Source organism: Taudactylus pleione, unplaced genomic scaffold (assembly GCF_031769625.1).
Source record: "Taudactylus pleione unplaced genomic scaffold, aTauple2 ptg002751l, whole genome shotgun sequence".
NCBI classification, from domain to species: domain Eukaryota; kingdom Metazoa; phylum Chordata; class Amphibia; order Anura; family Myobatrachidae; genus Taudactylus; species Taudactylus pleione.
In genome coordinates this window covers 1,477,820-1,621,998 of record NW_028287126.1, presented here as the reverse complement: position 1 = coordinate 1,621,998, position 144,179 = coordinate 1,477,820, and the positions used below count along the sequence as shown (strand labels likewise).

General features: G+C 46.8%; 3 protein-coding genes across 5 annotated transcripts in view; 1 reads left to right on the top strand and 2 right to left on the bottom strand.

The window, feature by feature from the left end:
• Positions 1-4,265, bottom strand: part of MICOS10 (mitochondrial contact site and cristae organizing system subunit 10) — a 63,036-nt gene extending 58,771 nt beyond the window's left edge. The window contains exon 1 of the mRNA XM_088466275.1: positions 4,083-4,265. Within this exon, the coding sequence (XP_088322401.1) occupies positions 4,083-4,146 (64 nt within the window). The 5' untranslated portion in view covers positions 4,147-4,265. The remainder of the gene's footprint in view (positions 1-4,082) is intronic.
• Positions 4,266-59,508: 55,243 nt separating this feature from the next.
• Positions 59,509-107,302, top strand: CAPZB (capping actin protein of muscle Z-line subunit beta). 2 transcript variants are annotated; one of them, XM_088466292.1, is made up of 10 exons: positions 59,509-59,663; positions 88,655-88,744; positions 93,764-93,885; positions 94,829-94,942; positions 103,334-103,475; positions 103,684-103,800; positions 103,960-104,025; positions 104,311-104,387; positions 104,561-104,665; positions 106,642-106,727. In XM_088466292.1, the coding sequence occupies exons 1-9, from the start codon at positions 59,661-59,663 to the stop codon at positions 104,658-104,660; spliced, it is 831 nt and encodes a 276-aa protein (XP_088322418.1). In that variant the 5' UTR covers positions 59,509-59,660; the 3' UTR covers positions 104,661-104,665; positions 106,642-106,727. The 2 variants fall into 2 exon arrangements, with proteins under 2 accessions (XP_088322418.1, XP_088322419.1); XM_088466293.1 differs by lacking the exon at positions 104,561-104,665 and having other exon boundaries at positions 59,510-59,663; positions 106,642-107,302.
• A 2,974-nt stretch (positions 107,303-110,276) lies between these two features.
• Positions 110,277-124,145, bottom strand: SLC66A1 (solute carrier family 66 member 1). 2 transcript variants are annotated; one of them, XM_088466290.1, is made up of 8 exons: positions 123,863-124,145; positions 122,276-122,488; positions 119,172-119,301; positions 118,826-118,913; positions 117,755-117,906; positions 113,456-113,548; positions 113,158-113,343; positions 110,277-111,314 (listed from the first exon to the last, which is right to left on the bottom strand). In XM_088466290.1, the coding sequence occupies exons 2-8, from the start codon at positions 122,458-122,460 to the stop codon at positions 111,207-111,209; spliced, it is 942 nt and encodes a 313-aa protein (XP_088322416.1). In that variant the 5' UTR covers positions 122,461-122,488; positions 123,863-124,145; the 3' UTR covers positions 110,277-111,206. The 2 variants fall into 2 exon arrangements, with proteins under 2 accessions (XP_088322416.1, XP_088322417.1); XM_088466291.1 differs by lacking the exon at positions 110,277-111,314 and having other exon boundaries at positions 113,175-113,338.
• Positions 124,146-144,179: the final 20,034 nt, after the last annotated feature.

Sequence of the window (144,179 nt, the reverse complement as noted above, 5' to 3'; positions counted from 1 at the left end):
GGGGGCATTCCTTTCTAAGCATGGATTAGACACAAACTCATCTAGTTGTGCCCTGAAGCCCAGAAACAGGATTTAATGTTACAGGATGGGCTTAATACAATGAAATGGATTGTTGGGGTACTTACAGAGTACAGGACGTTCCCCTTATATTGCGGGACTGTACATATTTTTTATCCCTGCAAAAATACTTGAATTCTTTAGCCCGTCTTAGGTCCTGGGGATGGGGCATCATTGCGACATTGATATGGGAGGCATTCTGCACTTCAGTAAAAAAAAGTGTATTTGAAGGCGAATTTAATCAATATAATAAAAAAAAAAAGCTTTAAAACACAGGACAGTGCCAAATGTAATAAAAAACTGCCCTGTTCCCCCAGGCGTAGGCACAAATCAGGCATATGGTGAAGGACTTTAGTATATAAAATTAATAAAGAGACAGGGACTAGTGTGATCATAAACTGGATATTAATAGAATGGTCATATAGTAACCACTGGGTATTTTCCAGCGAATCCACCAACCTGTAAAAACGGAACACAGACTAATGACCACGCGGCGTTCCCACAGGCCCCGGTCAGGCTTCGCATTTGAAACGATCTTTCGGGCATGAAGAAACATTGCCAGCCCACAGGTCACGACTTTGCAAATTAACCTTTGTGGCTGATGTTACAGTATAACTTCGGGGTGGGCAATAAGTGGTCCCCCAGCTTTTGTAGAACTACACATCCCAGCATGCCCTGACAGTTTTGCTATATAGCCATGCTAAAATTGCAAGGCATGCTGGGATTTGTAGTTCAACAACAGCTGTAGGAATGCTAATAGCCCACCTCTTTTTCAAATATATTATTCAGCTCAGTAATACTTCATCGTTGATATATATTAAAATATGTAAAAAAAAATATATGGCCTCAAACCTCCAAACAGCATCACCAGTGCTTCTGAGATGCAGGGTCGGCTGATTCCCCCAACACACACACACACACACACACACTTCCCAAGAACAATCTGTGCTGTACCTCTCAACGGAATCGGTATGATTTACCGCCAGACGCAAGTCCGGTGGTTGGAATCCCAACAGCGGCTGCCCGACATGGGTGAAAATCCCGATCGTCCCTAAGGTAAGTATTCACTAACCTAATTCCCTCCCCTAACCCTAACCCTCCTTAGGGGTACCTAACCCTAACCTTCCCCCCCAGTGCCTAACCCTAATCCCCCCTCTAAGTGCCTAAACCTAACTCCCCCCTTCCCCGCCACCTAAACCTAAGTCCCCCGGGGGGGTGCCTAACCCTAACCCTCCCTCCCCCTAGCCTGACCCTAACCTCCCGGGGGGGGAGCCTAACCCCAAGTCCCCCCCAGGAGCCCTAAACCTAACCCTCCCTCCCCCCGCGGCTGTCCACGCTCGGCATCACTTCAATCGGGATGCTGGGCGCCGGTCTCATGTGTCGGTAAAATGATAGGAGTCTAGATTTAGACACCTGTCATTTAACTCTCGCTGGGATAAAGCAGTCGGGGAGCCGGCTGTCGGGATTAGGTCCGCCGGCTTCTCGACTGTATACCCTCTCAACTGCCAGCCAGAAGGCGCAGTGCCCTGAAAGCAGGACAGTGCGCAGGTATGTACACATAGAGCTTCTCAGAAACTGGGGACTATACAATCTTTTGCACGATACATCAGCCACATTTTTCATCAATTGCGCATCACCATCTGAGGCCTCTCATCTCCCCCCAAATCCTGGCACACATAGTTTTGCTTCGCATTACTGTACCAGACCTTCCGATCGTCGCAATTACATGCTGCCAGGAAACATAAGGAGGTATTGGAACTCCAGTTCTCAATGCACTATCATCTAAAACAGCTATAGAGTTAAGGTGCCTACACACATGGAGATTTATACACGATCTGGCCGATTCCGACACATTGGAACGACAGATCGTGTAAAAAATGGTCAAATCGTGAGCCCCCACTCACGATCACGATGCGCGTCCCCGCTGGTCGCACATCGCATCTTCAGATCTGCCAATCTGGGAGACAATGCACTGGATGCATGATAGATCTCAAGTCAGATTGGATATTTTTTACTCCAAATATAGTGTTCCCGCTAGGCTGTTTTAGTGGGGCGCGGCGCCCTGCCCTCCTTCTGGAGGGCAAAAAGCGCCCTGCCCTAACAGCCTGCGGGAGCCGTTCTCACCCGCGGGACGCAGTGTCCCGCGGGTGGACAAACATGCGGTGACCCGGTCACCGCCGGAGAATAGACGCCGGGCGCATGCGCCCGGCATCTATTCTCCCTTTCTACAGCGCTTGGGGGCTGCCCGGCATGTCCGTAAGCGCCAGGCACGCCCCCAAGTATGACGAAAAGGGGACGCGTCTTATAGACACGCCCCCTTTTCATAACCACGCCCCCTTTTCGGGCGCGCGCACAAGATTGTCCTCTCTAGCTCCGGCGCCCTGCCTGCCGCCGGAGCTAGAGGGAACACTACAAATCGTGTGTAGGACTGCCGGGGAACTGCCGGGGGAGAGTTCAGGGGAAATCGTACATCATGACCACATCGCAAATGTATAGGCACAAAATTATTACCTGTATTTGTAGAACGGTCTACAAGGGAGAAGGGACACCTAAAACTTACAGCATCATAATTTACAGGACTACTAATAAAAAAAACGTGGCAATATTCAGACATAAAACACAAAGTACAGTGATTTAACTTCAGTGTTACCCTGACATCCCACTTCCCCATAACCACATTTTACAAGTGCACTAATAAGATCTAACAGGTTAAAAAAGTTAAAATGCAGTTATTTGAGTGAGAATGCAGTTATTTGAGCTGCAGTGACATCATGATCCTGCTCCTGGGTACTCTTCAAACCCACACAGAACATTTCTGTAAAGCAGGGTAGATGGCCATCTGTAATTTATAACAGTAGGCAGGCATCATTGGTGGCTCCTGATCGCGCAAGCGCAGTCCAGGCCGGCTGTCCGATACCGCATCTCCGCAGCCAATGCGAACATAAAATTATGGTAAAACTAATTACGGTCAGTGTCAGACCACTGATGGTCATCCCTACGCAATTCTGCCAAGCTGCAAGTTACTCTGTAATCCACACCGAAGTGTAATGCTGGGTACACACTGGAGCGGAGGGACGCAGTGGCTGATTTGGTAAGCTATATATCAGCCACTCGGTATGTCTGGCCAGACATCACAACTGTGATGGCTCAGTGTCATTGGGTCCTGCAGCCAGTGTACGGCCGGTCAGCGGGTCACCCCCCACACACAGCCAGAGGTGCAAATATATCTGGATGATATATCGGTATCGACTGTGCTGCAGGGCCAACCTGACGTGTATGTGAATGGCATCGCTCACAGACACATCAGGTGCACACACCCACCGATGTACTGATGATATATTGCTCGTTGTCCAAAGGAACGCTATATCAAGGGGTCTTCAACCTTGGCCCTCCAGCTGCTGTAGAACTACACATCCCAGCATGCACTGCCCCCAATTTTATATAACAGCAAGCTAAAACTATGGCAGTGCATGCTGGGATGTGTAGTTCCACAGCAGCTGGAGGGCCAAGGTTGAAGACCCCTGTAAGACAAGTGTGTACCTAGACGAAGACGGTTGCGCCAATGCCCTATTGTGGGGTCACATGCACAACTGGCTTCACGGGGAAGCGCTCTACGCCATGGGACCCAGGGAGGACGGTGTTAAAGAGCGACTTCCATAGGAAAAGCTCATTGTGCAGAGTTGCACTGAACAGCACATTATATAATATAGACATTTCAGTGGGCGGGTGTGGGGCAGGGGAGGGGCTATGGGTCAATTACAATGAGGCAAGACAGAGGTCAGCCAGCCAGGTGCAATGCTACATACATACATGTGACATGTTACATGTGTACCAGTGAGAGGTCATGTTGCACGACATGCATGTGTACCAGTTGCACTACATACACTACATGTTGGTCATGTTGCACTACATACATGTGACATGTTACATGTGTACCAGTGAGAGGTCATGCTGTGCAATGGGCACAGGGTCACATGACAGACACGTGACACCCAGTACTCAGGGGAAGCTCTGCTGGACGTTACCGAATTTGACGGTGGCATCTGCCAGGCACCGGTCCCACTTCCTGCCGGGCTCGGACTCCGACATCTTCACCTAGAGCAGCAGCAGGAGCAGAGGCCGGGGGAAGCTGCAGCGCCAAGTCTCGCGAGATCATAAGGTGCGCCGCGCTGGGTGGAGCCCAAGACTCGCGAGAGGGCGAGAGAGCCCAGGCTTCTCGCTCTGGTCGCCAAGGTTACCTCCGAGCAACGGCGCAACCACGTGGTTTTGACCTTGAAACTTGCATTGAACTTTATTTACAAGCGACAAATGGTCATTGGGCTGCAGAGACAGCACTCACCAATCCAATGTATATGTGTCCTGTCCAGATCACAGTCCTTAGTGACACCCCAATGTCAGCAATGTATATGTGTCCTGTCCAGATCACAGTCCTTAGTGACTCACCAATGTCACCAATGTATATGTGTCCTGTCCAGTTCACAGTCCTCAGTGACTCACCAATGTCACCAATGTATATGTGTCCTGTCCAGATCACAGTCCTTAGTGACTCACCAATGTCACCAATGTATATGTGTCCTGTCCAGATCACAGTCCTTAGGGACTCACCAATGTCACCAATATATATGTGTCCTGTCCAGATCACAGTCCTTAGTGACTCACCAATGTCACCAATGTATATGTGTCCTGTCCAGATCACAGTCCTTAGTGACACCCCAATGTCAGCAATGTATATGTGTCCTGTCCACATCACAGTCCTTAGTGACTCACCAATGTCACCAATGTATATGTGTCCTGTCCAGTTCACAGTCCTCAGTGACTCACCAATGTCACCAATGTATATGTGTCCTGTCCAGATCACAGTCCTTAGTGACTCACCAATGTCACCAATGTATATGTGTCCTGTCCAGATCACAGTCCTTAGTGACACCCCAATGTCAGCAATGTATATGTGTCCTGTCCAGATCACAGTCCTTAGTGACTCACCAATGTCACCAATGTATATGTGTCCTGTCCAGATCACAGTCCTTAGTGACTCACCAATCCAATGTATATGTGTCCTGTCCAGTTCACACTCCTTAGTGACTCACCAATGTCACCAATGTATATGTGTCCTGTCCAGATCACACTCCTTAGTGACTCACCAATATCACCAATGTATATGTGTCCTGTCCAGATCACACTCCTTAGTGACTCACCAATGTCACCAATGTATATGTGTCCTGTCCAGATCACAGTCCTTAGTGACTCACCAATCCAATGTATATGTGTCCTGTCCAGATCACAGTCCTTAGTGACTCACCAATGTCACCAATATCACCAATGTATATGTGTCCTGTCCAGATCACAGTCCTCAGTGACTCACCAATGTCACCAATGTATATGTGTCCTGTCCAGTTCACACTCCTTAGTGACTCACCAATGTCACCAATGTATATGTGTCCTCTCCAGATCACAGTCCTTAGTGACACCCCAATGTCAGCAATGTATATGTGTCCTGTCCAGATCACAGTCCTTAGTGACTCACCAATGTCACCAATGTATATGTGTCCTCTCCAGATCACAGTCCTTAGTGACACCCCAATGTCAGCAATGTATATGTGTCCTGTCCAGATCACAGTCCTTAGTGACTCACCAATGTCACCAATGTATATGTGTCCTGTCCAGATCACAGTCCTTAGGGACTCACCAATGTCACCAATATATATGTGTCCTGGCCAGATCACAGTCCTTAGTGACTCACCAATCCAATGTATATGTGTCCTGTCCAGTTCACACTCCTTAGTGACTCACCAATGTCACCAATGTATATGTGTCCTGTCCAGATCACACTCCTTAGTGACTCACCAATATCACCAATGTATATGTGTCCTGTCCAGATCACACTCCTTAGTGACTCACCAATGTCACCAATGTATATGTGTCCTGTCCAGATCACAGTCCTTAGTGACTCACCAATCCAATGTATATGTGTCCTGTCCAGATCACAGTCCTTAGTGACTCACCAATGTCACCAATATCACCAATGTATATGTGTCCTGTCCAGATCACAGTCCTCAGTGACTCACCAATGTCACCAATGTATATGTGTCCTGTCCAGTTCACACTCCTTAGTGACTCACCAATGTCACCAATGTATATGTGTCCTCTCCAGATCACAGTCCTTAGTGACACCCCAATGTCAGCAATGTATATGTGTCCTGTCCAGATCACAGTCCTTAGTGACTCACCAATGTCACCAATGTATATGTGTCCTGTCCAGATCACAGTCCTTAGGGACTCACCAATGTCACCAATATATATGTGTCCTGGCCAGATCACAGTCCTTAGTGACTCACCAATCCAATGTATATGTGTCCTGTCCAGTTCACACTCCTTAGTGACTCACCAATGTCACCAATGTATATGTGTCCTGTCCAGATCACACTCCTTAGTGACTCACCAATATCACCAATGTATATGTGTCCTGTCCAGATCACACTCCTTAGTGACTCACCAATGTCACCAATGTATATGTGTCCTGTCCAGATCACAGTCCTTAGTGACTCACCAATCCAATGTATATGTGTCCTGTCCAGATCACAGTCCTTAGTGACTCACCAATGTCACCAATATCACCAATGTATATGTGTCCTGTCCAGATCACAGTCCTCAGTGACTCACCAATGTCACCAATGTATATGTGTCCTGTCCAGTTCACACTCCTTAGTGACTCACCAATGTCACCAATGTATATGTGTCCTCTCCAGATCACAGTCCTTAGTGACACCCCAATGTCAGCAATGTATATGTGTCCTGTCCAGATCACAGTCCTTAGTGACTCACCAATGTCACCAATGTATATGTGTCCTGTCCAGATCACAGTCCTTAGGGACTCACCAATGTCACCAATATATATGTGTCCTGGCCAGATCACAGTCCTTAGTGACTCACCAATCCAATGTATATGTGTCCTGTCCAGTTCACACTCCTTAGTGACTCACCAATGTCACCAATGTATATGTGTCCTGTCCAGATCACACTCCTTAGTGACTCACCAATATCACCAATGTATATGTGTCCTGTCCAGATCACAGTCCTTAGTGACTCACCAATATCACCAATCCAATGTATTTGTGTCCTGTACAGATCACACTCCTTAGTGACTCACCAATATCACCAATGTATATGTGTCCTGTCCAGATCACACTCCTTAGTGACTCACCAATATCACCAATGTATATGTGTCCTGTCCAGATCACACTCCTTAGTGACTCACCAATATCACCAATGTATATGTGTCCTGTCCAGATCACAGTCCTTAGTGACTCACCAATATCACCAATCCAATGTATTTGTGTCCTGTACAGATCACACTCCTTAGTGACTCACCAATATCACCAATGTATATGTGTCCTGTACAGATCACACTCCTTAGTGACTCACCAATATCACCAATGTATATGTGTCCTGTCCAGATCACACTCCTTAGTGACTCACCAATATCACCAATGTATATGTGTCCTGTCCAGATCACAGTCCTTAGTGACTCACCAATATCACCAATCCAATGTATATGTGTCCTGTCCAGATCACACTCCTTAGTGACTCACCAATATCACCAATGTATATGTGTCCTGTCCAGATCACAGTCCTTAGTGACTCACCAATATCACCAATGTATATGTGTCCTGTCCAGATCACAGTCCTTAGTGACTCACCAATGTCACCAATGTATATGTGTCCTGTCCAGATCACAGTCCTTAGTGACTCACCAATGTCACCAATGTATATGTGTCCTGTCCACATCACACTCCTTAGTGACACCCCAATGTCAGCAATGTATATGTGTCCTGTCCAGATCACAGTCCTTAGTGACTCACCAATCCAATGTATATGTGTCCTGTCCAGATCACAGTCCTTAGTGACTCACCAATGTCACCAATGTATATGTGTCCTGTACAGATCACACTCCTTAGTGACTCACCAATCCAATGTATATGTGTCCTGTCCAGATCACACTCCTTAGGGACTCACCAATATCACCAATGTATATGTGTCCTGTCCAGATCACATTCCTTAGTGACTCACCAATGTCACCAATGTATATGTGTCCTGTCCAGATCACAGTCCTTAGTGACTCACCAATATCACCAATGTATATGTGTCCTGTCCAGATCACAGTCCTTAGTGACTCACCAATGTCACCAATGTATATGTGTCCTGTCCAGATCACAGTCCTTAGTGACTCACCAATGTCACCAATGTATATGTGTCCTGTCCAGATCACAGTCCTTAGGGACTCACCAATGTCACCAATGTATATGTGTCCTGTCCAGATCACAGTCCTTAGTGACTCACCAATCCAATGTATATGTGTCCTGTCCAGTTCACACTCCTTAGTGACTCACCAATGTCACCAATGTATATGTGTCCTGTCCAGATCACACTCCTTAGTGACTCACCAATATCACCAATGTATATGTGTCCTGTCCAGATCACAGTCCTTAGTGACTCACCAATATCACCAATCCAATGTATTTGTGTCCTGTACAGATCACACTCCTTAGTGACTCACCAATATCACCAATGTATATGTGTCCTGTCCAGATCACACTCCTTAGTGACTCACCAATATCACCAATGTATATGTGTCCTGTCCAGATCACAGTCCTTAGTGACTCACCAATATCACCAATCCAATGTATATGTGTCCTGTCCAGATCACACTCCTTAGTGACTCACCAATATCACCAATGTATATGTGTCCTGTCCAGATCACAGTCCTTAGTGACTCACCAATATCACCAATGTATATGTGTCCTGTCCAGATCACAGTCCTTAGTGACTCACCAATGTCACCAATGTATATGTGTCCTGTCCAGATCACAGTCCTTAGTGACTCACCAATGTCACCAATGTATATGTGTCCTGTCCACATCACACTCCTTAGTGACACCCCAATGTCAGCAATGTATATGTGTCCTGTCCAGATCACAGTCCTTAGTGACTCACCAATCCAATGTATATGTGTCCTGTCCAGATCACAGTCCTTAGTGACTCACCAATGTCACCAATGTATATGTGTCCTGTACAGATCACACTCCTTAGTGACTCACCAATCCAATGTATATGTGTCCTGTCCAGATCACACTCCTTAGGGACTCACCAATATCACCAATGTATATGTGTCCTGTCCAGATCACATTCCTTAGTGACTCACCAATGTCACCAATGTATATGTGTCCTGTCCAGATCACAGTCCTTAGTGACTCACCAATATCACCAATGTATATGTGTCCTGTCCAGATCACAGTCCTTAGTGACTCACCAATGTCACCAATGTATATGTGTCCTGTCCAGATCACAGTCCTTAGTGACTCACCAATGTCACCAATGTATATGTGTCCTGTCCAGATCACAGTCCTTAGTGACTCACCAATGTCACCAATGTATATGTGTCCTGTCCAGATCACAGTCCTTAGGGACTCACCAATATCACCAATGTATATGTGTCCTGTCCAGATCACAGTCCTTAGGGACTCACCAATATCACCAATGTATATGTGTCCTGTCCAGATCACACTCCTTAGGGACTCACCAATATCACCAATGTATATGTGTCCTGTCCAGATCACAGTCCTTAGGGACTCACCAATATCACCAATGTATATGTGTCCTGTCCAGATCACAGTCCTTAGTGACTCACCAATATCACCAATGTATATGTGTCCTGTACAGATCACAGTCCTTAGTGACTCACCAATATCACCAATGTATATGTGTCCTGTCCAGATCACAGTCCTTAGTGACTCACCAATGTCACCAATGTATATGTGTCCTGTACAGATCACAGTCCTTAGGGACTCACCAATATCACCAATGTATATGTGTCCTGTACAGATCACAGTCCTTAGGGACTCACCAATATCACCAATGTATATGTGTCCTGTCCAGATCACAGTCCTTAGTGACTCACCAATATCACCAATGTATATGTGTCCTGTCCAGATCACACTCCTTAGGGACTCACCAATATCACCAATGTATATGTGTCCTGTCCAGATCACAGTCCTTAGGGACTCACCAATATCACCAATGTATATGTGTCCTGTCCAGATCACAGTCCTTAGTGACTCACCAATATCACCAATGTATATGTGTCCTGTACAGATCACAGTCCTTAGTGACTCACCAATATCACCAATGTATATGTGTCCTGTCCAGATCACAGTCCTTAGTGACTCACCAATGTCACCAATGTATATGTGTCCTGTACAGATCACAGTCCTTAGGGACTCACCAATATCACCAATGTATATGTGTCCTGTACAGATCACAGTCCTTAGGGACTCACCAATATCACCAATGTATATGTGTCCTGTACAGATCACAGTCCTTAGTGACTCACCAATATCACCAATGTATATGTGTCCTGTACAGATCACAGTCCTTAGGGACTCACCAATATCACCAATGTATATGTGTCCTGTACAGATCACAGTCCTTAGTGACTCACCAATATCACCAATGTATATGTGTCCTGTCCAGATCACAGTCCTTAGTGACTCACCAATATCACCAATGTATATGTGTCCTGTCCAGATCACAGTCCTTAGTGACACCCCAATGTCACCAATGTATTTGTGTCCTGTCCAGATCACACTCCTTAGTGACTCACCAATGTCACCAATGTATTTGTGTCCTGTCCAGATCACACTCCTTAGTGACTCACCAATGTCACCAATGTATATGTGTCCAGTCCAGATCACACTCCTTAGGGACTCACCAATGTCAGCAATGTATATGTGTCCTGTCCAGTTCACACTCCTTAGGGACTCACCAATGTCACCAATGTATATGTGTCCTCTCCAGATCACAGTCGTTAGTGACTCACCAATGTAAGCAATGTATATGTGTCCTGTCCAGATCACACTCCTTAGTGACTCACCAATGTCAGCAATGTATATGTGTCCTGTCCAGATCACACTCCTTAGTGACTCACCAATGTCAGCAGTGTATATGTGTCCTGTCCAGATCACAGTCCTTAGTGACTCACCAATGTAAAAGTGTCCTGTCCAGGTCACACTCCTTAGGGACTCACCAATGTCAGCAATGTATATGTGTCCTGTCCAGTTCACACTCCTTAGTGACTCACCAATGTCAGCAATGTATATGTGTCCTGTCCAGATCACAGTCCTTAGTGACTCACCAATGTCAGCAATGTATATGTGTCCTCTCCAGATCACACTCCTTAGTGACTCCCCAATGTCACCAATGTATATGTGTCCTGTCCAGATCACAGTCCTTAGTGACACCCCAATGTCACCAATGTATATGTGTCCTGTACAGATCACAGTCCTTAGTGACACCCCAATGTCACCAATGTATATGTGTCCTGTACAGATCAGTCCTTAGTGACTCACCAATGTCAGCAATGTATATGTGCCCTATCCAGATCACACTCTTTAGTGACTCAACATTGTCACCAATGTATTTGTGTCCTGTCCAGATCACACTCCTTAGTGACTCACCAATGTCAGCAATGTATATGTGTCCTGTCCAGATCACAGTCCTTTGTGACTCACCAATGTCACCAATGTATATGTGTCCAGTCCAGATCACACTCCTTAGGGACTCACCAATGTCAGCAATGTATATGTGTCCTGTCCAGTTCACACTCCTTAGTGACTCCCCAATGTCACCAATGTATATGTGTCCTCTCCAGATCACAGTCCTTAGTGACTCACCAATGTCAGCAATGTATATGTGTCCTCCAGATCACAGTCCTTAGTGACTCACCAATGTCACCAATGTATATGTGTCCTCTCCAGATCACACTCCTTAGTGACTCACCAATGTCAGCAATGTATATGTGTCCTGTCCAGATCACAGTCGTTAGTGACTCACCAATGTATATGTATCCTGTCCAGTTCACAATCCTTAGTGACTCACCAATGTCAGCAATGTATATGTGTCCTGTCCAGATCACACTCCTTAGTGACTCACCAATGTCAGCAATGTATATGTGTCCTGTCCAGATCACACTCCTTAGTGACTCACCAATGTCAGCAGTGTATATGTGTCCTGTCCAGATCACAGTCCTTAGTGACTCACCAATGTAAAAGTGTCCTGTCCAGGTCACACTCCTTAGTGACTCACCAATGTCACCAATGTATATGTGTCCAGTCCAGATCACACTCCTTAGTGACTCACCAATGTCAGCAATGTATATGTGTCCTGTCCAGATCACAGTCCTTAGTGACTCACCAATGTCAGCAATGTATATGTGTCCTCTCCAGATCACACTCCTTAGTGACTCCCCAATGTCACCAATGTATATGTGTCCTCTCCAGATCACAGTCCTTAGTGACTCACCAATGTCAGCAATGTATATGTGTCCTCCAGATCACAGTCCTTAGTGACTCACCAATGTCACCAATGTATATGTGTCCTCTCCAGATCACACTCCTTAGTGACTGACCAATGTCAGCAATGTATATGTATCCTGTCCAGTTCACAATCCTTAGTGACTCACCAATGTCAGCAATGGATATGTCTCCTGTCCAGATCACACTCCTTAGTGACTCACCAATGTCAGCAATGTATATGTGTCCTGTCCAGATCACACTCCTTAGTGACTCACCAATGTCAGCAGTGTATATGTGTCCTGTCCAGATCACAGTCCTTAGTGACTCACCAATGTAAAAGTGTCCTGTCCAGGTCACACTCCTTAGTGACTCATCAATATCAGCAATGTATATGTGTCCTGTCCAGATCACAGTCCTTAGTGACTCACCAATGTATATGTGTCCTGTCCAGATCACACTCTTTAGTGACTCAACATTGTCACCAATGTATTTGTGTCCTGTCCAGATCACACTCCTTAGTGACTCACCAATGTCAGCAATGTATATGTGTCCTGTCCAGATCACATTCCTTAGTGACTCCCCAATGTCACCAATGTATATGTGTCCTCTACAGATCACAGTCCTTAGTGACTCACCAATGTCAGCAATGTATATGTGCCCTATCCAGATCACACTCTTTAGTGACTCAACATTGTCAACAATGTATTTGTGTCCTGTCCAGATCACACTCCTTAGTGACTCAATATTGTCACCAATTTATATGTGTCCTGTCCAGATCACACTCCTTAGTGACTCACCAATGTCAGCAATGTATATGTGTCCTGTCCAGATCACAGTCCTTTGTGACTCACCAATGTCACCAATGTATATGTGTCCTGTCCAGATCACACTCCTTAGGGACTCACCAATGTCAGCAATGTATATGTGTCCTGTCCAGTTCACACTCCTTAGTGACTCACCAATGTCAACAATGTATATGTGTCCTGTCCAGATCACACTCCTTAGTGACTCACCAATGTCTTCAATGTATATGTGTCCAGTCCAGATCACAGTCCTTAGTGACTCACCAATGTCAGCAATGTATATGTGTCCTGTCCAGATCACAGTCCTTAGTGACTCACCAATGTCACCAATGTATATGTGTCCTGTCCAGATCACAGTCCTTAGTGACTCACCAATGTATATGTGTTCTGTCCAGATCACAGTCCTTAGTGACTCACCAAAGTATATGTGTCCTGTCCAGATCACAGTCCTTAGTGACTCACCAATGTCACCAATGTATATGTGTCCTGTCCAGATCACACTCCTTAGTGACTCACCAATGTTACCAATGTATATGTGTCCTGTCCAGATCACAGTCCTTAGTGACTCACCAATGTCACCAATGTATATGTGTCCTGTCCAGATCACAGTCCTTAGTGACTCACCAATGTATATGTGTCCTGTCCAGATCACAGTCTTGCGTTACACGTTTACTGACACTGAGAATAAGTCGGGGTCTCACGCTCTCAGCAAGTGGAAAGAGAGGGTTGAGCAGATTTGCCGCTTGATTCTGACGCTAACGTCTGATTGCACTTAGAGCGGTGGGGGGGAGGGGAAGACGCTCTCTAACATAGGCTTAATGCAGTAAGGGTGTGTTAATGCAGTAAGGGTGTGTTTGCCCAGTTGCAACACACTTGCCGACCTTCTGGCTGCCTCCTCCGAGATTCCCGGCACAGCGCATCATCGGCCGCCATGCAGATGCCGGCACCACTGGGAGACTATATTACTCCTTGAGGTGGCCAGGATTGCCACCCAAGGTTCAGAAGCCTCCCAGCCGTTCCGGGAGACTAGACAAGTCTGAGTTGCAAATAGATGCAGACTGGCGCGCAGTAACCAGACCCTCCAACGTAGGTTGACTATACACTACCGCAAGCACTGCGATCACTTCAGTGTATTATTCAACCAGGTGACGTGTACTATGACGCTGCCTATTAATTTTGCATGCCCCAGAAACGGCGTTGAAACACTCTGGCACGCCTGCGTCCGCAACTCCACTCCCCCGTTACTACTGGCCTGCCCTTGTTACCACCCACAAACGGCCTCTCCTGTCACTCATTCCACTGGGCTGTCTTTGCTGGGCGAGCGAGCACATTCTGATGGCTCGTACTAGTTTGCGCACGCACACTGCAAACTATGCGCACATTAGCGAACATCGGCTGCAGCGAGAGGCTGCTTGCTAGCGAGCAGGTCTGAATCAGGTCCACAGTTCATCCCGGAGTGGCTGAAATGACAGGATTCGCTTCATTCTAGCCCCGTTCCCTCCCTACGGAGCCATGATTCCTGGTATTATCTCCCCATCCAGCCAACCTAACTAGAAAATGGACAGAATGCAGGAGATCACCCACTCCTCCGATAAAGGGCTAGAAGTGGCCATCAACCATCGATGGTTAGCACCCATTAACGGACTGTTGGCGATGGTGAGTGTTTTTACCATTAATGGGAGGCCACCAATGGTTTAACATAGTTGGCTGTCCCCCAATGGCGACTGCTGGTCCACTATGCCAGTGAATAATGAATACACCTGTGCACCTGCTGGGTGACCTGGAAAACGTGACCTGTTTGGGGTCCTGAGAACCACTGGCATATGCTGGCCATCAATTGCTCACCATTGATGGTTAATTCCTGATTGTGGAAAACCAACAGCCATCAATTGTCAATACTATAAAGGGCCTATTAAATAGAATCAGGGGCGTATCTATAATGGGTGCAGGGTGTGCGGGGAACACGGGCCCCTGGGTCCAGGGGGGCCCCGCACTGCACACCCTGCACCCATAATATTACTTACCTCTCCGGAGTCCCATGTCGGCGCGGTGGTCCGACGCTGTAAATAGATTGGATAATGGCCGCGGCGGCCATTTTCCCATCGTTTGGGCATGCGCAGTACAGGGAAAATGGCCGCTGCGCCATTTTCCCAGTGACCTGTTCATACACTATAGACTCTAGGCACACTCTAATGCCCAGAATCTATAACTCCGGCGCGGAGAGGAGGGGGCCCGTGTCAGAGACTGCAGAAGAGACTGCCCCCTCCTCTCTAGAACAGCCCCAGATAGAAACACAATTTTAATACGTATGATTTATGGCAGCTGGGAGGCTGGTCATCACCATGCTGTCATGATGATGGGCCTATTTTTATGTAGTGGCCTGGACCTGTTGTTCCATTGTTATGCTAGCATGCATTAGCCCCAATGACTGAGACTGTATATGGGACTGTCTGCAGATCTGATGTTTTTGTTTTTTTAAGAGATGGTTATACAGAGTAGTAATGTGTAGTAATGTGTCAGTAACAATTCCAGCCATTTATTTCTACTATGAGTAAAAATAAAATATCTGTAACGGTTGTGTCGCACGCACTCACACTTTAATCACCATATTTAAAACCAGGTGGGATATTTATTTATCAAAGCTTGGAGAGAGATAAAGTAGAGAGACATAAAGTGGAGAGAGATAAAGTGGAGAGAGATAAAGTAGAAAAAGATAAACTGGAGAGAGATAAACTGGAGAGACATAAAGTGGAGAGACATAAAGTGGAGAGAGTTAAAGTGGAGAGAGATAAAGTAGAGAAAGATAAAATAGAGAAAGATAAAGTGGAGAGAGATAAAGTGGAGAGACATAAAGTGGAGAGAGAAAAAGTGGAGAGAGGTAAAGTAGAGAGAGGTAAAGTGGAGAGAGATAAAGAGGAGAGAGATAAAGTGGACAGAGATAAAGTTAAGAGAGAAAGATAGAGTGGAGAAAGATAAAGTGGAGACAGATAAAGTGGAGAGACATAAAATGGAGAGAGATAAAGCGGAGATAAATAAAGTGGAGAGAGATAAAGTGGAGAGAGATAAAGCGGATAGAGATAAAGTGGAGAGACATAAAGTGGAGAGAGATAAAATGTAGAGAAATAAAGCGGAGAGAGATAAAGTGGAGAGAGATAAAGTAGAGAAAGATAAACTGAAGATAGATAAAGTAGAGAAAGATAAAGTGGAGAAAGATAAAGTATAGAGAGATAAAGTGGAGCGAGATTAAGTGGAGAGAGATAAAATAGAGAAAGATAAAATAGAGAAAGATAAAGTGGAGAGAGATAAAGTGGAGAGAGATAAAGTGGAGAAAGATAACGAGGAGAGAGATAAAGTGGAGACAGATAAGGTGGAGAGAGATAAACTGGAGAGACATAAAGTGGAGAGAGTTAAAGTGGAGAGAGATAAAGTAGAGGAAGATAAAATAGAGAAAGATAAAGTGGATAGAGATAAAGTGGAGAGACATAAAGTGGAGAGAGATAAAATAGAGAAAGATAAAATAGAGAAAGATAAAGTGGAGAGAGATAAAGTGGAGAGAGATAAAGTAGAGAAAGATAAAGTGGAGAGAGATAAAGTGGAGAGACATAAAGTGGAGAGAGATAAAGTGGAGAGAGGTAAAGTAGAGAGAGGTAAAGTGGAGAGAGATAAAGTGGAGAGACATAAAGCGGAGAGAGATAAAGCGGAGAGAGATAAAGTGGAGAGAGATAAAGTTAAGAGAGAAAGATAGAGTGGAGAAAGATAAAGTGGAGAGACATAAAATGGAGAGAGATAAAGCGGAGATAGATAAAGTGGAGAGAGATGAAGTGGAGACAGATATAGTGGAGAGACAAATAGTGGAGAGAGATAAAGCAGAGATAGATAAAGTGGAGAAAGATAAAGTGGAGAGAGATAAAGCGGATAGAGATAAAGTGGAGAGACATAAAGTGGAGAGACATAAAGTGGAGAGAGATAAAGCAGAGAGAGATAAAGTGGAGAGACATAAAGTGGAGAGACATAAAGTAGAGAAAGATAAACTGAAGATAGACAAAGTAGAGAAAGATAAAGTGGAGAGAGATAAAGTATAGAGAGATAAAGTGGAGCGACATAAAGTGGAGAGAGATAAAATAGAGAAAGATAAAACAGAGAAAGATAAAGTGGAGAGAGATAAAGTGGAGAAAGATAAAGTGGAGAGAGATAAAGTAGAGAGAGAGAAAGTGGAGCGACAAAGTGGAGAGAGATAAAGTGGAGAGAGATAAAGTGGAGAGACATAAAGTGGAGAGAGATAAAGCGGAGAGAAATAAAGTGGAGAAAGATAAAGTGGAGAGAGATAAAGCGGATAGAGATAAAGTGGAGAGACATAAAGTGGAGAGAGATAAAGCGAAGAGAGATAAAGTGGAGAGAGATAAAGTAGAGAAAGATAAAATATAGAAAGATAAAATAGAGAAAGATAAAGTGGAGAGAGATAAAGTGGAGAGACATAAAGTGGAGAGAGATAAAGTGGAGAGAGATAAAGTGGAGAGAGATAAAGTGGAGAGACATAAAGTGGAGAGACATAAAGTGGAGAGAGATGTAGAGAAAGGTAAACTGGAGATAGATAAAGTGGAGCCAGATAAAGTAGAGAGAGATAAAGTGGAGCCAGATAAAGTGGAGATAGATAAAGTGGAGAGAGATAAAGTGGAGAGAGATAAAGTGGAGAGAGGTAAAGTGGAGAGAGAGAAAGTGGAGAAAGATAAAGTGGAGACATAAAGAGGAGAGACATAAAGTGGAGAGAGATAAAGTGGAGAAAGATAAAGTGGAGAGAGATAAAGTGGAGACAGATAAAGTGGAGACAGATAAAGTGGAGAGACATAAAGAGGAGAGACAAAGTGGAGAGAGATAAAGTGGAGAGAGATAAGGTGGAGAAAGATAAAGTGGAGAAATATAAAGTGGAAAGGGATAAAATGGAGAGACATAAAGTGGAGAGAAAGTAGAGAGAGATAAAGCGGAGAGACGTAAAGCAGAGAGAGATAAAGTGGAGAGAGATAAAGTGGAAAGACATAAAGTGGAGAGAAACAAAGCGGAGATAGATAAAGTGGAGAGAGATAAAGTGGAGAAAGATAAAGTGGAGAGACATAAAGTGGAGTGACATAAAGTGGAGAGAGATAAAGTGGAGAGCAATAAAATGGAGAGAGATAAAGTAGAGAAAGATAAAGTAGAGAACGATAAAGTGGAGAGATATAAAGTGGAGAGAGAGAAAGTGGAAAGACAAAGTGGAGAGAGATAAAGTAGAGAAAGATAAAATAGAAAAAGATAAAGTGGAGAGAGATAAAGTGGAGAAAGATAAAGTGCAGAGAGATAAAGTGGAGAGAGGTAAAGTAGAGAGAGATAAAGTGGAGAGAGATAAAGTGGAGAGACATAAAGCGGAGAGAGATAAAGCGAAGAGAGATAAAGTTAAAAGAGAGAGATAAAGTGGAGACAGCTAAAATGGAAAGACATAAAGTGGAGAGAAACAAAGCGGAGATAGATAAAGTGGAGAGAGATAAAGTGGAGAAAGATAAAGTGGAGAGAGATAAAGTGGAGAGAGATAAAGTGCACAGAAATAAAGTGGAGAGAAGTAAAGTGGAGAGAGATAAAGTGGTGAGACATAAAGTGGAGAGAGATAAAGTAGAGAAAAATAAACTGGAGATAGATAAAGTAGAGAAAGATAAAGTGGAGAGAGATAAAGTAGAGAGAGATCAAGTGGAACGAGATAAAGTGGAGAGAGATAAAGTAGAGAAAGATAAAATATAGAAAGATAAAATAGTGAAAGATAAAGTGGAGAGAGATAAAGTGGAGAAAGATAAAGTGGAGAGACATAAAGTGAAGAGAGATAAAGCGGAGAGAGATAAAGTGGAGAGAGATAAAGTGGAGAGAAAAAGTGGAGAGAGATAAAGTGGAGAGAGATAAAGTGGAGAGAGATAAAGTGGAGAGACATAAAGTGGAGAGAGATGTAGAGAAAGGTAAACTGGAGATAGATAAAGTGGAGCCAGATAAAGTAGAGAGAGATAAAGTGGAGCCAGATAAAGTAGAGAGAGTTAAAGTGGAGCCAGATAAAGTGGAGATAGATAAAGTGGAGAGAGATAAAGTGGAGAGAGATAAAGTGGAGAGAGGTAAAGTGGAGAGAGATAAGGTGGAGAAAGATAAAGTGGAGAAATATAAAGTGGAGAGAGATAAAGTGGAGAGGGATAAAATGGAGAGACATAAAGTGGAGAGAAAGTAGAGAGAGATAAAGCGGAGAGACGTAAAGCAGAGAGAGATAAAGTGGAAAGACATAAAGTGGAGAGAAACAAAGCGGAGATAGATAAAGTGGAGAGAGATAAAGTGGAGAAAGATAAAGTGGAGAGACATAAAGTGGAGTGACATAAAGTGGAGAGTGATAAAGTGGATAGCAATAAAATGGAGAGAGATAAAGTAGAGAAAGATAAAGTAGAGAACGATAAAGTGGAGAGAGATAAAGTGGAGAGAGAGAAAGTGGAAAGACAAAGTGGAGAGAGATAAAGTAGAGAAAGATAAAATAGAGAAAGATAAAGTGGAGAGAGATAAAGTGGAGAAAGATAAAGTGCAGAGAGATAAAGTGGAGAGAGGTAAAGTAGAGAGAGATAAAGTGGAGAGAGATAAAGTGGAGAGACATAAAGCGGAGAGAGATAAAGCGAAGAGAGATAAAGTTAAAAGAGAGAGATAAAGTGGAGACAGCTAAAATGGAAAGACATAAAGTGGAGAGAAACAAAGCGGAGATAGATAAAGTGGAGAGAGATAAAGTGAAGAAAGATAAAGTGGAGAGAGATAAAGTGGAGAGAGATAAAGTGCAGAGGCATAAAGTGGAGAGAGATAAAGTGGAGAGAAGTAAAGTGGAGAGAGATAAAGTGGTGAGACATAAAGTGGAGAGAGATAAAGTAGAGAAAAATAAACTGGAGATAGATAAAGTAGAGAAAGATAAAGTGGAGAGAGATAAAGTAGAGAGAGATCAAGTGGAACGAGATAAAGTGGAGAGAGATAAAGTAGAGAAATATAAAATATAGAAAGATAAAATAGTGAAAGATAAAGTGGAGAGAGATAAAGTGGAGAAAGATAAAGTGGAGAGACAAAGTGAAGAGAGATAAAGCAGAGAGAGATAAAGTGGAGAGAGATAAAGTGGAGAGAAAAAGAGGAGAGAGATAAAGTGGAGAGAGATAAAGTGGAGCCAGATAAAGTAGAGAGAGATAAAGTGGAGCCAGATAAAGTGGAGATAGATAAAGTGGAGAGAGATAAAGTGGAGAGAGATAAAGTGGAGAGAGGTAAAGTGGAGAGAGAGAAAGTGGAGAAAGATAAAGTGGAGAGACATAAAGAGGAGAGACATAAAGTGGAGAGAGATAAGGTGGAGAAAGATAAAGTGGAGAAATATAAAGTGAAGAGAGATAAAGTGGAGAGGGATAAAATGGAGAGACATAAAGTGGAGAGAAAGTAGAGAGAGATAAAGCGGAGAGACGTAAAGCAGAGAGAGATAAAGTGGAGAGAGATAAAGTGGAAAGACATAAAGTGGAGAGAAACAAAGCGGAGATAGATAAAGTGGAGAGAGATAAAGTGGAGAAAGATAAAGTGGAGAGAGATAAAGTGGAGACAGATAAAGTGGAGACAGATGAAGTGCAGAGACATAAAGCGGAGAGAGATAATTCGGAGAGAGATAAAGCGGAGAGAGATAAGGTGGAGAGAGATAAAGTTAAGAGAGAGAGATAGAGTGGAGAAATATAAAGTGGAGACAGACAAAGTGGAGAGACATAAAATGGAGAGAGATAAAGCGGAGATAGATAAAGAGGAGAGACATAAAGTGGAGAGAGATAAAGCAGAGATAGATAAAGTGGAGAAAGATAAAGTGGAGAGAGATAAAGTGGATAGAGATAAAGTGGAGAGAGATAAAGTGGAGAGAGATAAAGAGGAGAGACATAAAGTGGAGAGAGATAAAGCAGAGATAGATAAAGTGGAGAAAGATAAAATAGAGAAAGATAAAGTGGAGAGAGATAAAGTAGAGAGAGATCAAGTGGAGAGAGATAAAGTGGAGAGACATAAAGTGGAGAGAGATAAAGTGGCGAGAGGTAAAGTAGAGAGAGGTAAATTGGAGAGAGATAAAGTGGAGAGATAAAGTGGAGAGACATAAAGCGGAGAGAGATAAAGTGGAGAGAGATAAAGTTAAGAGAGAAAGATAGAGTGGAGAAAGATAAAGTGGAGAGACTTAAAATAGTGAGAGATAAAGCGGAGATAGATAAAGTGGAGAGAGATGAAGTGGAGAGAGATAAAGTGGAGACATATAAAGTGGAGAGACATATAGTGGAGAGAGATAAAGAAGAGATAGATAAAGTGGAGAAAGATAAAGTGGAGAGAGATAAAGTGGATAGAGATAAAGTGGAGAGACAAAGTGGAGAGATAAAGCGAAGAGAGAAAAAGCGGAGAGAGATAAAGTGGAGAGACATAAAGTGGAGAGACATAAATTGGAGAGAGATAAAGTAGAGAAAAATAAACGGGAGATAAAGTAGAGAGAGATCAAGTGGAGCGAGATAAAGTGGAGAGAGATAAAGTAGAGAAAGATAAAATAGAGAAAGATAAAATAGAGAAAGATAAAGTGGAGAGAGATAAAGTGGAGAGAGATAAAGTGGAGAAAGATAAAGTGGAGAAAGATATAGTGAAGAAAGATAAAGTAGAGAGAGATAAAGTGGAGCGACAAAGTGGAGAGAGATAAAGTGGAGAGACCTAAAGTGGAGCGAGGTAAAGTGGAGAGAGATAAAGTGAAGAAAGATAAAGTGGACAGAGATAAAGTGGAGACAGATGAAGTGGAGAGACATAAAGTGGAGAGAGGTAAAGTAGAGAGAGATAAAGTTAAGAGAGAGAGATAGAGTGGTGAAAGATAAAGTGGAGTCAGATAAAGTGGAGATAGATAAAGTGGAAAGACATAAAGCGGAGAGAGATAAGGCAGAGAGACATAAAGCAGAGAGAGATAAAGTAGATGGATACAGTTAAGAGAGAGAGATAGAGTGGAGAAAGATAAAGTGGAGAGACATAAATTGGAGAGAGATAAAGCGGAGATAGATAAAGTGGAGAAAGATAAAGTGGAGAGACATAAATTGGAGAGAGATAAAGCGGAGATAGATAAAGTGGAGTGAGATAAAGTGGAGAGACATAAAGTGGAGAGAGATAAAGCGAAGACAGATAAAGCGGAGAGAGATAAAGTGGAGAGAGATAAAGTGGAGAGACAAACTGGAGAGAGATAAAGTAGAGATAGATAAACTGGATATAGATAAAGTAGAGAAAGATAAAGTGGAGAGAGATAAAGTAGAGAGAGAGATAAAGTGGAGCCAGATAAAGTGGAGAGAGATAAAGTGAAGAGAGATAAAGCGGAGATAGACAAACTGGAGAGAGATAAAGTGGAGAGAAATAAAGTGGAGAGAGATAAAGCGGAGAGAGATAAAGTGGAGAGAGATAAAGTGGAGAGACATAAAGTGGAGAGAGATAAAGTGGAGAGACATAAAGTGTAGAGAGATGTAGAGAAAGGTAAACTGGAGATAGATAAAGTGGAGAGAGATAAAGTAGAGAGAGATAAAGTGGAGCCAGATAAATTGGAGAGAGATAAAGTGAAGAGAGATAAAGTAGAGAAAGATAAAGTGGAGAGAGATAAATTGGAGAAAGATAAAGTGGAGAGAGATAAAGTGGAGAAAGATAAAGAGGAGAGAGATAAAGTAGAGACAGATAAAGTGGAGAGAGATAAAGTGGAGAGAGATAAAGTGGAGAGAGAGAAAGTGGAGAAAGATAAAGTGGAGACATATAAAGAGGAGAGACATAAAGTGGAGAGAGATAAAGTGGAGAAAGATAAAGAGGAGAGAGATAAAGTGGAGACAGATAAAGTGGAGAGACACAAAGCGGAGAGACACAAAGCGGAGAGAGGTAAAGCGGTGATAGATAAAGTGGAGAGAGATAAAGTGGTGAAAGATAAAGTGGAGAGAGATAAAGTTGAGAGAGAAGGTGGAGAAAGATAAAGTGGAGAAATATAAAGTGGAGAGAGAAAGTGGAGAGGGATAAAATGGAGAGACATAAAGTGGAGAGAAAGTAGAGAGAGATAAAGCGGAGAGACGTAAAGCAGAGAGAGATAAAGTGGAGAGAGATAAAGTGGAGAAAGATACAGTGCAGACAGATAAAGTGGAGATACATAAAGTGGAGAGAGATAAAGTGGAGAGCAATAAAATGTAGAGAGATAAAGTAGAGAAAGATAAAGTAGAGAACGATAAAGTGGAGAGAGATAAAGTGGAGAGAGAGAAAGTGGAAAGACATAAAGTGGAGAGAGATAAAGTAGAGAAAGATAAAATAGAGAAAGATAAAGTGGAGAGAGATAAAGTGGAGAAAGATAAAGTGCAGAGAGATAAAGTGGAGAGAGGTAAAGTAGAGAGAGATAAATTGGAGAGAGATAAAGTGGAGAGACATAAAGCGGAGAGAGATAAAGTGGAGAGAGATAAAGTTAAAAGAGAGAGATAAAATGGAGACAGCTAAAATGGAAAGACATAAAGTGGAGAGAAACAAAGCGGAGATAAATAAAGTGGAGAGAGATAAAGTGGAGAAAGATAAAGTGGAGACAGATGAAGTGCAGAGACATAGTGTGTAGATAGATAAAGTGGAGAGACATAAAGCGGAGAGAGATAAATCGGAGAGAGATAAAGGAGAGAGAGATAAGGTGGAGAGAGATAAAGTTGAGAGAGAGAGATAGAGTGGAGAAATATAAAGTGGAGACAGATAAAGTGGAGAGACATAAAATGGAGAGAGATAAAGCGGAGATAGATAAAGTGGAGAGAGATAAAGAGGAGAGAGATAAAGTGGAGAGACATAAAGTGGAGAGAAATAAAGCAGAGATAGATAAAGTGGAGAAAGATAAAGTGGAGAGAGATAAAGCGGATAGAGATAAAGTTGAGAGAGATAAAGTGGAGAGACATAAAGTGGAGAGAGATAAAGTAGAGAAAGATAAAGTGGAGAGAGATAAAGTAGAGAGAGATCAAGTGGAGCGAGATAAAGTGGAGAGAGATAAAGTGAAGAGAGATAAAGTAGAGAAAGATAAAATATAGAAAGATAAAATAGAGAAAGATAAAGTGGAGAGAGATAAAGTGGAGAAAGATAAAGTGGAGACAGATAAAGGGGAGAGACATAAAGTGGAGAGACATAAAGTGGAGAAAGATTAAATAGAGAAAGGTAAAATGGAGAGAGAGAAAGTGGAGAGACATAAAGTGGAGAGAAATAAAGTAGAGAAAGATAAAATAGAGAAAGATAAATTGGAGAGAGATAAAGTGGAGAGAGATAAAGCGGAAAGAGTTAAAGCGGAGAGAGATAAAGTGGAGAGAGATAAAGTAGAGAAAGAAAGTAGAAAGAGATAAAGTGGAGAGAGATAAAGTGGAGAAAGATAAAGTGGAGAGAGATAAAGTGGAGAGAGATAAAGTGGAGAAAGATAAAATGTAGATAGATAAAGTGGAGAGAGATAAAGTGGAGACAGATAAAGTGTAGAGACATGAAGTGTAGAGACAAAGTGGGGAAAGATAAAGTGGAGAGAGACAAAGTGGAGACAGATAAAGCGGAGAGACATAAAGTGGAGGGACATAAAGTGGAGAGAGATAAAGTGGAGAGACATAAAGTGGAGAGAGATAAAGTGGAGAGACATAAAGTGGAGAGACATAAAGCGGAGTGAGATAGAGCGGAGAAAGATAAAGTGGAGAGAGATAAAGTGGAAAGAGATAAAGTGGAGAGAGATAAAGTGGAGAGATATAAAGTGGAGAGACATAAAGTGGAGAGACATAAAGCAGAGAGAGATAAAGTGGAGAAAGATAAAGTGGAGAGAGATAAAGTGGAGACAGATAAAGTGTAGAGACATAAAGTGTAGAGACAAAGTGGGGAAAGATACAGTGGAGAGAGACAAAGTGGAGACAGATAAAGCGGAGAGACATAAAGTGGAGAGACATAAAGTGGAGAGAGATAAAGTGGAGAGACATAAAGTGGAGAGAGATAAAGTGGAGAGACATAAAGTGGAGAGACATAAAGCGGAGAGAGATAGAGCGGAGAAAGATAAAGTGGAGAGAGATAAAATGGAGAAAGATAAAGTGGAAAGAGATAAAGTGGAGAGATATAAAGTGGAGAGACATAAAGTGGAGAGACATAAAACAGAGAGAGATAAAGTGGAGAAAGATAAAGTGGAGAGAGATAAAGTTGAGACAGATAAAGGGGAGAGACATAGGCCGGGATGTATAAAGTTGCATTGACCATTCCGCCAGTCACCGCAACCTTACTAATCGCATATGTATTAACAAATTCTACTCCAATTGCCCTGTAATAACTATAGGTGATACTAAAATAATGTGAAAAGGGTGTGAAAACACTCTTTTTCACATTATTTTAGTAAAAATAATGTTGATAAATAGAGCCCATACACTGGAGAAAGATAAAGTTGAGAGAGATAAAGTAGAAAGAGATTAAGTAGAGAGAGATAAAGTAGAGAAAGATCGAGTGGAGAGAGATAAAGTAGAGAGAGATAAAGTGGAGAGAGATAAAGCAGAGAGAGATAAAGTGGAGATAGATAAAGTGGAGATAGATAAAGTGGAGAGAGAAATAAAGTGTAGAGATATAAAGTGGAGAAAGATTAAGTGAAGAGACATAAAGTGGAGAAAGATAAAGTGGAGAGAGATAAAGTGGAGCGAGATAAAGTTGAGAGACATAGGGCTCTATTAACATTATTTTTACTAAAATAAAGTGAAAAGGGTGTTTTCACACCCTTTTCACATTATTTTAGTATCACCTATAGTTATTACAGGGCAATTGGAGTAGAATTCATAAAATTCTACTCCAACCCCTAAGTATCACTTATTTTTAGCAATCAGATCACATTTCCCATAACTGTAATGGGAAATGTGATCCGACCAGAGTTACTAATACTAAATGTGAAAAAAATATCGGGGAAAGCCCTGTGATAATAACGCCACCTGGAGGTGGCGTTATCCAGGGTCTCCCCTGGTTACCGGACTCCTGGCCTGCTCTAACAGGGAGAGCAGAGCCGGGAGTCGGTCCCAGTAATCAGCTGTGTGGTCTAAACAGATCGCAAGCTGATTACTGTAAAAAAATAGTGAAAAAAAAAATTACTTACCTGACTCCAGGGACCGATGATCGGGCCTTTGGTGATGTCTTCCCTCCGGTCAGCTGGTCGCCCACAGTGCACTGCGGCCCGGTCATCAGGTGATCAGGCCCCAGTGCAGTATGGGAGATCACCTGACCAGAGGAATGGAGAACATCACCGGAGGCCTGGAGAATGCAGGTAAGTGTAAGTAAGGGAGAAGGGGGTCGCGGGGGGTCCGTGATCGCGGGGCGGGGCTTAGTGCTGGGGGCGGGGCTTAGTGCCGGAGGGGGGTTAGCAGCGGCGATCGGTCGGCGCATGCGCGGGCCCTTAATCACGGTATTTTTTGCGAAAATACAGTGATAAGGCTCCGAAGGGGATTCGCAGGGACAGAGCTTTATCGCAAGCAAGTAAATCCCTGTGATATTGCCTGAATTCGCAATGCGAATTTAGTCGGTGATATCACACTACAATCTACATTACCAATGCGGATTGTAGTAAGTAGAGCCCATAAAGTGGAGAGAGGTACAGTGGAGAGAGATAAAGTGGAGAGAGATAATGTAGAGAAAGATAAAGTGGAGAGATATAAAGTGGAGAGAGATAAAGCAGAGACAGATAAAGTGGAGAGAGATAAAGTGGAGAGAGATAAAGTGAAAAGACATAAAGTGGAGAGAGATAAAGTGGAGAAAGATAAAGAGGGGAGAGATAAAGTGGAGAGAGATAAACTGGAGAGAGATAAAGTGGAGAAGGATAAAGTGGATAGAGATAAAGTGGAGACAGAGAAAGTGGAGAGACATAAAGTGGAGAGAGATAAAGTAGAGAAAGATAAAGTAGAGAAAGATAAAGTGGAGAGAGATAAAGTGTAGAAAGATAAAATAGAGAAAGATAAAGTGGAGAGAGATAAAGTGGAGAAGATAAAGTAGAGAGAGATAAAGCGGAGAGAGATAAAGTGGAGACAGATAAAGTCTAGAGACATAGGGCTCTATTTACTACAATCCGCATATTGAATGCGGATTGTAGTGTGATATTACCGAGTGAATTCGCATTGCGAATTCAGGCAATATCACAGGGATTTACTACAAATCCCTTGCAGGGACAGAGCTTGCGATAAAGCGGAGAGAGATAAAGCGGAAAGAGATAAAGCGGAGATAGATAAAGTGGAGAGAGATAAAGTGGAGGGAGAGATAAAGTGGAGAAAGATAAAGTGGAGAGAGATAAAGTGGCGAGAGATAAAGCGGAAAGAGATAAAGCGGAGAGAGATAAAGTGGAGACAGATAAAGTGGAGAGCAGAGTGGAGAGAGATAAAGTAGAGAACGATAAAGTGGAGAGAGATAAAGTAGAGAAAGATAAAGTGGAGAAAGATAAAGTGGAGAGAAATAAAGTGGAGAGAGATAAAGTGGAGAGACATAAAGTGGAGAGAGATAAAGTGGAGAGAGATAAAGTGGAGAGAGATAGTGGAGAGAGATAAAGCGGAGAGAGCTAAAGCGGAGAGAGTTAAAGTAGAGAGAGATAAAGTGGAGGGAGAGATAAAGTAGAGAAAGATAAAGTGGAGAGAGATAAAGTGGCGAGAGATAAAGCGGAAAGAGATAAAGCGGAGAGAGATAAAGTGGAGAGAGATAAAGTGGAGGGAGAGATAAAGTGGAGAAAGATAAAGTGGCGAGAGATAAAGCTGAAAGAGATAAAGCGGAGAGAGACAAAGTGGAGACAGATAAAGTGGAGACAGATAAAGTGGAGAGCAGAGTGGAGAGAGATAAAGTAGAGAGCGATAAAGTGGAGAGAGATAAAGTAGAGAAAGATAAAGTGGAGAAAGATAAAGTGAAGAGAGATAAAGTGGAGAGAAATAAAGTGGAGAGAGATAAAGTGGAGAAAGATAAAGTGGAGAGAGATAAAGTATAAACCAATCAGCTTTTAACTGTCACTCTACAGGCTGTTTTTGAAAAATTACAATTAGAAGCTGATTGGTTGGTATTTTATTTCTCTCCACTTTATCTCTCTCCGAGGTTTGACACATCTCTCCTGCTCTATAATGAAACCATTAACATACCTCCCAGACCCGCGTGCTGCAGTGTCCCACGGGTGGGGGAAGTTGGTTAGGATTTCAGGGTTGGCAATTTTCTGGCTGCCCCTTCCGGGAGGGGGCAACCAGATCGGCAAATCAAGGGGGCGTGGCTGGCATCTGTGGGTGGAGCTGGGCATGGCCACACTATCGCATCATTTTGGTCCTGTCCCCGTTACACAATACAGAGATTGCTGACATTGTGAAGTAGGGGGCGGGTCCAAAATGACGTGATTCGGCAAGAATCGCGTCACTGCCCCCCTGCTGCTGGGGATTCTCTTATTATGTGGCGGGGGGGCGTAGGGGGGGGCGTTTGCCGAGAGGCTTGCCTGCCTTTCTGGGGGTGCAAGAGCGGCACACTTTGTCCGGGATGCTCCCGGCCAAATTGGGAGATTAGGCAAGTATGAAGGACACTCTCACACCGCTGGTCTGCATAGCTTAACAGGAATGCGTGCGTTATCCATATACACTTTGACAGCTCTGGAAGAGGCTGGGGACTGTCCAGCAGCTCCCGGGGCGTTGGGAAAACCCCCAGCATGATGAAAATGGAGGGCGTGGCTCACGGATACAGCATTTCCCACAAGGCCACTCCCATTTGTTTATATGCCATGACACCTATTTTCAGGCGAGCACCCTCAGCGTGCGCAGGTGTCCCTCTTTACCCAGTTCGGGTAACCCCCCGGTAGTGTAGGCATTTCTCCCGCATTCTGCCCTCCTCCTAGTGAAGTGGGCAAAATGGGGCGTATTTCTGCGGCGATCGCGGGTCTCCATGTAGGTGCGGGGCTTAATGATGCGATTCTTCAAGAATAGTGTAATTTAGCCCCGCCTCCTATTTAAATTTGCATCAATTTACCATGAAGGAGCAGTGCTTAATGTTGCGACCCATCAGGACCCCCCCCATCGCAACCCACCTACTTCTCCTCCCCGGGCTTCTCCCAGGGAGGAGAAAAAAGAAGTAGGTAAGCATGACATTACCTGCTCCCATTCACGATTACAGGACTTTTTTCGGGGGCGGCACGCAATCTGTGGAACGCTGGTGGAAACCTTCAAGCGTTCCCTGAAAACACACCTCATCAGGCCACACCTCCTCCATACGCTATTCTACCTAACTAGCTCCCCTGTATACACTCCATACATCACTGTGTTCTCTTTCTACACTCACACACCCCGCTGACCCCCAGGCCAACATTGCTGCGTGACTCATGCAGCCCACCAAGAACCTGTCAATCTGGCTGGACTGGAATATGTAGCATTTATCATAATGTAGCAAATCCCTATTTCCCTATAGAGTGTGAGCCTGTGAGCAGGGCCCTCTTACCACTATGTCTGTCTGTTATTAACTGGTCTCGTCTTAGTACTGTTCTGTTTACAATTGTAAAGCGCCACGGAAATGGTTGACGCTATATAAATTAATAAAATGAGGCTTCCTCAGTGGGTTACCATGTGACACACTCTCCTCAGGTCCCAAATAGTATATCACCCAGTCAGTGGTGTCCCTCGGGGCGGGGTGGGACTCTAGACGTCGAAAAAAGGGCATGGCCTCGTGGAACGGGGGCATGGCCTCGTGGCCCGAACCCCCGTTGTCCCGTTCTTCTTACTGGTGGGGCCGTGGGTTAAGTCGGGTGTGCACTGTGCAGGAGGGGAGGTAAGGACTGCCTTGTGGTTGCAGTGCCGACTCCCTCACAAATGTCAGGAGCCGAGTGCTGCACTTAATACTACAGTGCAGCACCCGGCTCCTGTTACTGAGGGGGGGGAGTCTGCACCTTGGTGTCACCCCTCGGCGGGTGACACCCGGTTGCGGCCCGCACCCCCCTTGTGACGCCACTGCAACCAGTGAGACTGTGTGAGTGATATAGCTACCAGGAAAACTTAGCTCATAGCCCAGTGACGGAGCAGGGCGCTTTTATGCCATGTGCCAGTCCCACCCGAGAATGTGACATCACAATGTTACGCCTAGGGAGCGGAGTCGCCATCACTAGGAGGAAGAGCACTGCCTGGAGCACCTTTAGGATCCTACAGGTGGCTCTACAGGCTGTAAGGTGCATGCACTCCATGGAGCTCTGCGCTGGCTTTACTGGCTGCAGGGTGGTGTCAGTATCAGCAGTCATGGACACCACTGGCCTGCCTCCAACACTCAGCAGGCCACTGATTGCTTAGAATCCTTAACAGAACCCAGCTGGGCTCAGTCACAGGCTAGAGATGGCATAACACCTGTCAGGACGCCGGGTCACGCCACACATTACTGGGAACACGGGATGACATTCCGTTGCTCTGATTGGTACTTGATCTCTTTTATGCCTGACAGCGCCCTCACGACCATGGTGTGGCTTGGTTCGCCGTGATGCGGCTAGTACAGCCAGAGGAACGGATGTGGCCTGGGTGACCGTGGTGCGGCTTGGTTCGCCATGATGTGATTAGTACAGCCAGAGGAACTGATGCAGTCTGGGTGACCGTGGTGCGGCTTGGTTCGCCGTGATGCGGCTAGTACAGCCGGAGGAACGGATGTGGCCTGGGTGACTGTGGTGCGGCTTGGTTCACCATGATGCGGCTAGTACAGCCGGAGGAACGGTTGAGGTCTGGGCAACCGTGGTGCGGCTTGGTTCGCCGTGATGCGGCTAGTACAGCCGGAAGAACTGATGCAGCCTGGATGACTGTGGTGCGACTTGGTTCGCCGAGATGCTGAGATGGGACAACGTAACAGGAACCGGAAGGGCACGTACAGACATGCTATAGCCGGCAACGCCGTAAGGGCGCTGTCAGGCATAAAAAAGATCAAGTATCAATCAGAGCAACGGAAGGTCATCCCGTGTTCCCAGTAACATGTAGCGTGACCCGGCGTCCGGATCACCTAGCAACAGATGGTGCAGTTCCCTCATGGCAGGTAGTAGCGATCACTGAAGCATTGGAGAGTGCCAAGTCGCGCCGGTTACTTGTAACAGTCTCCCCCCCCCCCCTTGACGAGGGGTTATAGGACCCCTAGAACCTGGTTTGTAGGAAAAACCCTCAAAAAACATTTTCTTCAGTCTAGGAGCATGTAAAGACTTCTCCGGAACCCAAGTCCTTTCCTCTGGGCCATATCCTTTCCAATGGACCGAGAATTGTAAATGTCCTCATGAGAACCTGGAATTTAGAATCTTCTCAACCACAAATTCCTGTTGCCCCCGAACCACAACTGGAGAAGGTCTAACTGGACGCCTGGACTTGAATTTGGAGGAAAAGAAAACCGGTTTCAATAAAGAAGGATGAAAAGTGTTGTTAATGAGCAGAGACTTAGGTAGTTTAAGGGCCGTATTCAATTAGCTGCGAAAAGTCAAGATCCGCAAAAAAAGTAATGCGGACTGCGACTTTTCGTCAGTTGGAAAGTTTACTCTGTATTCAATTCTAAAGAGATTTTGCGTACGCGAAAACGCAATGCAATGTAATAGGCAAAAAAGATTCGCCTATTAATAGCAGGCGGAAAAAAGTGCAGAATTGTGGTTTTGGGGTGCAAAGGTGCAGAAATCACCCAGCTGCCCTTGGGACAGTCCCCCAAATGATAACTGCGTCAAATAAATCTTATAAAAAAGGGACACCCAAAAAAAATGACTTTGAAAATGGTGGTGAAAAACGACAAAGTCGGGGTACAAACTTTAAAACCAGCGAAATAAACTTTTGGGGGGTCTGCCAGTATGGGGGAGGTGTTTTTTGTTTGCAGGTGCTTGCTGCAGGTGCGTTTTTTACGTTTTCTAAAACGTCACTTTAGCCTTTTTAAACCATGCTAGCACCCATTTTCAAGTACCCCAAATTTGCCAAGACTACTTATTTTCTCCAAAAACTACTGCTTAATGCTATTCTTCACCACTCGTGCAAAGGCGCTAAATAGAGACAATTGTCAGCACTTAAGTACCCCATATAGCTTCACTAGGGCTATTTGGGGTCATCTATATTGATCCCCAATGTTGGTGCATCTTGTGGGGGGTGTCCGGCTGATTTCCCTATTTTGACAGCACTTTTTGCATGTTAGTGTTTTGCCGGGATGCGTTTTTGCATCTTATGAAATTGAATACAGTGAATAGTTGGGGGCGCACATAAAGTTTCCACATCCAAAAGAGGCGAAGTCGCAGACTATTGTGGGTTGTGACAGGGGCAGGCCACTAAAACGGGGGAGTGGAGGTGCGAACGCAGGCATGCCTGAGCGTCTTAATGCCGTTTCAGAGGTAGGGTATAGTCAACCACAAGCGCTGCATTCACTTTCGATGATACTCGATGTACCGATGGTTGCATACACTTCCTGGAGATGACGTGCGCAAGTGGGCGTCTTAAGACAGACTGGTGGGCATCTGCATACACAAAGCAATCACACGCCAAGACATAGTGGGCATGCTTATGCCTTTCCGTGCGATCGACTGCCTTGCTGGGTGTGTGCGAAAGCATCTAGTGAGCGGGTCTGAATCGAACCCCGAGTTCCCCGGTCGGACACAATATCCAAAGGTAATCCATGGAGCCGAGAAATATGCTGGAGAAATAACATGGAAACTTCCTTGGCAGTGGGAAGATTGAGCAGAGGAATAAAATGTGCCATTTTACTGAAGCAATCCACTACAGTCCAAATAACAGAACACCGAGAAGAAGTAGGAAGATCAACAAAGAAATCCATGGCAATGTGTGTCCACGGTCTCCTGGGTATAGACAGATAGGAGGAGGCCAGAAGTGGCTACCCGCGGAGTCTTATTCCGCGCACAGATGTCACAGGCAAGAACAAACTCACGGACGTCTTTCGACAAAGAAGGCCACCAGACTGAACGGGAAAGTAATTCCATAGTCCTGGAAATACCTATGGCCTTTTGGGAGTGAAAGTCCAAGAGAACTGCTTCCCAGAGTCTTTCTGGGACATACAATAGTCCGGCAGGTTTTCCAGATGGAGCTTCCGACTAACAAACTTGAAGGGAATCAGCCATATTGAGTGCCACAGCCTGATGGAGGGAAGCTGAACAATTGTTTCAACGGGGCTCCCAGTCTGTTGAAAGGGTAAAAAACTCCTGGAAAGGGCATCTGCTTTGATGTTCTTAGACCCTGGATGAAAAGAAATTATGTAATTGAAGCGAGTAAAAAACAAAGCCTAAAAGTGCTTGTCTGGAATTTAGGCCCTGATTCAGAGCCGGACGCTCTGACCAGAGCGCTCGCTCTGAATCAGGGCCCACCTCCATTAAAATGGAGCGTCCTCCTGCACGCTCGTATAGCTGTGGGTCACCACCCACAGCATATACGAGCGTGCAGGATGATGGTCGCGATGGTCTTGACCATCGCGACCATCGAAACTGCGAGCAAAAGCCTGCGGTTGAGTTTTTCAACCGCAAGACCAGGAGTGATTTTGGCTCTAACAGAGCCAAAATCACTCCCACTGACATCACTAGTGATGTCAGTGGGGCCGGCTTCAGACGGTAGGCGTTCCCTTGGGAACGCCTCCGTCTGGCAGGCATGCCCCCGGCACGCCCACCAAAGGGGGCGTGCTGTCAGTCAACATCGACAGCACGCCCCCTTTGATGAGACACTCCGAGCGAAGGAAAGTCCTTCGCTCGTCGCGTCTCGCGCATGCGTACGACGGAGCTCCCTCCGTCGTGCGCATTGCAGACCATCGACCCACTTGCGAGCGGACAGCCGCTCGCGAGTGGGTCTGAATGAGGGCCTTAATCTTTTCGCGGTTTCAATATTTGCCAAGTTCTTATGATCGGTGAGGACCGTGACATGATGTTTGGCTCCTTCTAGCCAGTGCCTCCAATCCTCAAAAGCCCACTTGATAGCTAATAGCTCGCGATTGCCCACATCATAGTTCCTCTCAGCAGAAGAAAACTTTTGGGAGAGAAAAGGACAAGGGTGCAATTTATTGTCTTTAGGATCCTTCTGAGACAAAATAGCTCCTGCTCCAACCTCGTAGGCATCTACTTCAATTACAAATGGCAGATCCGAATTAGGATGATGAAGAACTGGAGGACTAACAAAAGCAGCTTTAAGGTTATCAAAAGCTTGCACAGCTAAGAGCCAGTTAACGGTGTCAGCACCCTTTTTGGTTCATTTCTACTACTGGAGCCACGATAGTAGAAAACATATTGATGAACCTCCGATAATAATTTGCGAATCTGAGAAAGCGTTGGATGGCTTTAAGAGTTGTGGGCTGAACCCAGTCCAGAATAGCTTTGCCCTTACTAGGATCCATGGAAAAGCCTTGAGAGGAGATGGTATATCCCAGAAAGGAAATATCTGTAATCTTGAATTCACATTTCCCGAGTTTGGCATAAAGATGGTTTTCTCGCAGTTTTTGCAATACCTGCCGTACATGATGACGATGTTGATCCACCGATTGGGAATAGATTAGAATATCGTCCAGGTATACAACAGCAAAAATACCTAAAAACTTGCGGAGGACATCATTGATAAGATCTTGTAAGACAGCTAGGGCATTAGAAAGTCCGAATGGCATGACCAGGTACTCATAATGACCAGAATTAATATTAAAAGCTGTCTTCCATTGATCTCCTCTTCCAATCCGGATCAAGTTATAAGTCCCGCGGAGATCAATTTTGGAGAAGATGGTTGCTTTGCATAACTGGCAAAAAGGACTGATATTAAAGGCAGAGGATAGGAATTCTTGACAGTCACGCTATTTAGCCCTCTGTAATCAATGCAGGGTCTAAGTGACCCATCTTTTTTTTCAACAAAAAATAACCCTACCCCGACTGGAGACTTGGATGGGCGGATTGATCCATTGGCTAGTCCATCTTTGATGTATTCTTCCATGGATTTATTTTCCGGGGCCGACAAGGCATACAACCGTCTCTTAGGTATTTTGGCGCCAGGAACCAGATTGATAGCCCAGTCGTAAGGTCGTTGAGGAGGAAGGACATCGGCTTTTTGTTTGGAGAACACATCAGAGAATCCACTGTATTGAGGAGGAATTTTAGAAGATGGTTCCGAAGCCGAGGGTTGTAACAACCGAACTGGAACAGAGAGACACTGAGTATGACATTTGGAACTCCACATGATTATTTCACTTGCGTGCCAGTCAATCACAGGATTGTGATCCCTGAGCCAGGGGAGTCCCAAGATAATTGGGGCCAATGGGCAATGAATGAGAAGAAAAGAGATCTCCTCGGAATGTAATAATCCAATGGAGAGGCAGGTGGATGGTGATCGAAATGCGACAACACCATCAGAAAATGTATGACCTTATAAACCGCAAATGGAAATGGAGTGGTACAAAGGAGCAGTAGGAATTCCCAGGGTCAAAAAAGGAAAGGTCCATGAAATTACCTGATGCACCACTATCAAGGAATGCGGTGGTGACAAACTTCTTACCAGAAACTCGAAGAAGTGCAGGAACCAAGACAGAGGGCCTGATTCAGAGCCGGACGCTATTTGCGGACGGTCTTTCCGAAAAAGGGGCCGGCTATTTAAATTGAGCGCTCGCTCTTTGCGGTTTGTTGACGCCTCTATGTCTGAGCGAGCGAACGAAAAATGCGCTCGCTATTTTGTAAAGACGCCCCTTTGCCGTTCGCATCACACGTCATCTCCGGTATTTATTAGATTAATCGGGAACATCGAAAGGCATCTGAACTGCTCGCAGTGCTTGTGGTAGGTTTTTCTTACCGCTATCACTGCGAGCAGTTCAGGCTAAAAGACAACTAAGTGACGTGGTCGATGACGCTCCTTTACTAATTAAGCACTCCCATTAAACGCCCTTTTGGCCGTTAGGCACGCCTGCGTTCGGATCTCCACTCACCCGTTTTCAAGCACCTTCCCTTGTTACCACCCACAAACGGTACATTCTGTCAATCAAATTAGCAGCCCCTCGCTGTTTTGCGAGCGCACGATTTCTGACCGCAATGACTGGTTTGCGCATGCGCATTACGACCCATACGCATGCGCAGTTGTGCGAACATCGCTCAGAGCGAACGAGCAGACGCTTACGAGCGGCTCTGAATCAGGCCCAGACTTCTTTGGGGAAACAGATGCGAGGCCTAAATGTCATTTCCCCTGAACATTTAGGCCTTCCCTTTTACTGGCTTGATTGGGCAATTATTTACTGAGTGTCCTCTGCCACCGCAGTACATGCAAAGACCTAAAGATCGTCTCCTACGCTTTTCCTCAAGAGGCAGACGAAAGGCTCCAATCTGAATATGTTCTTCAAATTCTGAAGAAGGCCCCCAAGAAGAAACCCGAGGAGGTCTAGTGGGTAGGTCCTTCTCACGTCTACGCTCCCGTAGACGTCGAATGATGCAGATAACTAAATGCATAAGTTGATCCAGTGTTCCGGATATTGGGTGTTGAACCAAAATGTCTTTGATAGTCTCAGAAAGGCCTATACAAAACTGGCTACGAAGAACAGGATCATTCCAGGGCGAGTCCACTATGAAACTCTGTGCAGTAGTCTTCTATTGCTTTCTGCCCTTGTTTAAGAGAGCGCAGATTTGCCTCTGCCATAGCTGCTTATCTGGGTCATCGTAAAGGAGACCTAATGCTTTAAAAAAACGCCTCAACAAACAGCAAGGCATTATCGATGGAAGGTAACCCGAAAGCCCAGGTCTGAGGATCACCTTGGAGTAATGAAATAACAAGCCCCACACATTGTGCTTCAGTCCCAGAAGAAATAGGGCGTAATCTAAAATAAAGTTTGCAACTCTCCCACAAATTGAGAAACTCCTTGCGATCACCTGAAAAACAGTCAGAAAGGTCTATTTCAGGCTCCTTGAGGCTCATTTGAACAGAAGTGGAATGAACATCTTCCACCTGGAGGGAAAGTTCCTGCACTTTTTGAGTACGGACTTGAATCTGTCCCACCAGAACCTGAGCTGGATTTTGTGAAGGCTCCATGTGTGTCACAAATGTTTGGGCCGGCTATAATGGTACGGTTTCCTAGGATTCACTGTGTAAACCTCCAAAACCCAAAAGATGAGGTCTTCTGTCAATAACAGCCACCTGCTGTTCCCTTAGAACAGAATATGTTAACTGGTACTTTGGCGGCCGCCTGGAATTTAATACGGAGTAATAGAGTTTTACACAGGCCTCCCAGGAAGACCAGGGTTTAATGTGACACCAATCAGAGCCGGTGATGTTGATGCAGAGAATATCACTGGAGGAATTGATATGGCTGGTTCTGCCATTGATGTGGATGCAGCCTTGGTGACCGTGGTGCGGTTTGGTTCGCCGTGATGCGACTAGTACACCCGGAGGAATGGATGCAGCCTGGGTGACTGTGGTGCGGTTTGATTCGCTGTGATGCGACTAGTACACCCGGAGGAATGGATGCAGCCTGGGTGACGGTGGTGCGGCTTGGTTCGCCGTGATGCGACTAGTACAGCCGGAGGAACGGATGCAGCCTGGGTGACCGTGGTGCAGATTGGTTCGCCGTGATGCGACTAGTACAGCCGGAGGAACTAATGTGGCCTGGGTGACCGTGGTGCGGCTTGGTTCACCGTGATGCGGCTAGTACAGCCGGAGGAACAGATGCAGCCTGGGTGACCGTGGTGCAGATTGGTTCGCCGTGATGCGGCTAGTACAGCCGGAGGAATGGATGCAGCCTGGGTGACCGTGGTGCGGTTTGGTTCGCCGTGATGCGACTAGTACAGCCGGAGGAACTAATGCGGCCTGGGTGACCGTGGTGCGGCTTGGTTCACCATGATGCGGCTAGTACAGCCGGAGGAACAGATGCAGCCTGGGTGAACGTGGTGCGGCTTGGTTCGCCGTGATGCGGCTAGTACAGCCGAAGGAATGGATGCAGCCTGCGTGACCGTGGTGCGGCTTGGTTCGCCGTGATTCGGCTAGTACACCCGGAGGAACGGATGCAGCCTGGGTGACCGTGGTGCAGATTGGTTCACCGTGATGCGGCTAGTACAGCCGGAGGAATGGATGCAGCCTGAGTGACCGTGGTGCGGTTTGGTTCGCCGTGATGTGACTAGTACAGCCGGAGGAACTAATGCGGCCTGGGTGACCGTGGTGCGGCTTGGTTCACCATGATGCGGCTAGTACAGCCGGAGGAACAGATGCAGCCTGAGTGACCGTGGTGCGGCTTGGTTTACCATGATGCGGCTAGTACAGCCGGAGGAACTAATGCGGCCTGGGTGACCGTGGTGCGGCTTGGTTCACCATGATGCGGCTAGTACAGCCGGAGGAATGGATGCAGCCTGGGTGACCGTGGTGCGGCTTGGTTCGCCGTGATTCGGCTAGTACACCCGGAGGAACGGATGCAGGCTGGCTGCAGATTGGTTCGCCGTGATGCGGCTAGTACAGCCGGAGGAATGGATGCAGCCTGGGTGACCGTGGTGCGGCTTGGTTCGTCGTGATGCGGCTAGTACAGCCGGAGGAATGGATGCAGCCTGGGTGACTGTGGTGTGGCTTGGTTCGTCGTGATGTGGCTAGTACAGCCGGAGGAACGGATGTGGCCTAGGTGACCGTGGTACGGCTTGGTTTGCCATGATGCGGCTAGTACAGCCGGAGGAGCTGATGCGGCCTGGATGACTGTAGTGCGGCTTGATTCGCCGAGATGCTGAGACGGGAGAGCGTAACAGGAACCAGAAGGGCACGTACAGAGACACTATAGCTGGCAACGCCGTGAGGGCGCTGTCAGGCATAAAAAGATCAAACACCAATCAGAGCAACGGAAGGTCATCCCATGTTCCCAGTTACACGTGACGTGACTCGGCAACCGAAGTACTTTGTTGCTTTCAGGGTGGGTACCATCAGGGCCACAGAGAGCTGACCCCATGTGTACCGTGTGGCATGCTACCAAAATTCCACACTTTGTGTCCTCAACTTTACCTCCTGCTTTTGTGCCTGCTGTGTTACACACCTCAGGGAGCGGCTGCCGCCTCTCAGAGAATTTCAGTTATACCTCTTTCATTGTGTTCCCTGTAGAAGTAAAATCCCAAGGCCTCACAGGTGGGTCCTATTCAGGTTGGATCACATGGTTGCGTTCGCACACATCCGCTAGTTGTGAAAATTTGCTTATGAATGCAATCGCACAGCAACTGCAGCACTATTCCAAGACGCCCCTCACTGTATAAAGACACCCACTTCCCATGACATGCATCGGTAACATCGGAACCATTTGCACAGTTGTGGTTGACCTGACAAACTGCTAAACTTCCTTTCGCCATCTAGACCTCTGCCAGAGTATACAATCGTAGGGGCTTAATTATGCATGCCCCTGTAACGGCGTTCGAACGCACAGGCACACCTCCGTTCTGCCGATCACCATCCCTCTCCACCCCCAAAATGGTTACTTCATATCAATAACTATTTGATTGGACTGTGTGCTCACTGCGATCGTTTCCCGATCGTATCGTTTGGTTTGGCAGAGCACAAACATTGACCAGCTGCGCGCGAACACAGCCGTGTGATCCAACCTGTCAGGAATGCAACCGCCAGGTCCTGTTGCAGAGCCCAGTCAGCTGCGTTACGTACCGCCAGTCTCTGGTTCATAGGGCTGACATCTTCGCGGCAACGCTCCAGGCGCTGGGCGCAGGTCTCTTCATCTCAGATCTCCTCCTCTATGCTGATTGGCATTTCTCATGCAGTATGGCGTCATCCTCCAATACCACCAGTCTCCGGTTCATGGGTGCGGCCATCTTGCTTTAGTCACGTGATTCAGGATCTTCCAGTCAGATCAGGTTCTCAGGTCAGCTGGGAGTCAGTCGCCAATCAGCAACAGGCACTGCGTATATAAACTCTTCATGGATGCTCATTCAGTGCCTGTACAACGTCTTTTCAAGTATTTGGCTCCTGTTACTCCTGTGTATTTGGACTTTCTACGCATTTCCTGTATTGCCCTTTGACTAAAAGACGCATCTTGGTGTACTGCACCAGGAGATACGACGCACCTTTGTGTACTCTAGTTCACACATCCATTTGAAGTCAGAATCACCGGAGAGTCTATCTGGATACTCCACAGTATCATTGACCAAGGATCTCCATCTCGTCTAGCTGGGTTTACCCCAGTGTTTATGACCCAGGATTCCTTCACCCATCTAACTGAGGATATTCAGTGTCATCTGACTAGTGTTCTGCTTGTTGCTGTGTTCATACATCGGTACCAGTCGTCCTACTCCAAATACAGTACCACCTTCTAGTCATAGACTCTTAGGAGTCTATGACTAAAGTCATCCTCTCGATCTGGACATTTTGGCATAAGCCATCTCTACGTTCTGGACTTTAGTTCTGCTTCTACTACTCATCATTCCAATCAGTTCTGTGTAACTTATAACGCCTGGTATCCTTTATTATCAAGTTTTGCTATCATTGTCTTCTTATATGAGGAAGAGCCAACTGAAACCTCCTCAGTTTCTGCTGTCAGGGTCCCAGCCAGCAGAGCCTGGTCCATCACAGGAGGCCAATTGCCCTAGAGTTCTGACACAACCTGAATAAGGCCCTATATGTGGGTGCTATGGAGCATACTTATAGAATACAAAGAATGGCACAAACATATGCAGTAGCTATACAGAGCAGCTCCAGCAGGGATCAGCTAACACCCAAAAAGAAATAAGGAGAATAAAGGTCTGATTCTGAATCGCACGCACCGCCGATGTCGGACATAGTGGAGCGATTCTGTTTCTTCTGTGCATGCATCCAAGTTGCGCTGTGCATGCGTCCAGTAGCGTGCACACAGAACCGGACTTTGCGATTGAGGCACATGGGAGAAATGTCTTGAAACTGTGTTGGGCTTTCCTGGGCGGTGACAGGGAGGAGGTTTAGCAGACGCACGGATATATTACTGGGGTGTGTTAGGGCAGTGTCGGGGGCATCTCGCTAAATGTGGTTGCGTACAGAAACGCTCAACTGCTCACATAGGAGGCCACATTCAGCCGGGGATACTGCACCTGCTATAGCGTGACGGTGGGCGTCTCAGTCCTTGCACATATATACGCAGGTCTGTACACCAAGGAAGGGGTTTGTAGTCGCATCAGCATAAAGTCACAGACGGGTGACTGGCAAAGGACGCAGAACATGGGCACCGCTGCGTCCATCTCATCATCAGCCCCTCACAGTACTTGTGTTCTATATCTGGGGCCTCATTCATAGATGGACGCCGTGCCGATGGTTACGGATTTGAGTGTTTGTCGGTAAACCTGCACTCTGTGCGGCAGCACCGCTCGCTCACCTCTAGTTACGCCCCTGATTCCAGGGCCGCCGACAGCCGCACCGGGCCCAGGTGACAGGGGGTGTGTCCTAAGTGCAGGAGGCGTGGCCACGCCCCCTTAGTAGAAAAATAATATTTTTTTCGCTGGAGAGGGGGTCACTGTGTGCCCCTCAGCCCGGTGCACAACCAATGGGGGCACGATCAGTGTGATCACTCCCCCATAGGCATAGGAGCAGTCTCCCAGTGCACCCCAGCACACAGCAGCGTGTGCTGGGCTGCTGTGACGTAAGGGGAGGGGAGGGGGAGTGGTGCCGGACCCGGGCCCCTCAGCAAGCCTGGGCCCGGGTAATTAGTACCCGCTCCCCCCCCTCTCGGCGTCCCTGCACCCCTGGTTCCATTCAGTACAGAATGCTCTGCACCCCAATACTCCAATTCGTGGACAAATGCAATTACCTGAATTGCCCCCGTGAGATGGGCGCTGTTCCCATGTTTACACAGTTTAGTGATTATCGGCCGTCTGCGCACATGTCTGAGTCGCGCTGCGCATGCATTGATGTACATTACCGTGGTCGCTCGCAGCGGCTATTTATTCACAGTTTGGTTGACAGTCAGGGATTATTTGGGGGAGGCCGGCGAAAAACGCAGACGCGTTGCGACTGTTTCAGGGGCGTGACTCATCCTGCGCCTGTGATCCCGTAAGGGAGGAATATGGCTTCGGCGTCTCAGTTCCAGCGGCCGTCCTGCTGGACCGTAGACTCACTCAGGACTGCGATAATGGAATGATCTGCGTCAAATGCTGCTGTACGCAGGTGCTGCAACATATTACGCAGATGTTTGGATTTGCAGGGCTGCAATTGGGCGTCTCAATACATCTCCCGCCGGCTGTGACATTTGAATATTTTCGCACAGCAGCTGCGTACGAATTTGCAGCTGCGATGGGCAGCCTTAGCTTACAGCTCTCAATCAGGCCCTAGGTTAAACAAAACCAAAACAATATTTAATAAAACTAAGGGCCTGATTCAGACCCGGTCACTAGCAAGCGTTCACTCGTTGCTGGCGATGTTCGCTAATGTGCGCATGCGTATGCAACGCAGTGCGCGTGCGCGAACTAGCCTGAGTGATCGGTAAGCGCTCGCTCGCCCAGCAAAGACAGCCCAGTGGAATGAGTGACAGTAGAGGCCGTTTGTGGGTGGTAACAGGGGCAGGGCAGTAGTAACGGGAGAGTGGAGATGCGAACGCAGGCGTGCCTGAGTGTTTCAACGTCGTTTCAGAGGCGTGCATAATTAACAGGCAGTGTCGTAGTACACGTCACCTGGCTGGATTTTACACTGAAGTGCTCGCAGTGCTTGCGGTAGGGTAAAGGCAACCACAAGCACTGCGTATGCTCCTGATGGTACCTGATGCACCGATGGCTGCATACACTTCCTGGAGATGACGTGCGCAAGTGGGCGTCTTAAGACAAGCTGGTGGCCGTCTGCATACACAAAGTGATCGCACGCCAAGACATAGTGGGAGTGCTTATGCCTTGCCGTCCAATCACCTGCCTTGATGGGTGTGTTCCGAATTTGCATACACTGGGAGTGAGCGTATGCATCTAGCGACCGAGTCTGAATCAGGCCCTAAATTTAAACTTTTTAATAAAAAAATTGTATAATTCTTTATTTTAAATGGTCAATCAAAATACAATTTAGTACAGAAAAAAAAAAGGGGTCACAAAAACCCAGTACAGACAAAATTTTGTAAACAATAATAGACAAAGAAAAACGACTCAAAATACTTGGTAGTAAAGAGAGGGGTATACAGAGGGTAGGAGGAGGGGAAGTAGGGGGTAGGGGGGGAAGATGACACAATATCCAAAGAATCAATACATATCAAACATCTGGACGGTAAACATCAGTCGTTGCCCATGGGTCCATGTACAGAGGGCCTGATTCAGAGCCGGTCGCAAGCGCTGTGCACTCGCAACCAGGTCGATGGTGGGCCAGTGCGCATGCACACGACGGAGCCGGCTCCGTCGTGCGCATGCGCAAGACCTGAATAGTGACGAGCAAACTGTCGCTCCAGGTCTCGTACCAAAGGGGGCGTGCTGTCGATGTTGAGTGACAGCACGCCCCCTTTGGTGGGCGGGCCAGGGGGGTGGCTTCCCAAACGGAGGCGTTCCCATGTGAACGCCTCCGTTTGGGGGCGGCCCCACTGACATCACGAGTGATGTCAGTGGGAGAGATTTCGGCTCTGTTAGAGCCGAAATCTCTCTGGGGCTTGTGGCCACGAGACCCTACCACAAAAGTCTCGTCGCAAGCCCGATGGTCGCGATGGTCTTGACCATCGCGACCATCTTCCTGGCCGCTCGCTATAGCTGTGGGTGGTCACCCACAGCTATGCGAGCGGCCAGGAGGCCGTTCAAAAAAAAAAAAGACCGGCCCGGCTCTGAATTAGGGCCAGAGTGTGCGGAAGGAGGAGGGGGACTGCGCTCAGCAATCAGCCTGGGAGCCCAAACTTGAGAAAAAACATGTCCTCGATCATGGAAGTAATAAGTTATCGCCTCCATGGTTGCAACATGCCAAATCTGACTCTTAAGTACAGAGAGGAGTGGTGGGGAGGTCTTTTTTCCAGTTTAGGGCGATAAGGGATTTTGCCGCTGCTAGGATGTGTGCAGCCAATTTCTTAGAAAATTTGCCAATATTCTGGGGGTGGGTAGCACAATAAAAATATCCGGGGATCTTTTGAGATCGGAGCTTCCAGAAGGGAATTTAGTAGGCCATGAACCGAGTACCAGAAAGGGACAATAATTGGACAGGTCCACCAGAAATGGATCATAGTACCCCTGCGGCCACAGCCCCGCCAACAAGCGGGGGAAGAAGATGAGAACATTTTATGAAGTCTCTCAGGAGTATAATACCAACGATAATACATTTTATATGCAGTCTCTTTAATTTTGATTGCAATAGAACTTTTGGCTATCCCCAGTCTCATGTCGTCCCAGGCCTCATCATCTGGAGGAGATCCAAGATCTCGTTCCCAAGCAGTATCGTGAGGTCTAAGAGAGGGATGGGTAGCATCTAAAAGAAGAGCATAAATCTGCGAGATTAGACCTTTAGATAAGGGGTAATGCCTACAAAGTTTTTCAAAAGGAGTAAGGGCTCGGAGGACAGATAGTGAAGGTAATGATTGTAAGAAATGGCGAATTTGAAAAAATTTGAAAGGATTAAGCACCTGGGATGGGATTTTTTGTTGTAATGTTGACAGGGATAACCATTGAGCTTGGTCAGAAAAATCAGTGGGGCATCTAAGCCCTGCATTAATCCAATTATGGAATCTCAAAGTGGAGGAACCAGGAGAGAACAGGGGTTTATACCAGATAGGAGTTAGAGGGGATACTGGAGAAGTAAGATTAATTTTATGTGAATAGAAATCCCAGAGTTTGAAGTTAAATTTAATAATAAAGAGTAATTTGGATGCGGAAGGTCGGTGTGCCCCACAAAGAAGTTAAGTCTGGGAGAGCAATATAGGCCGATTCAATGTCCAACCATGTAGTAGAACCTGGGGGAGAGTATGAAGAAACAATATGAGAGAAATGGGAGGCGAGATAATAAAGTTTAACATTAGGGAGGCCTCTCCCACCTCCCTCAACCTACCTTTCCAAAACTTTAACCGCAATTCTCGGGGGTCTGTGATTCCAAACAAAACGAACCAGGGCCTTTTGAATATTACTTTGAAAAACAGCGGGAACAGTTATGGGGAGAGTCTGGAAAACATAAAGCCATTTTTGTATAATATTCATTTTAACAGCTATGATCCTACCCAGCCACAAGATAATAAGACGATTCCAGGAATTTAACTCGGCCTGCATTTTGGATAGGAGAGGAAGAAAATTTTCATGTAAAAGAGAGTCATAATGGGAAGTTTAGTAAATCCCCAGGTACTTGATCTTTTTGGGTTGCCACTTAAAATTAAAATTAGTTCAGAGGGTTTCAGCATCCAGCGGGGAAACATGGAGCAGCATGGCCTCTGATTTGGAGTAATTAATTTTATACCCAGAGACAGTGCTATAGGACTGAAGAACAGAAAAAAGATTGGGGAGAGAAATTGTTGGTTGTGTCAGGGATAGTAGGATATCATCCGTGAAGAGAGAATTCTTAGGTTCCAAAGTACCTACTTGGACCCCCAAATATCAGGATGGGATCTAATGTGGGAGGCCAGTGGTTCAATTATAAGGGCAAACACCAAGGGGGATAGAGGGCAGCCCTGTCTGGTGCCATTACTAATAGTGACTGGGCCAGAGGGAACACCATTAATCAGGGACTGTAGCAGAGGGGGTAGAGTATAGCGCCAGGAGACCAGTGAGAAAGGCACCAGACATGCCATAGGCTTCAAGAGCGGCTTTCATGAAACCGCAGGAGATCCTATGAAATGTTTTTTCAGCATCGAGAGAGAGTAAAATAGGGGATCAATAGCACGTCTAGTGTTATCTCTCGCCTGGCGACCCGGTATAAATCCCACTTGGTCGTAGTGAATCAGGGAGGAGAGGAATGGATTCAGACGGTTCGCCAGAATTTTAGCAAATATTTTCAAATCTAAATTAAGGAGGGAGATAGGCCTATAGTTAGCACAGTTAAGTGGGTCTTTGCCTTCTTTGGGAATCACCACAATTCTAGCTTCCAGCATTTCAGAAGGGAAAGGGTCGCCCTGAAGAACCTTATTAAAGAGAGTATGAAGATGAGGAACGAGCAAATCTGAGAATTTTTTATAATAAGCCGCCGTAAATCCGTCAGGACCTGGGGATTTGCTGTTTTTTGAGATTTTATACTCTGGGCCTGATTCAGAGCCGGACGCTCTGACCAGAGCGCTCGCTCTGAATCAGGGCCCTCCTACCTAAAAATGGAGCGGCCTCTTGGACGCTAGCATAGCAGTGGGTCACCACCCACAGCATATACGAGCGTGCAAGATGATGGTCGCGATGGTCTTGACCATTGTGACCATCGAAACTGCGAGCAAAAGCCTGCGGTTGAGTTTTTCAACCGCAAGGCCAGGAGTGATTTTGGCTCTATCAGAGCCAAAATCACTCCCACTGACATCACTAGTGATGTCAGTGGGGCCGGCTTCTGATGGTAGGCGTTCCCTTGGGAACGCCTCTGTCTGGCAGGCATGCCCCCCCGGCACGCCCACCAAAGGGGGCATGCTGTCAGTCAACATCGACAGCACGCCCCCTTTGATGAGACACTCCGAGCGAAGGAAAGTCCTTCGCTCGTCGCGTCTCGCGCATGCGCACGACGGAGCTCCCTCCGTCGTGCGCATGCGCAGTGCGGACCATCGACCCACTTGCGAGCGGACAGCCACTCGCGAGTGGGTCTGAATGAGGGCCTCTGTTCCATCTTCTCAACCGATATCTCGGAGTTGAGGAGCTCTATAGCACTAGAAGACAACTAGGGCAATTTGGAACTAATAAGAAAATCAGAAATCAAGTTAGAATGAGATAGAAGAGATGAAGTAGCCGGGCGGGGGGATTATACAGATCAGAGTAGTAGGATTGAAAGGCAGTTCTAATGGCCGCAGGATCATAAACCAGCTGGTGGTGAGAATCACGGATCGTGATAATATATTTATGGATCCGAGCAGATCGAAGTCGTGATGCAAGAATTTTATCTGCCTTATCCTCTTTCTCATAAAATGATTGGCAAAGTCATTTAACGCGTTTGGCCACCTGTTTGGAAAAAAGCAAATCTAATTCAGACTTAGGACCTCATTCAGAGTCTCTCGCTAGCGCTGTGCGCTCGCAAGCGGCCCGATGGTTTGCGTACGTGCATGCTCACACTTCGTTCTGCGCGTACGCGAACTACTCTGTGTGATTACAGGCCGCTCGCTCGCCCAGCAAAGACAGCCCAGTGAAATGAGTGACAGGAGAGGCCGTTTGTGGGAGGTAACAGGGGCAGGACTCTAATAACGGGGGAGTGGAGGTGCGAACACAGGCGTGCCTGAGCGTTTCAACGCCGTTTTAAAGGCATGCATAATTAACAGGCAGCGTCATAGTAACGACACATGCCTGTTTTTTACACTGAAGTCCTTGCAGTGCTTGCGGTAGGGTAAGGCAACCACAAGCGCTGCCATCGCTTCCGATTGTCCTCGATGTACCAATGTTTTAATACACTTCCTGGAGATGACGTGTGCTGGTGGGCGGCTCTGCCTGTGCGATTGGGCGTACGCTGGCCGCTCGCTAAGACATGGTGGGCGTGCTTATGCCTTGGTGAGTGATCGCTTCCCATGGCGTCACTTTGACAAATTTGCATATGCTGGGGGTGAGCGTACGCAGATAGCGAGAGACTCTGAATGAGGTCCTTAGTCACTCGGAGTTCTGACAAAATAGAAGGATCAGGAGATAATTTATGTTGTGATTCCAGGGTTTGAAGTTTGATGGAGAGTTTGTAAATCTGGGTGAGAGATTCTTTTTTGTTTTTGGAGGCCACACTGATCAAGTGCCCCCACAGGACTGGTTTATGTGCCACCCAGAGGGTAGATCTTGAAATATCTGGAGTATCATTTAGAGCAAAATAATCAGAAATTTGTGCCCGTAGTCGGGTTATTATCTCAGGGTTGTGTAGTAGAGAGTCATTCAGATGCCACGTCATAGGGCGAAAAAGTAAACCTGAAATATCACAAGATATAGGGGAGTGGTCAGACCAAATAAGCGGGTGAAAAAGGGCCGAGTGGAGATTTAAAGCAAGCTCGTGGCTGACCAGGATCATATCAATACGGGAATATGAGTTATGGGGTGAAGACAAAAATGTATAATCGCGGGCAGAAGGTTCCTTCACTCTCCAAGAATCACACAGGAGCTGGGACTTAACGATATGGAGGTGAGACTTAGGCCCTCATTCAGAGGCGCTCGCAAAATGTGAGCGGTCGCTCTGAATGTGGGTGGCCGCTTGCCTTTTGAAGTGCGGCCTCCTGGTCGCTAGCTAAGCTGTGGGTTACCACCCACAGCTTTAGCGACCGACCAGGTTGATGGTCGCGATGGTCAAGACCATCGCGACCATTGGGGCTTGCGACGAGACATTGAGGTTGGTGGTGGTGCGCACGCAGGCGTGGTTTACCTTAAAAAGGGCATTTTAAGGGCGTGCATATATTACTGAGCGAGTCATCACACACGTCATCTCGTTGCAATAACGATGCTACTGCTCGCAGTGCTAAGGGTAGCCCAGGGTCTACCTTAAGCATTGTGAGTGCAGGCGATGGTTTCTGCCTCAACCGATGTTTGTAGGCAATTAACAATGTAACAGGTGTTAATCGTGCTGACGTAGGTTGCCGTCTGCGACCGACTCTGAATTAGGCCGTAGAGATAGGAGGTGTGCTTTCATTGTTGTGGGTGTTTCCATGAGCGCTCGTTTTGCATATTGTCGATCACTTTGGGTGCGACCGATCACTCCCGAGCGACCGCCTCTGAATGAGGTCCTCTACCTCACCAGCACGTCATTGCAGGACATTGGAGACACAGACAACCTAGGCTGACGCTTTCAGGCTGCACAGTTAACAGTGAGTCATGAGCCGTGACGCGGTGTGGGAGAACAGACCCTGCCGCGAAGTTGACGGTGCCCGATATTTGCTGGTGGGTGGCAGGACATTACACTTTATTTGTGGAACATTAGAGCTCAAGGACATTGATTACCTTATCCACATACGACATTCTTTCCACTCCTGCAACTCATTGTGGGGAACTGCCATTCATCCTTAGCAGGACGCAGCTTAAAGATTATTGCAGAAAATACGTGCATATGTTTTATCAAGACGGTTGAAAGTCAATTTATTCTGCCTGTGGAGCTTTATTCATTCTTATCTATGCTTCATACCCACCGGAGGAAGCATTATATAGAGGATCCCCCAATAATTAGGATGATAAATATCTCCGCTTAACAAATAATCAGCATCAAACTTTAGCTGATTTAAACTATTGTGGTGATTTAGATAAACCAACTACCTCACCTCAGTGTTAATTATTGCAACATTTATTGACATTTATTGGTTACATTTTTAACACTCTGATGTTTCATGTTTTTTAGACATACTGCAAATCTATATCTATATATATGTATATTTTATTAGTTAATGATGTTTGCGCTATATTGAATTTATTATACAGGTTGAGTCTCCCATATCCAAATATTCCGAAATACGGAATATTCCGAAGTCCGGAATATTTTTAGCATGACTGAGAAAGTGAAACCTTTGCTTTCTGATGGTTCAGTGTACACAAACTTTAATAAAAGCACAAAATTATTAAAATACAGTATAAAATAACCTTCAGGCTGTGTGTATTAGGTGTATATGAAACAAATGAATTTCATGTATGTACTTTTTTTATGCACAAAATTATTAAAAATATTGTTTACAATGACCTGCAGGCTGTGTGTATAAGGTGTATATAGAACATAAATGTATTCTGTGTTTAGATTTGGGTCCCATTCTCAAGATATCTTATTATGGTATGCAAATATTCCGATATCCAAAATACCCCTGTTCCCAAGCATTTTGGATATGGGAGATTCAACCTGTACTTTTAAAAATAAACAGATTTAACTTGTTTTTTGACATAGCTGACAATATTTTTTATTAATTGCCACAAATTCAGGTTCAGGTGTTCCACAGTGCTGTTGTTTTTACCTTTTTGTATTTCTTTTGGCTAGCAACCTTAACAGCAGCGTGGAACATCTGTTGTAGTGTCTTAATCAATACGTACATTGGGTATTCCTGTTTTGCAGCGCCGGTGGCTTTATATTCCCCCACAAAATATGCAGAGACTCCTGCAGGATCACACCAGGGAGGATCTGGGGCCTCAATCACTGAAATCAGCCTCCACCTTGTAGATTCTGCCACTTTATTGCCCCCAAAGTTGCTATGGCAGATGGATTAGAGCAAAAGGTGCCCATGGCAAGGGTCTATCTTGCCTGGGGAGCTGAGGTATGTTGCCTCCCATCCGATGTAGTCCTGGTGGAAACGTTGAGCTGCCTGACTTTAGTCTACATCATCTGCATCAGCACAGGCCAGGCCATAGGAGAAGACCACAGCGGCTAGACGACGGCACAGTCATTCACAACATCAGCCAGGAACATCAGCCAAGAGTACAGCAGCCAGATCTACTTATCTACCTAGCATGCCTTTTGCCTTTGGCATGTCTACGTCACCTACTGAGGATGTTTGTTATTGCTTGTTGGATCGTATGGGTGTGACCACGCCGACTTCCCTTTGACTTACCCTAACCAGTTAGGCCCTACCAATCCCATCATAGACCCCCTGTAGATAGTCCCAACTTAGGAGAAAGTGAGGACTGCAAGCAGGAGTTTAAGGAAGCTCGGTTCTCTGACCATCCCTGAAGGCATGTGGTGCCAAGCTGGCAGCAGAATTCCTGGGATGGGGGCAGGGAGAGTGACTTGGTGGAAAGGTTACTGTACCGGGTAGCCAAGGTAGAAGGGGATAGGCCAGTTAGGGAGAAAGTTCAATCCGTCGATTACATCTACCACTGATGTCAGTTGCCCACAGAATCGCCGAGCACCATGGCAGAGACTCAATACTGACATGCCTAATACAGAACAATATTATTAACTTGTTTGTTACTATTGACCCCGCATACACGCCACCAGGTCTTCCATGGATGGCTGGTAGTTCCTTGAGAGAGGGGAACCTATTTTATTTTTGGGGTCCCCACATTCAGAGGAATTCCTGCCCTGAGATGACCAGTTTAGGGCTGCTAAATCTGATGGCAGGGGACACACAGCATTATCCCCCCGGGCTGGTTCAACCATGTGCTGGTATTGGAGAATAGGGGAATCCCATACTTTATTTGCTACTTATTTCCCAATACCAGATGTATGTCATAGCCGGTAGTTTCCAATACCAGTCCAGATGTCTGTCATAGTCGGTAGTTGCTAATACCAGCCCAGATGTATGTCATAGCCGGTAGTTTCCAATACCAGTCCAGATGTATGTCGGTAGTTGCTAATACCAGCCCAGATGTCTGTCAGTAGCCGGTAGTTTCCAATACCAGTCCAGATGTATGTCGTAGCCGGTAGTTTCCAATACAAGCCCAGATGTCTGTCGTAGTCGGTAGTTGCTAATACCAGCCCAGATGTCTGTCAGTAGCCGGTAGTTTCCAATACAAGCCCAGATGTCTGTCGTAGCCGGTAGTTTCCAATACAAGCCCAGATGTCTGTCGTAGCTGGTAGTTTCCAATACAAGCCCAGATGTCTGTCGTAGCCGGTAGTTTCCAATACAAGCCCAGATGTCTGTCAGTAGCCGGTAGTTTCCAATACCAGTCCAGATGTATGTCGGTAGTTGCTAATACCAGTCCAGATGTCTGTCAGTAGCCGGTAGTTTCCAATACCAGTCCAGATATATGTCGGTAGTTGCTAATACCAGCCCAGATGTCTGTCAGTAGCCGGTAGTTTCCAATACCAGTCCAGATGTATGTCGGTAGTTGCTAATACCAGCCCAGATGTCTGTCAGTAGCCGGTAGTTTCCAATACAAGCCCAGATGTCTGTCGTAGCCGGTAGTTTCCAATACAAGCCCAGATGTCTGTCGTAGCCGGTAGTTTCCAATACAAGCCCTGATGTCTGTCAGTAGCCGGTAGTTTCCAATACCAGTCCAGATGTATGTCGGTAGTTGCTAATACCAGTCCAGATGTCTGTCAGTAGCCGGTAGTTTCCAATACCAGTCCAGATGTATGTCGGTAGTTGCTAATACCAGCCCAGATGTCTGTCAGTAGCCGGTAGTTTCCAATACAAGCCCAGATGTCTGTCATTAGCCGGTAGTTTCCAATACAAGCCCTGATGTCTGTTGCAACCAAAACTGACTGTTATTAAATTCACCCCCTGGTGTAACACAACAGGAACAATATGACGTTTCACTGAGGAAGTTGTCAGATGGTTCCTTTTATTACATCACTGGAGGAGAATCACCCTAGATTGCAATGGGGAGTGGAGGTGCGAACGCAGGCGTGCCTAATCGTCTCAACGCCGTTTCAGAGGCGTGCATAATTAAGAGGCAGCATCACAGTACATGTCACTTGGCTGAATTTTACACTGAAGCGCTCGCAGTGCTTGCGGTAGGGTATGGTCAACAACAAGTGCTGCGAACGTTTCCAATGGTACTTGATGTTACCGATGGTTGCATACACTTCCTGGAGATGACGTGCACTAGTGGGGGTCTTAAGACAGGCTGGTGGGCGTCTGCATACACAATGAGATCGCACGCTAAGACATAGTGGGCGTGTTAATGCCTTGCTGTGCGATCGCCTGCCTTGCCGAATTTGCATACGCATCTAGCGAACAAACGCATCTAGCGAGTGTATGTGAATCGAGCCCTAAATCTGTTGCGTTAAACTGGCTATCCACCTATACAATCGCTGGCCCGTTCTTTTTGATTTTGACCCGTTCATGCGATATCACACGAGTGTGAACACGCCTTTGATCAAGCTTTGCTGGAGGAAAACTGGTCGTCAGAGGATCGATCGCATCTTCTGTGCAATTTAATATTCATCCGATTCAACCGGATGAGATCGAACCAAAGGTGCAGTGTGTGCGCACCTTCAACCATTCACTTCGTGCGATTCTACACCAGCAGCAGCGCAGCCTCTGTGGGTGGTACAATCATTTTCTTACAATACTTTGGCAGTTGAGGATGGAAGTTCGTAAGTATGATTGTATATGTGTTTACGCCGGTATCGGCACTGTCGTCGGGACGGAAGTTAATCAAACCATCGCATCGAAAGAGTCATCGCAAAGGTGTGCGCCCAGCTTCACATGCGCTTTTATTTGTATATATTTAGCAAATTACATTTTATGAGTTGTGATACAAAAATAAAACCAAAAGCCGTTACATTATGTGAGTGACTATACACCTAAGCCTGGGCGTGGCGCAGTCCGACCTTTCACCTGGGTGCTACGCTGCAATATTGTCATTATGTGTACATAAAGATAGGCTGGAAGATAAGGCTTTACGTTTGTGCATGTGTCATACTTCCACCTCTCTCCTTTTCCAAAGGGTAGCGAAGCAGCTGACATGCTATAAAACATACACATACAGTATAATATCATGTGTATCTGTTAGAAATACTGAGCCCCTGATTGTGAGATTTACGCTAATGCAATCGTAACTGCGATCTCTCACGGATAGCAATTGTTAAAGTACGCTAATGTTTCCCAAGCTTACCCGGGCATAGGGTCGCCAACTGCTCATATCCGTCCGACGACGTACAACAGCATAAACATTGGGAACATCAACGCAGATCGGGCAGCTATGCCGCTTCCGAGTCAAGCGACAGTGGGGGAAATCGTGCTCCGATGCAGACTTCCTCCATTCCACATTTATGCGGACAACGTACAGTTTTGCCCTTTACCTCTCTGAATAGTCTTATTTCAAGACCCTTATCTCCTCCCAGTCCTCCTACCCCCATCATCTCTACGCCAGTTTCAACTCCCTCCTCTACCCTCCCACTCCTCACACCCTCTCCCCACTCTCTGCCCTTGACTTTGCCACCCACTTTAAAAATCTAATATTGTATCCATATGCCGGGACATCACACCCTGCCAGACCTTCTCCATCCCAACCCCTTCTTCCCCAGCACATCCATCTTACTAACTGACATCTGTATCCCCTGTATCTGGAGATGCAGGGAATAAATCTAATCTGGTCCTCCCCCCCTCCACTCTGGGCCTGATTCAGAGCTGGACGCTATTTGCGGACGGTCGTTCAGGAAAAGGGGGTGGCTATTCAAATGAACCGTTCGCTCTTTGCGGTCTGTTCACGCCTCCATGTCTGAACGAGCGAACAAATCTTGCGGTCGTCTTTTGGATAACTACGCCCCCTAGCCGTTCGCATCCTACGTCATGTCCGCTATTTATTAGATTAATCGAGTACATCGACCAGCATATGAACTGCTCGCTATTCTTGTGGTTGGTTTTTCCTACCGCAATCTTGCGAGCAGTTCTGGCTATAAAATAACCAGTGACGTGGTCAATGACGCTGCTGTATTAAATATGCACACCCATAAAACGCCCGTTTTGACCTTTAAGCACGCCTGTGTTCGGATCTCCACTCCCCGTTTTCAAGCACCTTCCCGTTACCACCCACATACGCCTCCTCCTGTCACTCAAAACAGCAGGCATTCGCTATTTAGCGAACAAACGATTTTGACTGGTTCGCGCATGCGTATTACGATCCGTACGCATACGCAGGAACAAACGAGCGGCCGCTTACGAGCGGCTCTGAATCAGGCCCTTTATCCCTACCCACCTCCTCTGCTCCCATTCTCCTGATGCCTGTTACCATCTTGCCCATCTCGTCAATCTCTCCTTCTCATCGGGCACTGCCCTCTCTGCATTCAAGCATGCCCTTGTCTCCTCCATTCTTAAAAAACCCACCCTTGATTGGGACACTCTCTCTCATTACCACCTCATCTCTCTCCTCGGATTGTCTACAGCCGCCTTCCCGCCTTTCTTTCCTCCCACTCCCTGCTTGGCCCACTTCATTCTGCCTTTCGTCCTCTCCACTCCACAGAAACTGCCCTCACGACATGACCTCCTTGCTGCCAAATCCAAGGGCCACTACTCCCTCCTCATCTTCCTTGACTGACCTCTCTGTTTCTTTTGACACTGCGGACCACCCTCTTCTGCAATTCGTCATTCCCTCGGTCTGTGTGATACTGCCCTCTCCTCGCTGTCCTCCTACCTCTCTGACAGATCCTTCTCTGTCTCCTCCCATGACTCCACTTCTCCCCCACTTCCACTTACAGTAGGTGTCCCCTAAGGTTCTATTCCGGGACCTCTCCTGTTCTCCCTCTCTAGGTGAACTCATCAGCTCTTACAGGGGCCCATTTATCAAAGTGCATTTGAGGTAAATTCCCCGAAAACACCTGTTTTCGGGGGTTTACCTCAAATACTTAGTATCCCCTGAATGTATGAAGGAGGGACCGCAGCAGGTATCTCCGATACCTGCTGCGATCCCTCCATTGCCGCTGGCAGCCGCCTCCCCCATAGGTTTCTATGGGGGATGCGATGCTGCCAAATGTATCAATATCAGGAATGCGAAGCATTCCCGATATTGGCCTCAGCAGCTAACGCTATCTGAAGATAGCGTTAGCCGCTGTTTCCTATGGGCACTTACCGCATATCAGCCGGCGGAGGGATCTGCCAGATCCCTCCGCCGGCAATGGGCGCCGCTCATGTGCAGTCCGCGGGACTGCGCATGCGCAGAAGCCCCGACTGCCCTCCGGAGACATCGCAGCGACGGGCTCTTTTCGGAGCCCGTCTCCCTGCATGTCCCGGATAATACATCCGGCAGATAGGATCGCAATTTGCAATGCGATCAGGGGCGATACTGCATGCCCTGATCGCATTGCAAAATGCGATCATTAATAAATGGGCCCCTTAGCCTTCAATATAATCTCTATGTGGATGACACTCAGATCTACCTCTCCTCCACTGATCTTACCCCTCTCTTCTCACTCCTATCTCCAGCTGTCTCTCTGCTATCTCTTCCTGGATGTCCCAGCGATTTTTTACACTTAACGTGTCTAAGCTGATCATCTTCCCACCCTCCCGCAATACCACACCCTCCACAATTTCACAATCTATTGATAGCACCACCATCTCCTCTAGCCCGTAAGTGCGCTGTCTTGGAGTTATCCTGGACTCCTCCCTCTCCTTCAAACCACACATTCATCACCTTTCACAGTCCTGCTGTCTCCATCTCAGAAATATCTCCAGGATCAGACCCTTTCTCACCCTGGAGGCAACTAAGATAACCTCCTCTTATCGCACCTCTCTGACTCCCGCCTCTCCCCACTCCAGCCTGTCCTCAACGCTGCTACCAGGCTCATCTTCCTCTCCAAGCATACTGCCTCCCCTCTCCTACAAGCCCTCCACTGGCTCCCCTTCCCCTTCAGAATCCAATTCAAACTCACATCCTCATGCCCCCTCAAAAAATTGTGTAGTGCGGGGGTTGCCAACCAGTCAGAGGCAAAGAGCCAAAAAATATCTGTAGTCAAGAAAAGAGCCGTTAGCATGCGCACGCCTATGGCGTCACAAAGCCACGCCCCATTTTTGTGCACACGCCTTTGGTATGACATTTGAAGGAACATGACCTTGTGTCACACCCCCATTTTTAGTCACACTGGGGGCGAGCCCAACACATTGAAAATACACAATTTACATAAACTTCCCAATATATTTATTTAGTTTACCTTTTTACTTTGCTGTTTTTTATTAGTGGGACTTTTTTGAATGCCCCTTATGCAATGCCCCCTGTAGTAGTGCCCATTATGCAATGCCCCCTGTAGTAGTGCCCATTATGCAATGCACCCCTGTAGTTGTGCCCCTAATGCAGTGCCCCCTGTAGTTGTGCCCCTTATGCAATGCCCCATATGCATTGCACCCTGTAGTTGTTCCCCATATGCAGTGCCCACTGTAGTTGTACCCCATAAGCAGTGCCCCCTAAAGTAGTGCCCCCCAGTACTTACCTCATCGCAGCGCTGGCTCCACGCTGTCAGGGCTCCCGCTCCTGCTGATTGGATCTACCTAGATCCAGCAGGCACACAGGCTCCTCACATTGCGGGTGACATCATGATGTCACCCGCGCACTGCATCACTGGGAACGCTGGCCCCTGAAGCATCAGAAGCTTCTTTAGCCTCTGGTCGCTTCAGAGGCCAGCGTTCACAGTTGCAGTGGGAGTCTGCGGGGGCCTGAGCCACATCACATCAACAAAAGCGCTGTGGGTTGGCAGCCACTGGTCTAGTGTGTACCCAGCGTAAGTTTTCACGAGCAGGGCTCTCTTCCCTCACTCATACAATCATCTCCTCCCCACTGCACCTATACCCAGGGGTGCAGAGGGGGGGGGGGGGGCAGGTACTAATTAGCCAGGCCCGGGCTTGCTAGAGGAGCCCGGCGGGGGTCCTAGTCCGACGCCACTCCCCCCTCCCTCCTCAGGAGCGCAGAGAGGGGGGGCGGGTAATAATTACCCAGGCCCGGGCTTGCTTGAGGGGCCCAGGTCCAGTGCCACCCTCCCCCCCTCCCTCTTATCTCACAGCAGCCCAGCACATGCTTTCACCTCATGCCCCGTGTCACTTCCTGCCTCACGCCCCGTGCCACTTCCATCCTCACGCCCCCGTGTCACTTCCATCCTCACGCCCCCCATGTCACCTCCAGCCTCAGGCCCCTGTGTCATTTTCATCCTCACGCCCTGTGTCACTTCCAGCCTCATGCTCCCTGTGTCACCTCCAGCCTCAGGCCCCTGTCCACCGTGTCACTTCCATCCTCACACCCTCCGTGTCACTTCCAGCCTCATGCCCCCCGTGTCTCTTCTGTCCTCACGCTCCCCACGTCACTTCCAGCCTCGCGCCCTCCGTATCATTTCCGTCCTCACGCCCCCCGTGTCACTTCCAGCCTCACACCCTCCGTGTCACTTCCAGTCTCATGCCCCCCGTGTCTCTTCTGTCCTCACGCTCCCCACGTCACTTCCAGCCTCGCGCCCTCCGTATCATTTCCGTCCTCACGCCCCCCGTGTCACTTCTAGCCTCATGCTCCTGTCCCCCGTGTCACTTCCATCCTCACACCCTCCGTGTCACTTCCAGCCTCATGCCCCCATGTCTCTTCTGTCCTCACGCTCCCCACGTCACTGCCATCCTCACACCCCCCCGTGTCACTGCCATCCTCACACCCTCCGTGTCACTTCCAGCCTCATGCCCCCCGTGTCTCTTCTGTCCTCACGCTCCCCACGTCACTGCCATCCTCACACCCTCCGTGTCTCTTCTGTCCTCACGCTCCCCACGTCACTGCCATCCTCACACCCTCCGTGTCACTTCCAGCCTCATGCCCCCCCGTGTCTCTTCTGTCCTCACGCTCCCCACGTCACTTCCAGCCTTGCGCCCTCCGTGTCACTTCCATCCTCACGCTCCCCCCCATGTCAGTGAGCAGTTCCAGGCACTCAGCTAGCCAGATGCAGGGGACGTGGGGCAGCGACGGTGCCGCCCTCAGGGCCCTGCGCTCTGCGCAACGACACCGTTCACACACACCTAGTTACGCTCCTGTGCAGACTATAATAGTCACTCAGCTCACACACTACGTATCTACATTATAATAGTAATTATTATTGTAACTTGGTCACACACAGCTCACAGTCTGCTCACATTGTTATTATATTATGTTATCACGCAAAGCCCATGCACTATTATTATGACTACTAGACCCAGCCACACACAAAGGGCCTGATTCAGAGCCGCTCGTAAGCGCCCGCTCGTTCGCTCCGAGCGATGTTCGCACAACTGCGCATGCGTTGTAATGCGCATGCGCCAACCAGTCAGTGCGGTCAGAAATCGTGTGCTCGCAAAATAGCGAGTGGCTGCTAATTTGAGTGACAGGATGAGGCGTATGTGGGTGGTAACAGGGGAAGGTGCTTGAAAACGGGGAGTGGAGATCCGAACGCAGGCGTGCCAAACGGTCAAAACGGGCGTTTTATGGGTGTGCCTAATTAACAAAGCAGCGTCATCGGCCACGTCACTTGGTTGTCTTTTAGCCTGAACTGCTCGCATGATTGCGGTAGGAAAATCCAACCACAAGCACTGCGAGCAGTTCAGACGCCTTTCGATGTACTCGATTAATCTAATAAATAGCGGAGATGACGTAGGATGCGAGCGGCCAGGGGGCGTTTTTAAAAAAATAGCGAGCGCATGTTACGTTCGCTCGCTCAGACATAGAGGCGTCAACAGAGCGCAAAGAGCGAGCGCTCAATTTAAATAGCCGGCCCCTTTTTCTGAACGAGCGAGCACTGAATCAGACCCACAGCTCAGACTCTCCTCATTGTATTATAATTGTCATCATTACACTTCACAGTCACACACTCTCCCCTCATGAATATTAATAACATTGTCCCCGCCCCTCCTCTGCTAGCCTTTTGGTCCCGCCCCGCTGTCAGTGACGTCACGCTCTCCATACTTGGTGATGGCTGGGAGGCAGCGCTCTGATTGGCGCACGGGGCCGTGCGGTGGGCGTGTTGAGGGACACGCTGACCCGGATGTTCACTCCTAGGTCCTGAGGAAGTGGAGGCGCCGCCGGGCCTACGGGGCACAGCGACATCGTACCGTCACCGCACCGGAGAGCAGCCCCGCCCACCGGCCCTCACCCACCGCAGCCATGGTAACGGCAGGGGACACCCCACCGGGGGGAGAGGGAGGGGTCACACACACACTGCGCCCGTGACGTAACCCACCCCGGGGTCCTGCACCCCTGTATAACGCTGTGTTCCCTATTCTGTGCCTGTCCTTCTGTATAACGCCCTATTCACTGCCTGCCTCTGTACACCCTACTCCTCTGTATAACGCGCTCTCTCTATATAACGTCGTGTTCCCTGTCCCTCTATATAACGCCCTATTTACTGCCTACCTCTGTACATCACCTTATTCACTGCATGTCCCGCCGTAGCTCTATACAGCGTAGTGTTCTCTGTCCCCTGTATAACACCATGCTCACTGCCTGTCCCCCTATATAATGCCTTGCTGACTTCCTTCCTCTTTATAATACCATGCTCACTGCCTGTCCCCCTGTATAACGCCCTGCTCACTGTCTGTCCCCCCCCCCCCCCTGTATAACGCCCTGCTCACTGCCTGTCCCCCTGTATAACGCCCTGCTCACTGCTTGTCACCCCCCCCCCCGTATAACGCCCTGCTCACTGCCTGTCCCCCCCCTGTATAATGCCCTGCTCACTGCCTGTCCCCCCCTGTATAATGCCCTGCTCACTGCCTGTCCCCCCCTGTATAACGCCCTGCTCACTGCCTGTCCCCCCCTGTATAACGCCCTGCTCACTGCCTGTCCCCCCCCTGTATAACGCCCTGCTCACTGCCTGTCCCCCCCTGTATAACGCCCTGCTCACTGCCTGTCCCCCCCCTGTATAACGCCCTGCTCACTGCCTGTCCCCCCCTGTATAACGCCCTGCTCACTGCCTGTCCCCCCCTGTATAACGCCCTGCTCACTGCCTGTCCCCCCCTGTATAACGCCCTGCTCACTGCCTGTCCCCCCCTGTATAACGCCCTGCTCACTGCCTGTCCCCCCCTGTATAACGCCCTGCTCACCTGCCTGTCCCCCCCCCTGTATAACGCCCTGCTCACTGCCTGTCCCCCCCCCTGTATAACGCCCTGCTCACTGCCTGTCCCCCCCCCCCCCTGTATAACGCCCTGCTCACTGCCTGTCCCCCCCCCCCTGTATAACGCCCTGCTCACTGCCTGTCCCCCCCCCCCCTGTATAACGCCCTGCTCACTGCCTGTCCCCCCCCCCTGTATAACGCCCTGCTCACTGCCTGTCCCCCCCCTGTATAACGCCCTGCTCACTGCCTGTCCCCCCCCCCCTGTATAACACCCTGCTCACTGCCTGTCCCCCCTGTATAACGCCCTGCTCACTGCTTGTCACCCCCCCCCCGTATAACGCCCTGCTCACTGCCTGTCCCCCCCTGTATAATGCCCTGCTCACTGCCTGTCCCCCCCCTGTATAACGCCCTGCTCACTGCCTGTCCCCCCCTGTATAACGCCCTGCTCACTGCCTGTCCCCCCCTGTATAACGCCCTGCTCACTGCCTGTCCCCCCCTGTATAACGCCCTGCTCACTGCCTGTCCCCCCCTGTATAACGCCCTGCTCACTGCCTGTCCCCCCCTGTATAACGCCCTGCTCACTGCCTGTCCCCCCCTGTATAACGCCCTGCTCACTGCCTGTCCCCCCCTGTATAACGCCCTGCTCACTGCCTGTCCCCCCCCCCTGTATAACGCCCTGCTCACTGCCTGTCCCCCCCCCCTGTATAACGCCCTGCTCACTGCCTGTCCCCCCCCCCCTGTATAACGCCCTGCTCACTGCCTGTCCCCCCCCCCCTGTATAACGCCCTGCTCACTGCCTGTCCCCCCCCCTGTATAACGCCCTGCTCACTGCCTGTCCCCCCCCCCTGTATAACGCCCTGCTCACTGCCTGTCCCCCCCCCCCTGTATAACGCCCTGCTCACTGCCTGTCCCCCCCCCTCTGTATAACGCCCTGCTCACTGCCTGTCCCCCCCCCTCTGTATAACGCCCTGCTCACTGCCTGTCCCCCCCCTGTATAACGCCCTGCTCACTGCCTGTCCCCCCCCCCCCCGTATAACGCCCTGCTCACTGCCTGTCCCCCCCTGTATAACGCCCTTCTCACCGTCCGTCCGTCCCCTGTATAACGCCCTGCTCACTACCTGTCCCCCCCCTGTATAACGCCCTGCTCACTGCCTGGCCCCCCCCTGTATAACACCCTGCTCACTGCCTGTCCCCCCCCTGTATAACACCCTGCTCACTGCCTGTCCCCCCCCCCCTGTATAACGCCCTGCTCACTGCCTGTCCCCCCCCCCCTGTATAATGCCCTGCTCACTGCCTGTCCCCCTCTGTATAACGCCCTGCTCACTGCCTGTCCCCCCCTGTATAACGCCCTGCTCACTGCCTGTCCCCCCCCCCCCTGTATAACGCCCTGCTCACTGCCTGCCCCCCTGTATAACGCCCTCCTCACGGCCTGTCCCTCTGTATAACGCCCTGCTCACTGCCTGCCCCCTGTATAAAGCCTTGTTCACTACCCCCCCTGAAATGTGTAAGACCCAATTTGCTATCTTCCCCAAGCCCCCAATGTCATGGGGTGTTTGCTACCCATCACCTTTTTAACTCCATGTCCACCTCGAGTAAATCCCTGTTCACTGCTTCCCCTGCCCCCCTTAGTGTTGCGCCCTGTTTTCTGCATAGCCTCCTAGTGTAACAGCCTATTTGCTACCTGCCCCCTCCCCAAAGTGTAACGCCCGTCTTGCTACCCTCACCCTCTTCCCTTGTGTAATATGCACTGTTCATTGCCCTGTATTGGTTCCTCTCTACAACTCCTTGGTTACTGCCCTGTGCCCATACAGGGTGTACCCCTAAACCCCTTCCTGTAACTGGATATAACAACTGGCTGTATATTGTGAAGTATTGCATGGAATTCAGTGAGTGTGGAATATTCTAGTAGAGCCACCTTTCCTGGCACATTATAAAAGGCAATGATCCGTTATGGTGCCAGCCTACTCTGCTGCCCCCATAAGCTTCCCTATGTAACTTTAACCACTGGGCAGCCAAGGTAACAGTGACCAGGTGAGCTGACACTCAGAGGATTGTAGTTATTCAGGGACACAATGGTGTGATCTAATATTACGTAGTTTTCACTTTCATGCGATGTTAGTCTGTAACAGCAGCATAAACGTTATATTGCTGATGATGTGCTTTGTGTAGGCCCCTTCTCCCCTGTGTGTCCCGGTGTAACGACTACTAATGTATATATAGCACTTCTCTCCAAAATAACTCAAATGTAATCTCTGATGGTATTAAAAGTAATTATTACCATTAGTGCTGAGTGGAAGCTGCCATGCTGGCATCTGTTATACTGGGCGGTGCTATATGTCCTGGGAGCATAGAGGAGTCTACAATAATGAAATGACTGATTGTATCCAGTTGTGTTCTTCACTGTTACACGATCTGTGTGTGAGGATATGCCATGTTGGGTACTTGGGCTGTGTCACTTACACAACAGTCTTTGTGCTCATAGTTTAGCCGTGTTATTGTGGAAGTGAATTAAATGAAAATAAACAAATAGAAAATCTTGGGGCAAGTTTGAAAACTCCATAAGTCCATTTATCAGTTGGTACATGTGAGTAATGGACATTTCAAAGGGTTTTTAATTGTGTTTTGCAATCTCTGCCTGGCTTGATTGTGAATTGCAACGGTGGGTGCAGCTCCTTGTGTATAAGGACAAAAGCACCTTATCCTGGGAACGCTCAGGAAGTTATTCCAACAAAAGTCTGCTGCAGTATGTTCTGCATAGATCCTGGGATAGGGAGGTCGGATCAGCTTATTTTTATTATAAGGAAATTGGGATCCTGTGATAAGTAGGTACTCTGACCTGGGAGTGATTGCTTCCTCCTCCACATACCATAGCTGTAGAGGAGCTATCCGCTCGCCCTGGGGATGGCAGAGGTCAGAGGGCGTGCTCACAGCTGCGTGTTGTTTGGGGTGGGGACTGAGGTCTTGCAGAATTGTCTGTCTGCACCGACAGATCAGAATCTCCATACCCACATGCCTTGCATTCGCTGCCCGCTAAATGTGGACTACAGAAACGGAGCCTGCTTTTACGGACTGGGTCTCACCTGCTGTATATGGGAGAGGCGCTGTCACTGCAGGTCTTGTGTCAGGTGCCAGCTGGGCCTGAACTCCGCACCTAAAATTTAGGTTTTGTTTTGTTCGTCCAATGGTTGGTAAAGGTGAGGCCGTGTCACTTCCACGTAGCGTGCTCAAACTGCATTCACCATGAGTTGAACGCCTCTAGGGGGCGCCACAAGTTCTGGAGCGGTTTGTTTCTCTGCTGTTTGGCAGGGTTGCAGGAAGTTACTGAATCATATTATATTGTTTCATAATCTCATTTGCATGATCGTGAAAGAAAACCACATCTTTGTTCCTCTTCCTCCCTGTGGTGGGTTGACCACTGGTGCACATCTGCCCCTGCTGCAGGGTGAACAGGCCATAACAGCCCGTGAGTCCATCCCCTTCACTTGTGGCCACCACCCAGAGTGCCACAGCCAGACGGGTACCATACTCCTTGTTTGGGAGGGTTCTCTATTTCTGAGTTCCAGGAGGGCTGGAATGACTTTCCGTCCTGTTCCTCTGCCCACTCCCATGGAATAGATTGGTTACACTATCTGCCATCACTTAATATACAGCGCTGCTTGTACCCCTGCCCGCATCACCACTTTGTGGTATAATGGTGATTTTATCAGGAGATAAAACCCAATTCTGCTGATTCTGAAGACTAACGGGGTGAATTCCATGCTAAGCAGCCATATACGGCACATCTCACATGACGTGTTTTCCTGTATTGAATGTAATGAAAAATGTGCGCTGTGGATGGACGCCATGTGCCAGTCTGCAATGTGCGCTGTGGATGGACGCCATGTGCCAGTCTGCAACGTGCGCTGTGGATGTACGCCATGTGCCAGTCTGCAACGTGCGCTGTGGATGGACGCCATGTGCCAGTCTGCAACGTGCGCTGTGGATGGACGCCATGTGCCAGTCTGCAACGTGCGCTGTGGATGGACGCCATGTGCCAGTCTGCAACGTGCGCTGTGGATGGACGCCATGTGCCAGTCTGCAACGTGCGCTGTGGATGGACGCCATGTGCCAGTCTGCAACGTGCGCTGTGGATGGACGCCATGTGCCAGTCTGCGACGTAAGTCACGTCCAACGCACTGAATTGAATTTTACCCCAAGAAAGGTCTGAAATTACTTTCTTGGTTACTGGTTTGGGGGGGCGCACAGACCTTACCAATTTGTAAAGTGCACCTGAATTTGATTGAAGCCAGAGATAATGTAAGTGAAGGTGGCCATACATCAGCGACTGTTTGTCGCTATGCGATGGGAAATGCCGGCGTTTCCGGGTGGATACACCGACCTCCCACCATCGATGTTCTGCGATCCGTCGTCGGATCGCAGACATTTGTCATGTTAAAAATCGGCGATTTGACAATTGCGATTATTTTTTGATCGCGATCGTCAAATCGCCGAAATCCAACATGATGATTTCTGCGATGCCAGGTTGCAGCATCGCAGCAATCCGTCGCATATGTGAGGGGCCCATGACTGCAGCCCATAACTGTGTGTTATGGGCCCCATACATTAGCGACGGATTGCTGCGATCCCGCAATGCTGCAACCCGGCATCGCAGGATCGCAGAAATCCAACATGTTGGATTTTGACTATCTCTATTGAAAAATTATCGCAATTGTCAACTCGCCGACATTTCAAATGTGAAATGCCCGGCCTGTGTGAGTGATCGCGTTAGAACGCATCTTATGTATCCGGTAGGTCTCCCTGTTATTTAGCAATGCCCGGCCTGTGTGACTCTTCGCGTTAGAACGCATCTTATGTATCCGGTAGATTTCCCTGTTATTTAGCAATGCCCGGCCTGTGTGACTCTTCGCGTTAGAACGCATCTTATGTATTAGGTAGATTTCCCTGTTATTTAGCAATGTCCGGCCTGTGTGACTCTTTGCGTTAGAACGCATCTTATGTATTAGGTAGGTCTCCCTGTTATTTAGCAATGCCCGGCCTGTGTGAGTGATCGCGTTAGAACGCATCTTATGTATCCGGTAGATTTCCCTGTTATTTAGCAATGCCCGGCCTGTGTGACTCTTCGCGTTAGAACGCATCTTATGTATTAGGTAGATTTCCCTGTTATTTAGCAATGTCCGGCCTGTGTGACTCTTTGCGTTAGAACGCATCTTATGTATTAGGTAGGTCTCCCTGTTATTTAGCAATGCCCGGCCTGTGTGAGTGATCGCGTTAGAACGCATCTTATGTATCCGGTAGATTTCCCTGTTATTTAGCAATGCCCGGCCTGTGTGACTCTTCGCGTTAGAACGCATCTTATGTATTAGGTAGATTTCCCTGTTATTTAGCAATGCCCGGCCTGTGTGACTCTTTGCGTTAGAACGCATCTTATGTATTAGGTAGGTCTCCCTGTTATTTAGCAATGCCCGGCCTGTGTGAGTGATCGCGTTAGAACGCATCTTATGTATCCGGTAGATTTCCCTGTTATTTAGCAATGCCCGGCCTGTGTGACTCTTCGCGTTAGAACGCATCTTATGTATTAGGTAGATTTCCCTGTTATTTAGCAATGCCCGGCCTGTGTGAGTCTTCGCGTTAGAACGCATCTTGTGTATTAGGTAGATTTCCCTGTTATTTAGCAATGCCCGGCCTGTGTGACTCTTCGCGTTAGAACGCATCTTATGTATCCGGTAGGTCTCCCTGTTATTTAGCAATGCCCGGCCTGTGTGACTCTTCGCGTTAGAACGCATGTTATGTATTCGGTAGGTTTCCCTGTTATTTAGCAATGCCCGGCCTGTGTGAGTGATCGCGTTAGAACGCATCTTATGTATTAGGTAGATTTCCCTTTTTGTGCTATAGCTGTAGAAGTGTATGTATATGATGCAAGTACATGAGTTTGCAAATAACATAATGACACAGCACAGCTTGTGTGTGTATATAACCCGCATAGCTTAGTTTATCAGTGATGCAATAGGTTTATGGTTCAGGTGACTCTTCAGTGTTTACACTTCGTGTTCCGTAAGCGGCACCAAAATGTCTCACCGGATGTCAGTGCGTTTATCTGTACCCGCTCCGCTAGGGCGCTGTAACATTTGCGTTTTGGCTGCAGGATTGGTGGCAACAACAACATCCTGTAAAAGTTCATTGATAAGTGATAAATTCTATATCCTGACAAGTGTTATTAGTGCTGTCTTCTCCGAGATACCTATACAGCCCAGGCGCCTGGATATTGTCAGTGTCACTGCTTATGTTGCTCTTAGATGAGACTTTGTGCCCAGGGATAATCAAATTCGATTCCATTGGATCTGCTTGATCCGTGCCGCAGACCTGTCATCAGAGGACCGCCCTACACTGACCACGTCTACTGGTCCCATGTAATTCGGTGACCTGACCTTGGGGGCTGCACCAGTCCAACGTGGCCACCCATGCCTGTGATTTCAATTAAATCCCGCTTCTAAGTTTGGGTCCAGGGTCAGGATAACGTCCTGTAGGTCTGATTCACTACGGATCGCTATTCTGCTTATAGGAACGCAACGCAGTTGCTAATATCAGCGGTGACATGTAAATGTGTGCATTATCATTGCGATCGCAGCCTGACATAAGGACGCCCACTTCCCCTTACTCACATCCGTATACATGGCCAACATAGAGAAACAATCGGTAACATCGGACGTTAATGAAGCCCAGACCTTACTCAGGAATTGCCTACTTCAGTGCAAGCTATGAGGCCTCAGGCGGCATCTGGTATCACAGCGCCTAATTTATGCACACCCCTGCAACAGCGTTGAAACGCACTGGCACACCTGTGTGCGTTCGCCCGACCACCCCCCTGTCACCACCCACGAACGGCACTTCCTGTCAATCACTGTGCCATGGGTCTGCGTATCCTTTTCCAACGTTATCCCGATCGCATCGTCTGGTATGCGTATACGTGCTCAGTGCAAATTATTCGGCCGATTTGCGTGCATTTAAACTGCGTTCCTTGCTGAATCAGGCCTGGTATTCATAAGTTGCTTTGCGCAGTTCTCTCTCTACCTCCTGCTGAAAGCACAGAACCTGTGAGGGTGACCTATAATGGACCGAGTGCATCCTGGTGGATACCTGTGCAGAGACATTGCGGCTTATGTAATAGCGCGCCAGATGCAGGCACTAGTGAGATGCAGGCGGGTCTCCATGTATTTTTTAAAGCGCCAGTCATTTAAAAGGCCTTTTAAATAATTGCTGCTTTAAAGATTTAGGCGGTAAACACATCAGTGCTTGCACCTCACTGTCTATTACATGTATGTGGTGATAAAGGAAGGGGGAGTCTAGGTCTTGTCATTCTGTCACCACCCGCCCCCCCCCTAATAACTTGTCCAATAAACTAATTGTAAAATGAATGATGTTTGTAGGGTGTACCTTGTGCTGGAGAGGATAATGTGATAACGGCATTGAAACACTCGGGCACGTCTGCGTTCGCATCTCCAACCCCCCGTTATTAGTGTCCTGCCCTTGTTACCACCCACAAACGGCCTCTCCTGTCACTCATTACCCTGGGCTGCCTTTGCTGGGCGAGTGAGAGGGTTGCGATCGCAGTGTGTAGTTCGTGCACGCCAGAACGAAACGTGCACGTATGCAGAACATCGGGCCGCTTGCAAGCGCACAGAGCGAGCGGCTCTGAATCAGGCCCTGGATCCTCATTCACTGTTAACCTGTTTGTGATCACATTGGAGGAGACTGCGACTGCGTTTCCTTAGCACGCTTGGACAAGCTGAGGTCGGCTTTTGTGTTCAGGGGCCACCTGGTGTGCGATATCCAGCCAGTGGGCTGCAGTAAGCTGTGATCTGCACCAATCCTAGGTTTGTTCCTTGTTTTAATACAACTATTGGGAGATGCTGACGCCTGCAGCACTATCAGTGGTATAATATCCAGAGCAGCCAGAAACTGGTGCTTGAGCAAAGCCGCCATTAGATCTGGAACCGTTTGGTGTTTTTACCTTGCCAGGAGGTATATGGTTTATAACCCAGTGCTTGCCTACGCAGCGTATTCACAGACTGGAGAACGAGGAAGCATTGTGTTAGTTACTTGGATGTACTGCGGCTGCCGATTGGCCGGTTGGTGGCCTACCTGAGCTAGCCATGATGTGTACACGGAGAGGAAAGATGGCCGTGTCTCAGACTGAGCTCTGATAGTTTCCGGATCTGCGCGTGTCCGAGTGGATGTTCTGGATACCCCCTGCTAGTTTAGCTTATTATCAATACTTATGATCACTGCCTCATGTTTGATATTTCTGTTATTTTCTATTTAATAAACCCCAGTGTTGAGGCTCCCTTGGTGCTGACGTTCCTTGCTGAGCCCCATATATCACATGGATCAGCCAGCTCGGAGCGAGGGACCTGGCTGGGGATTCATTAAAGTTGCACATTCTCCTGTATTAGTAGTTTTACATCTGCGGTAACCCTACACCCGTGTGTCTCTGTCAGTGACTTTCCTGCTGCTTCCTACTGACACCGCCTTTAAATAGAAAACTCACCTAAATAGTTGTATGGACGTTGGTGAAGATTAGAGTGCAGGTTCTACGCCGCGTAGCAACTAGATTCCTCTGACGCCATTATGGAGACATATACGTGCTGTAAAGAAGCGTATTACCAGTGCGTCTCGCACACTGCGCAGTCTCCTCATCCTCCTTCATGCTCTGACATATGCCGCTTTCAGGAAATCATATTAAGTTCTTTACGAATCTCCCTGAGTGACTAGTCAGTGATACGTAGCGCTCTCGTGGCCGCTGTTGGAGATAGACGTAGCATTGCGTTGTAGGCTTTTCTCGCACCGTTGGTCTTGCTGTCTTACTGTAAGGAAGACCTTTATAAAGACTGCATCTACATGACCCATCTGCCACAGGGGCGGGCAAGTCCTCCGTTTCCGACGTGGTTTGGGAGGTGTCGTTACGGCTGTTTAGAACAACCTCTCAATATTGGTGTTGACATTCGTTTTGCCGTCACAGTGGACCATAACGCAAATACCAGTGGTCAATGTGTTATTGCAACTATTAATTTTGGGAGCAGGTTCCGTACACAAGAGGTGTCCTACCATGCCCATGTGACATATAGGGTGCCAGGCCCTTGTTCTCCTGCCTCATACTGTCCTCGGCCACCTTTCCTGTCCAGATGGTAGCACTGCCTGCAGAGAATGTGTTATTCCTCTGCCCCTTTCCTCTGCGGAGTTTGTGATTGGCTTTAAGGACTGTCAGTCAACCAGAGAATTACACTCTTATTGCTGCTGGCCGTGACTTGTTTATGCCCCCCACATTCACACCTTTTGTGCCATCTCATACTTGTTTCCTTTATACTTGAATCCTCCCAATAACACAATAATAGTAGTAAGGCATGTCTTACAGTGTGTTATTACTGTGATTCTGCAGCAGATCACAGTAGCAGAGTCACTTATTTCAAAGTGCAATCCTCCATCGCCAACTAGAGAACCCTGCAGATTAAACCATTGGCCGATAATGACTAAGGGCCTGATTCAGATCCGCACACAAATGCCACCGCAGCTGCGATATCTCACAGATCGCAATAGCGAAAATATGTTGTCTCCAAAGCCTCCCTGAGCATAGGGACGCCCACTGCTGCCTTTCCGGATCTGTCCGACGACGTGCAGCAGCATAAACTCAGGCGGCCACCAGCCTTCTGAGCAAAGGTGGGTACACCCGCTACGATGTGTGCTAACCGATGCGACCACCCGATACAACCCCCCCATCTTTTGAACATGCAAAAATATGAGGTGAAGTGACTGACGACCCCACGGGAGCGCACAATATCGTGAATACACACGGAGCGATATTCCTGATTTATCGTTCCAATCCGTCGTATCGTTCTCGGTATCATTCCTTGTTTAGGGGTCTTAAGTCTAAGCTTCCGCAGGCACAGCAGGTTTCTAGACATCCAGAGGGATCTCCTGCTGCGAGCAAGAACACAGTGGGTAATTTATGGACACCCAGAAAACGGTGTTTAAGCAGTCACATGCCTGCATTCTCCCCCCCCCCCCCATGCCTTTCTCAAACGTTGACTTCCTGTCGCTAACTCTACAAGTGAATCCTATATGCAAGTGTGATCATAAAACAATCGCTGCGCATGCACAATAGGTAACAATCGCTCAAACTGCGTAAATATCGGCATTTGCGTGCGGATCTGAGTCAAATTATCTGGTATTAAAAACTCTGCATTGCTCACTGACAGAATTGTGTCCTGTCCACTTTCCTTTTTGAACTACTTGCCTGTAGATTTAGAATCCTTGTCGTGACAAACTAACATAATATTGCCAGATGTTCCCCCAGCTTGAAGGTAGGTCTGTGTGACCTGTATTTTACTGTAGCTGGTTACACGGTGTAATGCTCAGACAGACAGATCTAATGTAAGAGGATAACCACAGTAAGACTGACAGGAGGGCTCTAGATGCAGGTAATGTAAGAGGATGACCACACTCAGTAAGGCTGACAGGAGGTCTCTAGATGCAGGTAATGTAAGAGGATGACCACACTCAGTAAGAGTTACATGAGGACTTTAGATGCAGGTAATGTAAGAGGATGATCACACTCAGTAAGAGTTACAGGAGGACTTTAGATGCAGGTAATGTAAGAGGATGATCACACTCAGTAAGAGTTACAGGAGGACTTTAGATGCAGGTAATGTAAGAGGATGACCACACTCAGTAAGAGTTACATGAGGACTTTAGATGCAGGTAATGTAAGAGGATGACCACACTCAGTAAGAGTTACATGAGGACTTTAGATGCAGGTAATGTAAGAGGATGACCACACTCAGTAAGAGTTACATGAGGACTTTAGATGCAGGTAATGTAAGAGGATGACCACACTCAGTAAGAGTTACATGAGGACTTTAGATGTAGGTAATGTAAGAGGATGACCACACTCAGTAAGGCTGACAGGAGGACTTTAGATGCAGGTAATGTAAGAGGATGACCACACTCAGTAAGGCTGACAGGAGGACTTTAGATGCAGGTAATGTAAGAGGATGACCACACTCAGTAAGGCTGACAGGAGGGCTCTAGATGCAGGTAATGTAAGAGGATGACCACACTCAGTAAGGCTGACAGGAGGGCTCTAGATGCAGGTAATGTAAGAGGATTACCACACTCAGTAAGACTGACAGGAGGACTTTAGATGCAGGTAATGTAAGAGGATGACCACACTCAGTAAGGCTGACAGGAGGACTTTAGATGCAGGTAAGCTATTGTAATGTAAGAGGATGACCACACTCAGTAAGACTGACAGGAGTTAAAGGGATTATCTGAGAAATAGTGAATGTTACTATTGATGCCAAATTACCGTATCCACACTATATAAATTAAGCTTTGAATATTTTTCTTTACTGGTTTCCTTACATAATAAGAATTCCTTATTACGATATTTATCCCAGTATGACGACAGACATTGTGGCCGCCTTGCTGGGAGTAAACTGACTTGTAGAATAAGATGTGTTTAAGCAACGTCCTGTATCGATGCATCGCAGACCTGTGACAGTGCCTTTGCTTGTTGTGGTAACCAGGACCCTGGCATTGCATTATTCCTTTCATATTCAGCAGATATTATCTAGACAAATGTTGGGGGGGTTCCTACAGATGGAACATCCGCTTTGTCTGTACAGGGCGGATTCTGCCTGTGCATTAGCTCTTTTGGAAGCGTTGGTCGCAAAGTGCTGAGTGTGGTTTTATTAATTAGCACTTTGGAGACTTTCTCCGCTCCTCAGTTTCCAGTTGGAAAATGTATTTGTTATGGCACAAGACCTTCCACCCCTCACTGGGGGAGGGGGGCAATAGAATGGTTGTATGTGAGTCCCTCGGGTGCAGGCCAGCATTGAGGATTGCCAATAAAACCATTGCCTGGTTCCCGTTCTCCCAGTGCTCCCTATGTCACCACACGTCACCTACACGCAGATACCATTGGGCGGGTAGGAACCTGTTCTGGCACCAGGTGAGACATAGTCAGGTATATGTTATCTTGGCGATAAGAGGCCACTAAGAGAGAGGCCCTGCCCGCTGACAGGGAAGGATAAGTGCAGGTGCGGGGACCAGGGAACTGGACGGTTTTCTGTACATGTCACTTTGTGTCTCGCTAAGGCAGATCCTATGCTCCCTAAGATGTGCTATTATTGTGCCTGTAGTACTAGTGCCTGGCTGTGTGATGTTATTCTGCAGTGCGTTGCCTGACCCACAAATGGGTTCCAGGAATATGCAGTAAATAAACTCCTACGTCTTCCAGCTTCACATGAACACGCCGAGTGCTGCCTGCTGTGTGTAATATACTGCTTCTCCGGTCTGTCGGAGAGCGCCTGAGGCTGCCCATATCACGAGGCATCAAACGATAGTCCTATTTATCCCACTGTTCCCAGCAGAGTGAGCTCTAGAACCTTAATGAATAATACATCCATACGCCTGACGCTTAGAAGCAGGCATGTTGTCTAATTACTGTGCTTGGCCTTTAATAAGGTTCCTATCTTGTGCCTTTATAACATGCTCAGGGCTCGGGTCCTTAATGTCCTGCTTTCCACCTGCTGCATCGGTCTACATGCGGCTGAACCTGTACCAGGTCTGGGAAGAGCGAGTTCTATAGATCTGGCATCTGGGGTTAGAGAATATAAATTCATTTCGTGGTGGCACCTTGTGCAGGGGAGAGGAGACTTGGGTCCTTGTGGAGGAGGGGGCTACGTGTACAGTCCCGGGTGAGAGACACTCAGACCAGGTCTCCACATACCAGCGACCTGTCGCCTCTCAGCTTTCACTGCTTACCAGAGCTTGAAGCGACAACCTGATACCGGCCTGTGCCTGGTATTCTCTGCGTCAGCGCATTCCAGTGCCGCATGGATTCCCTGTCTAGTGCCGTCTTTAAGGAAACGCTTATTCTAACATTCAAGTGGCCTTTTAGTACTAAAACTCAGAAATGCTCGGGGTCCTGTAGTCAGGGCTGGGATATAAAACCCCTATTTACACATCCGCTCCAAGGTGTCAGCTACTCTACTTATTGGGCCAGTTTCTGCAGGAGACGCAATGTGAAATGTTCTCTGATTGGTGCCTGATGCGTTATCCTGTCTGACTGTTGCTGAATGGAGCATACAGACGGTCAGATGAACGATTTCACCAACGATTTGAACGATTTTTGCCTGTATTAAAATGAATGGAATCAATCAAATCTGACTGCAAACGCATCAGATGTCAGATATATCGTTATCTGACCATCGGGAACGCGCATCGTTCATCTGACAAACATTTCAGATATGTCAGATTTTCCGTCCGATATGAACGATTTTTAAAATCGTTATTGTACAGATCTGAAGGAAAATCTGACCGTGTGTGCACCATTACACCAATTCCTGTAGCGCCAGCATACTCTGGCGCTCTTTATTATTTGGAACAGACACTAATAAAACACGTATGTAACAATATACTTGTACTATGTGGTAGCTTTAGATCTTGCTGGCTTTTTGACAATCTCCTTTTATCACCTTTTTATCTACAGACGAGAGAACAATTTTTCTTTCTGCGAGCTCGTGTTATAAGAGCTCGCCGTCGCGCGCAGTGCTGACTGTAAGGATTCCCTCTCGCTTGCTCTCATGGGCTTGTAGTTATGTCGGCATTCTTCAGAATGTTGATATGTCGACCTATTCCAAACGTCAACATATGAGCATAAGGGTTACAGTAAAATACTACTGCCGAATTCCGCATCGGCAGCATTCCTAATGTCGACATTGGCAGCATGTCGGCTTTCTGGCGTTGACATTCCGAACGCCGACATGGTATACAAGACCCGCGCTATGCGCTGTGTTTCACAAAGGAGGACCCAGCCTACACAGGCTGCAGCAGAAGCTTGCGTTGGGTCCCGCGCCATTATGCCACCATTACAATGTGTGAGTCTCCTCGCATTCCGTGAGCACCTTGGTGGGACACAGGCATAAGGACAAGGGGCCACACCAAATAGATGTTTACTAAAGTGTAAGTTTGTGTTGGGCCACACCGTGCACGGGAGTGATGGATCTAGGCACGGCCCTGAGGACCAGCTAGTTGACCACTTGATGGTAAGCTGATGGCAATCTCTGCCTTGACCAGTGTCCTCTCCTCCAGCCTGGTCCCTCTCAATCTTACTTGCCACTGGATTGATGCCGATCTGATATTTTTTGGGGGTTGCTGCCTACTTTAGGGCCCTCAAGTAGCAATTTGTAGCCACTTTTGTCTAAGAAAGGCCGTAGTGGCTGTTTATATTGTAGCAATGATTGACGGCTTGTCTCGAGTAGGTTCATTTGCCATTGACCATTCATTGGGGGGAGGGGGGTATACTTCAGAATGTGTAGGGGGCGCAGCGGCTGTGATAGCGCATTGGGAGTGACCATTGTGGATTATACACTGGCCAATCTGTGATCTTTGTACATTGCGACCCTGTATGGAAGTTACTCGGACATAAAGAAACTCGTTCTTAGGGGAAAACGCGAGGTTACCTTATGCCAGGAGATCCGCAACTTCCAGGCTTAGGACCCTGTGAACTTCGCATCTCTTGGGTTGTATCTGTTTGCTGTCTTAGCTGCACAGTATATCTACATAAAAAGGCAGCATAATCTCCGAGAATACACCGTACGTCCACCCAGAGTGTATATGATCCATCACATTTGTGTATGACCTGCACGGTGAATATTAGTACACTTGTTTCTACCTCCTGACATAGCCGATTTAAGTTAGGTTGTGACTTATTTACAGGTTGAGTCTCCCATATCCAAAATGCTTGGGACCAGGGGTATTTTGGATATCGGAATATTCTGTATTTTGGAATATTTGCATACCATAATGAGATATTTTGGGTATTGGACCCAAATCTAAACACAGAATGCATTTATGTTCTATATACACCTTATACACACAGCCTGCAGGTCATTTTATATAATTTTTTTAATCATTTAGAGCATCAAAAAAAGTTTGTGTACATGAAATTCATTTATGTTTCATATACACCTAATACACACAGCCTGAAGGTTATTTTATACTTTATTTTAATGATTTTGTGCTTCAAAAAAAGTTTGTGCAACATTGAACCATCAGAAAGCAAAGGTTTCACTTTCTCAGTCATACTAAAAATATTCTGTATTTCGGAATATTTGGATATGGGAGACTCAACCTGCACTAAACCTGCCGCTTTCCGTCCTGCTCAGTTAAGCTGCATACACACACACCGATTTTTTTTGAACGATTGTCGTTAAACGATATCTTTTAAAGATAATCGTTTGAAAAAATCGTTCACTTTGTCAAATGATGAACGATTATCGATCATGCGCGGTCACGTTTGTAGTTCAGTCAGACTTGTCAACTCAACGATTTTCAGTAAGGGAATATGCAAAAATCGTTTGTAGTTCTAAAAAATCGTTCATTACATTTAAATGAACATAGTAAATGAACAACTTTAGTAAACGATTTTAGTTCATTTTTTCAAGGGAGAAAATCGTTTACTAAAATCGTTCATTAACTAAATCGTTGTGTGTCTGCAGCTTTAGAAATGTAAAAAGGGCAGCACTTTTAATAGTAAAAGACCCCCAGGTCCTGCTAGGAAAAGCATTGCCCTTTTAAATTTCGGGCTTAAATACGTAAACCGCTGCTTGGAGAATAATCCCCCGTTATTTTGTATATTACGTTCTGTGGGAGGGAGGTTGTTGAGACTACACATGCGGAAAGCATAAAGGCCCTCATTCAGAGCCGTACGCTCTGAGCAGAGCGCAAGCTCTGAATGAGGGCCGCCCTCCATAATTATGGAGCGTCCTCCTGGACGCTCGTATAGCTGTGGGTCACCACCCACAGCCTATACGAGCGTGCAGTTTGATGGCCACGATGGTCGTGACCATCGCGACCATCGCCACTGCGAGCCGGAGCCTGCGGTTGAGGTTTTCAACCGCAAGGCCCGGAGTGATTTTGGCTCTATCAGAGCCAAAATCACTCCCACTGACATCACTAGTGATGTCAATGGGCCGGCTTCTGACGGTAGGCGTTCCCTTGGGAACGCCCCGTCAGGGAGGCACGCCCACCAAAGGGGGCGTGCTGTCAATCAACATCGACAGCACACCCCCTTTGATCAGACACAACGAGCGAAGGAAAGTCCTTCGCTCGTCGCGTCTGGCGCATGCGCACGACGGCGCTCCCTCCGTCGTGCGCATGCTTAGTGCAGACCATCGACCCACTTGCGAGCGGACAGCCGCTCGCGAGTGGGTCTGAATCAGGCCCAAAGTATGGAGGGATAGGATTAGGGAAACAGAGGCAGAAGAATTATTATAACCTGACGGAACGTCTGCTCTCATTGCCTTCTACAAGTAGATTGATCTGGAAGACTGGAGCAGGAACTCCGTTGCAGAGTTTAGAAAAATAGTTGTAATCTTAGTCTGGTCACTTATTACAATATCTCGATGTGTAACATATAGTTAGATGTTTGGAAGAAGTAACTTTTTGTCACCATAAATAGGACAAACCCTGACTGTTTGCAGAACAGCCTCAGGAGCCAGGGGAGACGTATATATCTGCTGATGAAATGACCCCCCTGAAGTTACGCACCGCTAGTAATGGGTTGGGTGCGTTTATTCCCTTGCTTGCGTGCAGTCGTATTATGGTGGGGAAATTGGAGCACATACTATAATTATACGTCTACATAAACAAAGCCAGCAAAATGCAAAAGATGTGATATATATATTTGTATGTATCACAGCTGCCTCCAGGTCTTCTCTGCCTGAGTGTAGAACACTGTCTTCAGAGCGCTGAATTTCCGTTTACCAAGTAAGACGGAGATTATTATTATTATTGCTTTAACGCTCAGGTTAATGCATTTGTGTCTTTACTATGGCTCGTACTGTATGTCTTCATCTTCCCAGAAAGGTAGGAGGCAGAATTCCTGCCAGCGGTGCTGGTTCCACGGCCGTCTGTCTGTCTTCCAAGTGTTACACAGGAACCAGTTTAGCGCCATCCGTTTCATCTAAGTAAGAGGTGGTGAACGCTCTGAAAGCCGTACACGTTGCAGTAACGTAAAGGAGCCAGTCCCCAGTTTGGCCATGCGCCCCCTCTCTCTGCGTCCTCTGATCTTCTCTGGTTCTACCACTTCTACAGGAAAACTAATCAGCCAGTTTTGGATTTTACTATGGTGCATATGACACCCAGATTTATGCGCCCACTCCGGGCACTGACCATCTGTGTTACTGAGTGTCTGTCTGACCTTTCATCTAGGATGTCCTCTCATCACCTCAAACTCAATCTCCCACTAACTGAGCTATTAATTCTACCACCAGCCAACACAAGCTGCCTACCTGACATCTCTGTTACTGTGACAAGGCGACAATGCACGCTGCCCCTCCAGTGCTGCCTACCTGACATCTCTGTTACTGTGACAAGGCGACAATGCACGCTGCCCCTCCAGTGCTGCCTACCTGACATCTCTGTTACTGTGACAAGGCGACAATGCACGCTGCCCCTCCAGTGCTGCCTACCTGACACCTCTGTTACTGTGACGAGGCGACAATGCACGCTGCCCCTCCAGTGCTGCCTTCCTGACATCTGTTACTGTGACAAGGTGACAATGCACGCTGCCTCTCCAGTGCTGCCTACCTGACATCTGTTACTGTGACGAGGCGACAATGCACGCTGCCCCTCCTGTGCTGCCTACCTGACATCTGTTACTGTGACAAGGCGACAATGCACGCTACCCCTCCAGTGCTGCCTACCTGACATCTCTGTTACTGTGACAAGGCAACAATGCACGCTACCTCTCCAGTGCTGCCTACCTGACATCTGTTACTGTGACAAGGCGACAATGCACGCTGCCCCTCCAGTGCTGCCTACCTGACATCTCTGTTACTGTGACAAGGCGACAATGCACGCTACCCCTCCTGTGCTGCCTACCTGACATCTCTGTTACTGTGACAAGGTGACAATGCACGCTACCCCTCCAGTGCTGCCTACCTGACATCTCTGTTACTGTGACAAGGTGACAATGCACGCTGCCCCTCCAGTGCTGCCTACCTGACATCTCTGTTACTGTGACAAGGCGACAATGCACGCTGCCCCTCCTTTGCTGCCTACCTGACATCTCTGTTACTGTGACAAGGCGACAATGCCCGCTACCTCTCCAGTGCTGCCTACCTGACATCTCTGTTACTGTGACAAGGCGACAATGCACGCTGCCCCTCCAGTGCTGCCTACCTGACATCTGTTACTGTGACAAGGTGACAATGCACGCTGCCTCTCCAGTGCTGCCTACCTGACATCTGTTACTGTGACAAGGCGACAATGCCCGCTACCTCTCCAGTGCTGCCTACCTGACATCTCTGTTACTGTGACAAGGCGACAATGCACGCTGCCCCTCCAGTGCTGCCTACCTGACATCTGTTACTGTGACAAGGTGACAATGCACGCTGCCCCTCCAGTGCTGCCTACCTGACATCTGTTACTGTGACAAGGCGACAATGCACGCTGCCCCTCCAGTGCTGCCTACCTGACATCTCTGTTACTGTGACAAGGCGACAATGCACGCTGCCCCTCCAGTGCTGCCTACCTGACATCTGTTACTGTGACAAGGTGACAATGCACGCTACCTCTCCAGTGCTGCCTACCTGACATCTCTGTTACTGTGACAAGGCGACAATGCACGCTACCTCTCCAGTGCTGCCTACCTGACATCTCTGTTACTGTGACGAGGCGACAATGCACGCTACCTCTCCAGTGCTGCCTACCTGACATCTGTTACTGTGACGAGGCGACAATGCACGCTACCTCTCCAGTGCTGCCTACCTGACATCTCTGTTACTGTGACATGGTGACAATGCACGCTGCCCTTCCAGTGCTGCCTACCTGACATCTCTGTTACTGTGACAAGGCGACAATGGACGCTACCTCTCCAGTGCTGCCTACCTGACATCTGTTACTGTGACGAGGCGACAATGCACGCTACCTCTCCAGTGCTGCCTACCTGACATCTCTGTTACTGTGACAAGGCGACAATGCACGCTGCCCCTCCTCTGCTGCCTACCTGACATCTCTGTTACTGTGACAAGGCGACAATGCCCGCTGCCCCTCCAGTGCTTTCTACCTGACATCTGTTACTGTGACAAGGCGACAATGCACGCTGCCCCTCCTCTGCTGCCTACCTGACATCTCTGTTACTGTGACGAGGCGACAATGCCCGCTGCTGCCTAGGTGCCGTCCTGGTCTCAGAGCTGCCCATTCTGTATCTATATCCTGTTATGTACATCTAAGGAACATTTCCAGAACTTACCCTGACTCCTTATGCTGGGTACACACTAAGACGATGTGTGTACCCAGCCGACGCACGATGCAATGACGTATCGTGCGACCATTTGACACCCCACGAACTGGTGAACGACCGCACAATATGTCGGTCAGCAGCCGCATCCACAAGCATGGGGGTCGTTCATCAAAAAGATTGCGCAGCATGTAGGCTCTATCTGTTGATGCGATGAACGACATCACGGGAGCTCGGATGGTGGGTACACACTGGCCGATCCACCGGTTCAGGCGACATATCGTTTAGTGCAGGGGTGTCAAACATTAGGGCCCTCCAGCTGGTGTGGAACTACATATCCCTGCATGCCCTGCCACACTTTTAACATACCCTAATAGTAAAACTGTGGCAGTGCATGGATTGTGTGACCAGCTGTATGCTCACAAACTGCCCAATGCAGAGTTAGATTTAAATTGTGCAAAGTGCACAGTCCTGGCAATGAATGAGTATCTGCGTCCGTACGCCTGGCGGTGAGATTGAAATCATGCGGCGACTGCATTGCACGTTCTGGAGCTCAGTTCAGAAGGAAGCCCGCTGCGTAAACGCACAAAATGCGCTTTGCACACAGACGCACTTTTAACTCTGCACCAGGCACAACAAAGCCGTCTGCTCTTCAGCGCTCTCATCCCTACGGTCCTGCCGGTACTTTACTAAATGTTTGTTTCTACTATTCAGAAAATGTAGTAAAACCGCGTCTCATCCGTCTCATCACAAATTCTCCTACCTCCCCCCCCCCCCCCCCCACTGGCCCCCTCTGCTCTGTCGACATCTGTGTCCTCATTCCACTCCCTGCTCCCATTCATGGTCACAGGACTTTTTCGGGCCGCACCTACCCATATACACCAAGCCTCAGAAGTTACAAGCGAAAAGTCACCGCTTCAGGCAGCTTATTAAATTCCAGAAACACCTTGTTAACTCCATCCTAGTTTCTGTAAGTACCCCCCCCCCCCCCTTCTACACAATGGCTGCAAAACTCCATCTTATTTCTACTCTAACAACCAACTTGACCTCAAACCATCATTGATGTGTGGCTGGGATTGCGCTAAGCACATTACATTACACTCCGCTATAGATTGTAAGCTTGTGTGTTGCACCCTCTTATTACTTTAGTCTTGTTGTATTGGTGTTTGCTCTTTATTGTAAAGCACTGTGGTGTCTGCTGGTGCTACATACTTGTTAATAATACGTATAGAATGGGGATTCCCATTCCCTGCATGTCGGCGGGACGCTGTCAGAGCTGTAAGTGGATTATTGCGCAGATATGGGGAGGGTCTGACGCCAGACAGATCTGCGTCCTGCGGAAGTACGGCCTTTCTGTTTACGCCGATGTGATGCGTATCCCTCAGGCAGGGTAATGATATCCTTGTTCTGCTTGGATGCAGAGTCTTCTCTCCTGTTATACATGGGAGTGCTGGTGCTGTCCTTACACGTGACTAGGGCTGAATGGTTGGCGTCACCATCAAATGGTTCCCAGCTGCTGACAGAGGCGAGCGCAGCCAGCCAGGATGCAGAAGACATCCAAGGCCGCACATTGCTCGCAGCGAGGCACCCAGCCGACCTCCTCACGGATGGGATTTTTGGCAGCAAATAAAAGGAAATGAGATTTCCTCTCTGCCTGTAACAAGGGGATCTCAGGAGATGTAAACATCCCGTCAGTAAGATAAACAGCGGTGCTGTAATCACTTGGTGCACGTGGGTGGGGGGCTCTGACACAACCTGCGGGTATCGCCGAGCAGCTGCGCGCTCAGCCCTCGTCGCCATCCTCGGTTCTTGTTTATGAAAGTCCATCCCTGTGTATATACGCTGGTGCACGGGGAGTCTCACTCGCTGCACTTGTCACTTAGTATTAAATATGAGCCGTCCCGCGCACTACAGCGATACTTGGAATAAACAGCGCAGCGTATTTACATTCCTGCCGTGTGATATAGTCACCAGCTGGCACCGATATTCACACCAGCCCAGATTTTAGGGCTCATTCGCAATGATCTGTCCATGCGCTTTTCAGCAGCTACTTAACCCATTGCAAATTGGAGGGATGTTTTCTTATAGGCTAGTTATATACATTGACGGGAGCGTTCTGGTGCGTTGTGTGATAGGACGAGGCGAATGAGGCACAGCGCCCGTCCCCTGCACACTGGGAACGCTGGAGCTGTCTGCTCCTTATCTCTGTCTGTGTCGTTACCTCCCCTGTGCATTGTCCTGCAGTGATAATGGGATGTACTCTGTAGTATATATTACTGTAATGTAATACTTGTAGAAGCAGTATAGTGTTGTATTGTGTTTCTTGTGTTATTTTTCAGTGCGGTATAGTAGTGTGGTAGTGTTTCAGTGATGTGTTGGTATTTATTTGTTGTACATTGTATTGTGTAGAAGTCTAGAATTACTCCTCCTGGTAGTGATGTAGCAGTGGTAATGTATCTATGCTGTATTACTCCTTGTGGTAGTATATAGTAGTGGTAATGTGTCTATGCTGTATTACTCCTTGTGGTGGTATGTAGCAGTGGTAATGTGTCTATGCTATATTACTCATCCTGGTAGTATATAGTAGTGGTAATGTATCTATGCTGTATTACTCCTTGTGGTAGTATGTAGTAGTGGTAATGTGTCTATGCTATATTACTCATCCTGGTAGTATATAGTAGTGGTAATGTATCTATGCTGTATTACTCCTTGTGGTGGTATGTAGCAGTGGTAATGTATCTATGCTGTATTGCTCATCCTGGTAGTATGTAGTAGTGGTAATGTGTCTATGCTGTATTACTCCTTGTATGTAGCAGTGGTAATGTATATATGCTGTATTACTCATTGTGGTAGTATATAGTAGTGGTAATGTATCTATGCTGTATTACTCCTTGTGGTAGTATTGTAGTGGTAATGTATCTATGCTGTATTACTCCTTGTGGTAGTATGTAGTAGTGGTAATGTATCTATGCTGTATTACTCCTTGTCGTAGTATGTAGCAGTGGTAATGTATCTATGCTGTATTACTCCTTGTGGTAGTATTGTAGTGGTAATGTATCTATAGCTATATTACTCATCCTGGTAGTATATAGTAGTGGTAATGTATCTATGCTGTATTACTCCTTGTGGTAGTATGTAGCAGTGGTAATGTATCTATGCTGTATTACTGCTTGTGGTAGTGATGTAGTTGTGGTAATATATCTATGCTGTATTACTCCTTGTGGTAATGTATCTATGCTGTATTACTCATCCTGGTAGTATGTGTCAGTGGTAATGTGTCTATACTGTATTACTCCTTGTGGTAGTGTGTCTATGCTGTATTACTCCTTGTGGTAGTATGTAGTAGTGGTAATGTGTCAATGCTGTATTACTCCTTGTGGTAGTATGTAGTAGTGGTAATGTATCTATGCTGTATTACTCCTTGTGGTAGTATGTAGAAGTGGTAATGTATCTATGCTATATTACTCCTTGTATGTAGCAGTGGTAATGTATCTATGCTGTATTACTCCTTGTATGTAGCAGTGGTAATGTATCTATGCTGTATTACTCCTTGTGGTAGTATGTAGTAGTGGTAATGTATCTATGCTGTATTACTCCTTGTGGTAGTATGTAGAAGTGGTAATGTATCTATGCTATATTACTCCTTGTATGTAGCAGTGGTAATGTATCTATGCTGTATTACTCCTTGTATGTAGCAGTGGTAATGTATCTATGCTGTATTACTCCTTGTGGTAGTATGTAGTAGTGGTAATGTATCTATGCTGTATTACTCCTTGTGGTAGTATGTAGAAGTGGTAATGTATCTATGCTATATTACTCCTTGTATGTAGCAGTGGTAATGTATCTATGCTGTATTACTCCTTGTATGTAGCAGTGGTAATGTATCTATGCTGTATTACTCCTTGTATGTAGCAGTGGTAATGTGTCTATGCTGTATTACTCCTTGTGGTAGTATGTAGTAGTGGTAATGTATCTATGCTGTATTACTCCTTGTGGTAGTATGTAGCAGTGGTAATGTATCTATGCTGTGGTAGTATGTGGCGGTGGTAATGTATCTGTGCTGTGGTAGTATGTAGCGGTGGTAATGTATCTATGCTGTGGTAGTATGTAGCGGTGGTAATGTATCTATGCTGTGGTAGCATGTAGCGGTGGTAATGTATCTATGCTGTATTACTCCTTGTGGTAGTATGTAGCAGTGGTAATGTATCTATGCTGTATTACTCCTTGTGGTAGTAGTGGTAATGTATCTATGCTGTATTACTCCTTGTGGTAGTATGTAGTAGTGGTAATGTGTCTATGCTGTATTACTCCTTGTGGTGGTATGTAGTAGTGGTAATGTATTTATGCTGTATTACTCATCCTGGTAGTATGTATCAGTGGTAATGTGTCTATGCTGTATTACTCCTTGTGGTAGTATGTAGCAGTGGTAATGTATCTATGCTGTATTACTCCTTGTGGCAGTATGTAGTAGTGGTAATGTTTCTATGATGTGGTAGTATGTAGCGGTGGTAATGTTTCTATGCTGTGGTAGTATATAGCGGTGGTAATGTATCTATGCTGTATTACTCCTTGTGGTAGTATGTGGCGGTGGTAATGTTTCTATGATGTGGTAGTATGTAGCGGTGGTAATGTATCTGTGCTGTGGTAGTATGTGGCGGTGGTAATGTATCTATGCTGTGGTAGTATGTAGCGGTGGTAATGTATCTATGCTGTATTACTCCTTGTGGTAGTATGTAGCGGTGGTAATGTATCTATGCTGTGGTAGCATGTAGCGGTGGTAATGTATCTATGCTGTATTACTCCTTGTGGTAGTATGTAGCAGTGGTAATGTGTCTATGCTGTATTACTCATTGTGGTAGTATGTAGTAGTGGTAATGTATCTATGCTGTATTACTCCTTGTGGTAGTATGTAGCAGTGGTAATGTATCTATGCTGTATTACTCCTTGTGGTAGTATGTAGCAGTGGTAATGTATCTATGCTGTATTACTCCTTGTGGTAGTATGTAGCAGTGGTAATGTATCTGTGCTGTATTACTCCTTGTGGTAGTATGTAGTAGTGGTAATGTATCTATGCTGTATTACTCCTTGTGGTAGTATGTAGCGGTGGAAATGTATCTGTGCTGTGGTAGTATGTAGCGGTGGAAATGTATCTGTGCTGTGGTAGTACATAGCAGTGGTAATGTATCTATGGTGTATTACTCCTTGTGGTTGTATGTGGCGGTGGTAATGTTTCTATGATGTGGTAGTATGTAGCAGTGGTAATGTATCTATGCTGTATTACTCCTTGTGGTAGTATGTGGCGGTGGTCATGTTTCTATGATGTGGTAGTGTGTAGCGGTGGTAATGTATCTGTGCTGTGGTAGTATGTGGCGGTGGTAATGTTTCTATGATGTGGTAGTATGTGGCGGTGGTAATATATTTATGCTGTGGTAGTACATAGCAGTGGTAATGTATCTATGGTGTATTACTCCTTGTGGTTGTATGTGGCGGTGGTAATGTTTCTATGATGTGGTAGTATGTAGCAGTGGTAATGTATCTATGCTGTATTACTCCTTGTGGTAGTATGTGGCGGTGGTCATGTTTCTATGATGTGGTAGTATGTAGCGGTGGTAATGTATCTGTGCTGTGGTAGTATGTGGCGGTGGTAATGTTTCTGTGATGTGGTAGTATGTGGCGGTGGTAATGTATTTATGCTGTGGTAGTACATAGTGCCTCTAGAACCTTTAAATTCTAGCCTTTATCCTTTTCATTATTGAAATACAATATTAGGAGGCGAGAATGTAATTTTGTGCGTACTCCACACACTTTGTAGCATCATTATCCCACATCAATGGATCTCTTCACCCCCATCTGTCTATGATCACAGTTTGCCACATCTGTGCGAGTTCCGTCCAGTGATGTCACCGCGGCACTTGACGACCTCTTGTGCTGGTTTTTTTTACTGTCTGTACTTTCTGTTGTCTGTTGATGTGTATAGAATAGAACGTCGTGTCATTCTTCACCCTTCCTGTCCAGCATGTAAATGGTAGAAATATGTACACTGCCGTAATGGCGTCCTGCTGATAATTTGCCGCTTTGGCCCGTCCTGCGCCAGGTGAGGGATTGTTATCAGATGGGGCCGCCTGCTCCTGCATTCCTGGACTCACAAGGCCACAGGCTTTGCTGCATATTTCAGTCCTGTAGGAGCAAGCCTGTCTGTATGGGGAAACATACCTGTGTGCGTGTACCGGGGGGTGATTGGCAGAACCATGGCGTGTTTTGGCTTCGGCTTTGCAGGAGTAGCTGTTAGTGTAGATTGTGCATGTCACTGTTTGCAATACTTGACTGGCAGCTTGTGACCGTACTGACGGATCTTCTGTCCCGAAACCTGGCGCAAGCGTTTAACGTTACCTCGTATTTGGAGCGTTTTAAAGCCCAGGCAGAAGGTCGTAGTTAATGCTGTGCCCCGAGGTTGTAAGACTCTGCTTTTATAGCTGTGGGGGACACTCTAGGTGATCGCAATGGCCAAATCGCAGCAACATGCGCTAAAGTCTCCATCGCAGCCCGTAGAGATAGGCAGGAAAATATCAGTGTTGCCGCGACTGTGATGCTCGGTAGTCGGCGGCATTTGGTGACTTTGCGGGAATTAATTACCCCTCCCCGTTTATCTGAGGAGCCGGTTACTGTATGCAATTCTTCCCTGGGCTCCCAGCTGTCCCACGCTCTCCTATCAAAGCCACTTCCAGCGTCACATGGTCTGTTCAGGGTCCTGAGGATCCAAAAATAACATTCGTACAGCTGTATTCATACAGCTGCCCCAGTGTATGGTCTGCTATTTGGTATTTACTGATATGCTCTAGGCCAGGGGTCTTCAAACTTGGCCCTCCAGCTGCTGTGGAACTACACATCCCAGCAAGCACTGCCACCTTTTTGATATAACAGCATGCTAAAACTATGTGCAGTGCATGCTGGGATGTGTAGTTCCACAGCAGCTGGAGGGCCAAGTTTGAAGACCCCTGCTCTAGGCCCTGAAGAAAGAAACTGTACAGAACTTGGTATGGGGCACGTGACTGTATGAATGGGATTATTAGTTATATAATTAATTTTTTATTTTTTATATATAACTTTCGTTGAATCATCATTAATATTGAGCACAGAAATATAGAGGGCAAGCCCAAAAATTAAGGTTCCAAGTTAGAACTACCGTAATTTGATGTTGACCACCCCTTTTGTCTACATCACTAGTTAGTCGTTTTAGACCTTTTAATTTATTTTTTTTGTTTGTTTTTGGGCTCATTAGCCCACAACCTTCCCCTCTATATTACTCTGCTCTATATTATTAGTGACGATTCAATAAAACTTTTCTTTATTTAATAATAATCCTCCCCTTTGTACACTGTGTGCCCCATAGCAAGTCCTGTCCTATCCCCAGTACAATCTTATTATCTGCATTGCGTGATGTCTGATTGATCTGGCATTTGGAAAGGTATAATAATTAGGTAATAATTGCGGAGACCTAATCTCACAGATGTCACAGACTGAAAAAGCTGCACAGAAAAATGTACAGGCTGCGCTGTAACGAGTGTGCCTCGTGCCTCAGTGATGATGCCAGCGAATTGATGGTCTGTGTTGCCACAATACTGGGTTACGCCGTTCCACTTCACGCCACACCATCTGCTGTATACGGAGGCGGTGTACATGACTTTAGACGCTGGATGCAGCCTGCTTTGTGGCGGTGTCTGTGTGTAGTGATCGCGGGCACTGCGCAAGGGATGAGATCACGCGCTAATCCCAACTTAAAGTGCTGTCGCCACTCCAGATATAAATAATGATGGCTTTTGCGAGCGGAGGCGAATTCAGACGACAAACGTGAGAGCGGCCAAATATAAATGCTCCATGAAACTGCATGAGTGTTGCCAGCGAGCCATACAGTGTGCAAATGGGGGTGTGCGTTTGGGTGAGCCCTGCCTGCTCACACACTGATCCGCAGGAAATGTCCCCCATGGTATCTATACAGCACACCGAGAAGAAACTAGCTCCCCCTGCTGGAAGGTGCGATGACAGCCGCTGTGCCTTATGTAGGAGAAGCTTTCATAGCCGGTTTTATAAGCTTTGCAAAGCAATGTACAGACCTGAAGGATCAGTAATGAAATAATTAGAGCAAAGGGATTATATAGAATAGAAACAGGAGACAAGACTGTTGGGAAGGGGCGGGGTGACAATTTGGGCTTGTAACAGGATTTGTCTGGTTTCGTGGAACAATCTGTGCGTTAGAATAGAGTTGTGGTTTGTTTTGGAATAATGAAATTGAGAATTTTCTTTACATTCATAGAAATGTTTTCTCTTTTTTTTTTTTTCAGTTTGAAGTTTGTACTTACTCTCTGAATGTGATTTCTTTGTAAATGGGGAATACAAATCCCACAATGCGTAGGTTTAAATATTTTAGCATTTTCAGACTACACCCAGAAAACAAAATGCACTAGAGAAGCAGCACGGGTGATTTCAGTGTCCAGCTATGCGTGCGATATCCATGACTCATGGTAGAATAGCCGCACATTGGAAGCGCTTCTCTGGTCAGCCCCAGGAACGGTGCATGTTTTCAGGATCTCCTGGGAAGAAGCACAGGCCGTAGTAACCGCTGTGGTCGCTCTCCATTCACACACAGGTTGCTGGGGAGTGGGCGGCCGATGTGTTTAATTAGCGCTACCTGTTGTTTATTTGCTGATCAGGTGACTGACGGCTTTCGTGTCCCGTTGTCTGTTACAGAGTGACCAGCAGCTGGACTGTGCCTTGGACTTAATGAGGCGTCTCCCTCCCCAACAGATTGAGAAGAACCTCAGTGACCTCATTGACCTGGTAAGAACCTGACTTCTCCGTTGTTTACCCAGTGAGTGACAGCACCCCCCCACCTGTGCCCAGCTGTGCTGTACCCCTCTCCTCCAGCCCCACGGGTATTCACTGTGCTGCTATGTTGAGATGCCCAATATTCCAAGTGCCACTGAGTACTGTCCTGCCCCCACAAGGCGAGGGGCATGTAGGTGCGACAGGCGGTGAGATGAACAGGAAGACGGGGGGAGCAGTTACACAATGCAGGACGCACTGGGAGGGGGCAGCGCACAATGTGTGGCATGGAGCGCAATCCTGTTAGCCCTCATTAGCAGAGCCTTCTGGCCTCCCCTCTGCCATGGCCACTGTCACGGTCTCTGTGCTGATAATTAGATCACATTAGCCGAGCTGTCAGTCAGGCGTCCTGTGATCCACACAGGCAGCCAGTCTTGGAGCGAGTCTTACTGGAGACAGACAGAGACTAAAGCCTGGTTCACTCATTCATATCTTATTAATTAAGCCAGGGATTGTGGCATTAATCCCAGGGAGGAGGGGGGGGGGGGGTGGCTTGCCCATGTAGACGTGACTGCTCTCTAATCTAATCTATAAATGGTCACATAAGCCATGAGGGCCGGGGGTTACAGCACAGAATCCCCCCTGTAAGGAGAGGCAGAATAAAGTCACAAAATTCTGCCCCTGACAGTAATTCCAGGGAGATGCTCACTTCTCATTCCCAGCTCCATAGGAGAGCGGGTATGAGGCCACGGGATGCCGCTGCTCAGGAAATTACTTGCTGGGGGTTGCAGGGATCCAGTAGATATGGGGCCTAGTTTTGGAGCAGTCCTATGCTGGTCCCGTCTTCGGTTCCTGTCATTGCTTCACTAGAGCTGCTAAGTCCTTACCCCAATGGCATCATTGTGTCTGTGCCATGGTGATGGGATAGGAGATCGTTATCCTCACCTGTTATTATACAGACTAGAAATACTGTAATACCAGCTGCCTGTGGTCGGGGTGCTAGAAGCAGAGCCGAGCTGTTTGCATGTAGTCTCTGATGTGATCAAGCTGGTCAGTGTTCTCTGACATACATAAGGTGCATATGTCATTTACCATCCTGGAGTCCATTCATTCTTTGGATGCCTACTTTGGAAATTATACCTCCTGCTTGTCCACAGGCATTTCCGTCTACGCTCCCCTGCTTGTCCGCTGTTCGGCCCGCGCTCACCTGCTTGTCCACTCACTGTTCGGCCCACGCTCACCTGCTTGTCCACTCACTGTTCGGCCCACGCTCACCTGCTTGTCCACTCACTGTTCGGCCCACGCTCACCTGCTTGTCCACTCACTGTTCGGCCCACGCTCACCTGCTTGTCCACTCACTGTTCGGCCCACGCTCACCTGCTTGTCCACTCACTGTTCGGCCCACGCTCACCTGCTTGTCCACTCACTGTTCGGCCCACGCTCACCTGCTTGTCCACTCACTGTTCGGCCCACGCTCACCTGCTTGTCCACTCACTGTTCGGCCCACGCTCGCCTGCTTGTCCACTCACTGTTCGGCCCACGCTCGCCTGCTTGTCCACTCACTGTTCGGCCCGCGCTCGCCTGCTTGTCCACTCACTGTTCGGCCCGCGCTCGCCTGCTTGTCCACTCACTGTTCGGCCCGCGCTCACCTGCTTGTCCACTCACTGTTCGGCCCGCGCTCACCTGCTTGTCCACTCACTGTTCGGCCCACGCTCACCTGCTTGTCCACTCACTGTTCGGCCCACGCTCACCTGCTTGTCCACTCACTGTTCGGCCCACGCTCACCTGCTTGTCCACTCACTGTTCGGCCCACGCTCACCTGCTTGTCCACTCACTGTTCGGCCCACGCTCACCTGCTTGTCCACTCACTGTTCGGCCCACGCTCACCTGCTTGTCCACTCACTGTTCGGCCCGCGCTCGCCTGCTTGTCCACTCACTGTTCGGCCCGCGCTCGCCTGCTTGTCCACTCACTGTTCGGCCCGCGCTCGCCTGCTTGTCCACTCACTGTTCGGCCCGCGCTCGCCTGCTTGTCCACTCACTGTTTGGCCCGCGCTCGCCTGCTTGTCCGCTGTTCGGCCCGCGCTCGCCTGCTTGTCCGCTGTTCGGCCCGCGCTCGCCTCCTTGTCCGCTGTTCGGCTCGCCTGCTTGTCCGCTGTTCGGCCCGCGCTCGCCTGCTTGTCCGCTGTTTGGCCCGCGCTCGCCTGCTTGTCCGCTGTTTGGCCCGCGCTCGCCTGCTTGTCCACAGGCCTTACTCAACATTTCCGGCTTGTTTTATGGGCCTAGCACTTAAAGCCAGTTGAAACTGTTGTTTTGCAGGTAGGAGGATGATCTTGTTTCGCCAGCGCTCTTCATACACGAATACTGTACTTTAAATGTTGTAGGAGGGGAGCGATTGTAAAGGAATCTCTGGGGTTATGCTGTAAGGCGATACATGGAGCCATGTTATAACCTCCTCTCCACTTCCCACCTGTCGGCCCGTGACGGGCTGGATGCTCTCATTTCCCTCTTGGTCTGTAGCCCAGCTGGCCATCACTGCCGGTATCTGGTTTCTGGTTGGACAAAGACGGCAGTCTTGTATGGTTGGTTTGCAAGTGGTTAAGTTTAATTAAGTTTGTTCAGATACCAGGTTGAGTGAGGCTGGGGGGGGGCTGCTGGGGTCCCAGGTATGACAAGAGAAACCTTGTCCCAGAGATGACTATCAGCATCTCATTAACTTCTTTCAATTTGTCTTCTCTTTGTGCTCAACCTCCTTGAATGTCCCCTAAAGACTTTCTGAAGTTTCATTGTTGCACCCCTCCTCTCCAACTTCTTCCGGAGACCTCTCTCATTGCTGATAGCTGATCTCCCTACATACCCACGGTACATGCTGCGCGGCCCACCCAAGCGTGAGGTCCCTGAGATCGGTACATCACGGCGAGACCACTGTCCTCGGTCATTTCTCCATCATCTATTTTATATGTGCTGATTTTTTTGACAATTACATCTGTTTACTTGTAATAAACTTACTCTTTTTTTCTATATTTTCATTGTGCGTCACACCGCTAAGTATATAGGGGGTGGGGATTCAATTCTCTAAGATGTTCAACTGCGACCATCCATGAGAATTACGCAAGACCAACATCACTTACGGCAGGCGTGAGAATAGTTTTGTTTCTGTTTGCGAGGTGCCAGTGTTCTGATTGCATCTCTCAGACTCGAATCTCTCGCCTCATAGATGGCTCCCGTATCTGTGTCCGGCGTGTTTGTGGATTTCTTTCATCACGCATAGGTGTGTTAACTGAGTGTTCTCCCCAGAAATTATATCCAGCTGGGTGGCATCAAAAAGTAGCCGGGTGGGGGCCTTCGCAATTATGCGCGCGCCGGGAAAAGGGGTAAATCCCTTACCAATCCAGCCGACAGGCTGCTCCCCCACTGGCTCTGTCAAAAGTGCCCATTATACAGTGCCCCCTGTAGCTTTCCCCTTTATGCATTGCACCCTGTAGTTTAGCTTTGCCCTTATGCATTGCCCCCTGTAGTTTAGCTTTGCCCTTATGCATTGCCCCCTGTAGTTTAGCTTTGCCCTTATGCATTGCCCCCTGTAGTTTAGCTTTGCCCTTATGCATTGCCCCCATGCTGAAGTAGTGCCCCTATGTAGTGCCCCCAGACTGGTCCCTTATGTTGTGCCCCCAGGCTTAAATAGAGCCCCCAGACTGGCCCCTTATGCAGTGCCCCCAGGTTTAAATAGTGTCCCTTATGCAGTGCCCCCAGACCCACCCTGGTCCCAGCCCCAACCCAGAACTAACTTTTACTTGCTGGCCGCTCGCCGTTCATGCTCCCACTCCCGTTGCCTCGCGCTAACTGGATCTAACTATATCCAGCAGGCGCGCGGGGCAGGCTCCTCACGTCGCGGGTGACGTCATGACGTCACCCGCGCAGTGCATCACTGGGATTGCTGGTCTCTGAAACGATCGGAGGCTTCTTTAGCCTCCAGTCACTTCAGAGGCTAGCGTTCCACAGCAGGGGTCGGGGGGTCGTCAGGGAAAAGTGCCTGGCGGCAGGCTGTTTCTGCCGGGCGATGCGCCCGCAGGAAACAGCCTGGGGAGAACACTGTAACTGGTTTGCCGGGTCAGTAATTCTCCCACCTGCTTCCACAGACAGAGATCGTCCCAAGCACGACCTATTGGGAAAACACGAGGGTTGAGGTTGTGAACCACTGGATTAAACACAAGTGTCATTAAGTTGGGCATGTTGTTTAAAATCACAGTGATGCAGATCAAACGGCAATACTCGTATGAATGGGTGAACTGTACGCCCACCTTTTGCAGACCCTGCTAATTAAGCATCTGCCCTAGATGGGACATGGAGGAGAGACATGTACGCAGGGCTCTTAGCATTCCTCTTTTATTGGAGCTGGAGGAATTAGAGGGGTGCGCCCGGCCCTTCTGCAGGGGCTGGAAGCTGCCATCTTCTCACGGCGCTAGTTTAGCAATAACATAACCCAGCTCCCGTTTAGTTCATCACATAGGGAAACGCGCGTGACGTCTTCTCTGTGCTGTGACATTGTCCTCACACACGTGTGCTAGTATAAATGTTATTGTAATGTTGGCATGAGGAGGATTGCACGACAACCGCAGCGCATAGCGGTCAGGTGTTCGGTCGCACTATACGGTCACGTGTACAGAAACCAGATGATCAATGACACATAATATAGCACTTACCGACTCCTGGTATAAAAATGGGATTACCCATCGGCAGGCTTATAGCAGCTTTCAGGGCACCTCCAATTACTAACCGCTGGCACCTCGCATAAATCTGGTATTTGCTGAGGGGGAGATGTACCGAAAGCAGCGTAGTTTCCCAGAGCAACCAATCGCCTTCTGTCATTTCAAATACTGCACTAGATAAATGACAGAAGCCGATTGGTTACTTTGGGTCACTTCTCCACTTTATCTCTCCAAGGCTTGATACATTTCCCCCAAAGTCTTCTAGTTCATGTATTGATTTGGGAGAGCGCCACGATGGCTGCGTATGTCTGAGGAATCTCGTCTCGCCCAGGTTCCTAGTCTCTGTGAAGACCTTCTGTCCTCCGTGGACCAGCCTCTGAAGATCGCTCGAGACAAGGTGGTGGGGAAGGACTACCTGCTGTGTGACTATAACCGCGATGGCGATTCCTACAGGTGAGCCTCAGATCCACTATGTCCGTGTTCATTATCCTTCCATAGATCGTTCCACCTTCCGCGCTGCGTTACAGGATTTACAGTTCACCGTATTTTTCCACTTCATTGTGTTTGAGAATAACCGTTCTCTAGATAGCCATTTACTAACGAGAAATGAGGACAAAACACTGACTGTAAACCAAAACTACACAGGATTTAAGGATTTGGTCCCAATTTATTACAAATCTATAATTGTACACAAAACACAGACCTGTTAGTGGTATGGGGGTAATAGGCTGCGCACTTCGAACGTTGGTGAGTCCCGTGTGAGACTGCCTGATTTTTATTTTTTATTATATTTTTTTATAAAGTAGCAGGCATATAAATGGCAAAACCAGGTGGATTTTGCCTTTTTAAATGACCGCTACAAAAACATCGGACAGTCTCGCACAGCACTCGCCACTGCGTGAAGTCCGTAGCTTATTACATATACCCCATAGATTTCACTATATACAGCCACTGTACATCTCTTTAGGTCTTCCCGTATCTGGGTGCTGGAGTCTCACATCGTTACGCTTAGCGTCTAAATGCTCTGATTGGCTGCTTGTTTTCCAAGCCACTCCCACTTCAAGTTCACGCAGGTGTTGATTGGATTACAGTACAATGGGGCTGTTTTCTCCTTTTTAAATAAGTCACATTCATAGGAACTTTATAAACCCTTCTATGTATTGTGTATTCCCCTGTTGCTGGATCCTGACTACTAATAGGATACAGAAAGTAAAGAAATGGGGGATCATCTTTTAAGCCTTTTCCACTGGCCACATATAATACATATTGGAAATGTGTCCGTCACAGGGAAAGATATATTGTGTTAGACCAGTGTTATACCAGTTTGTAGCTTAACTCATCCCATTTCCCCCCATCACCTCAAATGCGCAGTAACTGATTCTCTTCTCCCCAACAGGTCACCCTGGAGCAATAAGTACGATCCCCCCTTGGAAGATGGAGCCATGCCGTCCGCCCGTTTGCGTAAGCTGGAGGTGGAAGCCAACAATGCCTTCGACCAGTACAGAGACCTGTGGGTTATCCTTCCGTCTCTCTCTCTCTCTCTCTCTCTCGGGCAGGGTCTGTAGTTGGGAGGGGGTCTCGGAGAGCAGCTGTAAGGTCTGTGTTCTATAAAAGCGGAGCTTAGTGTGTGGGATGCTGTTGATTGAAGCCAGATTCCTTTGTTTTGGACCTCTGCACCAGGGCAACCTAGAACCATGGGCTTGGACTCAGCGCAGACAGTGTGATGTAATTATGAGGTCATGGCTCTCATCAGCGAGTGCGGTCTCCGCATCACTCTGCTTTTATCCCCTGAACATTGGACAAGCGTTTCTCCAGCTGCCTGGGCAGAGCGTTGAGCCCCAGGGAACTGGCCGGGGTTTTGGGACGGCTTCTATTTTTTTTTTTTTATATATATATATATTCGTTTCCTATGGAGATGTGAACACAAGCTGTGGTTAGGAATCGGCACACGGCCGGCTGTGGTAATGATGCCGTGTGTGTGGGACAGAGATGGTCTGTAAGGCCAATGTGCCGCCCTCCCGGCCCGACATGCTGTCTGTTCTACCTTATACAAGTAACATGGGTGACTATGAAATGGCTATATAGATGTTTCTCTTTAGTACAGTAATAGTTATAGCTGGTCATCCTTTGAATTTGATGGGGGGGGTCTTGTATTCACATAGCTTAGAACACCCCTGGCTCTGTCATTTGTGACATAGAAGAGAGGAGATTCCAGGTTTGGCTTCATAATACAGGGGGTCCTGCATGAGACCCTACACAAGCTGAAACATACAGCTCATATGTTGAGTTCCCCCTATAGCCCTCCAGGGCACCCACCCCACCAAGGAAATGCTAATATGCCAGATCGCAAAAACTTAATTTGTACAGTGGTTAAATAAATAGGCATAGATGGATAAATGTATTTGTTTGCCATAAGATGTACTGGGATCTCTTATAGTCCGCAAGATACAGTATTTAATTCACAAAAATCAGCAATAGGTTCTCTTTGAAGAAGTTAACTCCAAAATGTTTACACAAGCCGCCCCTCCCCAATAACATCATACGGTTCATTCCTGGTGTCTTTCAGCCCCTCCCACAATGACATCATGCGCCTCATTCCTGGTGTCTTTCAGCCCCTCCCACAATGACATCATGCGCCTCATTCCTGGTGTCTTTCAGCCCCTCCCACAATGACATCATGCTCTTCATTCCTGGTGTCTTTCAGCCCCTCCCACAATGACAGCATGTGCTTCATTCCTGGTGTCTTTCAGCCCCTCCCCCAATAGCATCATACGCTTCATTCCTGGTGTCTTTCAGCCCCTCCCACAATGACATCATGCGCCTCATTCTTGGTGTCTTTCAGCCCCTCCCACAATGACATTATGCGCCTCATTCCTGGTGTCTTTCAGCCCGAACCACAATGACATCATGCGCCTCATTCCTGGTGTCTTTCAGCCCCTCCCACAATGACATCATGCGCCTCATTCCTGGTGTCTTTCAGCCCCTCCCACAATGACATCATGCTCCTCATTCCTGGTGTCTTTCAGCCCCTCCCGCAATTACATCATGCGCCTCATTCCTGGTGTCTTTCAGCCCCTCACACAATGACATCATGCGCCTCATTCCTGGTGTCTTTCAGCCCCTCCCACAATGACATCATGCGCCTCATTCCTGGTGTTTTTCAGCCCCTCCTACAATGACATCATGCGCCTCATTCCTGGTGTCTTTCAGCCCCTCCCACAATAACATCATGTGATTATTATCAGTTATTTATATAGCGCACACATATTCCGCAGCGCTTTACAGAGAATATCTTACCATTCACATCTGTCCCTGCCCCAGTGGAGCTTACACTCTATATTCCCTATCACTTGCACACATACGTACTAGGGTTAATTTGTGTTGGGAGCCAATTAAACTACTAGTATATTTTTGGAGTGTGGGAGGAAACCGGAGTACCCGGAGGAAACCCACGCAAGCACAGTTAGAACATACAAACTCCACACAGGTAGGGCTGTGGTGGGAATCGAACCCACGACCTCAATGCTGTGAGGCAGGAACGCTAACAATTACACTGTCTGTGCTTCATGCCTGGTGTCTTTCAGCCCCTCTCCCCAATGACATCATGCGCCTCATTCCTGGTGTCTTTTAGCCCCTCCCCCAATGACATCATGCTCTTTCAGCCCCTCTCCCCAATGACATCATGCGCCTCATTCCTGGTGTCTTTTAGCCCCTCCCCCAATGACATCATGCGCTTCTTTCAGCCCCTCCCCCAATGACATATGTACACACTGCTGCCCGTCACACATTTCTGCCCCTCCCCCAGTGATGACATGCGCACACTGCTACCTGTCATAACTTTCAGCCCCTCCCCCAGTGACATCCTAGTATATAAGGTGCTGTGTGATTTTCGGGTGGAGCCACGTAGTGTGAGAGGGAGAGAGATAACCTGTAAGTAGACATGTTGGAGCCTCTGTCCCCAGACGTTGAGGAAGCGCAGACCTTGCAGAGGATGTGTCGTGGATGGGCTCCGTGCGAGCCGGGGACTCTGTATCCTACTCATGTTACACTCCTCCAGGCTTGCTGGGATATGCAGATGTAGGTCTGATATGAGAACCTTGGCATGCTAGTTAGGGACACGTTTCTCCCAAATACCTGTTTGCAGCCGGCGAGCGCCATTTCGGACGCGCCAATTATGCTGCGGTTAATAACAGCTGTGTCTGGATCAGTCTGGAGGGGCTTTTCCGAGAGCTTCAGTTACTCATGGGAAGCATTCAATAGCTGGAGAGCACTTCAGGACCGAGAACAACCTGTGGCTCTTATCGTGGGACTAAAAGTCCCAGCGTCCTCTAAAAGTCTTTATTTACCCTTTCGAGCCCCAGCTGTCAGAGCATCCTGGGACCTGTAGTGCCGTGTAGAATTATGGTGGCTGCTGGCATGGCATGCTGGGACTTATTGTGCCACCGGCCAGCCTACCCTTGGGTTAGGATAGTACACTGAATGAGTTGCCAGCTCACGACGTTGGCTTTGCAGTGAGGATGTTTATTTGTCCTGATGACGGAATCCCCCCCCCCTCCTGCGGTTCCGAGCTGTGATCTCGATGTTCCTTACCATTAGTCATATTACTATTTAGAGACTTTTTCTGGACGGACCGTTTGAAGCCGCTGAATGCGACCAGTGAGAGCGGCGGGATGTGTAGGAGACAGTTTGTGAAATCTTGGGCTTTGTATGAGAGTTCTGCGTGTAATAGGGACTGCGCAATAATGGACAGTATGATAGCGGAGTACAGCTGACGAAATGGCGTATTGGGGTGAATGAGTTACACCCCCTCACCCCTTTATTCCCGGCCAGGGTGGGAATCGCTAATGTTTGGGTATCCTGAATATTTTATTGTGGGCCCCTGAACAATTGCGCTCTGCCGCTTTTTTTTTTTTGTCCGGTTTTATTGATGTATTTATAAGATAACACACCAGTGTTTTTCTCCTTTTTTTTTACATTGATGAACCTTATTTCGGGACGTGGTGGTTACCCCATAGATTTACACACTGGCTGCTTTGGGCCTGGAGGGCCTTTAGCTTTTTTTTTAATCTATTGATGTATTTATAAACGAACACTGTAGTGGGGATCTGGATACAGAATAAAGTGGTGGGGGGTCCAAAAAGCGCTATATCCAATTTCTACATGAGAAGTCATAGCTGAGCAAAGGCTTCCGGATAGCGTCACAAATCATTCCATCGCCTACGTATGATGGGATAAGGAGGCGTTCCCAAATACAATAAAGAAAGGGAGCAACCGTAGGGGGGGGAAGTGGCCAATCGTCGGCTCACCGAAGCCTCTATAGAGACTAATTAGCCGTTATTCGCGCAATATCACTTCCTGGTGGTAAAACGGTAGCTGATTGGTAGTTTTGTGTCATGTGCTGCACACCTAAGTAGGCTGCAAACAGGTGACTTTGCTCCACCTTTATGCCAGGTGGGGGGGGGGGGGGTGGTATTTTCTTATCTGTGTATTAGATACTGTCATACAGAGGGTCATTCTATACTGCTGATTGCGGTAGATAAGACTTCTATGTGCCTGTAATATGCAGAGGAAAGAGTTAATAGAATAGCGATTGGCTTGCGTCTTATTAACCCCTTGCTGAGTGTGGGCCAGAAGTGCAGCGTCCCGCCCTGAAGGGGTCCAGCGAGCGCCAGGCCGGCCTTACCATGTGGTTACTGTTAGGTCTGGCAGACCTGTTCCTCTCCAGGGGCTTTGTGTGGTTTCTAACATCGTTTTAGCACATTCTTCAAATACCCACAAAAGCTGTTATGTAAAAACTCATCAGGCTCAACCACATCAATCCTGCAGCGCTGTCCCCGCTACCCCCCCCCCCCCCCCCCAGCGCTCTCAGCCTGTTTCATGTTGTTCCGAGTGATCAGAAGCTGCTGTTGTAGGTAGAGCGAGGTCTGCAGCGATTCCTGCTGTGAGCAGCCTGTAATGCAGAGGCTGCTCCACGCCCTGCGCCCACACGTTGGGGTTCCTTTATCCCCTCACTGGCGTAGAGGTAATGGCGTGCAGGTCCCTTGGGCAGCAAAGGGGTTTCAGGTGCATGTCCTGCGTAGAACGTGCTACATCTTTACAGTACGTGGTCATGGAGCCGGCAATACCGAGTGACGAGGTTATACTGTGAGCACGGACCGGCCGCTGTTATGCATCCGTATATACCATACATACTGTCAGCAGGGGCCCTGACGTGTGCGGGTTGTTTACCAGATCCCTCAGCAGGCTCCAGTCACCTGGGGAGGTGGGAGGTGGGGAAACGACATGTTAAATTAATTATATTCAACAATATGCTTCCCAAAACCTTGTCAGTGCAGCAAGAAAATAATCTGCCATGTGACACAGGCGACTGCGATGTACCCGGCTCAGTGTCGCAGTTGCATCAGGCGCTGCTCATGTTTAGTCACACTAGTAATGATGTATTTGTGTGTGTTGCACATTCAGTGATCGCGCTGAGTGACAAAATGTGGGTCCCAGGGTACCTGACCATTTCTGGGTCCAATCATAATTGCCTCTCAGACCTCCTCTAACCCCATACAAATGATGCCACACAGCCATGCCCTGCCCTGCCTTTACATATTATGCCGCACATTAATGCCCTTTACACATTATGCCGCACATTAATGCCCTTTAGTCCCCCTAGGCATTGCCCCCAGTAGTAGTCGTCCCCCCCCCCCCCTATCCTTTATCCCTAGTTGTAGTCCCCCCCTATGCTTTATCCCTAGTAGTAGCCCCCCCCCCTATGCTTTATCCCTAGTAGTAGTCCCCCCCCCCCTATGCTTTATCCCTAGTAGTAATCATCTTATGCATTGCCTCCAGTATTGGCCCAACGATTTGCCCTTTAGTGACCTGGACCTAATGCCCAGGTCGCTCACACTTTCAATTGGTCCTAATGCCCCCTATGTAGCCTGGCATTGTGCCCACCTATATACCCAGAGGCCTATTGCCTGAATTTATCCCACGGGCCTAGTGCCCGACACCCCTGGTGGTGTAGGGAGGGATTAAATAACGGTGGCCCAAGGCCGCCTACCCTTGCGGTGGAAGAGGCTGCGGGGGGGAGCTTCGTTAGCTCTTTTTCTTTTCACCCCCGCAGTCCTCTTCGGTCTTCAGCTTCAGTCTTCTGCCGCTGGCCTGTCCTGACCAGCGGCGCCGCCTCTTCCTTCTTGATCACGCCATCTTCTGGCCTCTTGCACGGCCACTGGAACTGTTGCAGCTCTTCTCTTGTCTTCGGGAGGTCTTCACTCCTCCCCTCCGCCGCAGGACTGAACGTTCCCGCTCAGCGGTGTCTAATTCAAGACGCCGCGAGTGGGCAGGGCTATGATTGGCTCGTCGCATCTGCCTCTCATTGGCTGGTGGACCGCGAGCCGTGTATGGCTTGCGGCCAGTGCCAAACAACCGCCGCTTCTTGGCTTCCGGGCAGCGAGCTCCGCTTAGCTTGCGCCTGGAGCCAAGCTTCTCCCGCCACCACGTTACCGCCGACGCTGTTGAAAGGGACCAGTCGGTCCCTTCACCAGGTACCCGCCACGGTGGCTTACCCGGCACTGGGAACAAACACACTGTCCAGCGCCGGGCACGGACGCTGTGCTGATGCTGGGATCAGACACTTGATCTCAGCACGGCTTTCCACAGCAGCAGCCAATGAGAGTCTGTCTGACTCTCATTGGCTGCTCTAACAGACAGCGTTATGTCTGTCTCTGCAGGGGGACGCGCTGTGCTGCAGCCAGCTGTCAGGGATTGGCCACAGCGCAGCGCGTCCCCGGGGACCCGGCTACTTTTTAAAGGCGAGTCCCCATTGCTCAATATCGGGTAAAATACGCGCTAGAGCGCGGATTTGCGAAAACTGCACATTTAATGACATGGTGGTGTAGCTCTATAACAGGAAACGGCTGTAGTGCTCTGTCAGATACACACCATGGAGTCAGCCAATGTCCATGAGAATGTAGCCTGGTCACTGGGAGCCTCCGTTACAGCCTTCCTATTGGATGGCTAGGGTCCATGAGAACGTAGCCTGGTTACTGGGAGCCTCCGTTATATCCTTCCTATTGGATGGCTAGGGTCCATGAGAACGTAGCCTGGTTACTGGGAGCCTCCGTTATATCCCCCTTATTGGATGGCTAGGCTGATTCCCTAGGGTCCATGAGAACGTAGCCTGGTTACTGGGAGCCTCCGTTATATCCCCCTTATTGGATGGCTAGGCTGATTCCCTAGGGTCCATGAGAACGTAGCCTGGTTACTGGGAGCCTCCGTTATATCCCCCTTATTGGATGGCTAGGCTGATTATCTAGGGTCCATGAGAATGTAGCCTGGTTACTGGGAGCCTCCGTTATATCCCCCTTATTGGATGGCTAGGCTGATTCCCTAGGGTCCATGAGAACGTAGCTTGGTTACTGGGAGCCTCCGTTATATCCCCCTTATTGGATGGCTAGGCTGATTCCCTAGGGTCCATGAGAACGTAGCCTGGTTACTGGGAGCCTCCGTTATATCCCCCTTATTGGATGGCTAGGCTGATTCCCTAGGGTCCATGAGAACGTAGCCTGGTTACTGGGAGCCTCCGTTATATCCCCCTTATTGGATGGCTAGGCTGATTCCCTAGGGTCCATGAGAACGTAGCCTGGTTACTGGGAGCCTCCGTTATATCCCCCTTATTGGATGGCTAGGCTGATTCCCTAGGGTCCATGAGAACGTAGCCTGGTTACTGGGAGCCTCCGTTATATCCCCCTTATTGGATGGCTAGGCTGATTATCTAGGGTCCATGAGAATGTAGCCTGGTTACTGGGAGCCTCCGTTATATCCCCCTTATTGGATGGCTAGGCTGATTCCCTAGGGTCCATGAGAACGTAGCTTGGTTACTGGGAGCCTCCGTTATATCCCCCTTATTGGATGGCTAGGCTGATTCCCTAGGGTCCATGAGAACGTAGCCTGGTTACTGGGAGCCTCCGTTATATCCCCCTTATTGGATGGCTAGGCTGATTCCCTAGGGTCCATGAGAACGTAGCCTGGTTACTGGGAGCCTCCGTTATATCCCCCTTATTGGATGGCTAGGCTGATTCCCTAGGGTCCATGAGAACGTAGCCTGGTTACTGGGAGCCTCCGTTATATCCCCCTTATTGGATGGCTAGGCTGATTCCCTAGGGTCCAGGAGAACGTAGCCTGGTTACTGGGAGCCTCCGTTATATCCCCCTTATTGGATGGCTAGGCTGATTCCCTAGGGTCCAGGAGAACGTAGCCTGGTTACTGGGAGCCTCCGTTATATCCCCCTTATTGGATGGCTAGGCTGATTCCCTAGGGTCCATGAGAACGTAGCCTGGTTACTGGGAGCCTCCGTTATATCCCCCTTATTGGATGGCTAGGCTGATTCCCTAGGGTCCATGAGAACGTAGCCTGGTTACTGGGAGCCTCCGTTATATCCCCCTTATTGGATGGCTAGGCTGATTCCCTAGGGTCCATGAGAACGTAGCCTGGTTACTGGGAGCCTCCGTTATATCCCCCTTATTGGATGGCTAGGCTGATTCCCTAGGGTCCATGAGAACGTAGCTTGGTTACTGGGAGCCTCCGTTATATCCCCCTTATTGGATGGCTAGGCTGATTCCCTAGGGTCCAGGAGAACGTAGCCTGGTTACTGGGAGCCTCCGTTATATCCCCCTTATTGGATGGCTAGGCTGATTCCCTAGGGTCCAGGAGAACGTAGCCTGGTTACTGGGAGCCTCCGTTATATCCCCCTTATTGGATGGCTAGGCTGATTCCCTAGGGTCCATTGTCATTTGTCAGACTTTGTACTAATTCAAGCTTTTTCTGTGCAAGACACACTTCTGGTTTATTAGCTTACATAGATGTGCATTTATTTTAAATACATTTAAAAAATATTAAACTGTTTTGTCTCCAGGTACTTTGAAGGAGGTGTGTCCTCCGTGTACCTCTGGGATCTGGACCACGGCTTTGCCGGAGTGATCCTTATCAAAAAAGCTGGCGATGGCTCTAAGAAGATCAAAGGCTGCTGGGACTCCATCCACGTAGTGGAAGTACAGGTAACTGCTCCCCCGAGGCCACGAGCTGTGTGAGAACCCTGTCACTCGGTGGCTGTGCAGGATACAAGACAGGTCCCAGCCATATCCCCCCACCCCCTGTTATGTACGGCTAATTAGGGAATGAGGGTCCGCCTCTAGCTTTATGGTGCTTCACATGAGTCTTGCGAACGCTTCTGCAAACAGATGCGTCTCATTGCTGTGCTTGCAGGAGAAGTCGAGTGGCCGCACTGCCCATTATAAACTGACCTCTACTGTGATGCTGTGGCTGCAGACAAACAAGACTGGATCGGGGACAATGAACCTAGGGGGAAGTCTCACCCGGCAGGTAACTCCCTCATGTTCCTCTCCCTGTACTCTGCAATGCTCGTGGTTGTCGGTGCAGTTATTGGTGTAATATTGTCACAGTTATGTAGTGATGTCACTCCCCCCCCCCCCCCCCCCCCCCTCCATTCTCAGTGCTGCTCCTTATTGGCGTCTCTTTCAGATGGAGAAGGATGAGACAGTGAGCGACTCTTCCCCGCACATAGCAAATATTGGACGGCTGGTAGAGGTAAGTGCGCTTTGTACTGGCACAACATCGGCTACGCCACTGCCTTGCTCTCAGAGGACGTTGCTGAAACAATCATTTTAGTGACTAACCCTCCTACCAAGTGTATGGGGAGTCACAGAGCGCTCACTTTACAGTGCACGGGGCGAGGTCTGTCCTTTACCCGGAGCAGGCGCAAACCCCATAGGAAATAATGGAATTCTGTAAATCATCTCTGTGCTGATTGGCTGCAGAGGACATTGCGGGTGTCCTGATTCCCTGTGTAATTAATTTTTTATTTCTATTTAGGACATGGAGAACAAAATCCGGAGCACTCTTAATGAGATCTACTTCGGGAAAACCAAGGACATAGTCAATGGGCTCAGGTAATATTCTGTGCTGTTCGCGGTCTCAGCCCTGGACTGAATCCCGTTCTCCGTATACTACGGCCTGTATCCACTGTCACGTCTCCCTCCGCTCGTCCTGTCTTCTGTCCTAGTCTGATACCAGCTTCTTCTCACCTTTCTCTCCTCCTTTTCCGGACTCCTCCTCTGTGTAGATCAATAGATGCAATCCCCGACAACGTTAAGTTTAGACAACTCCAGAGGGAGCTGTCTCAGGTGCTGACCCAACGCCAGATCCTGCAGCCAGATAACTAGTCCAGGTACCCACTACCCCTGCGTGCCAGCCCACTACCACCCTCCTGATGCAGGCCGGTGGTGTCTGCATGGTGTGCCCGTGGGAGCCCCCCTTCACGACAGCGCTGCGTACTGCATGGCTCCGTACCGCCTCCGACAGCACTGGCGTTTCTGTGTGGTGCATGCAGGTTTCCACAGCACCAGCTGCTAGGTGCCAGCCTTCACTTAGAATGAGATGTGGCATATCCGTGTCCTAGGCCAGTAGGCGAATGTCCTGAGTTCGCCCCGCACATGTTTTATACACTCGGAGGCCACTGTCCGCTCCCCGGTGTCAGTATTTGTCGCTTACTTCGATGGAAGCTGCTGGCTCTTTCCTGCCAAGCGATGGACACAACGGGCTATATTTTCGAAGAGGCCACCAATTCTCTGCAGGTGTCGGCTGAAAATTTAATGCGGCACAAACATTAAATGTAAATCCCGCCGTGGCTTATGCTTAATGTAAGTGCTGCTTTCAATTTTCAGCTGAAACCCGCCGAGAAACTCTTAAGTAAATACAGCCCAAACTCTCTGCATTGTCTCTTGGGCTAGTGTAGAACTATTGGCAGGTGCGTGGGGAGGACTGGAAACGCGTTGGAGCTAGGCTGGGGTGCTGGCTGCATGGAGTTACTAATCCCGCCATGGAGTTTACTGAACAGCATGCAATCTAACAACACGTACGTGGAAGAATTACAAATGTTTTGTGGTGATTTAAAGGGGAGCTCAACTAACCAGAAGGGACCAGTGTAGGCTGTATTTTGTAGCCAGCTGGGCCAGGCTGTTGTGTAAGTATCGAAGACTAGATAGTTTTGCTTTATGTAATCCCTAAGATGTGTAGCTTCCACTGTGTGCTGCCTCGATGATGAATTTATTATACATTCTGCTTAGTCCAGTATCGCGCTGCCCAAATGCTGCGATTATGTGGTCTCCAAACAACACACCCGTACTCTGATTGTCGGATCATCATAATAATAATTATTTTCGGACATGTTGGTCACCGCAAATAAGAGGACCAGACTACCTACTCATCCCATATGGTGGGTGACCTATACAGTGGTTTTAGGTCACATTAAGGGAAAATCTCAGCCCCATCACCACCACCAATGTATCACTGAATCCTGATGTGTCCTCTCTGCTTACTAAACCAGTAACAATAGCGAGGCTTCATTATCCATACATCCCTGTTACAGGTAGCACCGCACCACCCCGTTCTCTACAATGCGCATTGCGAGACCCCCTGGATAGTGACAAAATCGGGGTGCAGACACTTTGTCAGCTGGGTGTGTGATCTCTGCGCCGTAATAATGTCGTCTTCTCATACACCCCCCAATATCTATCCCGGTGGACTTGTGTGTTCTTATTACTCGAGAGTAGTGTGTTTCTCATTATAAGGCAGCTCAGTCCCGGCCCCCTAGAGGGTAATTATCCCCCACACACGTGTGTGGTTTCTCCTCTGTGTATACACATTACTGCAATTCCTTGGTAATATGGAACCAGTAACCCTTAGATCACTGCAGGAAATATTCACATATCACATAGGAAGGTTTCAGGGATTAGAGAGATTTTGGCTAAAGGGAAGAGAAGGGGGGAAAACGTTTAGCATTGTCATATTATATATTGTGCTCATACGGTGTGACCCATTGTAAGTAATGAGAATTTTCAGATAGATCTCTGACGCGATGACATCACATCTTGGGTCGGCGGTCACCGACCCAAGATACTGGCACTCCGGGTGCCAGTATCTCCCGGAAAACAAAGTCGGGAGACTGGCTTGGCCCTGCCAGTGATATGTTAGGGCGGCGGTAACATACTGGGCACAACGTCTCAAGGGAGCAATGTATCAAGTACCTGATCTCTTTTCTTTTTGAAATGAAGCCCATCCTCGGTACGTACCCGAGGCGTACTTGGCTGTTGTCCCCACCCAGGGCGCACTTGCTCACTGTGTCGTTCTCTCTCCATCATCCAGGTCCGTTCAGACGTTTGCAGACAAATCTAAACAGGAAGCTTTGAAGATTGACTTAGTGGAGGCTCTGAAGAAAAAGCAGCAAAGTTAGATGATGTCCCCCCCTACCCCCTTTTCATTTTTTCAGTCCCTGTCGGTCATGCCCCCTACCCCCCCTTTTTTTTTTTTTTTTTACGGTTCGTTAAGTCCGTCTGCATCACGTACATAGCCCATAGCCATTCAACGCAGCCCGCTCCTATTAAATAAAGCTGTCTGAATCTTTCACAGTCTGGGGGGGGGGGGGTCTTTTACTCCATCACCCACCCCCCTGCCCTCGCCTCACTTTTTTTGTGCTAACCCCTTCCCCTCCTGAGTCCCTGCCTGGCCCCTGTGTTACCTTCTATACTGCACATACTGATTAACCCCCACCGCGCCAGCATCGGCGGCCTCCTGTTGGAGAATAGATGGGTCCTTAATTGGAAGAAAAGACTTGATATTTTGATCACCGGATCCCTCTGACTCTTTTGCCCGTTTTTTATTTTTATTTTTTTTTTGGTGAACGTCTGGGAATGCTTAGGGTATTTTTTTTTTTCTTTTTTTTGTTTTGTTATATATATATTTTTTTGTAAAGCTTTAAGTCTTCTATATGAGCCTTCCTGTACTAACAATAAAATGGTTCTAAATATCTGGCTGGGCTGTCTGCTCCCTTAATGGCTGAGCACCGTCATCCAGTCAGAGTCCCTGCTCGTCAGTCGCTCACGTACCAGTGATCTGGGCGCTGCCGACAAGCAAAACGCCTAAGATGTCGTCCTTCCTAAAGCACCTTTTTGTGTATATTAGAAGCTGACAGCACACACAGGATTGGCTGCTGGTGGTTAGTCTGTCTGCCCTTATTCATTTATAGGGGACAACAAACTTCTACAACATCCAAGAGCGTGGAAACAAACAGAACATAAAGCCGAGGTGGGAAATGGGCAAAACGGCCGTACAATCTAGTGTTGGCACTGTTATAGAATAAGCCCCATGCAATCTGTAAGTTGTATTATAGTTGCGCTGGAGATTTTCTGTAGGTGGCATGCAAGACGGTCTGTACAGATCTCGTATAGCCCATGCGATCTCTGTAATGGCCGCTGCTGTACCGATAGTGAGGACTTGTGGGATCTATAGATTACCTGGAGTGTTCAGGGACGTTGCAGTACTAAGAGGCACGTTTATAAAACGAGTGTTCTCCAAGGCAGCACATTGCTCTGATCTTCTAACCAGTGCTAGGAAAGAGGACTAACTTTACCGCCACTGTTTCCCTGCGCCCCAATTACAATAAACACCCCCCAATGTCAAATGGTTCATCGTCACTTGTATCACGATCGTGGTGTTTGCTCCTGTGTGTTCCACACTGACCAAGGATCACACCATCAGTCCTCAACATGAGTCCACCAATCTGCTGGTGGTCAATACGTACTGGTGCTACACCCCGTCACACGTAGTGGGTCTCATGGGGGGGGAAGACAGGGGTCAGGGGATGTAGAATGAGACGTACGGAGATGGACTGGGGGAATGTAGTCAGGTTGCTAACCATTACAGTGTAGAAAGGCAAATGGTCTACATCAGGCCTGGCCAACCTGTGGCTCTCCAGCTGTTGTGAAACTACAAGTCCCAGCATGCCTTGCCAGAGTTTCAGCATTCCCGAATAGCAAAACTGTGGCAAGGCATGCTGGGACTTGTAGTTTCATAACAGCTGGAGAGCCACAGGTTGGCCAGGCCTGGTCTACATCTTCATTTCTACATTGTTGACTTTTCATATGTTGACATTTTAACTAACGATATGTAGACAGTCAATAGACATTTTAGGGTTAGGCTTAAAATTGGGTGTTGACATTATGGTGTCTACATAATGATTGGAAGCATTTTAAATTCTGAGAAAACAACCAGACCCCCAAAGGGTGGGAGGTTTATGGAGGATGACATCTAGCTGGACATCAGGGTACAGGTTTGGTGTAAAAGATTTGCTGGAGTTTATATAAAACCTTCTGGCTAAATCTGCCTAAGTGCACAACAAGCACATCCTGCGTCTTCTAGCTGTAGGAACTGAGTTGTGGTGGAACGTGTGGCGTCTTCTAGCTGTAGGAACTGAGTTGTGGTGGAACGTGTGGCGTCTAGCTGTGGGAACTGAGTTGTGGTGGAACGCGTGGCGTCTTCTAGCTGTAGGAACTGAGTTGTGGTGGAACGCGTGGCGTCTAGCTGTGGGAACTGAGTTGTGGTGGAACGCGTGGCGTCTTCTAGCTGTGGGAACTGAGTTGTTGTGGAAAGCGTGGCGTCTTCTAGCTGTAGGAACTGAGTTGTGGGGGAACGCGTGGCGTCTAGCTGTTGGAACTGAATTGTGGTGGAACGTGTGGCGTCTTCTAGCTGTAGAAACTGAGTTGTGGTGGAACGTGTGGCGTCTTCTAGCTGTAGGAACTGAGTTGTGGTGGAACGTGTGGCGTCTTCTAGCTGTAGGAACTGAGTTGTGGTGGAATGTGTGGGGTGGAATATCATTTATTTGTAGGGACGTACATTCATAGTGACCCAAATGTCTAATTGCCTATCTCGAATGAGTGGTGTTCCCATGTGGGGATAATTACAGACCAGCATATTTTATTTATTCCTCTAATGCTGCGTCTCCTCATCTCGGTTTCGTAGAATGTAAGTTGTATAAGTGAGGGACTGCAATCAAACGGATGGAGAACAAAGGACCTAATAATAACATAACTAATCCGGGATTGGTAGCAAATTGTAACTAAAAATCCACACAAACAGGGCGGAGTCCTGCCTAGCAAAGCGATAAGTCGTGTTCCCTACAGACCAGCCGATACATGGGTCCGATAGTACCTGACCCCCTAGTATACCCTGCATTGGATCTGTTACTAACCTAATTATGGCACGATCTCCAGGCTTTGCCAATCTTGCTGGAATAATAACTTTAAAACTGAATAATAAAGTAAAAAAAATAAATCGGTGGTCTGTCCCTATAATATCCTTAGATACACATATAAGGTTTCTCAGTGTATCCTTATTCATGTAAACTAGACACATTTCAGGGTCATGTTCTGAGATTGTTCAAACTATCCAAAGTTAAAGTACATACAGTAGATTTAAGTTGTAAACTAATATATATATATATATATATATAATGTGTGTGTATATATATACTGTACCCCCCCCCCCCCCAATATAGTCCCACTTGCGAGCCTTCTCAGATCAACATATTGTGCAAATGTGAGTTTCTGGTCATGAAGAGGTTACAGAAATAGTGTTTGCTGTTTTAAAACGCAGAGTGATGTTAGAAAGGTTTCCTTTCATCTACTGTGTGTTTCAGCCCTGGACAAGCTGTGTTTCTACAAGAGCCTTCCACAGCAGTCAGTCTCCCCTGGATGGAGCTGCTGGAGGGAACCCTGTTGGCTAACCAGACATAACCTAGGCAGCCGTGAGGTGCAGCAGTGGTTGAGCACCAATGGTTTTTACCCCTGTGAAAAGCAACAAGAGACTGAGGCTAAGGAACGGAAAGTACAGGGATAACTGCTGCAGCTCCAACTTAATACATTTGAAAATTATAAATATTAAATGTCAATTTCTGTACAAAATAGACGACAGCCAAGTCTTAAAACTTTGGCCGGTTTAGCTGCAAGTTTGAGGACGTTCTTTGTAATTGGAGTAAAATTTTCGCCATTTTTTTTTTGGCCAGTTATTTGCCGTCCCCTTGTGGTCATTCCAAGAACAACAAGTGAAGCAGTCCAGCTTCCAGCCGAGGAATGTGCCCTTCAAAGACATTCCAGACCTGTGTTTATGAGTGAAACAATGCTAGAGCCAAAGAAACCAGACACAGCTCACAGGTTGTTTTTTTTTCTCTTTAATAAAAGTCAGTCCCTTTAAATAAACAATGATAGCCCTCGTATAGAGAAGCACAAGTGGAATCTGATCAGTTTGTAGGTCCATAAATCCAAAAACTGATCTGCTGTAAGACGGACTGTGCACCTGCGTCCTGAAACTGGCTCTTTAATCTACAGAAACACACTCCAAGGAAAGATCATATTAACTTATGTGCACTCCTAGTATAGAGCAGCACAAGTGGCATCTGATCAGATTGCAGGTCAATAAAACACCACATGTCCCGTAAAGTGGCGGCTTTCCCTCTGTCTATTGTGCAAAACGGATCTGCTGTAAGGCAGACTGCGCACCTGCGTCCTGAAACAGGCTCTATAAACTACAGAAACACACTCATTATATTCCCTTGTTATGTGCACTTGGGGATCTGCTCCAACACAGGACCCCCTTTAACAATAGTTGCATGTAATCGTAAAATCTGTCTCAACACATTAAATTCTTTTTTTTTTCCCTTGTCTAAAATTCATGTTTAATTTAAAAATGTTCCTTGCCTATGACCGTGAAAGAGTTTAAAACATTTTTAAGACTACATGAAGGTCCATTAAGGTGATTAGAACATCACAATGTGGCCAGGCGGTCCCAGCAGGAACGAGGTATTGTCCTCTGAATGTTCGGTCCCGGAAAGGGACATCGTAGGACGAAACTGGGGATAGAACTTGCGATGCCGATTGTCAGGCGTCAGAGGAGCTCTTGGGTGAATGATGCAGGAGAGGCTGCCTTTCTCCTGTAGCACAAACGCTCGAACGGTTCACGTTGAACACAAAAAACTGGAAGATTATCTGTGCTGGAGTCAGGAAAAGTATTTCATAGTATCAGAAGGAACGTTTAAGCTGGTGCCAGGGTAATAAGTGGGGGGATTGGTTACTGACATTGCTACTGAAGGTCCGTTATTCAGATCCTGTCACATGACAGCAGCCGTTTGAAATCCGCTGTTGAAAACTCAGAAACAGTCAAGAGTAACTATTTTAATGGGATGCCGTGGTCATAATCCCGACAGGGTTAGGATACAGACACCTGCCGGTAAGTATCCTAACCGGTGGCCGCTCCAGAGTCCAAAATTCAAATAGGGAGCCACACCAACTGCCATTGAGTCCCAGCCAGTGATGTTTGGCTGCATTTGGGGTGGCAGTTGGTTCCCCTATTTGAATTTTGGATTGCGCTGCAGCCCCACTTCTGGAGCCACCACTGGTCCTAACCCCCCCCCCCATAAACTTAACCACCCCCTTTAGTGCCTAACTAACCGCACTGCTTACCATCGGGATTCTGGCTCCAGCATTCCAACGAGCCGGGATAATAACTTCATCCCATTTTAAACTATGCAGCATCATTATTGAGTGGAGTTACCCTTTATGATGTCTGAGGACAGGAAACCTTTAACTGGATTCCAACATCACTGCACTTTTCCAATGTCTTAGTACACCTCCCACGCCTAGCAATTTATAGGGTTCCATTTAGCGGAGCCCTAAGCATTCTCATTACAGCACTGCTGGGCGTTTTATTAAGGCTTGTAGGACAGATAACGCTGTCACCAAACTGCTATATGGGGGTTAAGCTATGGCACAGGTTCTCAAACTCAGTCCTCAGGACCCCAAACAGTGCATGTTTTCCATGTTTCCTTGCAGAATAACAGGTGAAATAATTATCTCCATCTGTGGATCTTTTAAAATGTATCAGTGAGTAATGACTACACCTGTGCACCTGGGTGACCTGTGTGGGGTCCTGAGGGCCGAGTTTGAGAACCACTGAGCTATGGAAATAGAACTTAAGCCTCAATAAAAGCTCTGTGGGAGGCTTTCACAGGCCTAGCGCTTATTCATTTATCTGTGACGGAAATAAGGAATTAGAAACAAAAAAAATGGGAGCTGCTCATTCAATCTGGTAGTACTTTTCAGGTGCATGAAAGGGAAGGGTCATACCAAGTGGAAACATGGGGGGTTTTAACCCCCTATTGTTTCTCAGCACAATGAATTATACTAGCAACAACATATGAACACTATGGTTATAGAATCAGAGATATTGGTTGCATGCATTTGCAAATCTATGGGAAGCTGCTAGGCCACGTCACAGCTTCTCTGTCACTAGCAGTCCCTAACACTAAGTGGTTCACGTCCGGGGCGCAGTGCACCCCAAAAAAAGTTTAGCCCAGGACCCCCCCCCAGGGCATCACGAAAATGGAAAAAAGAGTGACAGTGCAGTGTAAAGTATAGATGTGTGCACTGTTACTCTTTATCCATTTTCAAGTGATGCCCTGGGGGGGTCCTGCACTCCGGACGTGAACCACTTAGTGTTAGGGACAGAGAAGCCGTGACGAGGCCTAGCAGCTTCCCATGTATTTGCAAATGCATGCAACCAATATCTCTGATTTCTATAACCATATAGTCTGCATATGTTGTTGCAGGTATAATTCAGTGTGCTGAGGAACAATAGGGGGGTTAAAACCCCCCTCTCTTTTGTACTTGGAAATGAGGAATTGTACTTGAGCCAGCAAGACTTCTCAAACAAGGCCAGTAGGGCCCAATCCTAGTTTTTATTTTTAGCCCTTAACATGGCACAGCAGGCCGATCAGTCAATGAACTAACACTGTAAAACACAGTACCAACATACAGAGAGAGCAAAGGATACAATGAAATCCAAAGTCATAACTCCCAGGCTCCCAAACAGCCACGGCAGGTGATGCTCTATGTAGTTGGCTTCTGACTGCCCCCGGTCCGGGTGCTTCAGGAGAACGCTAAGGCCGTAGGTCAGGTTGCCCAATATGACCAGACAAAAGAGGGACAAAGCCAGACCTTCCGTGGATCTCCTCCTGAACTGCCAAAGCCAAACGGAGAGTGTCAATGTATATAACGGCCCCTAATGCGGCTCACGTAGGCGTCACGCACACAGAAACAGCGCCCCCTACATACACGGACAGTGCACTTACATTAGTGACGATCTGAGGGAGTCTGGAGGTGAGGTAGAACAAGGAGGACACCGAACCAATCACTATTCCAATAATTTCCTTGGTGGAGAAGGGCTGAAAGATGCACAGGACAGAAGGTAAGCACCAATGGAAATCGCCGCTAGCAACAGAGCAATCTGGTTTTGTTTTGAAAATATGCAATAATTTAGTTACAGAAATGGGATTTCAATCAGATGTATCTATAGAAGATAACGTTGCAGCAGGACGGCGCAGCACAAGAAGTTTGACACAACTCCCTTTGTGGCGGCACCCCTGTCATACTTCAGAGATTTGCTATAAAAATGATTAGAATAAAACAAAGAAGATATTTGTAACGTAAACATCTTTGTTTATTGTAATAATTTTTACAGTTAACACTCACCAGCTTTGTGGAGCTCCCTGGGACTGCAGGGAGACTAGGGATGAGGCAGCAACAGCTCAGCCTCTTCTGTATAATCAGATACTGCATGCAGAGCTGGGGGCGGGGCCTCACCACAGGCAGTAAGATGCACAGAAAGAGGGCTAATAGAGGCATGCCTCTGAGTATGGGGAATGTGCCTTGAGCACTGATGGACACCTTGGATGTGTCATGTGACCAGGAAGTGCACTGCAGTCTTTAGAGATCGGAACTCAATCAGCAGTAGCTAGATATGACAGTGATGCAGGTAGGAGAGTGTAATGAGGGGAGAGTTATAGAGTAGGGGGTGAGACAGACTCCCAGCACTCAGGCCCATCTCCGTGCGTGCCTCCCCAGCCATTGACCTCACCGCCCATCACTGCTTCTAACCCTAGTATTACGCCACTATATATGGCAAGATGGCGTCTTTCTCATTGCGGCCATCACCTGTCATACAACATGTTTTAATACTTTTCTTTGATGCAAAGATTTGCATTGAATAAACAGATTTTCAAAGTACAAATGACCATCTTATTTAACAAATGTTTTTATGGGTATTTTTATATTGTTTCCTTGATAAAGATCTATTTATTTATTTGTTAAATGGATGCGATTAAAAAAAAATGTTCACGATTATTATGCTGCCCATCCACTAGGCGATTAAACCTAGCGATGGAGCGATAACGATGGTCGTTATCGCTCCAGCGCTTGGTAATCGCCCACAAATCGGGCAGCAAAAGGTTAAAAACCACCAGCGATGCGCGCGCCCGCTGGTCATTTTTAACATCAATCATCGCCCGAACATGATGGTCAACCTGACGACCGCCGTCAGGTTGCCATGTTCGGGGATGATTAATCTGCATACACTGAACGTCTGAACGTCACCCCGCGGGAGACGACGGTGTCGTAATTGTGCCATCGTCTCCCGCATCGTTAAGTGGATGGGCAGCTTAAGTCATACTATAAACTTCATGTTTTTACATTTTGTTGGTAGAAATAACACATGTAACTCAATGAATTTCACGCTCATATTTTAATAATACATTTTGGAATTCTTCACGGAGATGCGCGTGTCAATGTGAAATCCACAAGGGTATTTAAAATGACTAGATTTGTAAATACGATGTGTGCAATTCGGCAGTGCCGATGGTTCCACGGTTCAGCAATAGGGAAGGGATGGAGTAAAGCAGAACTGGGACACCCCTCCCCCCTCCAAATAGCGCAAATAAATAAGAGTCCTGGGAAGTAAATGGGGTTTGACCTCGTTTTGTTTTTACCTGTGACGAATGCTGTAAAAAGGCGCAGAGAAACAGGCGCCATGAGTGCGATTTATACACAATTGGATACTACCATATTACATGGTGTATAGATACTAGGGGGTAAATTTACTAAGAATCGAGATTGGTAGAGTTTAAGGGGTTTTTTTATCTCGATTTGCATCACTGAATCTCGGGTGACTTTTCCAGTTTTTCATCTCTCAAATTTAGATTTACATGTAGCAGCCGCTCATTGGCTGGGACCCAAGTAGAACCAGCCAATGAGCGGCCGCTGATTGGCTAGCGGCCCTTGAGAAATAACAGATGATTTTGCTCATCAGTCGTTTCGCGGGGTGTTCGGGTACGTCGGTTTGTTGTTTTGACAAGACCCTGGATGATACGGAAAGCAGCGCCAGGATGTAGGCGAGGATAGGATCTTTTTTTGCAGGTTCTTCCACACAGATTTCGACATTGGAGAAGAGGACAGACCGGCAGTAACGGGTAAGTATGTGTGATTGAGGCATGTGTGTAATACATTTATACTATCTACGGCAGGGCTTGACAAATTTTTCTAAAACTTAGGAGCCAGGATGAAAGTATACGAGCCAGACCCCCCCCCCCCCCCCCCCCGGGAAGCATTACTGAGCACCTACGCCCCTGACAACCAACCCCCATAGCCACACCACTAACGGGATGCCCCAGTAGTAATCCCCCTTTGCAGGGCCCCCAGTAGTGGTTCCCTTGTGTAGTGCCCCCCCATATGCATTGCCCCCAGTAGTAGTCCCCCCCCTATGCAGTGACCCCCCCCATAGTGTCCCCAGTAGCGGCCACCCCCAATATGCAGTGCCCCCACAGTAGCGGCCACCCCCATCTATGCAGTGTCCCTACAGTAGCGGACACCCCCACCTCCTGCCGACGACCGCCGCTGTCCGCTCCTCCTGGCCGCTCTGCACTCCGCTCTGTCAACCTGCTGCGGGGTGAGCCGGAATGTGCAGCTCATGAGTGAGCTCCAGACGGCTCACTCTGTGAACGACGCAGCAGCCAATGAGAGTCTGACAGACTCATCGGCTGCTATAACAAACATACAGCTGCCGCTGGCGACTGTGTGTTTGTTATACTCTGTAGTGTGGACCGCGCGCGCTGCAGGGCCCGGGGGTTGCTGAAAACCTGGTCGCCAGGCAGCCAAATCTGGTCGCCATGGCGACCTGACCCCTGGGTTTTGTAGAGCCCTGATCTACGGTGTGTGTGTTGTGTCTTTATTTAACTATTTATTTTACAGTGGAGGTATGGGTGCCGGCCGCCTGCTGGCACTTGTAGTTCCACAAGTGCCAAAGGGCAGGCATGCTGGCACCTGTAGTTCCATTGTATAATACAATAGTTTACTTCTCTTTTACACTTTATTACCCCCCATACCCTCAGCCCATGGGTGCAGGGAAGAGTCCCGGGCTTCAGACCAAGCCTGGGGTTTCAGGAAAGAGGGGGGGCCCCTTCTTGTAGGGGTCCCCACCTCCCCGGCTTGGGGTGAGAATGCTTTGGCCCTGGAGACACGGTGATAGGGTCGCCTGGCTGTGGCATTACACCCCGGTCGGTTTGGGTTCGGTGCTGGTTTTAAATATAGGTGGACCCCTATGCAATTTTGTCACCCATATATTTAAAACCAGCACTGGCCCTGCAGCCTGGTGCTGGTTCCTAAATTACAGTGGAACCCTGCTCGTTTTGTTCCCCGTCATTTTTGGAACCAGGACTGGCTGTCAAGTCCGGGGCTGGTTATGCTTTTTAGTGGGGAACCTTCTTTTTTGTAAAAAAAAAAAAAAAAGTAACATACACAAATTACACTGATCTGTGTATGTTTCAGGCAAACACGCAGCTCTGGAGGTGAGTGTTTAAAACTTCAATTTGGCAGAGAGTTTGCCGTCATCTCACCCGAGATTGTCATCTCGAATCTTAGTAAATTTGCGAGCTGTATCTTTTAGGTGAAAGTACTTCCGAGTTTTCCCGATGGTGATAAGATTCGAGTTTGCTATCTCACCCAAGTTTTACGAGTAATGGAGCGTACACACGGTCAGATTTGTCAGACTTGTCAGATTTGTCAGATGAACGACTGAACGATTTGAACGATTTGACCAAAGTTTTGAACGATTTGAACGATTGAACGATTTTTGACTGCATTAAAATGAATGGAATCGTCCAAGTCTGACTGCAAACCCATCAGATGTCAGATATCGTTATCTGACAAACGGGAACGCGCATCGTTGATCGTCCATCGTTCAGGCATGTCAGATATGAACGATTTTCCTTCAGATATGAACGACTGAACGATTTTTAAATCGTTATCGTCCATATCTGAAGAAAAAATCTGATTGTGTGTATGCACCATTAGAGAGAACTCACTCACTCTCTCTCTCTCTCTCTCTAACTCACCCGACTTTGCCTTTAGTCAATTTACGAGATGAAAATTATTTCTAAACTCCCCAGAGATTGTCATCTCCATGAGACTCGATTCTTAGTAAATTTACACCCGAGGCTCGGAGGAGAGTTTTACAGCTTCCAGCGTCTTTCACCATCATTAATAAATTACTTCAGTTTGCTGAATGTGTTACAGCAACAGGAGACACGGCAGGTACTCGCCTCGCATTCCGAGCTGGCCGTGTACAGTAGTCGTCTTCCACCAACCAGACCGCCAGAGTCCAGCGGGACCAGTCCGGGGATCCTGAGCAGAGGCACCGCGGCCATGGAACCAAACAGAGCAAAGGTGCAGACTGCGTTTATACTGAGAGACGCTGTGAACGCAGGAAGGCGAGAGACTTCATACAAATAATAGAAGCACGGTCATCCCAATACCCACTAATCACCTGACTCAATACGAAACATCAGATTGCAACATTCACACAAGAATATATTAGATATAGTCCTTGAGGGGTATTTTACAGCATCAATCCCATGGGAACAAAATGTGTTTTTATTGTTTACACAAATAACTGACAGGACAAGAAGTAACCCCACCCCTCCCCTCCCCTCCCCTCCCCTCCCCTCCCCTCCCCTCCCCACCCCACCCCACCCCACCCCCACCCCACCCCACCCCACCCCACCCCACCCCACCCCACCCCACCCCACCCCACCCCACCCGCGGCATTTCCCTCCAGGGACACTGACATGGAGGAAAGATTATAAAGTTCTTAAGTATGGGACAGTGTCGCATGAATACCGTGGCAACCACAGTGACATGGCACATGATGTCTTGAGCAGAGTGGCATTGAAGCGCCTCTGAGCTCTCTGTGTGTATACTATAAAAACCTATGCTGAGCATCTGTGTCTGCGACCCTCAGTCATATGTGTCTGCCCTAAAGAGAGATTTTGAAAAGGAGATAACGATTTGTAGAAGGACATTACACGGTACTTAACTTGCTACTTAAAAAGAAAATGTGCCCATTCAGGCAGACACATTCTCCATTAGGGGGCAGTAGTGGGCATCCTATAGCAGGATTTGTGCAAAACCCCAGACCTCTCCGTTCGGCTAGATGAGAGATTGACTGTTACAGTATAATCCTAGTTGTAAGCAGCGTACATCTTTAATAAGATAATGCAGAAGTGGGTGATCTAGAATTCTTGCAGGAGACAGGAATGTTAAAGGCATGCCTATAATCAGATGGGACCTGTAGACGGCAGACCATCTCCCACATGTACAACTGCTATACTCACTGCTAGGCCCCTGGTTCCGATACTTATAGTAGAAATACAGTGACAGCATTAAGATGTCCGCCAGCACGTAGTAAACCGCTGTGTATGTCTGTGGAAGAGAGACAAGGGTGATAAGGGAGATTCTGTATAGTTCTCACACTACGGCGGAGCAGGGGGAGATGTGTCAAGCCTGCTATAAAGCACAGACGTTTCCCATAGCAACCAATCAGAATCTTGTTAGCATTTATCAAGTACATTCTATAAAATGCTAGATAGAAGCTGATTGGTTGGAGGCAACGTGTCCACTCTTTAAAAGGTTGATACATCTCCCCCCTATGACCAGAGCAGGGAGTCAGTGGAGATTTACCTGTATGGGGAGCTGGTTGGACAGGAATGCACCCACAAAATTACAGGAGTCCCCGGCTAACCATCCTAAGAGGAACCAGATAGACAGCGCCTTGTCCATGTTCCCCGTCTTACAGGAGCTGTAGAATTGTCTGAAAGGAGAGAGGACAAGATTGTGACCCAGCACAAGTTGTATAGTCATGTACAGTGCCCGGCAGTGACATATCGTCTCGTGCCCGTGGTATTACCGGACTGTCTTGTATTCATAACATGTTGTAATTACTCAATCATTAGCCGTTATGAATTGTACCTACACTCTGTTGGGTTTTGTCGTTTGCCCCATGTATGGAACTACATACAGTCTGTAGTGTCTTATAAATACAAGATAATAATAATCTCTCCCCAGCTGTAGTGACGGGACTCAGGCCTATCCCAACATGTATCCCCAGGACATCCAGGCAGCGATTCAGACATTACCTGGAGTACTCCTGGTAGGCTTTACTATATATATATATATATATATATATATATATATATATATTCTACTATATAAAAGTTAAAATTTGTCCTTCTGTCTTTCTATACAAATCCACAGTTTACAAGCCAGGATCGTGAAATTTTACATACGAGCGTATTAAAACACGACGGAGTCATCTTAAAAAATGTGAAATCGAAATTAATGACTTAATTTTTAATTAATTAAAAAACACAATTTTTCCTATACGCTCATTGTGGGGCCTCACGGCAGTGGCGGAAATTCACCCCAGACGCAAGTTATAATTTGGTGCCCCCGGTCACACCCGCTTACACTGTAATGCTGGATGTGTTACACTTACATAATCTGAGAAGCAGCGACACCAATGGTAGGGACAGGCTATAGATAGACAGAGACGACAGCTGATGGTCTGTCATGTAGCTCTCCACTAGTGTATGGTGACTTCTCAGGTGCCGGGAAGCGGTGCCATGTATTGGGTGGCTGCGACGGTACACTCCGGGTACATAGTTACAGCCCTAAGTGGGGTGAATACATTGTGGGTAATGGAGGAGGTGCCACTTCAGAGCTGGAGCCCGGCGGCAGCTGCCTCCATTGTCGCCCATAGCCCTGCCCCTGCCTCACGGCATATGGGTAGGGCCTCGGAGCGAGCGTTTTCTGTTGTCATGATCTTAATGTTTATTATCGGAGAGAGCTTTAGCAGGCTTTCCCAGCATTCCCAGCTCTCTGACTATACCAAATTACACAGCAACATTTACTTCTTTCTTCCAACGGTGTCAAAATGATGACTTTGCAAGGACCCTGCTGTACTGTGAGCTGCCAAAATATTACACATGGAATGCTTCCCGAAAAGTTTTTATGCGCAGAAAACAGGGAGTCGCTGTAGATGGTCATCCTGGTATCAGAGCAACAGAAGCTCTTGGCCGTGTTTACACTGTACATCCGACACATTTTGAATGCTTCCATCTCCGAAGTTTGCTTTACACCGTTACAGGTCCTACTTCCTTCCAAGACCTTAGGACTGTGGATGGGGAAATTTGTCACACTTTTCGTGAGGCCTGCCTAAGGAGAGGTTTGTTGGAGGAGGATGTGTAAACAAACATTCTTAAAATCCTGGGCAACGCCTGGTACTCCAGCTAGTGTATATATAATTTTAAGTTTCACCAAGCTGGATGGACAGTAGTGCCTGCGAGTAGCCGACCGGACGCTTGGAAATGACAGATGGTCTTTTTTGAAGCACAGATTATTCTCCATGTCAATGTTCCGTTACAAGTTACTGATCAGACTTGTAGACACCCGGTAATATCATATGAAAACTTCTATGACTAAAAACAATTATATGGACTGTTAAAATAAAGCCTAGGCCGAGTCTATGTACAGTATATGATAACTCTGCCTGGTTTTTAGGTGGTTAAAAAATAAGCATTATGCATCAGATTCAGTAATACCGAAAGTCTACAAATATAGGAGTTCCCAATACGAGATCAGCGAGCGACGGGGAGAACACACCAGCATTAGGTTCTGCTGCACCCCGTACTTCATTTACCCGCCCGCCACTGGTCTCAGGAACAGGGTGCTGCCCAGGGGCGTAACTAGGGATTTAAAAGCACCATAGCAAAAGTTAGTAAGGACCCCTATGTACCACCCTATGGTGGAAAATGTATATAACACATGTAACTTTGACAAGGAAGATGGGCCCCCCTCAGCTCAAAGCCACATAGCAGCTTCCCCCCATGCACCTATGGTAGTTACACCCATGTGACATGGAAGATGGGCCCCCCTTAGCTCAAAGCCACATAGCAGCTGCCCCCAATGCACCTATGGTAGTTACTATGTTGGATGTGATAATATTGGTCCAGGGTAGAATTCAATTAATTTACTTTCTTTTTTAGACACCTGTTTAGAGGATTTGATGGGACGAGAGGACACAGCGATAAAAAGAGAGGCTGGAGGAGGAGAAGAGAGGGAGATTGGGGCCTTAATGGGATCATGATGACAACTGAGTGCAAATAAATACACCGTCTCCTACATGAAGGTCTTTAACCAAAGATAGACCAGTCTATGACCATATCTACCGTCACTGCCAACCCCATCAGCACCCCACACCAGATATAGGCTGCCTACACAGTAAGGTTCACCCAAGACCTGCATGTTTATATTGGGAGCAAGGGTAATTTTCGAATTACTTCAGCAAACTTTAAGCGACGTTAATGAATATTTCTGTACGCCTTCCTGTAACTTCCCAATGGGATAAATTAAAGGTTGCACAGACTTAATGGACTCCAATGACTACTAAAATCTTGTCCCTGCAGGAATAACATATTCCCCTGACACTGAAGCCTGTACAGATGCTGACACGGGGCGGCGTAAGAGACGGGCGCTTCATGACTTCACGGGTCACTGTGTGCAATAGGGATCCCACAGATAACCAGCTCAGCACTATCTGTGTCCTAAGAACCATGACGTCAACACCATAGTCGCTGAGTCAGTGATGTCCTGGATGAGGAACCAAAATCTGCGGCTGTCCCGGATGCTGAGACAACTGGGGAAGTTCCAGTGACCTCAGAGCAATACTACCAAGTGCTAATGACTGGGTGACCTATATAATAAGGAACCAGCCCCAATATACTCACGGGAAGGAGGCGGCAACAAAGCACAGAATGGAGAACAGCCCCAGGCACACGCTGGCGAGGTCCCATGCGTCGGATGCACACTCGTTAAAGATGTTCCACACCCACTCCGTGCCATTCTGACAGTCTGAGAAGTTCTTTGGCGGGTACGGATTATCTAGGTGCCAGGAATACCATGACCACCCCATGCTGCCGGACTCTGCGCAGAACTGAAATCTACACAGACACATCTCCGTTAAAGCGAGAATTAGATTTACATACAGCATAAAAAATAAAAAAAATTAGAACTTTAAAAAAAAAAATATATATATTCAGTGAAAGACTGAACTGAGCCCTAATCACTATTTACACCCCACTCACCAGTATTGAGCCCCAACTGTGTGCTTATTTTCTCCGGTGTATCTGTTAACAAACCAGTTTAACATAAGTCGCAGGAAACCACCTATAGTCAGCGAGCCCTGTGACAACCTCATTTTCTTCACTACATGCATAGTAATAAGAGATAAACCCAGGACAAGTTATCAAGGTTCAAAGGCCAATCTAATAAATACTGCTGATATGCCCTCTCTGCCACGGAATCTCTGCTGCCACCTGGGGCCCGTGGTGCTAAGGCTCCATCCTATAACTTGTGTACAGGATATTAATACCCCCCCCCTGGTGTATTGGTAATAAGACAGATGCCTCTGACAGCCGCAGAGCAGCAATAAGGATGTGTTATATGACAGGAATGCTGTATGACACTAGCACACAGTGTTCCTCCCAATAGCTTAGGAATCCAATGGAGCTGACCAGTCCTGTTTACCTGGAATGAACTGAGCCCATACGCCAAGGGAAAAAACAAAGTAATTATATATGTGCTCTCTCTGTTATCGCCATGACAGTGTCCTCGCAGCTTTATACAGGCAGTTGGGAAAAGTCCCTCCGCAGTGACTGTGCGCTAAGTGTGTGACAGTCCAGAATTCAAATAGGGGAGGAGCCACACAGACTGCCAGCGAGTCCCGGCCGGCGATGTTTGGCAGCGTTTGGGGTGGCAGTTGTTGCGGCACCCATACTTTATAATACTTACCCCTCCGAAGTCTCACATCGGCTGGACCAACGGTACACAAAAATGCGTGGAAAATGGCCGCCACAGCCATTTTCCTGGCGGTATGCGCAGTAGGGAAATTGCCGGGAAAATAGCTGCCAGGCCATTTTCCCGGTGACCTGCACATGTGTAGTATACTCCGAGCACAGACTAGTGTACGGAGACTACTGCCGCTGTCAGTACGCTGGCTGTCGCCAGGGAGAGAGGAGGGGGGCCCCGGGCGGGGAATGCACACGGGCCCCCTCCTCACTTAATACGCCCCTGGCTCCACTATAACAATTTTGGATTGCGCTGAAGCCGCAGCTCTGGTCTGTCACACACTTAGCGCACAGTCACTGCGGAGGGACTTTTCCTAACTCCCTGTAGCTCTATGAGGTAGTTGTAGTCACATCTCTATATAGACAATCTAGCCCCAGATATCTGTGCAGCCCTGTAACACATCCCCTGTACAGAATACATTATATCACACAGTGACCCCAGACCCTGCCCTGAGCCCCAGCTCTCACCTGTGATGTGATGCAGTAAGTCCTCAGGGGATGAATATCTGCAGCTGCAGGTCCAGTAGCTCTGAAACACCCTATGATGGGCTAATATGTGTCCCTGTATGTGTGCTCCCTGCATCTGATCATGTATGACAGCTGTGTGTCTGAGCAGGTCATGTATGACTGCTATAAGCGTTCCCTGTGTACAAGCCCCCCTCCCCTGCACATGGCTATTTACATGCCCCCTCCATGTACACTGCAAGCTGCTTCCTGCTGTCTGTGACTAACAGAAAACAAGACTCACAGGTCACATGACCTGCCCCTGTCATGTGATTCCCATGTGTGATGTCATCGCTCAGGGTGTGGTGTTCTGCTGACTGCAGTACTTCCTGCTGTTACATTGTATCAGTGCTCTGATCTTACATTATTATTATAGTACATAGTATAGGGCATCTCTATACACAGTGACTGTACTGTATCCTGTATCTGCTGCTGCTGTTACATTATATCAGTGTTCTGATATTATTATTATTATTATTATTATTATTATTATTATTATTATTATAGTACATAGTATAGGGCATCTCTATACACAGTGACTGTACTGCATCCTGTATCTGCTGCTGCTGTTACATTGTATCAGTGCTCTGATCTTACATTATTATTATTATAGTACATAGTATGGGGCATCTCTATACACAGTGACTGTACTGTATCCTGTATCTGCTGCTGCTGTTACATTATATCAGTGTTCTGATATTATTATTATTATTATTATTATTATTATTATTATTATTATAGTACATAGTATAGGGCATCTCTATACACAGTGACTGTACTGCATCCTGTATCTGCTGCTGCTGTTACATTGTATCAGTGCTCTGATCTTACATTATTATTATAGTACATAGTATGGGGCATCTCTATACACAGTGACTGTACTGTATCCTGTATCTGCTGCTGCTGTTACATTATATCAGTGTTCTGATATTATTATTATTATTATTATTATTATTATTATTATTATTATAGTACATAGTATAGGGCATCTCTATACACAGTGACTGTACTGCATCCTGTATCTGCTGCTGCTGTTACATTGTATCAGTGCTCTGATCTTACATTATTATTATAGTACATAGTATGGGGCATCTCTATACACAGTGACTGTACTGTATCCTGTATCTGCTGCTGCTGTTACATTATATCAGTGTTCTGATATTATTATTATTATTATTATTATTATTATTATTATTATTATTATTATAGTACATAGTATAGGGCATCTCTATACACAGTGACTGTACTGCATCCTGTATCTGCTGCTGCTGTTACATTGTATCAGTGCTCTGATCTTACATTATTATTATAGTACATAGTATGGGGCATCTATATACAGTGACTGTACTGTATCCTGTATCTGCTGCTGCTGTTACATCGTATCAGTGCTCTGATATTACATTATTATTATTATTGTACATAGTATGGGGCATCTATATACAGTGACTGCACTGTATCCTGTATCTGCTGCTGCTGTTACATTGTATCAGTGCTCTGATCTTACATTATTATTATAGTACATAGTACATAGTATAGGGCATCTATATACATAGTGACTGTACTGTATCCTGTATCTGCTGCTGCTGTTACATTGTATCAGTGCTCTGATCTTACATTATTATTATAGTACATAGTATGGGGCATCTCTATACATAGTGACTCTACTGTATCCTGTATCTGCTGCTGCTGTTACATTGTATCAGTGCTCTGATCTAATATTATTATTATAGTACATAGTATGGGGCATCTCTATACATAGTGACTCTACTGTATCCTGTATCTGCTGCTGCTGTTACATTGTATCAGTGCTCTGATCTAATATTATTATTATAGTACATACTATGGGGCATCTCTATACATAGTGACTGTACTGTATCCTGTATCTGCCGCTGTTACATTGTATCAGTGCTTTGATATTATTATTATTATTATTATTATTATTATTATTATTATTATTATAGTAGATAGTATGGGGCATCTCTATACACAGTGACTGTACTGTATCCTGTATCTGCTGCTGCTGTTACATTGTATCAGTGCTTTGATATTATTATTATTATTATTATTATTATTATTATTATTATTGTAGATAGTATGGGGCATCTCTATACACAGTGACTGTACTGTATCCTGTATCTGCTGCTGCTGTTACATTGTATCAGTGCTCTGATATTATTATTATTATTATTATTATTATTATTATTATTATTATAGTACATAGCACATAGCACATAGCAAGGGGCATCTCTATACACAGTGGCCCTGATTCAGAGCCGGTCGCTCTGAATCAGGGCCGTTCTTTTTTTTTTTCAGAACGGCCTCCCGGCCGCTCGCATAGCTGTGGGTGACTATTGGCAGCCACGCCCCCGGCATGCCCACCAAAGGGGGCATGCTGTCAATCAGCATCGAGACGTGCTGTCAAGGGGGCGTGCTGTCAATCAACATCGAGACCCATAACGACGGCTACCCAGTCGTTATTCGGGTCTCGCGCATGCGCACTAGGGCACCATCGACCCGCTTGCGAGTGCTCAGCACTCGCGAGTGGGTCAGAATCAGGCCCAGTGTCTGTACTGTATCCTGTATCTGCTGCTGCTACAATGTATCAGTGCTCTGATATTATTATAGTACATAGTATGGGGCATCTCTATACACAGTGTCTGTACTGTATCCTGTATCTGCTGCTACATTGTATCAGTGCTCTGATATTACATTATTATTATTATTATTATTATTATTATTATTGTACATAGTATGGGGCATCTCTATACACAGTGTCTGTACTGTATCCTGTATCTGCTGCTACATTGTATCAGTGCTCTGATATTACATTATTATTATTATTATTATTATTATTATTATTATAGTACATAGCATGGGGCATCTCTATACACAGTGTCTGTACTGTATCCTGTATCTGCTGCTGCTGTTACATTGTATCAGTGCTCTGATATTACATTATTATTATTATTATTATTATTATTATAGTACATAGTATGGGGCATCTCTATACACCGTGTCTGTACTGTATCCTGTATCTGCTGCTGCTGTTACATCGTATCAGTGCTCTGATCTAATTAATATTATAGTACATAGTATGGGGCATCTCTATACACAGTTACTGTACTGTATCCTGTATCTGCTGCTGTTACATTGTATCAGTGCTCTGATCTAATATTATTATTATAGTACATAGTATGGGGCATCTCTATACACAGTGTCTGTACTGTATCCTGTATCTGCTGCTGCTGTAACTTTGTATCAGTGCTCTGATATTATTATTATTATTATTATTATTATTATTATTATAGTACATAGTATGGGGCATCTATATACGCAGTGACTGTACTGTATCCTGTATATGCTGCTACATTGTATCAGTGCTCTGATATTACATTATTATTATTATAGTGCATAGTATGGGGCATCTCTATACACAGTGTCTGTACTGTATCCTGTATCTGCTGCTGCTACAATGTATCAGTGCTCTGATATTACATTATTATTATTATTATTATTATTATTATTATTATTATTATAGTGCATAGTATGGGGCATCTCTATACACAGTGTCTGTACTGTATCCTGTATCTGCTGCTACATTGTATCAGTGCTCTGATATTACATTATTATTATTATAGTACATAGTATGGGGCATCTCTACACATAGTGACTGTTCTGTCCTCCGTATCTGCTGCTGTTTCATTGTATCAATGCTCTGATATTATTATATTATTATTATAGTATAGTGCATAGTATATGGCATCTCTATACACAGTGTCTGTACTGTATCCTGTATCTGCTGCTACATTGTATCAGTGCTCTGATATTACATTATTATTATTATTATTATTATTATTATTATTATTATTATTATTATTATTATTATAGTACATAGTATGGGGCATCTCTATACACAGTGTCTGTACTGTATCCTGTATCTGCTGCTACATTGTATCAGTGCTCTGATATTACATTATTATTATTATTATTATTATTATTATTATTATTATTATTATTATTATAGTACATAGTATGGGGCATCTCTATACACAGTGTCTGTACTGTATCCTGTATCTGCTGCTACATTGTATCAGTGCTCTGATATTACATTATTATTATTATTATTATTATTATTATTATTATAGTACATAGTATGGGGCATCTCTATACACAGTGTCTGTACTGTATCCTGTATCTGCTGCTGCTGTTACATTGTATCAGTGCTCTGATATTACATTATTATTATTATTATTATTATTATTATTATTATTATTATAGTACATAGTATGGGGCATCTCTATACACCGTGTCTGTACTGTATCCTGTATCTGCTGCTGCTGTTACATCGTATCAGTGCTCTGATCTAATTAATATTATAGTACATAGTATGGGGCATCTCTATACACAGTTACTGTACTGTATCCTGTATCTGCTGCTGTTACATTGTATCAGTGCTCTGATCTAATATTATTATTATAGTACATAGTATGGGGCATCTCTATACATAGTGTCTGTACTGTATCCTGTATCTGCTGCTGCTGTTACATTGTATCAGTGCTCTGATCTAATATTATTATTATAGTACATACTATGAGGCATCTCTATACACAGTGTCTGTACTGTATCCTGTATCTGCTGCTGCTACAATGTATCAGTGCTCTGATATTACATTATTATTATTATTATTATTATTATTATTATTATTATTATTATTATAGTACATAGTATGGGGCATCTCTATACACAGTGTCTGTACTGTATCCTGTATCTGCTGCTGCTGTAACTTTGTATCAGTGCTCTGATATTATTATTATTATTATTATTATTATTATTATTATTATTATTATTATAGTACATAGTATGGGGCATCTATATACACAGTGACTGTACTGTATCCTGTATATGCTGCTACATTGTATCAGTGCTCTGATATTACATTATTATTATTATAGTGCATAGTATGGGGCATCTCTATACACAGGGACCGTACTGTATCCTGTATCTGCTGCTGCTGTTACATCGTATCAGTGCTCTGATCTAATATTATTATTATAGTGCATAGTATGGGGCATCTCTATACACAGGGACTGTACTGTATCCTGTATCTGCTGCTGCTGTTACATTGTATCAGTGCTCTGATCTTACATTATTATTATAGTACATAGTATGGGGCATCTCCATACATAGTGACTGTACTGTATCCTGTATCTGCTGCTGCTACATTGTATCAGTGCTCTGATCTAATTATTATTATAGTACATAGTATGGGGCATCTCTATACACAGTGACTGTACTGTATCCTGTATCTGCTGCTGTTACATTGTATCAGTGCTTTGATATTATTATTATTATTATTATTATTATTATTATTATTATTATAGTAGATAGTATGGGGCTTCTCTATACACAGTGACTGTACTGTATCCTGTATCTGCTGCTGCTGTTACATTGTATCAGTGCTTTGATATTATTATTATTATTATTATTATTATTATGATGATTATTATTATTATTATTATTATTATTATTATTATTATTATTATTATTATTATTATTATAGTACATAGCACATAGCAATGGGCATCTCTATACACAGTGGCCCTGATTCAGAGCCGGTCGCTCTGAATCAGGGCCGGTCTTTTTTTTTTTCAGAACGGCTTCCCGGCCGCTCGCATAGCTGTGGGTGACTATTGGCAGCCACGCCCCTGGCATGCCCACCAAAGGGGGCATGCTGTCAATCAACATCGAGACGTGCTGTCAAGGGGGCGTGCTGTCAATCAACATCGAGACCCATAACGACGGCTACCCAGTCGTTATTCGGGTCTCGCGCATGCGCACGACGGAGCTCCCTCCGTCGTGCGCATGCGCACTAGGGCACCATCGACCCGCTTGCGAGTGCTCAGCACTCGCGAGTGGGTCAGAATCAGGCCCAGTGTATGTACTGTATCCTGTATCTGCTGCTGCTACAATGTATCAGTGCTCTGATATTATTATAGTACATAGTATGGGGCATCTCTATACACAGTGTCTGTACTGTATCCTGTATCTGCTGCTACATTGTATCAGTGTTCTGATATTACATTATTATTATTATAGTACATAGTATGGGGCATCTCTACACACAGTGTCTGTACTGTATCCTGTATCTGCTGCTACATTGTATCAGTGTTCTGATATTACATTATTATTATTATAGTACATAGTATGGGGCATCTCTACACATAGTGACTGTACTGTATCTGCTGCTGCTGTTACATCGTATCAGTGCTCTGATCTAATTATTATTATAGTACATAGTATGGGGCATCTCTACACATAGTGACTGTTCTGTCCTCCGTATCTGCTGCTGTTACATTGTATCAATGCTCTGATATTATTATATTATTATTATTATTATAGTATAGTGCATAGTATATGGCATCTCTATACACAGTGTCTGTACTGTATCCTGTATCTGCTGCTACATTGTATCAGTGCTCTGATATTACATTATTATTATTATTATTATTATTATTATTATTATTATAGTACATAGTATGGGGCATCTCTATACACAGTGTCTGTACTGTATCCTGTATCTGCTGCTACATTGTATCAGTGCTCTGATATTATATTATTATTATTATTATTATTATTATTATTATTATTATTATTATTATAGTACATAGTATGGGGCATCTCTATACAGTGTCTGTACTGTATCCTGTATCTGCTGCTACATTGTATCAGTGCTCTGATATTACATTATTATTATTATTATTATTATTATTATTATTATTATTATAGTACATAGTATGGGGCATCTCTATACACAGTGTCTGTACTGTATCCTGTATCTGCTGCTGCTACAATGTATCAGTGCTCTGATATTACATTATTATTATTATAGTACATAGTATGGGGCATCTCTATACACAGTGACTGTACTGTATCCTGTATCTGCTGCTGCTGTTACATCGTATCAGTGCTCTGATCTAATTATTATTATAGTACATAGTATGGGGCATCTCTATACATAGTGACTGTACTGTATCCTGTATCTGCTGCTGCTGTTACATTGTATCAGTGCTCTGATATTATTATTATTATTATTATTATTATTATTATTATTATTATAGTACATAGCACATAGCAAGGGGCATATCTATACACAGTGGCCCTGATTCAGAGCCGGTCTTTTTTTTTTCAGAACGGCCTCCCGGCCGCTCGCATAGCTGTGGGTGACTATTGGCAGCCACGCCCCCGGCATGCCCACCAAAGGGGGCATGCTGTCAATCAACATCGAGACGTGCTGTCAAGGGGGCGTGCTGTCAATCAACATCGAGACCCATAATGACGGCTACCCAGTCGTTATTCGGGTCTCGCGCATGCGCACGATGGAGCTCCCTCCGTCGTGCGCATGCGCACTAGGGCACCATCGACCCGCTTGCGAGTGCTCAGCACTCGCGAGTGGGTCAGAATCAGGCCCAGTGTCTGTACTGTATCCTGTATCTGCTGCTGCTACAATGTATCAGTGCTCTGATATTATTATAGTACATAGTATGGGGCATCTCTATACACAGTGTCTGTACTGTATCCTGTATCTGCTGCTACATTGTATCAGTGCTCTGATATTACATTATTATTATTATAGTACATAGTATGGGGCATCTCTACACACAGTGTCTGTACTGTATCCTGTATCTGCTGCTACATCGTATCAGTGCTCTGATATTACATTATTATTATTATAGTACATAGTATGGGGCATCTCTACACATAGTGACTGTACTGTATCTGCTGCTGCTGTTACATCGTATCAGTGCTCTGATATTATTATATTATTATTATAGTGCATAGTATAGGAACCATCTTTGTACATAGTGACTGTACTGTTCTCTGTATCTGCTGCTGTTACATTGTATCAATGCTGATATATTATAATATTCGAGGGCTAATTGAAAGTAATGAGAATTAATTATTTTTCCAGAATCAGATGACTCCACAGGATCTGAACATTTTTCATGTAGCGTCCTTCACATTCAATAAATTTTTTGCAGCGTTTCAACAGCGATTCGCAGACGTGCAGTAGACGGTTTTGTGATATCACGTTTAGCGTTGCAGCTGTGACACTTTTCACTTCATCATCTGTTGAGAACTTCTTTCCGCGCAGTTGTTTTTCAGGGTTGGGAATGCCCAGAGGGTCTGATTCAGAGCCAGACGCTATTTGCGCTCGCTCATTCAGAAAAAGGGGTTGGATATTTAAATTGACCGTTCGCTCTTTGCGGTCTGTTGATGCCTCTATGTCTGAACGAGCGAACGAAACATGCGGTCGTTATTTTGTAAAAAACGCCCCGTGGCCGCTCACATCATACGTCAACTCCGCTATTTATTAGATTAATCAAGTACATCGAAAGGCATGTGAACTGCTCGCAGTGCTTGTGGTTGCATTTTCCTACCGCGATCATGCGAGCAGTTCTGGCTAAAAAACAACCAAGTGACGTGGCCGATGACGCTGCTTTGTTCATTATGCACACCCTTAAAACGCCCATTTTGACCGTTTGGCACGCCTGCATTCTGATTTCCACTCCCCGTTTTCAAGCACCTTCCCCTGTTACCACCCACAAACGCCTCATCCTGTCACTCAAATTACCAGCCACTCGCTATTTTGCAAGCACACGAATTTCGACCGCACTGACTGGTTCGCGCATGCGTATTACAACCCATACGCATGCACAGATGTGCGTACATTGCTCAGAACGAACGAGCGGCCGCTTACGAGCGGCTCTCAATGAGGTCCAGAAATCACAGGGTGCTAAGTCCGGGCTATATGGAGGGTCTCCCAGTGCTGTCCCATTCATTTCAGTCTGTGCTGCCAATGCAACAGCAGCAACATGTGGTTGGCAGGGCCGTAACTAGGGTGCGACACGTGCCATGGCACAGGGCACCGCAGGGCAGGGGGCGCTGCTCGGGCCTGTCACTTTCCTTTTTCTAAACATTCTCTCTTGTAGTTTCCTTTTCTTTTATCACCGGCATCTCCTGGCCTCCCCTATCTCTGCCCTGGCCACCTCCCCCTCCATCTGGCCACCTCCCCTATCTCCGCCCTGGCCACTTCCCCAAGCACCTTCAGTTACATCCTCCTTTATTTAACACACATTTCAACACCCTACACATGGAGCCATCTGCCCCACAATTTCTGATGGCAGTCCATGAGGCCACACCCCTTTTTTGGGGCACATGTTTTATTTCCGATTTAAAAACAAGGGTGGGGGCGCCAATGCTCTTCCTGGCTCAGGGCACCAAAAAGTCTAGTTACGGCTCTGGCGGCTGAGCATTGTCTTGAAGCAAAAACCACAGTTTCTTCAGCAAATGTCTTTTCTTCCTCATGGCTCCATGCAAATGGGTTCTCAGGACGTTTGCATAGTAGTCACCATTAATTGTCTGTTCATGGGGAACCCGGTGCTGTAGGATCATACTGTGCGCATCAAAGAACAGCAGGAGCATGACTTTATACGCCTAAGGAATCACCCGGAAGTTTTTTGGGAGGAGGCGAATTTGCGTGTTTCCATACACTGGACTGATGTCTGGATTCCAGATAATGACAAATCCACGTTTTCTCACAATCGATGTCAGGAGATCATGTATCCTCTCTGACATTCGAACTGTGGGCCTGATTCAGAGCCGGACGCTGTGAACGAGCGCTCGCTCTGAATCAGGGCGTTTGGTTTTTTTTTGCGGCCTCTTGGCCGCTCGCATAGCTGTGGATTACCACCCACAGCTTATGCGAGCGGCCATGATGATGGTCGCAATGGTCAAGACCATCGCGACCATCGGGCTTGCAGTAGGGTCTCGTTGCCGCAAGCCCCAGAGTGCTTTCGGCTCTAACAGATGTCAGTGGGGCTGATCCCAGAAAGTAGGCGTTCCCGTGGGAACGCCTCCGTCTGGGCAGCCACACCCCCAGCCCTCCCACCCAAGGGGGCGTGCTGTCACTCAACATCGACAACACGCCCCCTTTGGTACGAGACCTGGAGCGACGGTTTGCCCGTTGCTATCCGGGTCTCGCGCATGCGCACGATGGAGCCGGCTCCATCGTGCGCATGCGCACTGGGCCACCATCGACCGGCTTATGAGCGCATAGCGCTCGCGAGCGGGCCTGAATCAGGCCCTGTGTTCTTGCACGATTCAACTCGTTGTTACATCTGCTCTTCTGTGAGATTTCTGGGTACCCGCCTGGCACACACGTGATGCATTGTCAGTTCCTTTGTCACAATTTGCTGAACCAGTTGGAATGAGATGCCAAGTGCAGCCGAAAGTTTGCGTAAAGTTACCCTTCTGTCATTTTGTGACATCTCCTCAGCTTTGGCAATGTGACATCTGTAACCGCGCCGGATGGTCTCTCAGAACGCGCTTCGTCAGTCACTCGCGTATTACCCTCTTTGAAGAGATTCCACCATGGAAACACTGCAGCACGGCTAATAGTCTCTCCGCCGTATGCTTGCCGTAACATTTCTCAGATGGTGCTATGTGCCACCTGACAGCTCAGACTGCTGTTCATATCCTATTAGTAAGAAGTGAAGATCCCCCTCCCCATAATAATTAAAAACAGGTAAGATTATTGATCATTGAAAAAATTACTTTATTCAAGGAATAAAACTTTTCCTCTGTTATTTCATGCTGAGCTTGTTAAATAGACTTCTCCATTCTACTGATTCCTATAAGTCGCTATTTAGCGCTGCAAGTCGCTTAAGAAAGAATTGCTTTCCAGTCCAATCGTGTGGTCCCAAAGCACAAAAAGTTATTTATGTAAAAAGGGGTAACACGACGTCGCTAGAAGATGTCTGTACACTAAGATCAGCACACAGCTTATATACCTTACAGGTTTCAAAGTTAACAAAGGGACAAATTGACAGGTTCTCATTGGTTCTTGCTTCTGGTCAATCTGGTCATTGGTCAGTACGTACGGTGTCATCAGGGGTATGGCTCAATCCTCCAACGGTCACATTGTGTAGCTTCCTGCCGAACAACTGGTTAAAACTGGCTATAACACTACATGCAAGTAATAACATTTCTATCCAATAACTCCCTATCATCCATAACTAGCAGACGCATGATGCGATTTCTTTGCCGATAGAAACGGATGTCTGCAAATAAACAGGGATTTAGTATGATACCAGACATGACATGTCCACTGTATTCTGAACCTTAGATCTCATTTAAGTACATTTCACATCATAATTATTAGATAACAATACCTTTAATAACTCTGGTTATTAACTATAATGCGTGGGAACCATTTTATATGTATGCGTTCCCATATGTGCGTGTGTTTTGAAATAGCAAATATGTGTCTGTATGTATGTGAATACACATATGAGCGTCTATGTGTACGTATGTGAATATACATACGAACGTCTATGTATATATATATATATATATATATGTGAGCGTTATGTGCGTCAGTGTATGTGTATTGTGTATTCGCATTTGTGCGCATTGGATTGCACCGACACAAAGTAGCGTCCTAGTAATACGTCATCCGACCATAAACGACTATATCATCAGATAATAATTGTACAGCAATCAGGGCCGGTTCTCCCGTTACGCATGGTACGCAGCTGCGTAAGGCGCCACATAGTGAAGGGCGCCTCAGCTGCGTACCATGCGGGCCGCGGTGCAGACTGTGTCTCTGTGACACAGCTGCACCGCGTGTGTAGCGCTGACTGGACGGAGTTCGGTCAGCGCTACACAGCACAAACACACAGCCGCCGGAGCCGGCAGCTGTGTGTTTGCTTTAGCAGCTGATGAGAGTCAGACAGACTCCTCGGCTGCTGCTCCCACTGCCAGAGCCGGACATCTTCCAGCTCCCACAATGGGTAATGGGAGTGACATCATGACGTGACGTCACTCCCATAATGCAATGCGGCGGACAGAGGAGCTGATATCGGCGGCGGGACCAGGAGCAGGAGCGGGTTTCAGGTAAGTGTTTTTTTTATTTTTTTTATTATGTCTCTACTGCGGGGGGGGAAGGTGTATTACTACTGGGGGCACTACAAGGGGGGGGACTACTACTGGGGGCACTTCAAGGGGGGGAATACTACTGGGGGTACTACAAGGGGGGGGAATACAACTGGGGGAACTACAATGGGGGATTACTACTGGGGGCACTACAGAGGGGGGGCTACTACTGGGGGCATTACAAGGGGAGATTACTACTGGGGCACTACAAGGGGGGATTACTACTGGGGGCACTACAAGGGGGGGATTACTACTGGGGTCACTACAAGAGGGGGGACACTACTGGGGGCACTATATAAAGGGCACTGCATAGGGGTACCACTACTGGGGGCACTGCATAGGGGGGGAGTACTACTGGGGGCACAAGGGGCACTGCACAGGGGGGACCACTACCCGGAGCACTGTAAAAGGGGCACTGCATAGGGGGACTACTACTGGGGGCACTATATAAGGGGAATACTACTGGGGGCACAAGGGCCACTGCACAGGGGGGACCACTACAGGTGGCACTGTAAAAGGGGCACTGCATAGGGGGGCGCCAAAAAATATACTCGCTTACCAAAAAATGTGGGCTAGGGCCGGCCCTGACAGCGATCATATCCAATTGTTTGACTTTGACAATACTTTACGTGGAGAATTTATCGACCTGGCGAATCCTACAGCACCGTGGGGACCACAGAACACCTGTTCTCACCCTGTGACATTTTTTTTTTATCCCAAACTATTTTTTTATTGAGACACTGCACATATTCACTAATAAGAACATTAAAATAAGTATCGTGAGAAATATAGAGATACATGGCATACAATACATGCATAGAGTATTGTCATTATGAACATGAATTATTAACATCGCATTTACCAGAGAATGATCATGTTCAGACAAATATTTTGTGATAGTAAATTTCACGTAAAGACAGCATGTATCCTATTTACAAATCATTGCAGTACTCCAAATAATATTTGAGACTTTGAACATTTGACAAGTACAATCAAAAACAAATATAAACTAAAAGAAATAAAAAAAATGGCTCTCTCCCAATCCTCCCCCCACCATACCTTCACTTTCATCCTATATGAACACATTAGGCAATGATAGAATTGATATCAATTGGGGGGATCATTTCCGTTAGACTGAAGTAGAAACCAAGATGTATCCTGTACACTATAATAAACCTGACGCCGCTCGTCTAGGGATAATGTGGATATATGTTACTCCCACATATGAAAAAAATTCTCTATTTTAGTTTCCTTCGCTAAGACTACCTCCACCCAATCCATTCGAAAGATGTTAAATAATTTTGTCTTAAATAACCCAAAAGATGGGGAAGAGGTCGATATCCATTCCTGCAATATTGTTTTACGAGCTGCCGCGCTTATTGCTAAGAGCAGTCTTCTACTCCCTGTACTAGCCCTCATGTCTGTAGGAATAATGCCAGATATAGCCCACTCCGCTATGAAAGGGACATAATTGAGCAAAGCTGACTCCGCATATCGTTTGATCTGTAACCAAAATCCTCAAATTATTGGGCACGACCAAAAACAACGATATAAATCGTCATTATTTTCTCCGCACCTATAACAGGAATGAGAAACTGAACGTCCCATTAGAAAACTCCTATGCGGGGACGAATACACTGTGGAAAATGTTTAAACACATCTCCACATATATTGTTGATATTAAAGATTTACATGAATAATTAAGGGCAGTCAATAAATCCTCTGCTGTGTATGAAGGAAATTTCTGAACCCACTGTGAAAGTCCCCCAATAGTGGACGCGTGATCTAAAGTTCTTTTAAAATGTGGATAGTAATTGGAAATAGCTTTCCTTAATATTGGTGGTTGAGAAAGAAGGTCATCTACAGGATTATTCCAATCTCCAGCCGCAAACACCTGAATTACTGAGTTAACATAGTGCTTTACCTGCAGGAAGACCAAGGGATACCATAACAAAGTACCATATTTTTCTACAGCTTCACTAAATGTCAGAGCCCGACAAGCTCCCTTATCTACCAAACAACCTAGGGCCTGATAAAGACCCGTTCGCTATCTGCGTACATTCGCTAGATGCATATGCAAATTTGTCAAAGTGACGCCACGGGAAACGATCGCTCGCCAAGCATAAGCACGCCCACCTTGTCTTAGCGAGCGGCCAGTTTGTGTATGCGTACGCCCAATCGCACAGGCAGAGCCGCCCACCAGCAACACGTCATCTCCAGGAAGTGTATTAAAACACTGGTACATCGAGCACCATCGGATGTGAACGCAGTGCTTGAGGGAGTTTTACCCTACCGCAAGCATTGCGAGGAAATCAGTGTAAAAAAAGGCAATTGACGTGTACTATGACGCTGCCTGTTAATTATGCACGCCTCTAAAACGGCGTTGAAACACTCAGGCACGCCTGCATTCGCATCTCCAACCCCCCGTTATTAGTGTCCTGCCCCTGTAACCACCCACAAACGGCCTCTCCTGTCACTCATTACCCTGGGCTGCCTTTGCTGGGCGAGCGAGAGGGTTGCGATCGTAGTGTGTAGTTTGCGCACGCGCAGAACGAAGCGTGTGCGTGCGCGTACACAGAACATCGGGCCGCTTGCAAACGCACAGCGCGAGCGAGCGGCTCTGAATCAGGCCCCTAGTCTCTGAATGCCTCCCACCTGCCAGATTGGAAATGGGTATGTTGCCTGTCCGGATTGAATATCCGGATTTCTTATGAACGGCAGAAATAGTGATTTATGTGAATTGAGGCCCGCCTCATGTCTTATTAGATGCCATACTTGTTTTGTATTCCACAATAATGGATTATCTCTAATATAGGTGGATAGCTCCTGATCGTGAAGGTCAAGAAATGTGATTAAATGCCCACAATCTAGGAACTCTCGCTCAAGTGATGTGTTGGCATAATTTTCTGTTCCATTTATCCAATCCGACAAATAATGGAACATAACTGCTTTGCTGTATGTTCTGATGTCTGGAAAACTTATTCCCCCATTCAATTTAGATTGTTGTAATTTTAACAAACTAATCTTAGACCGTTTACCATTCCACATAAAGGATCTAAAAATCTTATTCAAGAGCTGCAAATCCTTAACTGTAATGAACATTGGTAGGACCTGAAGCAGGTACATCAACCTTGGAAATTAGGTCATCTTACTTAGGCTCGCACGTCCCATAAATGATAGAGTGATTTCCTTCCATCTCCTCTGAAATTCTTTTTATAATGGGTTTGTAATTAAAAGGATATAAATTTGCTAAATTGTTAGGATTGCATATTTGGGTATTATAATTCCTATCTCTGGCCCATTTAAGTGAAATGTCCTCAGGCAAGTGTGACATTGAATTGCGCGAACCCAAAGAAAGTGCCTCCGATTTGCTGATGTTCACTGTAATTATTTCTTCAAAACTTTTCAATAGCCCAAATATATGAGTCAGACAATCATGAGGGTTAGCAATATAAAGCATTATATCGTCTGCATATGCGGTTAATTTTATTGTTTTAGATCCTATTTTAATCCCTTTAAAAAGGTCGTCCTTTTCCAGTATTCCAATTAACGGGTCTATGGCTAGATCAAATAAGAGGGGTGAAAGGGGGCACCCCTATCTTGTTCCTCTGAACATCTCTATAGGTGCACTGGTACAACCATTTATCAGAAGCGACGTGGTGGGGGATAAATATATTTGATCAAGCCAATAAAAGAAGGGCTGAACCCACGTATTTGTGATATTTTAAACAAATGGGGCCATAGCACTGTGTCGAATGCCCTTGAAGTGTATAAACTTAATAAAGTGTTAGTAGAAGTTGAAGACACTCCAGTTAACGCCGCTCTATCCCCGCGAACCGAGTAATAGATCTGGTAAAATATTTTGTAAACGATTTGCCATAATTTTAGCTAATAATTTAGTGTCTGTATGATTCTAATTGTTGTGCATCTCTTTGGGGTTTGGGAATTAATACTGTAGTAGTGTTCCTAAAATATGGAAATGGAGAGTTATTGTCTATTATGTCACTAAATAAATCCACTAGGATCGGAGCCATCTGGTGCTGCAATATTTTATAGTATTCGTTAGAGAAACCGTCTGGGCCGGAAGATATTCCGAGTTGTAATTGTGATATGACAGTGATAAAGCCGGAATAGGCGACCGTACATATTCCTTCAGCAATTCACGAATATATGCATACTTATGTCTTTCATTATTTTCATTGCAATTAAGAGTACATAGAAATAATTCAGAATATATATTAGTTGTAATTTGCGGAGGACTGTCACATGTGTCGAATGGCCTCAGACAAAGAGATGAGGTCAACACTCTCTCTAAAGTAGGCAAGTGTGTGTCTGAAGCAACAGTTATTATTGGTTAAGATTGTATAATCTAATGGTATAAGTGTTATTACAGAAATAGGTATACATTAGAACTGATGAAAAACATTTCTTCTCTAGTAAGACAGAATAATGGGTTAGTTTAATACTAACAGTAGGTCTCAGATCTGTCTAAGCAAGAAAGGAGCTAATCGGGATAGCCTTGGCCTATAAGCGGTCACCAGCATTTTGAGAACATAGAAAGGAGATTATAGGTTTTGTTATGATTAAAACATATTATCAGTGAAATGTTTAGTGCGCATGAATATTGAATTAATTAATTAATATTCGTCATTTTAGAATATGTCAGTAGCAGAGAGGGAAAAAGTATAAAAGATTGATCAAATAGGGGAGGGGTCAGTCAGTCGGGTTGAGCAGGAGAGATCGTAGGTCGAGAGAGTCGCGGGGCGCTGGGCTGTAAGTATAAACAGGGCTGACTGTTACCTTGTGAGTCTGGGCTCGGCATTGCAAATAATCATTTTGTTACTGTTGCTAAACTTGTTTTTTATGTTGTAAGTCTGCTTTGGCAATAATACATGTATAATTCATTTGCTTTTAAGTAAAACATTGTCATTTATTTTAGACTTGGTATTGGTGTGAATTATTTCATTTCTTCTTATAATAAGTAAGGTTTATAAATACTATCCAAAACACATTGCGCTATCAACAGACAACACTTCAGCTAGTGTAATTTCCACAGAAAGCGCCTCTTGTTGTTCTATAGTCAATAAAGGCAACAAGTCGTCAGTGATAAAAGCATCATGTCGAGACTGATCGAAAGAAAGGTCCCTATATAAGTCCCTATAGTACTCCTCAAACTTGCTCATATTCTCATCATTAGTAGTGATTAATGCATTAGTATGTGGATCTTTAATGGCTGTGATGTACGTTTTTTTACGCCAGGGCTTGGACATACTGGCAAGCAACTTCCCCCCCCTGTAAAAGTTATGCTTAGTGAACAATACATCCTTTTTGGCTTGGGATAAAAGGTGTGATTCTAATATTTGCTTCCCCTGAACATACGCTTCCCGAGAAGGTTCAGTAGGGTCTGCTATATAGTGTTGTAACGCCAAAGTGCCTCTGACATTGATTTATACAACGCAGCTTCCGCCTTTCGTTGTGCAGAGACAAAAGCCATGATCTGTCCCCGCGGTACAGACTTAGATGTACCCCAAAAAATCGTTGGTGTATCCCACGCCTCTAAATTATCATCTTGAAAATTCATCCACTGTGTAAGTAGGTAATCTTTACATTTTGCAGATTTGTATAAATAAGACGGAAACCGCCAATGTCTCAAGCCTCCCAGTACCCTGTGACTTTTGACCTTTCAATAAATAGATCCCACTGACCTGCAGACCTCTAGAGCAGGAATGGTCAATGGCTCTCCAGCTGTTGTAAACCTACAAGTCCCAGCATTCACTGCTTCAGTTTTGCTATTAGGGAATGCTAAAACTTTGGCAGGGCATGCTGGGATGTGTAGTTTCACAACAGCTGGAGAGCCACAGGTTGGCCAGGCCTGCTCTAGAGAGATGGGCTAACCCAGTGGTTTTGAAACTGGGTCCTCATGCTTATGCACAGATGGCTAAATCAAATTGACTGAGGTACTAATTAACCCACCTGTGCTCAAGCATGGTTATCCTTAAATAGAATATCACAGCGCTTAAAGAAACAATATAAATAATAAACACTTATCCAGCATTCAATTATTTAATATAAAAATTACACATTAAAAAACTGGAAATAATCCTTAAAAGGTAGCAGCTTGATTCAACATGCAGTCACACATGTAACGACAGTACAACAATTAATGGGAATCTGAGCAGTAATCATATAGTTAAGTCCAGTCTGCAACTGTCTCAATAAGGGTCTCCCAATGGGCCCGATATAATATCCCAAACTCCAACAGCAGCTGTGTAATAGTAAATCGTGTGCTGGCAAAATCAAAAGGTCTAAGAATGACCTATATAGAGCTCACCCTTGAAGAGGAGTCCTGCAATAGGGAGGTAGATAATGAATGGAGCAGACTGTGATGTTCCTTATGAATCCAATAGGAAATGTTCCACAGGCGGCCACAAGCTCCGATGGCAACTGATGCTCACACACCTGTGTGGTGTGTAGCGGTGAGGCCACGAAGTGGCACGCCGCAATATATTGGGCTCCAGCCGAGTGTCCGAATCTCACCTCGAGTGTGGAAGTGGTCAGGCAACTCAGCGTACTAGTCTCCGGGCTCCCGCCGAACGTCCAACTCCGGCCGGGCGTCCGACTGACGTGAAATAGATGGAGGGCAAGTGAGCAATAGGCAGGGACAGCCTGGGAAAGGTGCCGCTGTAGGTGATGGGGACAGATGGTTTAACCTCTGACGAAGCCGTGGGCGGAGCCACGGGGAAACGCGTCAGTATTGCTGCTCTCTCATCTTATCAGCACGGATTCAACCATCTGACCCCATCACCTACAGCGGCACCTTTCCCAGGCTGTCCCTGCCTATTGCTCACTTGCCCTCCATCTATTTCACGTCAGTCGGACGCCCGGCCGGAGTCGGACGTTCAGCGGGAGCCCGGAGACTAGTACGCTGAGTTGCCTGACCACTTCCACACTCGAGGTGAGATTCGGACACTCGGCTGGAGCCCAATATATTGCGGCGTGCCACTTCATTGCCTCACCGCTACACACCACACAGGTGTGTGAGCATCAGTTGCCATCGGAGCTTGTGGCCGCCTGTGGAACATTTCCTATTGGATTCATAAGGAACATCACAGTCTGCTCCATTCATTATCTACCTCCCTATTGCAGGACTCCTCTTCAAGGGTGAGCTCTATATAGGTCATTCTTAGACCTTTTGATTTTGCCAGCACACGATTTATTATTATATAGCTGCTGTTGGAGTTTGGGATATTATATCGGGCCCATTGGGAGACCCTTATTGAGACAGTTGCAGACTGGACTTAACTATATGATCACTGCTCAGATTCCCATTAATTGTTGTACTGTCGTTACATGTGTGACTGCATGTTGAATCCAGCTGCTACCTTTTAAGGATTATTTCCAGTTTTTTAATGTGTCATTTTTATATTAAATAATTGAATTCTGGATAAGTGTTTATTATTTATATTGTTTCTTTAAGCGCTGTGATATTCTATTTGTATCCTTTTTTCTTTTGAGAATATTGGGAGATCTGACATTTCTCCCCACAGCTGCTATTTAAGTAGCCTATTTGACTCTCTTAGCGCCTTGTGAGAGTTTTCTTTTTATGGATATCCTTAAAACCTGGACTGTTAGGATGCCTTGGGGACGGAGTTTGAGAACCACTGGGTTAACTGACAACCTGACAATAAATGATGAAACTATATGGACTGCATAATAAAGTTAATCAAGCAGAACAGGCCCATTGCACATGAGGAAATAGTAGATTAGGCAATGTTGTAACGTCCCATTCACCATCAGAGTCCCATGTGAACTCCATTCAACCATCAACGACCGAAAACTAAGTTATCGGTGCTTGATTGCGGGTACAAACATCATCATCGAATGGCCTTATCCTTGCTCCTTCCTAATAGACGGAGGTTCGGAGTGTGAAAAGGAATTCATTCGGGTTCCTCTGCCTCCCCCGGACCTCGCTGCGCACTCACATGCCAGTTGTAGGGATCGGGAGACAGCTGCTTCTCGGTACGGCAGTACCGAAACACGTGGAAATACTGAATTGCTCTGGTACTTTGTTATACACTGCCACACTTTGTTGCGAGTTAAATGCTTAGTTAATGGAAGTCCCCAGAACGTCACTGCAGTCACAGGACTGGAGGATAATAATAATATATAATGGTCTGTTATGTGATAATAAGTTATAACAGAGTATGTGTGAACATCCAGAGGGATGGCCATCAAACATCGATATTTAGCAATCAATGGTTAACTGTATTTGATCGATGGTTTTGAC

What these genes read in the sequence shown, in the direction of transcription:
- CAPZB (XM_088466292.1), top strand. An exon ending in TTCGACCAGTACAGAGACCT is followed by an intron (nt 94,943 to 103,333) that starts GTGGGTTATCCT and finishes TTTTGTCTCCAG; the next exon opens with GTACTTTGAAGGAGGTGTGT. An exon ending in GGGGAAGTCTCACCCGGCAG is followed by an intron (nt 103,801 to 103,959) that starts GTAACTCCCTCA and finishes CGTCTCTTTCAG; the next exon opens with ATGGAGAAGGATGAGACAGT.
- SLC66A1 (XM_088466290.1), bottom strand. Translation starts at nt 122,460, where the DNA reads ATGGGGTGGTCATGGTATTCCTGGCACCTAGATAATCCGTACCCGCCA. An exon ending in CCAACCAGCTCCCCATACAG is followed by an intron (nt 118,914 to 119,171) that starts GTAAATCTCCAC and finishes TCTCTTCCACAG; the next exon opens with ACATACACAGCGGTTTACTA. An exon ending in TTATGACTTTGGATTTCATT is followed by an intron (nt 111,315 to 113,157) that starts GTATCCTTTGCT and finishes ACTCCAGCACAG; the next exon opens with ATAATCTTCCAGTTTTTTGT.